Genomic DNA, 144179 nt, shown 5'->3' on the forward strand with positions numbered 1-144179 from the left:
TGAGTCCTTCAACTTTGTTTTTCTTTTTTAAGATTGTTTTGGCTATTCTGGGTCCCATGCATTTCCATATGAATTTTAGGATCAGCTTATCAGTTTCTGCCAAATAAACAGATAGAATTTGGTAAGGATTTTGTTGCATCTATAGATTAATTTGGGGAATAATTTCTTTATAAAAACATTAGGAGTTTTAACCCATGAACACAAGATGTGTTTCATTTTATTTAGATTTTCTTTAGTTTTTTCCAACAATGTTTTGTAGTTTTCAGCGTACAAGTCTTGCACTTCTTTCATTAAATTTATTTCTAAGTATTTTATTTCTTTTTGATGCTATTTTAAATGGGATTTCATTTTCAGATTGTTCATTGCTAGTATAAAGAAACACAGCCTGATTTTTGTATCTTGATCTTGTATCCTGCCACTTAGATGAACTCACCTATTAGTTCTAATAGTTTTTTCTGTGTGTGTGTGTGTGTGTGTGTGTGTGTGTGTGTGTATTCCTTAGGATTTTCTATATACAAGACCAAGTCACCTGTGAATAGATAGACCTTTACTTCTTTCTTCTGATTCTGGATGCATTTGCTTGCTTTTTCTTGCATAAGAGCCGTGCACATCCTTCAGTACAATGTTAAATAGAAGTGGTGAACATCCTTATCTTGTTCCTGATCTACGGGGAAAGCATTCAGTCTTTCACCGTTAAGGATGATGCTAGCTGTGGGAGTTTTATAAATGCCCATTTTGAGGCTGAAGAAGTTCCCTTCTATCCCAAGTTTGTTGAGTGGTTTTTGATTTTATGAAAGAATTCTAGATTTTGTCAAATGCTTTTTCTGCATCTCTTGAAATGATCACGTGGCCCTTGTCCATTATTTCATTAATATGGTGTTTTACCTTGATTGATTTTCATATGTTGAACCCACCTTGCATTTCTGGGATAAATCCCACTTGCTCGTGGGGGATTTATATGTTGCTGGATTCAATTTGCTAGTATTCTGTTGAGGATTTTTACGTCTATATTCATAAAGGACACTGGTCTGTCATTTTCTTGTGATATCTTTGTCTGGTTTTGGTAAAGGGTATTTTTTTTTAACTCAGGATATTTTTGTAGCATTTCTTCTGGACTGGCCTTCATAGCCATACAAAAAACAAATCACTGTCGTCTTTCATAGTCATACCTCGCTTTTACTGTTGTCTTTAGTTACTAAAAGTGATATTACCCAGTTTTATCACCTACCATAACCACCATACTTGGCTTCAAATGTGCCTTAGCTCTTTCTCAATATCACTGCAAAACAATAAAACCACAGTGGTAACAATGAATTGCATGAGCTGCACTGGGCATTGTTCTGAAGACTTTACAAGGACTGTTTTATTTAATCTTCACAAAGCTAAGAACTAAGCACTAGTTTTAGGCTCGTTTCACAAGCAAGGAAACTGAGGCAAAGAGAGGCAAAGTAACTTGCCCTGGGTCCCTCAGGTAGTAAGAGGCTGAGCCAGCTTTCAGACCCCGGCACTGGATTCCCAAGTTCATGTTCTTAACCACTGTGTTTCAACACTGAGAGTTCTCAAAAGAATGCAGTTTAAGGAAGAAAGTTTCAGAAAAGGTGATCCAAAACTTTTTTGAGAAATATCATCATACTTAGAGAAAGCTTGTGCCTTTTTTTGAAACTATTGAACAGATTCAAAGCTCACATATACGAGAAAATCTGATTCCTTTGTTTAAAATATTGGTTACATTGTCTTGTATGGCAGTGAAGAACTTTGATATTGTGCAGTATTTTTATTCTCCTACAAGTTCCGCATGGTTTATAGAAACGACCATCTAAATTCCATTTTGAACTTTTTTATTCTCAAAGAAAAATAATGTCAGCCGTAGTTTTAAAGGCTCCTTCAGCGTTAAAGTTTTAAATGCCTTGCCCTTGAAGAAACATGAGGAAGTTGGCATGCTGATTCTTCCCGGTCTCGGGACTTGCTAGGAAAACCAAAGACCCACGCTGCACACAGCAAACATGAAAATATGTTGTATCAAAGATAAACACATTAAGTGAGACACTCTATCAATTGGCAGTTAGTCAACAACTTCTTTTCTGCACCTACTGTGTGTGAGAAGCCACCCGGGATGCGAGGTAGTGAAGTGTAGACGCCAAGAGCACAGGTTCTGTGCTCAGCCGCATCTGAGTTGAGCTCCACCACGTACTCAGGACGTCCTCTTGGGCAAGCTTCTTAAACTCTTTAAGCCTCAGTTTTCTCATCTGTAAAATGAGGATAATAATAACACAGTTACGTGAAGATGAAATGAGAGTATGCACATAAAGTACTTGCTGTAGTGCCTAGCACATAGTAAGCACTCATTAAACATTATTATGAGGAACTAAAAACTGACCAGGCTCTCTTCTCAAAGTTTACAGTATCATAAATAACAGTAACAGGAAGCAGAATGTTCTATACATCAGAAGAGTAGAACAAACAAAGTGTTTAAAGGGGCCTTAAGAACTGACCGTTACAAAACAGCTGGGGAAGAGGAGGGGTAACAACTGATCTGAGCTTAGAGGAAAGGTCTCAGGGGAGACCTGGAAAAAACAGCAGAAGCAAAGGTCCAGAGTTGGGAGAGAGTGCTGTGTGGTCAGATTAGTCAGGGGGTCGGGGGTCTGGGAAGGAGCAATGACAGATGAAGCTGGAAATGAGCCTGACTTTCAAGTGAGGGGGTTTGGTTGTCATGTGATGTGCATGAAAGTCCACTGAGTGAGAATTTTAAGTGAAAGTTGATGGTTTGTTTTTGTTTTTTAGGTTTAGGATCCAAAATCATTTCAACTTGAAAAACATTTTATATTCCTGGGGAGTTACCGATCTCTTCGACCCACTCAAAGCTAACTTGAAAGGAATTTCAGGTAACACCAGTTCTTCTTCCAAGCTTATTAGCATTGTGTTTGGGGCAGTTTCTAATCAGTAATCATGCACTGATTAAGGGATTCTCATCTACAGAGCCTTCAGAGGTAAACAGCCAGAGGTAACATCATTTAAAAGAATTTAAAACGTGCTTTGCTTTACATAAGAATTTGTTGCTTCGGATAACAGATTTGGGTTGGACTTTGTTGAGGAGGGGGTGTTTCTTGAGACCACCTCTAAGCACCGTTTTCAGATGCCATCTTCAGAGTAAAGTCAGTGACCACAGAACACAATACAACTCCCCTCCTCTGCCTGGCATGACTAGGAGATGCCAGAGACATTGGTGCAACAGAGCCCTTCGTTCTGACCTCCTGCTGTCCTGATGGCCTCACGGCCACTCTGTTTCTACCTCCCCTCCCTCCCTTCCTGTACCTCTCTGTCCTCTTCTAATGAGCTAACCTCGGAACTTACCCTCATCCATCCAACTTCCTTTCTTCAAATTACTCACCATCTACAGCCTTGCCTTAAAATGTCCTCCCTCCCAGAGTCTATATTCAATTTCTTGGCTTGTAGTAGACAAGCTACTCCTAATCAATAGGATCTGTATTCACGTATGGTCTGACAGACTTACATCTAACGTTAAAAGAGAGTGGAATGCCAGAACCTTATCTTCCAGAATCCTCTCAGGAGACCACTGGCTGAACTATTGCCAACTCCAAAGGCTCAGGTTCATTTCTGCTCTGGATGGTACATTATCTATACGAAGATGACACTGGGGCAGGCATAGCCATTGGCCTTGATGTTTTCCTTGCCTGATGAGCTTGTGAAATCTCTGTTTTGAATGCTAGAACCTCATAGCACAGATAAGTTTTCTAAAGGCTTGCTCAGATTTCTTTAAGCAATCACAGAAAAACATGGGAGTTTGGTCCACAAGAGAAGTCTCAGCTTAGGCATTAGATGTGACCAGTTAGACTACATGGCACATCAAATAAAACGCAGGAGGAAGGATCTATTCTAGATTGTTTATAATCCACCAGCTCTGAACTCATTGCTGAAACAAAGAGATAAGCAAGGTGATAGTCCAGTTTGGGTACAGTGCCCCAACAATGCTTGGCACACAGTGGATATCCAGTAAATACTGTTGACTTTGTTGAATGACTCTACCAGAAATTTTGCCTGGTGACACAGACATAATCTAGCACTGCCAGGAAAAGAGGAAGATTAGAGCAAAAGGATGAGAAGCAAGGAAGGAGCAAGGGATGAAGAACTTGAGTGCACTGTCTTTAATAACCTGCAGAATCCAATCACAGTATCTTTTTGTGGCTCTGGAGCTCAGCTATGGCATTCCTGTTTTGATCATCCTAGTTCAAAACTTTGGGGCTGTTCTGACCTTTTCTTCCACACCACTACATTCAAGTAATCACTGTGACTCACTGCTCCTTCCTGGTTCTCAAACCTCTCTGACTTTATGTCTTAGAAGTGCATCCTAAAATGCAGTCAGTTCTGTGTCCTCAAACAGGACTGAGCGCAACCCACATCGTGCAGTTCCCCTATTGGTAAAGACTTCTGAGGCCCATAGCTCCTTTGATAAGATCTAACAAGCAGCTTAGCTTTAAAAAGAACCTTTTAAAATACCTAACCTCTTGTTTTATAATGCAATTAAAGCCTACTTATATTTGCTCCAATCAGCAGAAATATAGGCTCATGGATCTGGCTTGTTAAATAACTATGAAGCAGTTACCATGCACCAAGTGGGAAGCTTGCATGCATGTTTCCTACAGATAAAACACATCCACCTTACAATCTTCTCCCATAAAGTTTTGTTCCTCTAATGCAGGGGTCACCAAATGATGGCCCACCACCTCTTTTTATAAATAAAGTTTTATTGAAACACAGCCACTCCCATTCATTTACAAATCATCCGTGGTTGCTTTCCTGCTATAATGGCAGAATTGAGATGTTGCAACAGATGCCACATGGTCTGCAATGGCTAAAATATTTAATATCTGGCCTTTTACAGATAGAGTTTGCCAACTAAAATATTGCTTTCCAATGCTGTTCTTTAAACATAATCAAAAGACGAGTCACTTCTGTGCCCAAGTAAGCTGTTGACTTAATTCTGGAGACATGGCCACTGAATCTCACTAACAAATCGTCGTATCATGCCTGAATGGGGTATCCACCACCCACCTCACATCTTACTTGCGGAAATGAAATTCCTTATCATATAGCAAAGCATCATTAGAGAGCTTGTCTGAGAGTAAATGATCAGAAAATGCTGGCCTCCCATCTTACAATTAACAAAGGGTTGCAAACAGTTTTGTGCTATTGATGGAAACTAAACAACCACAGGGAACATTTGGCTTTTTCTTTCCATTTGGTTCCAAAGCCCAGTATCATTTTACTCAAGTTCCCCTGCTCCGTTTAAAAGTCACTCATCTCTCCTTTCATGGCATCAGATCCTTTTTTGGCTGCATGGTGAACTTGCTTGATATCATTTCAAGGCCCAACTGAGACCAGGGTATAATTTTCCTCCCCAGACAACCTTGACACTACATGTTATGAAGCTTTTAAGAATAATTCCAGTTTCACTTACATTAAAGACATCAGCTAGAGATACCCTTTTGGAGCAATCCCACTTCCTATAGGATCATCAGGCTTTGATACCAACCCATGCTTCCTAATCCAAGAAATACTCCTTGTGCACCAACTTGAAACTTTGAAGAAACTGTCTTATTCTTGACTTTTGTAAGTGAATAGTTTTCAATCTCTGCTCATGAAGAAGTACAAGTTCCCTTTTACTGTGATGTGAATGAGGAAACCACCCACAGTTGTTTGGTTGTGTACTGAAGTTAACTTATGCCATACCAGATGACTGGGCAGAGCTGCAGTAGGTCATCAAGATAGCAACATAGGTCATTCCCGACTTCAGTCCCTTTCTCAAGAAGACCAACTAGCAACTATCCATAGACAAGTCACCATTGTGGAAATACCCCCACCAGGAGGTGGGGCTGAAGCACCCCTCTGAAACACAGAGACTGAGAAGGACCACATTAGAAAGCTAGGAGGAGTGGCTACACTCTGACCACATCACCCCTCCTCCAGGCTGACACAGCACTAGATCTATGGTTTCTCCAGTGGGAAAAGAGAGCCCAAGGTAGACATTCAATGTTGCAGGACACATCCTGGTAGGCCCTCTCAGGTCTCTGATCTCAGAGGATCAGATAAGAGATGGAGAAGAGGGGCAAAGCTTACAGCAATTGGCACTCAAACCTTATTAGACCATATTGCAGTGGCACCAGAGCAAAGACCCCAGCCAGCAGCAGTGCCCATCTGCAGAGCCAAGACAGTGGCCCCATCTGGCCAGAGGGCTCAGTTGTTAGTTCTGTGATCTGGGTCTCCAGTCAAAGGGCCATACTCCCAACCCACCCAGGCAGGAAAGCAAATTCACAGCCCAACCCAACTGCCAAGCATAGCCTCAAGTCCTGCTCATCCAGGAAGCCTGGCCAAAGAACCCAGATAGCCAGGAAGCCTATCCTACAGCCCTGCCTGGGCAAAGAGCCAAGCCAGATGGCCTGCCCAACTGTTGAGCATAGCCCCTGACACCATACAACCAGGAAGACTGATTGGTGACTCTGGACGGCCTTGGAGCCCAACCCATGGTACCACCAAGCCAGATCCCGGCCTGTCACTGCACCTGGCACAGAGCCCAGCCAACAGCACCACCCAGTTGGAAAATACAGCCTGAGACCCCACCTGACCAGGAATGATTGCAGAGCCCATCCCATAACTGCCCAATCATGGCATCCAATCAGTGCACCATCCTGCCAGGGAACACAGCCTGAAACCTCACCCAACCAGAGGTGATTACAGAGCTAGTGGCCCAACCCAACCATAAAACATAGCCAGAAGCCCCACTTGAATGCACAGTCCAGCCAGCAGACCCACCCAACCAAGTAACCCAGCCAGCAGCAACCCCTGCAACCTCAGAGCATATGCAGTAGCCTTGCTCAAACAGAGACCCTGATAGAGAGCCTTACTTGCCCACGACTGCTACCAGCTGACTGGTGAAGGTCTTTCCCTGCCAAAGCAAACCTGTGAAGTCTGGAAGAGGAGACTGCTTACTTAAATACATAGATATTAATGCAAGGAATGAAGGATCATGAAGAATCAGAAAAACATGATACCACCAAAAGAAACAAATAAAGCTCCAATAACTACCCTAAAAAAATGGTGATCTGTTAACTGTCTAACAAAGAACTCTGAGTAATCCTCTTAAAGAAGTTCAGTAAACTACAAGAATGCACAAACAAAATTAGGAAAACAGTGCACAAACAAGTAACAAGTTCAACAAATAAATAGAAACCATCAAACAAAACAAAACAGAAATCCTAAAGCGTAAGAATATGACTGCACTGAAGATTAAGAGAGCTTCAACAGCAGGCTTAACCAAGCAGAGGAAAAAAATTGGCGAACTAGAAGATATATCATTTGAAATTATCTAGTCAGAGGAGCAAAAAGAAAAAAAGAGTGAAGAAAGTCTATGGGAGCTGGGGACATCCATCAAAAGAAACAATATATACATTATGGGAATCCCAGGAGGAGAAGAGAAAGAGAAAGGGATAGAAAGTCTATTTAAAGCAATATTGGCTGAAAACTTCCCAAACTTGGAACAATAAATGGGCATCCAGATTCATGAGGGCCCAATGACCCCAAATAGGTTGAGGATGAAAAGGGCTACACTAAAACACATTATAATTAAATTGCCAAAAGACAAAGAATTTTGAAAGCAGTGAGAGAGAAGAAACAAGTTACATACAAGGGAACCCCCATAAGACAATCAGTGGGTTTCTCAACAGAAACTTTGCAGGCCAGGAGAGAGTGGGATGACACATTCAAAATATTGAAAGAAAAAACTGTTAACCAAGAATACTATACTGACAAAGCTGTCCTTCACATATGGAGAGACAAAGACGTTCCCAAGCAAACAAAAGCTGAGGGAATTCATCACCAATAGACCTGTCTTACAAGATATGCTAAAGGACATTCTTCCAGCTAAAATAAAAGAATGCCAATTAACATTGTAAAAATGTATGAATGTGTAAAAATCACTGGTAATAGTAAATATATCATCAAAATCAGATTCTCTAATATTGTAATGGTGGTATATAATTAGATAGAACTAATCAATAAATTCAGTAAAGTTGTAACATACAAAGTCAACATACAAATGAGTTGTTTTTTATACACTAACAATGAACTATCTGAAAAAGAGATAAAATAATCCCATTTACAATTGCATCAAAAACAGTAAAGTACGTAGGAATAAATTTAACCAAGGGGATGAAAAATCTCTACACTGAAAACTACAACACATTGATGAAAGAAATTGAAGAAGATACAAATAAATGAAAAGACATCCTGTGTTCATGGATTGGAAGAATTAATGTTGTTAAAATGTCTATACTACCCAGACCAATCCTCAGATTCAATGCAATCCCTATCAAAATTCCAGTGTTTTTCATAGAAACCGAAAAAAAAACAATCCTAAAATTTGTATGGAACCACAAAAGACCCAGAATAGCCAAAGTAATCCTGAGAAAGAACAAAGATGAAGGTGTCACATGTCCTGATTTCAAACTATATTACAAAGCTATAATAATTGAAACAGTACGGTACTGGCATTAAAAACAGACAAACAAGTGGACCAGAATTGAGACCCCAGAAATAAACCCATGCGTATGGAGTCAACTAATATTTGACAGGGAAGCCAAGAATACTCAGTGGGGAAAAGATAGTCTCTTCAGTAAATGGTGTTAGGAAAACAGGATATTCACATGCAAAAGAATGAAACTGGACCCCTATCTTACACCACTCACAAAAATTAACTCAAAATGGATGTCTGAAACCATAAAACTCCTAGAAGAAAACATAGTAGAAAACTCCTTGAAATTGGTCTTGGCAAATATTTTTTGGATATGACACCAAAAGCACAAACACCAAAAGCAAAATTAAACAAGTGAAACTACATCAAACTAAAAGCTTCTTCACAGCAAAAGAAATAACTCACAAAATGAAAAGGCAACATATTGAATGGGAGAAAATACTTGCAAACTACATATCCATTAAGGGGTTAATATCCAAAATGTCTAAGGAACTCATACAACTCAATAGCAAATCATCATCATCATCCAATTTAAAAATGGGTAGAGGATCTGAACATTTTTCCAAAAAGACACACAAATGGCCAACAGGTACATGAAAATGTGCTCAACATCGCTAATCATCAGGGAAATGCACATCAAAACAATGAGGTATCACCTCACATCTGTGAGAACGGCTGTTATCAGAAAGATAAGAAATAGCAAGTGTTGGGAATTCCCTGGTGGTCCAGTGGTTAGGACTCCACGTTTTCACTGCTGAGGGCGCAGGTTCGATCCCTGACTAGGGAACTTAAGATCCCACAAGCTGTGTGGCACAGCCAAAAAAAGAAAAAAAATAGCAAGTGTTGGTAAGGACGTGGAGGAAAAGGGTCCCTTGTGCACTGTTGGTAGGAATGTAAATTGGTGCAGCCACTACGGAAAGTAGTCAAATAGAATTATCATATGATCCAGCAATTTCACGTCTGGGTATATATCCAAAAGAAATTAAATCACTGTGTCACAGAGATATCTGCACCCTCATGTTCATAGTAGCATTATTTATAACAGGCAAGACATGGAAAAAAGCTAAGTGTCTATCACCAGGTGAATGGATAAAGGAGTTGCAGTACATACATATGCAACAGAATATTATTCGGCCATTAAAAAGAATATCCTGCCATTTGCAACATTATAGAAAAACCCTGAGTGCATTATGGTAAGTGAATTAAGTCAGAGAGAGAAAGACAAATACCGTATGATCTCACATATATGTGTAATCTAAAAAACCTAAACTCATAGAATCAGAGTGTACAATTGTGTTTGCCAGGGTGGGGAGAATGGATGAAGGTGGTCAAAGGGTACAGATATAAGATATATTACTTGTGATATATACATACATAAAATATCACACTGTACACCTTAAATGTACACAATATTACATACGTCAATTACATCTCAACAAAGCTGGGTGGGAGGGTGGGGAGAAAGAAAGACGTGAGGAGTGGGCTGGAGGAGAAGGATGGAGAAAGGAACTAAGCACCTACTTTCAGAGGCCATTTCAGATTCTTTCCAGCACTCACTCTGTATATGCTGGGCTGGGTGCTATGTGACACACACTTGCCATCTACAACTAAGTGACAAGAGGATGAGAAAGATAAACTAGAAGCAAATTCGCAAATTCTGGCAATAACTTTTTCAAAGCCATTAATGTTACCAATAGTAAGTGATAATAACTGGGAAGACAAAAGACACAGCAAATGATAATGTTTGTCCTGCTTTGTGAGAAGCTGAGGATGAAATGTAGGATTACTACTTTATATTTTGCAAATCTTACATTTACACAATGTCATATTATCAAAACTCTTAAGCCTTTTGAAAGTATGGCCAATCACATAAAAAAAATGACAGGCTCCACTCACAAAGGGGAAGGGACACTGTTTTAAGTCATTTGGATGAGATTTGCCAAAGACTCGTTCTGTGCTGTGCCCCAGTGATTCCAAGGACAGCAACCAACATTTCCTTACAAGTGAAATCAGATTAAAGAACATTAAGTCAGTTGTTTTTATGGGAAAATGAAACAAATGTACAGTGTGAGGAGTGTCGAGTATTCATTCGTCCAACATTTACTAAACACATACGTGTACCAAGCATTATTATGCTAGTTGAGCGAAGTAAATATTTAAAACAAATAATACAGCTTCTGCTTTCTGGGAACTAACAATCTAATGAGGAAAGTTGAGATGGAAATACTTACATAAGATGTTATGGAAGAAGGGTAGAGTATGCCAGGGAGGGCAGGAAGAATTTTACCTGTTTGCTTTGGATATTGAAATGTAATATAGGAGCAGAAGAGTTTATTGGGCGGGGGGAAGGCAGCTAGTTTCCCAAAGTATGTTCTGTAGAATGCTAACCTGCTAAATTTGGAGACAGGAGACAGTGTGGGTATTTCCATGGTTAAACACTACATATTACAGCCCTCCTGTGGAGATTCACTATGAACATTAGCAAATTAGCAGCTCTAAGAAGTCCACTATTAAAAACAAAAGCACAAACCTATCCAACTTGCAGTTCCCATTGTAATTACTCATGGAACCCTTTTTAATAGAATAGCACCTATAAACAACCTTGGGAACAAATTTTGGGGCAACAGGTTGTACGGCCGTCAATGGCACTAGACAGCTGCCAACAGTGCAGGAGAGGATGAGCCCAAAGCCAGGAGAATCCCTTTGGGCTGATTTCATTAGTTGCTGCATAACATTTCCAGAGCTACTTAACAAAAGTAAGCAAATAGGGATCTGTAATACAAGATCAAGCAAGAAAAACACAAACCCACAGATGACTCCTGAATCCTTATTTTGATCACAAACATTGGTCTTCTGAAATGTTAACTCTTACCAGAGATAAAATGTATGAGAGATGAGGATGCTGGGACATGACAGGCTATGGGTCTTAGCCTATGTCTGTGCAAACATGTAAATGTCAATTATTGGACCACTCCTGTAATATGATGGAGAAAAAAGCTACTTAAATGAAACCTCAGTGGCAGTTTCAAGAAATTCAAAGAGCCAAGCCCATCTAACCAAAAACTCATTCATACCAACCAGTCGACCCCATTTCTCACATTGTGCCAGGGTGCCTGGACTCTAACACAAACGCATTTACTATATTCTAGCTGATAAAGAACCTTTGCTCATTTCATTAACATTTATTTTAAATGTCCAGATGGCATACTAGATAGTAATGAAGTCACAGATTAGTAAAAGCTTCTCATGACCATCAACCATTCCTTATACACACAATTCTGATCTGGGCACTGCATTTCAGTTTGCTCAATGAGTTAGTGAGACAGGCTAGTTAGTATAGAGAAATTTGCTTCTTTTCTAAAAGATTCCACAGAAAAAGACCAACTGCTACAATCAATCAGATTCTGCACTGGTTTTAGGACAAGCGATGGAAGGTGAATGTTTCCGTTGATTTTTCTCCTCCTCTGGCCCTTGTCTGGTCCCCTTCACTGATGCTGCAAAATATCTGTTCCTTACACTGAACACAGCCAACTCACAATTTCCTGTGTATGCCTTTATTTACAAGATGGATGAAATGCTGCATATTCTGTACTCCACTGGTATTATTCTCTCACAACATTCATTTGCCATCCCCTTGTATGTGCATGAGAAATGCAAAGCAATTTAAATATTAGTCTAAGGTCAAACAAAGAAGCCCCCTCAAAATACATGTCTATCACAATGATTATTTTAAGACTCCTGCCACAGCTCCCTTTCTAGTGCGTCCTGCAGTGGACTAGAACACACTTTTCCAAGGTGGTGGCGTCTGTATGGAAAGGTGGGGTGGAAATAGGCACTGGACCTGCTGTCAGAACACCTGCATATGCCCGACTGGACCTCTTGTCAAGTGTGTGGCCTCAGATGACTTCACAGCTCACTCTAAAATGAGAGGGTTGGACTGAATGATTTCTAAAGTTTCCTCTCATTCTAAAGATTCTTACTTTCATTCCTTGTGTCATCAAGTACCATTTCACTGTGGAGAGTTGTTTAAAAATGATTGATGGCTAAATTACAAAAACCTGTCAATTCCTCTAACGCTTGGATCACTCAGATTCCTATTTGCTAAGCTTATAATATCTTTGAAATTGTTGGCATACAACTATTATAGTTCTAACTTCTCATTTTCTTTGCAAATTCTAGCCAATAAGGCAAGATAATTGCATAACTGATATACTCAGTATACAGAATGCTGTCATGAGGCATGAGACATTTTTTATACACTGCCTTTTAAGGCCCATAGTACAAACTTCTGTCATTTAAAAGTGGCTCCTAAAATGCAGCCCAAGAAGGCATTCAAGGGAAATCATCTCAGAAGCTTGCTGAATGTGCAGACTCCTGGGCTCCAGAATTTGCATTTTAACGCGTACTATGGCAATCCTTATACCACCGAAATTTTAGAAATACTGACTAAAGATTTCAACAGTAACTAGAAATTATTTTTGAAAATTAACTATTGAAAAAAATGGGGCACAGACCTGAATGTTAATCTGAGAGGGGTTATTTATTAGATAATTTACCAAATTTGAGGTTTTGAAAGTTGCATAAATTATTGTACCTTAAAATTTCCCAGACAAATCTCTTCCTAACTACACAGTAAGCAGCATACGAACGAGACTGTAAGTAAAGTCCATTCTTTAAAAATGTACTAAAATCTTTCAACTAAATGCATCAAAATGCAAATAAACAATCACATTTTTGTCCTGGGATTAGGCCAAGATGGCGTTTATGTTTCTGAAGCAATCCACAAAGCCAAGATTGAGGTTTCAGAGGAAGGCACCAAGGCATCTGCAGCTACAGGTATGTTCCTAAGAGCACAGTGTCAGCAACACTCAGTCAGCTGCTTCCCCCTTATCTCCCTTTGTTAGATTTATCCAGTTCAACCTCCACACTTCTAAGCCTCCCCACTAAAAACCCAAGTCCAGATGTAGTAGAGCATTCTAAAAAAAGAAATGTTAACAGAACAAAGTTTTTGAAAACTGATGGGAGAAAAGAGAGAGCCATTTTGAAAAGGATTTGTAGCACGACCCCATAAACAAGGAATAGAGTCATTTTGAAAATTACCTTCAGGAAGGAATTTATTCCATGGAATATTTTGAAAATAGGACACAGTGTTGGCTAAGTGGTATCTTTTCCCTTTAATTTTCCCATTTGCACCCCATCATAACACTAAACAATGCTATATCATTAGGATGCTTTTATTTCTCCAAAAATCAAGGCATATAAGTGACTTCGTAGCCAATTTTAATAGTGACTTTCCTCAAATGAAGAGAAAATACAACGGGATTCTATTCTTTATCTTTCCTGCAGCTCTGTTGTTACTGAAAAGGTCTCGGATTCCTATTTTTAAAGCAGATCGGCCATTCATCTTTTTCCTGAGAGAACCCAACACAGGTATTACAGTATTTTTTGATAGGAGTCACATAAATTAAATATTTATCAGCATCTCTCTAGCAACAAAGCCTCGTTTGTCCACCCTAACCTAAAACAAGCATTCCTTCTAGCGGTTTCCATGGTGCTTCAGAAGCTTCTCAGTTGCTATGTCATGTATCCTGAGAAAGGGGAATATTTCATAACTACTGAGCAAACTAATAACCTCGGTGGCTTTTTTGCCTTCTGTTTCTCTCAGCTCATTTATAGTTGATGTAGGTCTTTAAAAATTCAGGTTTCTACTTCTGGTGAGACTTAAAGTCATGAAAGTAAAATAAATGATAAATTTTTTTCCCCCATTGTTGCCAAGCTTTCTTGGCCTTGGAGGATGAAAGAATTCCTTCAGGCCACTAGAGTGTCCAAGCAGTCCTCCGGCTCTCAGCACCCCTAGTATCCTAGGGAACGCACCTGCATTTCTATAGTTTTCCTGCTGATCTTTCTCAAGCTTGCTGAAGTTGCACAAAAATCAAATGTTTGCCCTAGTACTTGTTAGGTCCCACCATACAACCTCATCTTAATCCAAAGAGGGGATGGTACAGGCAGAGCCTTAGCACATCAGAAGGACAAGCAGAAGTCCTTTAAGCATCAACAACAGTGAACAAAGTATTCAAATCATTCCTCTTAATGTTGCCCCACCCTCTCTGGCAATTACTTATCAGCCTAGGAAAGAAAAAGAGATTCTCAGTAAAGAGTTGTTGGCAAGTCTAAACAATGTGTCAAAAAGAAATAGGATGGAACAAGTCTAACAAAATCAAGCAAAAGTGGATCTACTTTAACTAAACATCAGGCATTATTTTTATTTATGGAGAGAAAAAAAAGTCAAGTTAGAATAATGAAAATTACGCATAGGTTTTACACAAATTGTTAAGGAAATACTGTCAACATCATTTTATCTGAGAATCATTTGCATACTGCTGTAACTTATGCTAGAAATCAAAGAGACACTTGCGACAAAAAGGATGAAGATAGTCATTCACTAGGAAATCATCTATTGGGGGATTATTTGGGGAGAAAAAGTCCATCAACAAAATATATCCTCTTAGTATTTCACCATGATCATCCCAACCCCATATTTATTAGATGAAAATGTCACTTATCACTCAGAACAGGCAACAGAGAGCCCTCTCTTAGAAAGGATACAGGTCAAAAAATGAAAGATGAAAAAAAAAAGACAGGTTCTACTCCCTCAAGAAACAAAGAAACAGGACTAAACTTGAACAGAAAGGTCACTGTCAAAAGCTCATAGCCAATAAAGGTTGATGACAGTTAAGAGAACAGTTTCTCTTTTGGAATTCAACTGCATAAAATGATGTAAAATCTTTGAACTACCTAGTAAAGGACACACCACTGTTTCCGTGCTAAGAGTTTCCAGAACGGCCATAGTAAACAGAATGAAAATACAATCCAACACCAGTTCCATAATCCGCCGCACGTCTAAATATAGTCCTTGTGAATTTATTTACCTCTCTTTCTGGGAGGTACTTGCCCATAACACACAAGGCAAAGTGGCTATTCTTCTGGTGACGGGGTATTGAAAGGACAAATGAGTCTCAGCCTTCAGTACACCAAATTGACAAAGCTTACTGATAAGGGTAAATAATGACTCAATCAGTTGACAAATGGGACACATACAAGAACATTACAAAAAATGATCTTAACCTGAAAATTAAACTGTTGGAGAACATCATTTGTCCAGCCTACAGCCATCCATCCATTGATCTAAAAGGGCCTAAAAGACATGATATTCCCCTCAAATGTACTTCCCCTCCCCTTTGCTTACAAAAATTCTGCAGTATTTCACTAATTCAACTAATATGCCCAGTTTCTTAAAATGTAAAAACCTGCAAGAGATGAGATATTAAGCTTGAATTTTGATGGGTTTCAAAGCTTGTGACTAGGTTTTGGGATGAGGGCACAGAGTATGGAGGCAGAGAGATTAAGGACAAAAAGAGGAGACAGAACAAACTGCTTCTTTCCAACTCCCTCTAGGGTTCATACCCCAAAATGTATTAAAGGTCAAGCAAGAGTCTAAAGGATTATTACCTCATGAGCAACCTGTGAAATGCAACTAAGAACTTTCTGATAAGGAAAGTGGCCAAATATTGGACTAGATTGAGTCCCTTTCCTAAATATTCTTAAGTATTAACTTTTATCTGAATGACTTGTAGTCCCCCTCCTGTTAATCTCAGAATCTAAACATATATAGTTTAAAACCAGACAGTATATTCTGGATTTTGTGTATCTCTTGTTGAATTTAGCAATGTGACTGCAGCTAATTACCTTAACAATTCCATTTACTAAATGATATCCTGCTTAAAGGTATTTTGTAGAGGTGAAAAAATGTTTAAAGAATTGCATATGAAAATACTATTTAACACTACATTAAATGTTTTTTTTTCTTGACAGCATTTGTCTTCAGTATTGGGAGAGTTTCAAATCCCCTAAACTGAATTAACAGATCTCAAGCATGTTCTCCACTTTCATCGATGCTTTTCTTCATAAAAAGTTATAATTTCATTTTGCTATACCCTTGATTTTAAAAATGTTCTGCTAAAGTATAAAAAGACAAGGGTATGTGATTTTCAAATATTATGAACCTAAAAATACTTCGATTTTACCATAATTTTATAAATTTATTTCACCCTCTCTTAATCTAAATGTATTTTAGCCTTCTTTTCTACTGGTTATCCCAAAAGCACTACAAGGCACAGCAGTGATCTATGAATGGTAAGTGAGTCAGGTCACAGGGTCACATCCTCAGTAAGGACACGTGAGGCCATGTTGGACTGAGGGCGGACAGTGAATAGTGTTCAGTTTTCCTTATCCTGGATAACTTAGGGAGAATGCAAAATGAGCAAAGTCATTTGAAACATGTTTCCTTTCCATTTAGCTTCTAAATAAAATGGAGAGTTGAAGTGTAATAGCAGAGCAGAACAAAGAGATCCCTGTTGAAACCCCAGTCTGTTGTGAGACTTCTGTAAGTATGGCATCAAGCTGCTAAATGCTAGACGTTTCAGAGTATGTGGTATACCCCAAACTTACAACTCCCTGACCGATGGCTTCACCTTAGTGCCATCCACAATCCTAGTGAGAAAGGAAAAGGGTTTGAAGGAAAGTAAGTAAGGAAACCAATAAAGTCCAAAGGCGTCTGCTTTTTAAACAGCTTTAAAGAGTCTGCCTATCCGCCACAGATACCATCATTTCCATTATCTAGGCAGAAACGGAGCATGTTGGAGTGGCCAACAAAATCTAAGAACATAGAGTAAAAAGACAATGCAGATTATGTAACACGTAATTACAGTTAGGTTTAACAAATGTGAACTTCAAGTGGTGTATTTTTCCAATGCTAAAAAGCAAGGCCTTTAAAATTCCATTATCTTAAGATGGTTTTAAATGATTACTTTAAATGTGATTATTTCCTAAACCACACAAGAGTAAAATAGAGCATTTATTGATGGAATAACAAAAGTGCTTTTCTTAAATATTCTTCAAAATACATTTGTACAACTTACAATAATATATCCAAAATAACTGTATATACAAAACATTGCCTAGTTTTAATGTATGTGCTTTTTTCCCCAAAAATTACAAAGTAACTTCTTTTTTATTTTTTTGGCAAAGTTCAACCTTAACAGAGGTGACAATTTTAAAGGTTGGTTTAAGAAAATAGAACCTGAGGGAAATTGACACGCAAGAGTCAATGACAAGCAAGAGATTTGGAGGAATATTTTTAGTTTGTTAAATAAAAATGTTTTTTAGAGTGATACTTTTCACATTACAAAAATAAACCAAAATGAAGAAAAGGTCACTGTAAAATGATGGAAAAAGGATCTGTAGACTTGCTCTTAGTATTTCAAAAAGCCAACAATGCATGTCAAAAAATGAATGCAAGATCACAACAGTCTTGTATTTACTTTGTATTTGGAGAAGGTAGTGAAATAAGTGGCCACATTCTGTTTTCTTTTAATTGCTATTAATATGGTTGATCTGATTGGCTCTTCGATGAATTTCATCCAAGAAGTTCTCCAGTTGTTCTATTAGCATTCTTTTTTTAAACCTGTATAAAAAAATAAGTAATAGCACTCTCAATTTCTTTTTAACAAATAGTTATATATCAGTATAATTTTTTTTAAAAGAGAGAAACTGCCTTGGAAAGATTTTTCAAAGTGAGATGAAAATGAAAATTCAACAACTTTGTGATATATAAAATCTCTTGGAAGATTAGAAAATTATTTTATCAGTAGAGTATTATAGTTTGTTCCTAAAACAAATAATCCAGGCCTAAATACAATGGGAAAGAGGTTATTTCTTCCACAATCAAAAAGAAAAAGGGGGGAGAAAAAACCCTAATAAATACAAGGGTTATAAATATTCCAGCAATATGGGCTCCCCAAGCAATGACTCCAATAGCTTCTTATGCTCTTTGAACACTGAATGTTGAATGGAATGTGAATAAAATATGAATATAATTCCCCACAAAATGGAAGAAGAAATGAAATTTGGGCAATTGCATTTAAACTGTGGTGTTCTACTATTACAATTTGAAAACTAGCAAATCAAGGACAATTAGACATCTGTAGTATAGGATACAGCAAAGTTCAAGTTGCAAGTTTTAAATTTTTGCGGTAATAAATATAGTAGACTAAAATTGCTATTGTCTGCCTAAGTATTAATACTGCTGATGCTTTTCAGAATATCCCAAAACACTGCCCAATCTATACCTACTTCCTCTCTACTTGTACACTAATATGACTACCGACCATAATATTACACAACTCTCTAAAAGGTGGCAGAAGTAGGGCTTCCCTGGTGGCGCAGTAGTTGAGAGTCTGCCTGCCGACGCAGGGGACGTGGGTTTGGGCCCCGGTCCGGGAGGATCCCACATACCGCGGAGCGGCTAGGCCCGTGAGCCATGGCCGCTGGACCTGCACGTCCGGAGCCTGTGCTCCGCAACGGGAGAGGCCACAGCAGTGAGAGGCCCGCATAATGCAAAAAAAAAAAAAAAGGTGGCAGAAGTAGAATCCAGGCACCTGGAATATAGCTAAATCGATGATGAAGTTTGAGTTGGCAGAATGTTACATAAAAGAGCAGAATTAGCTAAATACTCAATATCAATAATATGAAAAGTTATGGCCTTATCTTGAAACTTCAAAGTAACCTATGCTCTAGCCACTCATAGAAAAAAAAAAAATAGAATTAACAGCTTTATCTAAAAAAACCTTTACATGTAGGATGGAAGAAACTGGGGAACTAATTAAAGGGTGGTTATCTTGGAAGGTCAGATGAGACAAACGCTAAGTTTTCTTACATTACTAAAATTCTAAAAGTCTTGAAGAAGAAATAAAAAAAATGCTTTTTTACTCACTGAACTCATACAACTATGCTTTCCAGTTAATTGCACTTCATAGTTACCATTTATAATCTTGATCCACATTCCTTGTACTAAAGTACATAATCCTGGGCTACTGAGGCAATCAGAATAAGGCCCATTTGTCCAGCTCTGGTCCCCTTAATTACATGTTTTCCCACATACAAGTGAACTGCATTCAAATATTGCCTTTCAAGATTACGTTTTATCACCAATATTAACTGTAGCTCAAATATACAAAGGAGAAAAATTAAAGACTATAACATATAAAGACACCAAAAAGCCACAGGGTAGGATAAATGAGAATTATGCAAGAATCTGTAATGTGTAGAGAGAAAGGGTCCATGATTTCTTAAGAATTTCTGTATAGCTATTTTTTAAGTGAATTTCCTTCAATAAACTGAAAAAAAAGAGAGAAGTACTTATATACAAAGGGGTGTGTCATATACATGCATAACAACACAAGTATAAAACAGATACTGTTAAAATACCAACTACAGAAAACTGGGGACTCACTGCCTCATATCATAATGTACAACAGATTATTTACCTTGATGCTTCTTTAATGACATTTTGTAAAAATATTAGTCTTGTTTGTAAACTGCCTTGCACATGCTTCAGTAAAGTGAAGATCCTTTCATATTCTTAAAATGAGAAGCAAAAAGAAAAATTAAGTGGCTTTAATTTGCATTCTTATTCAATATTTTTCTATTACAGCTTACTATATCAAGATATACTAAGACAAAACCAAAACTAGTCTACATAAAATTTTCACTGCTCATTAGAGATTTTATAATACACATATTTCATCATACATCAAAAAAGATAAAATAGCTTTTCAAACACTGCTTTTTTTTGGTAAAAGTTCTCAATAGGGTATCAAATATAAAGCTTAGAAGGATGAGTAAACAGCTTTTTGGTAGTGCCACAGAAAAATAAGAAGTGGCCTTTACAAAAATCCATCCTTATGACAAATTCTAAATTACAGCTAATCTTGGGAGTGGATAAAATAGAGCGGGGGAGAAAAAAAAAGTTAAGAGTGCTGTCTCACAGGAATAAAGACGCAGATGTAGAGAATGGACTTGAGGACACTAGGAGTGGGAAGGGTAAGCTGGGACGAAGTGAGAGAGTAGCATTGACATATATACACTACCAAATGTAAAATAGATAGCTAGTGGGAAGCAGCTGCATAGCACACGGAGATCAGCTCGGTGCTTTGTGACCACCTAGAGGGGTGCGACAGGGAGGGTGGGAAGGAGACACAAGAGGAAGGGGATATGGGGATATATGTATACGTATAGCTGATTCACTTTGTTATAAAGCAGAAACTAACATACCATTGTAAAGCAATTATTCTCCAATAAAGATGTTTTAAAAAAAAAAAAAGAATATACACGTCGTAATTGGTGGGAAAAAAAAGGATGCTGCCTCAGTTTCAAGTTTTCACATAAAACTTTGCCAAGGACTATAAGCTCCTAAATGGCCAGTACTGAGTCTTACCCACTTCTGGACCACCCATGGGCCACCGCACCATCATAGCAGGTGATCTGCCAACATCTTTGGAATGAATGTCAATATTGAAACTTTAACTCACAAAGTTCTTCTGTACTCATATAATAGATAGCTTTCATAATTTTAGTTTTTTGGCCTAAACACATCCCTGATCACTATCATAGTTTAAATCTTAAAAGTTAAGATGGTAGGTAGGTACTATGCCTAGAACCTTACAGATACGAAGTCATTTAATAGTCACTACATCTGTCTGGGTTTGCTGTTACCTTAAAATTCCAGTTGCTGGTTGACAGAATGCTCAAGACTATGGGTTCCTGTCATGGTAGGAACCATGTGTGTCTGTGAGTTCCTGCTCTGCTCTCAGTCCCTCCTACTTACCACACCTAACACAGTACTTTGGACATAGCAGCTATTCAGTAAGTGTTTGTTGGCTGAGTAAAGAACCAAATCTTATATAGCTCATATGTTGTTTAAGAGTGATCTAAAATCAGATCTAGGCTTTAGTTTATTTGACTTTTTTTTTTTTTGAGCACAAACAGAAATCAAATCTGATGTTTGTGTCTAATTATACATACTTCTTCCTGGCTTTCGGATCTCTTTCATTATTTGTGCTTTTAGTTCAGTGTTGACCTCTTCATGGCTTCTGCAATGCATCAGTTTCTTCCCTTTGTTGAGTGAAGACGCTGGTAGATTCTCTTCAGGACATTGTTCTTTATCTCTTGGCTCCTCGTGATTTTCTAAAAATCCACCAACAGTGAGGTCATTAGTTCCTAAGTGGTCATGGCCGAGAGCCTCTGTATGATTGGTTGGTCGTTCCAGTAAACTGGCTGGAGAAGAAGATGCTGAAAATTCACTTTCCATAGCATTTGGTGTAATATCTGATGAAAGTTGGTCTGCAACATGATTTTCAACCACATCATCTATTGTCGAATCATTAGTGGCTTCTGAAACTAAAAATAAGAAAAAAAAGATGATGAGAGCCAATTTCAAAGCACACAGTAAAGAAAACCTCAAAGAAACAATATTACAGCAAATCACAACTGATCTCCCTGACTGCTGCAAATTAACAATTTGATATGGTTTTTAAGCTTTGCCAAATATATGGTATATTTCAATGTGAAACATTCACAATATTTTAAAAACCTGTACAATTTTTGCCCTTAGGAATAAAAATAAAAGCCAGTTTCAAACAACTTTTAGTTCTCTGCTTTATTCTATGGCAATTTTATTGAATAAGTAGGTTTTTAATGCTTTAGGGAAATATATGTGATCAAGATTATCATGGTTATCCTTTTATTAGAGAGTACTAGTTCACTCCAACTTACCTCTACCTTGTAAGTTATTACCGTTCAGAGGCAAAAGTGAACACAGGGAGTTTAAGCTGATCAATATTCTGCAGCAACACACCACCAAACCTCCACAGCGCCCCCTTTTCTTATAACCATCCATATAGTCTTCATTACTTGAGCAGTGAAGAATAGCTGGTGCCCACTTTAGTTCTCTAGACTACTAGACTTAAAAGCTTGCAAGCTTACTACTTAATATTAGATTACTGTACTTGCTCCTCACAGAAATCAGCTAAATTCTAAGTTCTCTGATTGCTCACCAAACCACCAGGACACCAGCTGAATTCATCTCTTTACTGTTCAAAATGTAAACTCATCCCCACAAAATTTCCCTGAACTTCTGACTCCCTCCCTCCTAAATTCTATTCCATGATGTGCAAACTTTACTGAATATTCTCTAGAGTAACTCCTGCTTTAATCGAAACCCAACTCTCCTGCAAAGAAACTGCTGTCTGTCAAACACTCTCCGTGGACTTAAAATAAGGATGTGGGGCTTCCCTGCTGGCGCAGTGGTTAAGAATCCGCCTGCCAATGCAGGGGACACGGGTTCGAGGCCTGGTCCGGGAAGATCCCACATGCCACACAGCAACTAAGCTTGTGCACCACAACTACTGAGCCTGTGCTCTAGAGCTGACGAGCCACAACTACTGAGCCCCTGTGCCACAACTACTGAAGCCCACGTGCCTAGAGCCCGTGTTCCGAAACAAAGAGAAGCCACCGCAATGAGAAGCCCACGCACCGCAACGAAGAGTAGCCCCCACTCGCCGCAAGTAGAGAAAGCCTGTGCACAGCAACAAAGACCCAACGCAGCCAAAAATAAAATAAAATAAATAAATGTATAAAAATAAATAAATAAATAAGGATGTGGAGTCACTAATCCCTTCACCTTCCAATGCCACTTCAAGAACATTTCTCCATGCACTCTTGAAAAATTCTTGCTCTTCTGAGATTTAATTATCCCACTCAACTCATCCTCTCTCTCCTCATCACTATCTTTACTGACCTCCAGAGCACACCCGTGGTCACGGATGTCTCTGGCACCTGGTTCACAGACTTCCTTCCACCCCATGTCCCTTGGGACATCATTCTAGGTCCTTACTACTCAAAGTGTGGTTTGTGGACAAGCAGCATTAGTACCATCAGAGAGCTTGCTAGAAATGCTCATCTTGAGCCCTATCCCAAACAATGTATTAGAATCTGTTTAACTAACCACTCCCCCGACCCCCGCCTGGCTTCACATACACGTTAAGGTTTGAGAAATGCTGTAGTATGTGACATCCATGTCTAAGGACATCACCTGCTAAGAACCTGGCCTCCCAATTCCTCAATTTCTCATCTCCAAGGAACTTTTCCACCCACCCATTTGCTTCTCGAGTGAAACACAAATTCAGGGATGGAGGCATGTGTCACCCTCATCTTTGCAGTATTCCTACTATTGCTCTTGAACTCTGCCAGACTTTTCACTCCAGCAATTCCTCTACGTTCTCCCTCATATTAATCAGATTCCTTCTAGATATCCACTTTCTTATCTAACTTATATCCCAAAATGTATCACTTTTTAACAGTGTCCTAAATTCTCTCATTCTATTGTCCTCCCATGACCCCTGCCAAGCAAAAATCCCAAATTTGATGATGCAGTCTATCTTCTTGCTGCAGACTCACATGTGGAATGATGAGCAGGCACTACTGGAGAAATATGACACAGCTCTACAGAGTGGTCACAGTCACCACCTGTACCTGGATCTTAGCACTGCCTAGCAGTCTTATTACAACCTTTTCTCCCTCTACCACACAAAAAAATCATTCAAACCTTCTCCATTGTCTTAACATCTCTGACTTTCCCAGTGTCTCTTTCCTCTCAGCAGTACACATCACCTCCAACTTCACAGAGGAAAGCAAAAGCAGAAAGAAGGTGAACTTCCTCAACTTCCCACCATTAAACTTGTGCCCACCACACCCATTCGGCTTTAATGGAAGAAGCATTCTTCATGTGGGCTCTGGACCATTCATTCCCTTTTGCCTTCTCAGTGATTTTGTGATTATACTCTGTCTCATCTTCATTTTCAGCTGTTCCCTCTCTATTGGCTCCATCACACCAGCATTTAAATATATTCAACTCTGTCATCTTAAAGACCTACAGAACTATTCCAATCCTCTCAAATGACTTGTTTAAGAAGTATTTGAGACCACCAACCACTCAGTTCTCCTTCCATTTAGCTTCCATAACACTAAATTATTCCCTATTTTCTCCTCTTTCTTGGATTCTTCCTTTCTTCTCACTCTCCTTTTCTGAACCTTATTTCTCCTCTTAACTTTGGTACTTTCAAAGTTCTGCTCTAGGCTTTTTCTTCTGTTTCCCTTGGTTACTCCAATGGGGCTTAAGGCTGCCTCCCATACCTATCTCTCTAGCCCAGTCCTCTTCTCTTAAGTTCCAAACTCAATGACCCATCTTCTAACTTAGGAAATCCACTTGGCTATCTAACAGACACTTCTAAACTAAACTCATTCAACCTCTCTTCTTCCACTCCACCCCTGACACACTGAAATACCCAGGGTCTCTCAACTCCTCCCTTGCCCTGTCTCCATCATCCAGCCAGTCATCACCAAGTCCTTTGCTGATATATCCAAGTATTTCTCCAATACAGGTTCTTCTCACAACCACACTCCCAGGTAACCATTAGCTCTTCCCTGTGTTTCCTAACTGGTTTCTGTGCAACTGTAACAATTATTTAACAACATCAAATACCCAGTCACTGTGCACAATCTCCAATTACCTTATATAGTTTCTGTTTGTGGGAAGTTTGATTTTCTTTGATTCAGAGTCCAAATCAGACCTGGACATTGCAATTAATTTACATGTCTTTTAACTATCTTTTAATCTATAAAAATCCTTCTGTACCTCTTTTTTTCTATGCATTTTTTTTTTCTGGAAAAATACACACACACACCAGATTCTTTGTCCTATAGAGTTTCCCACAATCTGGATTTTTCTAATTTTATCCCTGTTTTGTTATTTAACATGTTTCTCTGTCCCTTATATTTCCTAAAAATTGGTAGTTAGACAGAGAGGCTTGGTCAGATTGATGTTCAGTATTTTTTTTGGGGGGGGGGAGGGCAGGACTACCTCAAAAGTAGTACTGTGTAATTCCATCAGGAGGTATCATACTTGGTTTCTCTCCAGTTAAGATGTCATTAGCCATGAATGATCACTACCTATAATTAATGAATCCATTAATTAAGGGTTCCCTACATCAATTCTCATTCTTCCCTAATAATATTCCACACAGTAAAGTCAGCCTGGTCTTCATAAAATGCTAATCAGATCAGATCACTACCTCTTTAAAACCTTTCAATGGATTCTCATTGTCCTACGAATAAAGTCTAAAATCTTTATAATGGCTTCCAAGACCCTCTATGATCTAGACTCTGCATGTATATCTTTCAGTTCTCACTTTGCCTCATTCCCAACAACCCTTGCTATAACCAGCCTTCTTTCAGTTCCCTTAATGCCCTGCTCTTTACTGTATGCCTCTGCACATACTCTTCTTAGACTACTACTGAGGCATAGGCAAATGCATAGCTTTAGTTTACTAATTCCCATTCATCCTTCAAGTACTGGCATAAACAGAACTTCCTCAGTAAAGTGCCTTGACCCCACGGACTAAGTTATATCCTCTTGCCAAATATTTCCACAACACACTTGACTTCCCTTTTGTAATATTCATCACACTTCTAATGAAATGTTCAATGACTTTCTTTCCTCACTCATTATAAATAAAGGCAAAGATCACTATTGTCTTGTTCACTGCTATACCTCAATGCCTAGCACTGTCTAAATTAGCATATCATTTAAGAATTAGTTGTTGAATTAAACTGAAATTGAAAACCATCGTTCTGTGGGTGTTGATAATGCCCCTTTAAAAACTGTTATTTTTAAATACTTAAGATTTGCAAATGATATTTCAAATCATGATAGCTATTAAGCATAATGAATATATGAAATGTTCAATAAATGTTCATTAAAAAGACATAAAAATGATTACATGCTAATTTAGAGTAAACAAATACCTTCTCTAGACACTCTTGGACCTTATCAATTTTTTCTGTATTACAAAAATCTTTCCCATGAAGAACCACCAAAGAGCAGCAAATAACATTTAAAGAAAAACTCTTACTTTTATGAAGAGGAAGGGGTTTAAGAAGATCTGGCTGTGCTTGAGTCATAGGTACAGGTGGTCCTTTTCCTCCAATATGATTGTTCACAACTGGATTCTGTTGTCTGCCTCTTAGTAGTGGAGACATACAGCGACGTCTCTTAGGGATGCCTTGCATATTTGGTTCTCCAGGTCGTTTATGTTTATTTTGAGGTCCAGCCACAAATTCATCTGCCTCATCTATCATCATACCCTATAACAAAAAAGAATATAATTTCCCTAGCTTTACATACAGTTTTTAATCGCACAACTAACTCCAATACCCAGTAAAATAACTATATTTTAATTGTTGACATTTATTAGGTATTCTACCAAGAAAATAGCTTCAGCTTTCTTTAGTTAAATTAAGAACTGCTCCTCTCCACAGTGCCTAGCGCAAATAAATTATATAATGGAACATTTCAAATTTACCTTTTTATCCAGCTTAAAGGGGTTGCCAAATGTATGCAACCTTCGAGGCTGATCAGGATCAAGTTCTCTTAGTGGAGAAGGTACTTGCTTGAGGTATTCCTGGTAATTCCCCATTTGTGCTATAGGAACACTGTGCACTTGATCTTTTCAAACAGAACAGAGCAAAAACAAAAGTTAACCTCACTGAAACTACCTTCCAACTAGTTATCAAATAATGTCTTCTTATGTATGAATGCTCTCTGGTTTATTCTAGTCAATCTTTCCTTAACACATATTCTAAATTATTTTGTCACCATTATAAATATTGTGACATAAAATCTTGAGATTTTTTTAAAATAAAATTTTAAATACTTGATTTTATCTTCTAAACAAAGCAAAAAATATTGCAGTCAATTTCAGTGTATAGAATAAGCATATGTGTAACCTTTCTATGAAAAGGAAATGTCTCTTCCACTCTATTCCAAATAAGCAGAATTTAATTAAAGCAGAATTTACAGAAAAGAGATATCACATAGATGACCCTTTTTATATAAAACTATAGTTGAAATGCTTACGTGAGAGTTGGCAAAGGGTTAAGTTCTCATCTGACTTGATTTGTAGTAGGTGCCATGGGTACAGTTGAAGGAAGTACCAGAATATGATATATATTGGCCATCCAGAGTTAAACTAGTTAAACTAACAGATACTAGTAGATGACAAGAAAATGATTTTGTTTGCGCATGTGCCTGTATATGTGAATGTATGAAGAAAGCTAAAAAGGAAACTAAGCTGCTAACAAAGGTCGTTACCTCTGGGGAATAGAATTTGGGGCAACAGTGATGGTAGGAAGAAGTGTAGAGAATCAGGGATGACTCACTTTTTACTTCATTCAATGAGAATGTAATACTACTGTTATAATTCTTTAAAAGTTACAATAACACTCTATTTATTTCCAATATAAAGAAATAAGTTTACTGAAGAAATACCAACATTAAAACCATGATCTAACCTTCATCCTGTCCTTTAAGAAATCTGCGGGTGCTCTTCAAAAGGTTAGATCTCATTCTTGTTAAGTGATCCAAAAGATTCCGTCTTGGTATGTCATACGCATTTCTAAATGTCTGTGGCTTCAAATCCTGTTAAAAAAGATTTAAAGACAAGATTTATTTTCAAACATAGAATTAAGAGACTGAAATCTCTAGCCTGCAGCATAGCTTTGAAAATAAGACACACAAGTTAACTAAATAGCTTAAAAAAATAAAGAGATATGATGCAATCTTACTGTACTGTTTTAATAACCAAAAGATAAAAATTTGGTAGTGAGGCTCAACCAAATAATCTCAAACTCTTATCTGTTCAAGATTTTATTACATATTCTGGCTAAGAGAAGTAAATAAAAGCTTTGACGTATAATTTACATACCATGAAACTACCCATTTTACATAAACAGTTTAATGAGTGTTCATAAATGTATAGTTGTGAAACCACCACTACGATCCAGTTTTAGAATATCTCCATCATCCCAGAAAGTTCCTTGTGTCCATTTGTAGTCAATCTCTATTCCTATCCCCAAGCAACCACTAATCTACTTTCCTTCTCTCTACATTCCATTTTATAAACGGAATCTTGCAATATGCAATCTTTTCTATCTGGCTTCTTTCACTGAGCATGTTTTTGAGATTCAACCATGTTGTTCGTGTATTGGTGTCTATTCCTTTTTACTGTCTTTTCCTTTTTACATGGATATACCATATCTCTATCCATTCACCAGTTGATGAACACTTGGACTATTTTCAGTTTGGGGCTGTTAGTAATGCTGCTATGAACATCTGCATACAAAGCCTTTATATACACATATTTTCATTTATCTCGGTAGATACCTACAAGCAGAACTGTTGGTATATAGCAATATTTACCTTTCCTAAGAAACTGCAAACTATTTTCCATCAATAATGTATAAGAGTTCCAGTTGTTCTACAACCTTACCGACACTTCATATTTTTCAGTCTTAAATTTTAGCCATTCTAGTGGGCATAAAGTGGGATCTCATTATGGTTTTAATTTGCATTTCCACAGTGGCTAATAATGTTGAACATCTTTTTATGTGCCTGTTCAAGTTTGTATATGAGCTGTCTGTTCAAATATTTAGTCTATTTTTTTTATTGGATGTTTGTCTTTTTATTATTGAGTTCTATGAGTTCTTTATATATTTTGAAACAAGTTCTTTATTCAATACATGCTTTTCTCCCAGGCTATAGCTTGCCTGGGAGAAACATCAAAGTTTCTTCTGAAGACAAAAATTTCAATTTTAATGAAGTTCTATTTATCAAGTTTGTGTGTGTGTGTGCTTTGTGTGTTGTATTTTAGAAATCTTCATTGACCCATAATCCAACATCTTAAAGATTTCTTCCTGTTCTGTTGTAGAAGTTTATAGTTTCAGTTCTTACATGTATGACTATGATCACTTCAAGTAATGTGAGGTAAGGGTCAAGTTCATTATTTTGCATACGGATAGCCAATTGTTCCCACGCTATTTGTTGAAAAGACTGTCTCCTAACCCACTGAATTATTTTGGCACCTTTGTTAAAAATTAATTGACTCTACGTGTGAGGGCCTACTTCTGTTCTACTGATCTATATATTTTTCCTTATGCCAACAACACAACATGTTGATCGCTGTAGCTTTACAGTAACTTTTAAAATTAGATAGTGCAAATCTTCCAGCTTTATTCTTTTCCAAAATTGTTTTAGCTACTCTAGGACCTTTACACTTCCATATAAGTTTTAGAATCAGCCTGTTTCTACAAAAAAGACTACTGGGATGAAGATCTTTTTAATGAGTATTCACAAAGCACTTCAGGATCATGCTGTGTACCCAAGGTCAGCAGTATAAAAGTACCAAACTACAGTGAACTCTACCATTAGCTATGTAACTTTAGGCAATCTCTAAGCCTGTTTTCTCGTCTATAAAATGAACGGGATGGTTTGCTCTTTGCAGTCCATCCATTCATCCACTCACCAAGTACAGTGTTTAACTCTAAAATCTAATGATTCAATAATATAATTGATCATTATTCTGCGGAGGTACAGAAGTTCGGACAAACTGAGTATCAGTTAACAGAAAATTTGCCATATTCAACAATGTAACAGACTATAACTATATCAGTACTAAATTCACATAACCATTACCTTATTGAGCAAAGCAACTTGGAACCCAGTGTATTCTTTCATATTAAGGTCTAGCAGTCTGTGAGGAACATCCTCTGAAATTCCCTGAAGCAGTTGTTGAAAATCTTTCCTATAAGCCATTGATAAACCATGTGATCTGCTTCGGACTTTAATTCCAGTTTCCTGTACTACTTTTTTGCCTACAGAACCGATGACTCGATCAGATTCTATTTTCGCCTAAAGCAAAAAAAAAAACACAAAAGTTGTCTTGACATAATCTGAAGTGGTAAATTAAATGCTAATCGTTTTGGTCTTCCATAAATTAAGTATTTTATATTTAAAAAGTACATAAGAAATTTAAAGCTCTACTTAAGTAGAGAAGTTTATGTCAAGTCCTTGGTAAACTGAACATAGTTTAAACAATAATGTCTTATGATTTTAAATCATCACAATTCTTACGTTTTGCAGCAGGGTTCACACACACAACTTCAATTTATTTTATTTATTAAATACCCACTACACCTAAACCATGAAATGTAAATGTACCCTAAATAAAAATATATATTTCCAATTCAGAGGTGAAATAAAATTAGAAAAAAAAATCTCATCAATATTTACTTAAAGACATTATTACTAGCACATAACTAAATGTTCATAGATATGGCAAACACTGATGGAGTTTTTCACTGGAAAGCAAATAGCAATATTTTGACTCTTTCCAACCTACATTTCAATTAGCACTTGAAGTAGAGATGGCAGGAGTACTGGAAAAATTGTGTTTTATACAATTTTAATAACTTGGCAGTCAAAGTGTACACTGCTTGACTACTATAGTATCTATTAATGTGATGTATGCCCAAAATGACAAAATTCAGTATTTTTACAAATATTTCAAAAGAAACTCCCATTTTGAAAGAAAAAGCTATAGGTTTAAAACATAAAGCAAAAGAAACTGACTTTTTTGTCTAAGAAAAACAACTTTCTAACATAAATTTCCCAAAAGAAAACAAAGAATGTTCACATACAGGAAGGCTAGGACCACATTAATAAAGCCATTTTCACAAACTAGGAATTATTGCTTGAAATTATCATTTCAAAACATAGCATACCATTTACTTGAGACAGAATTATGTTAATATATGATATACGTGGTTTTAAAATGTAATACATTAATATGATGGAATTCTATTAGAATCCTCAAGAACTAACACCTGGCCTATTGACCACCTTAGCCAAAACCATTCAAAATACTTAATGGCTCTATTTCTTAACATTACCTGCTGACTCAATTTTTTGAGGTATGAAATGACACTGTAACTAAGTCCATACTCCATACTGTCTGCTATTAGGTTAGGTGCTCCCATCATTCTAACAGCTTTCTTCAAAGGCTATAGGGAAAAAGAAAATACCACTCAATCCTGACCTTGTCAAAAACTTATAGCTATATGTATTGTCAATTTTGAAAATTTCACCTCCCAAAATGTCTCCTTTTCTTCAGTAAGAGTCACATAATCATATTTGTACTTCATTAAAATGTTTGTCAGTGGTATGAAAGGCAGTTTGAAATACTAAACAAGGATTAGAGGCTAGCACCTAGAGCAAGAAAGGGTGAAGTCCTGGACTTCTTAGCACCATTGGAGACACTAGGTTTGGAAGAAGAGGGCAGGAGACACATTGCAGAGGTTGATTTGATAGAACTTGGGTGGTAAGTAGAAAAGAGGAGTCAAGGAAAATAGAAGATTTCTACCTTGGGTAACTGGAAGGGTTGTGGCTCAACCCCTTACTAGCTTTGTGACCCTGTACCAGGTAATATAACCCCTCTGTGCCTTAAGTTTCTCATTTGTAAAATGATAATAGTAGTATCTACCTCATAGGGTTGTCATGGGATTAAATGAATTAATACATGTAAATACATCTGGCACACAGTAAGCATTCAGTAGGTATTAATCATTACTATTATTATCATTAGCTGAGCTGAAAAAACAGAAACAAGCTCTGAAGGAAAAACAAGGAGGCAAAAATCATCTAATATTTACTATGGATGTGATATAGTGATTTTCAATTGTAAGGACTAACTGAGAGCCACTTTGTGCAAGGAAAAATATCACTAGCAGGACAGGACTGTCTAGCCCATGTGAACGGGACAGAGTCAGAAAAAGGATGATAACCACCCAATGACATATTAGAAAGTGTATAAAAGCACTGGTGTCAAACTGGAATCAAATCCCAGATCTGACATTTAATATTCATGTGGCTTTGGCTAAATCCTCCCAGTTGCTATGAAACATAGGAGTCAAACATATGCAAGTTCATATTCAAGTGTTTCTTCCTTTTCCCTCTCTTACATAGCAGGCACTATGTGCTAGACACACACAACTTTTCTCTTACAACTATAACATATGATTTTCAAAGCTCAAGAAATTAGTGTTCTTATTAGGGACCATTTAGAAAGATTAGTTACAGTCAAATACTGTAACATTCCTGCAGTAAAAGCAGAAGTAATGTTTTAAAGTGCTTTTAGTGTAGGTCTTTTTGTTAAGAAGCTACTTTTCACAAAATAAATAAAGTAATATATTTAATAATATATGCATTATTGGTCCTATCTATTATGATACACTAGGTTTTAAGCAATATTTCTGGAGATTTAGGGAATAATGCAACACAAACCTTTTTTTGTACCCTTAAACGGAAATAATTATAAAACTGCAATTTAAAAAGGTAGTATAACAATTGAGGTTAAAAGCTTAAATTCTAAAGCCAAGCCTGCCTGGGATTGAATTCCTGACCCCCAAATATTAGCTATGTAGCCTTGGATGAATTATTTAATCTTTTAGTGCCTCAGTTTCCTCATCTGTGATATAAGAACAGTGATTTCTGCCTCATAGGGTTACCATATAAATTAAATGAGGTTAATACATGTAAAGTGCTTAGGACAGAACCAGGCCTGGGTAAGCATTATATATATATATTCTCATTATCATCATCATCATCATTATTCTGCAAATCACTGAAACATTTATTTCCCATTACATTTATATGGGTCATTTGTACACTCAATTTTCATGACATTTATTCTATAACAGCAATAAATAAAAGTTTTAATACCTACAGTAAACTATAAGCATAATATAAAATTTTATAACAAGTTCTATTTTTAACAATAATATTCTTACCCCAAGATAGTAGGGAGGCATTGTCTTCAAATAACTTTCAAATGACTGTCTCCATTTCAATGTTGGTTTTGCCTTATGTACTTTAAACAAGTCATCTACAAATTTATAATGTGAACAAACTATCATCATTCATTGTTTCCACACATGAAAATCAAGTCAAATAAGTTTCATTTTTAAAGTATGCTTTCTTATTTATATAAGAGAGAGAGGAACATCTGACCTATATTTTTAACAAAATTAAAGGTGGTAAAATTTTTGCTTCTGGCATTTTTGAGTAGTAATACCACTTTAAAAATAAAAAGGTGCCAATTATGGTCTAAAATTAAATGTAATAATAAAGGTAGAATCAGAAAATACACAAGGAAAATCTAGATATGAAACAGATTTGAAGACAGAAACAAAGTATGCATGATGTTTTCTATAAAATATACCTACTAATATTTTGTCTGTAATCTTTAAATCTGATGCAGTTCCATGAAGGGAAAGATGCCTTCTCCAACAGTACCCCTCAAAAAATTATAGCCAAATGGTCCCCAGAAACCAACTTTAGGCTTATCATATTATTTTAGAACAAACTCATCATTTAAAAATATTTGCCAAATGAAAATTAAAAGTATAGATAAATCCTTAAATATGACATGCTTCTACAAAATGTCTAATTATTTACCAAATACAAAGCCTGCATTACTAATTCTAACTATGTAAGAAATCTAATTGCAAAAAACTTAGAGAATACTTAATTTAGAAACTTAAAATATAATATCTTCAATAGTTTGCAGAATCAAAGGTAGTTTGACACTGACTTTCAATTTATCAGAAACATGCACGGGTTGCTATAACACAACCTTATACAGCTTCAGTATTTTAGAGTATTAAAAAAAAAAATCTTCATTAATTTCCAGAAGACAAGAAGACTTAGAAAGGGAGGGATGTTCCCAAAGTTTGTTTTTAGGAAAAATTTGTATGTATGCTAAGCCACAGAGAATGTGATGAGAATAACTTACCTAAAAGGGGAAGGAGGACTGGGTAATTGTAAGGCATCACAAATAAGTTGACACAGTTCAGTGCTGTACTGGCTTTCAAGTAACCAAAGGGATGGCCAAGTTCACTATATTTTGCACTATTGCTTACATATACCTGTTAAAAAGGAGTAGTTAAAACTTCACATTTAATAACCTTTACAGAACGTTATATAAACCACGGATTCAATTTAACTTTTTAAGAAACATCAAATTAAATTTTTAGAGATTCTCATACTGAGTGAAGTAAGTCAGACAGAAAGACAAATATCATATGATATTGCTTATGTGTAGAATCTAAAAAAAGGCTACAAATGAACTTATCTACAAAACAGAAATAGAGCTACAGGTGTAAAAAATAAAACTTATGGTGTGGGGAGTGGGGAGGGATAAATTGGGAGACTGGGATTGACATATACACACTGCTATATATAAAACAGATAACTAATAAGGACCTGCTGTATAGCACAGGGAACTCTACTCAGTACTCTGTAATGGCGTATATGGGAAAAGAATCTAAAAAAGAGTGGATAGGGCTTCCCTGGTGGCGCAGTGGTTGGGAGTCCACCTGCCAATGCAGGGGACACGGGTCGGGGAAGATCCCACATGCTGTGGAGCAACTGAGCCCATGCGCCACAGCTACTGAGCGTGTGCTCTGGAGCCCGCGAGCCACAACTACTGAGCCCGTGTGCCACAACTACTGAAGCCCACACGCCTAGAGCCCGTGCTCCACAACAAGAGAAGCCACCGCAATGAGAAGCCCATGCACAGCAACGAAGAGTAGCCCCTGCTAACTGCAACTAGAGAAAACCTGTGCGCAGCAACGAAGGAAAAAAAAGAGTGGATATATGTATATGTATAACTGATTCACTTTGCTGTACACCTGAAACTAACACAACATTGTAAATCAATTATACTCTCAATAAAAATTAAATAAATAAATAAAATTTTAAATTGCTATAGTCGTTCAGCTCACCTGCCAACAGGTTTGAGGAGATTTTCTTTCCAGGATAAATTGAGTCAGCGGTGAAGGTTCCAGCTCATATTTGTCAAAAGGCAATTTGTCAATAACCATCGGTTCACAGTCTGTACAGGAAAACTTCACTACAGGATGAGATGTACGAGGTGGCTAGAGGGGAAAGTCTTATTATTACTCTTTCACAAAGTACCAGAAACAAACTCCTTTTTAGTATCCCTCACTACCAAAGTTTACTCAGTTTCTCAGTTTTGCTAGTGAGAATTTAATTTACTACCAAAAGCACCACTAAGCTGAAAGAAAATACTTAAAAATGTAATGCTTAAATTATGTAATATTCACAAGAAAAAAAGACACTTCAAAATCTATACAGAATTAAAATTTTTGTTAAGTCTTAAAATCAAATTTATCAGAAAAATTAAATGCAAAATTTTGGAATTAAATAAGTGCTCATTAATTTTTATATATAAGAAACAACTAATTTAATAGAAACCTTCCTAAGTCCTCAGTTGTAGCAATTTAACTACTTGGCTTCCAAATTGATGACACACATTGATCAGTACAAATTTTTGAATATACAATATATTAGGGCATATATATATTTATACTTGTAAATTATTAATTTATAGGTACATAATAAAATACATACCAAAATAATATTAAAAATAGAAAAGTGTAAACATACATAGAAGTTCTAATGCTTCCCTTCCCTATTCCAGCAGACTGTATTGGTCACCCCTGTGTTAAATGCACCCTACTTTGGAGGCCCTGTTGTAGAGCCGCAAAAACCACAATACTTTAAAGAAAAAAAAAAAAGCAAGTTACTCTATTTCCCCCTTAACAGTATCCTTCCTAAAAATCTCACCAAGTGAAGACTGGTGAAGAAAATATGAGCTATGAAGAAATAATGTGGAATTTCATAGCTATAAAGGACTCCTTTTGGCCTCAGTTACTATCTACATATACTGGTGGCTCCCAAATCTACTGTATAGGGACCAGATTTCTCTCATTTCTCTTATGTATCCAATTACCTACTGTACATAACCTGAATTTTCTATAGGTCCCTCAAATTCATTATTATTCATTATTTCACCCCCAAACCACAAAACCTGTTCTAAAAAACCTAGATGTTAGCCTTAATATCACCCTCTTATCCTCCATACTTAACTGTCACAAAGAATTAGATTAAATGATACCACAAATTCTAAGCCACTTAGCAGAACACATAAACATGGCAGATGGTCACTATTTTAGTTACTGCCCTCTGTCAATGCTAAATTCTCATCTCTCTAAAAATTTACCTTCTATTTCTTACCACTCTAATTCATGCCTTCATCATTTCTCAGACTAGATTAGTACAACTGTTCATTTTTAATTAGTCTCCCTAATTAGTCAGCCCCCTCCAATCAATCCCATGGCCATGAAAGATAAATATAATCATGTAATTTTCCTAACTCAAATTATTGGGTAAAAATAGCAGCCAACCACCTAAAAATAGGGCCAGATTCTTTTCTTTTAATATTGTTTTACAAAGAGCCTTGACAATAAGGTCCCCATCTGCCTTTTAACCACCACACCATGTACACCCTGTGCTCCAGCCATACCAAAACGACTTGCAGTTGCCCAAACAGATCGTTATCTTTCATGCCCCGGTGTTTCATATGTTATCACAAGCTGCTTTACTATTTTCCCCCCTGCATAATGCAAACAAACTAAGTTTTGAAGACTGAATTGGCAAGGCAAGTACCAACCTCTAAGAAACTTCTTCCCTGACACAGTCTCATCATGTACCCCAAACACATACCAGGCAGTTAGGCACCACCTCCTCTGGGCTCTGCTCTGCCCCCTATGACAGTTAGCACACTGTACTCTATTATGTTTATATGACTGACCTTCCTATGGAATGGTAAGGTTCCAGAGGGGAAGTACTGTTTTGCTCCTGTGCCTAGCATGTACCTGACATACAGCGTATTGAATGGGTCTGTGAAACTCATCTATTTTTTTGGATGACAATATTGAGATCCAAAAAGAAAAGGGGGGGCATTTATTATTTCATTTAATCCCCAAAATAATCCTATGAGATAGGAGTTACTATCTCTAACAGATGGGAAATTGAGCTTAGAGAATATAATTAACCGAAGATACATGGCTAATAACTGGTAGAGCCATGATTCAAATTCAGAACCAGTCTCTAATAAATCACATTTAATTTCAGTATCAATATTTCTTATATGAAATACTATTATTTATAAAAATTTCATTTCCCCTCAAATATCCTTTAGTTACTAAATTTTGCCAGTTCTTTCTAATATTCTCTATCTTTTTTTTTTATCATTCTCTCTTCCATCATCTTAATTCAAACTCTTATATTAAGTGAACCAAAGCAATAGCCCTCTAGGTAAATAGCTTACCTTCCAGTTCATGTAACAACGACCAGATTAATTTTCCTAAAGGAACAGTCTGTTAAAAATGTCTTCAGTTCTATGAACGCTATTAAGAAAAGCTCAAATTCCTTAACCTTGCATGTAAAGTCATAAGCAATTTGGTTTATTTAATAGTTCTCTCAATGTCCTACATACATATTATGACCCACCTATCCTCACAGTTACTTTCCATTCCTCTAAATTCACCTTGTTCTTTTTTACTTCCATACTTTTTTCTCACAGTTTCCTCCTCCAACTGAAATCCTACCGACACTTCAAAATCCTCTATGGCATGTAACAATTTGTAATAGACCACTAGAGCAATATTAATAGATAATGCTTGTGATACTGGTTTTGGATTTCTTCCTATTAGGACTTAACAAGTACCATATGTACTTGTTATTTAACTACTGTAGGTGTTAAATAAATATAATAGAATGAATAACCAACAATATAATTATTTCATATAAATATGATATCTGGTCCGTAAGAATTTTGAAAGGGCTCTAGAGGAGAAAGTAGTATGACCAAAGAAATTGAGAGCTTCTCTAAAGCCAGACTAAAAAACTATGATGGTTCAATCCAAAAAAGAAAGACGATACCTCACTGAAATGTATAAAAACTTAATTTCATGTACTACATTAAATCCCTAATGAATAAAGGAAATATCACTTTATAGACCTTGTATAGAATAAAAGTAAAAATTATCCTAAAGAGTTGATATCGGTTTAAAACATAAAAGGTTTCAAAAAGAGTTCAATTTAATTCATAAATGATAGCTGCATGAAACATTACTAAAGACTGCTTAATGATCTTTGAAATACAACTCTTATCTTCTAAAGGTAACATCAAAAGAACCACTGTCATATCCCATGGCGTCCTCAATTACTACAAAAAACACTAATCTGAAAAAAGGGTATTAACAAGATTTAATAGATATTTATATAAATTTACCCTATTATTATAAGAACCATACAGTGAACACTGATAATTCACCAGGATCATTCAACAAGCCTCACTGTTTCAAAAAATAATTCCTATAAACAAGACCAGAAAATCTTTGCTACCTTAAACCTCCAGACTGAAAACACTGAATATAACTAAAACTATGCAAGTCAACATGAATTTCTAAGACTAAGTCCTAAAAGATTGCAGGCAAACCATCAGAATTATTTTCTAAGCCTTCATTTAAACTGTATATTATGTCCCAGAGACAAATCCTCATGTTACATTATATTTAGAATCCAAAGAGAAGCTTTTGTTATATCTATGCTTCTGTAACCAGATGCCAATAATAAAAGCATAAGCATAATGTGAGATTCTAAAGGAGACAGATGCCTCTTCTCTATTACTTCCTGATGAACAATACAGTACACTTAAGCAAGTAACAGCTCATCAGTGCACTTTGAGCGCTTGTCTAATTCCTATACAACAGCCACACCCTTAACTGACGGGAGCACTTAAAACTAGTAGGAAAAGCAGTTAACGGTTACATTACAAAGTCACAGTCTCTCTGGTACTTACTAGTGTTGGAGAATTCTGATCTGGCCAAAAAGACTCTGGAACAGGCCAGTGACCTATAGGAACCCCAGTTTTAGGATTTGGTCTGACATATATGAGTTTGTGACAGCTATGCCAAGGCTGAGATCCCAAAGGCCTTGATACATCTGGCTGCCCATCTACGGCAAAGAAATCAAAGCAAAGTATGTATCATTAAAGGAAAAACATAAGCAGTTAAATTATATCTACTATTACTTAGTGAAAATGTCGTAATACTTGTTCAATTCTGGATTTTCCTATTTTTCTTAAATGGTAGAATACTATCATGACTAAGGCTTAACATTTAGATTATATCAGAATTCACTAGAGAGTAACATCAGCAAATTCCAACTATGAGTTCAATAGGTGAAAGGAGGTCCCACAGCATCTTTTGCTTGTCCAATCAGAATATGTAAAACATACTTTATGGTAGATACTTGTTTAACGAATGACATGTTTTCCCCACTAGATGATAAGGGCAAACACTCAATTTCTTCACCATCATGCTTGGCTTAGTAAATACTAGGTAAGTATTGCTAAATGAATATTTCTTTAAAATCAATCTTTTTAACTAAAGCCTAATAACTAAAACAAAAAGTTAATATGCAAATCCAGATTTGAGGTGCCTACCTTTAATCTAAAGCAATTCTAGAAAACAGTAACTCTCTTTAACAGTTCAGTAAACATTTACTTAGTGCCTAACTCTAAGCAAAGTCCTAAAATAATTTAAAAATAAATATATTCCATGTGTAACAATTCAATTTTTTTTTAAGTTTGTTTTTTTAAACCAGACACAGTATGCGATTTATATAATCTTACCATCTTCTGCTCCTTCCCTATAATCCCTTCTGAGGGTACCACTTTCTCATCTCTATGACCTTTCTCTTCTCCCAATTACCCACTCTAGTGGATCACCTCTGCCAGTGCCATTAATGACTTTCTAATTCTTGTCATAAGCTACATCATACAAGGCAGAAGGTCCAGATGTAAACTGTCCATTGGTTCTGGTAAAACTCCTTATACCCTCTGGCTAATATAAATAGTTCATGATCACAAAATATTAGAATAAAGCCAGGTGGGGCTCAGCTAGACTTTAAAGGATCAAGCTGAATGGCAAAGGCTGGTTTCTCATTTTGGGAACCACACCAACCATTTGGTTCTGATCAGTCTGATCTTTAGAAAAAATGTAGCTAAGGAATTAAATAAACACTTAGGGTTGAACACTTTTGTGAATTAAGGGACATGGAAGAAGCATATATACTGGAGAGAGTCAGCATTACAATACTAAAAAGGAAATATGCTAATCTGTAAATGTTTAAAAAGGGTTTTGGCGCTTATAAATTTTCAGGCTATGAACAACCAATATAAAAACGCTATGCTACCAAACCACTGTCATATTACCTTGACTTTCCTATTTAATCTTCCCTCTTTACCAACAGCTGTTTTGTCATCTTAATAATCTGGCCTTAACATTGACAAGGCCAAATCATAGTAATTTTTCAGTTCAAGTTGAATACTTGATAAAGCCAGTTTACAATGTCTATAAGAGAAGTACAATAATACCTTCTACAGGGGAAGGATCTGGTCCTGCTTTCTCAAAGTTTATTACCACTCCACTTTGTACTTTCTGCACCAAGGACTCCAGACACTGATTAAGCATTCTTGGAGAACATACGGAGTATGAACGGCCTGAAATAAAAGAATAAAGTTGCAAAAATTCCTACTTTTAACAAAAAAGAACCATAGTAGGGTTTTTGACAATACTGATTAACGGAAGTTCAATGATGAAGTCTGACCTTTTCATTATCTAATAGAAGGATAACAAAACAAAAATAGCTATTCTCAATCAATCAACAATTCCATTTTGTGAGAGTATGTAAATTTTTCTTTGTAATTAAAGGTATGTGGAAAATAGAAATCTTTGTGTGAACAAACCACAATGAAAAAAATCATTACATATATACACAATGTATTACATGAAATGAGATTTTAAAATATATATAAATTAAAAAAAACTATCTCCAACTGTTTTCCAACACAATTTATCTTTATTACACATACGCAACATCTGGCAACGAACCCCCAAAATCTTACTCCTGCTTAACAAAAGTATTATCACTAAAGATTAATGCTAAGGACATAGATGATACTCAATAATTATTTAATTGATCTGCTGGTAGGTACTGCATATTTTAAGTGTTTGCACTTTAATATATAGATAGTAGCATGTGCTTCTCTGAATTTCATTTGGCTTACATACTTAGAAATTACCTATCTTAAGTGAATTTCCCTCTTGAATATTTTAACCTTTTATAAAATTTTTAGTTCAGAAGCATTAAAATGCTAGTGATTAAGAAAAAATACCAGTGAAAAGAATTCTTAAACAGGGATTTTTCAATAAATATATCTAGACCTGTGCTGTCCCATATTGCAGCCACTGGCCACATATGGCTACTGAAAACTTGAAACACAGCTAGTCCAAATTGAGATATATAGTAACTATAACATACCTGAGTAATTTTTAATTACCAATATCATGTTGAAATATTTTGAATATATTGATTTAAATAAATATTATATAAATTAATTTTACCTGTTTCTTTTTAGTTTTTTGGTGGTTTTTGTTTTTTGGCTGCGCCACTCAGCTTGTGGAATCTTAGTTCCCCAACCAGGGACTGAACCAAGTCCCTCAGCAGTGAAAGTGCAGAGTCCTAACCACTGGATCGCCAGGGAATTCCCTATCAGTTTCTTTTTAATGTGACACTATAAAATTTATATATATAACTTATATTTCTATTATCTGTACTGATCTAGACCAGTGCTGAAAACCATGACAACTAAAAATCTTTAATCAAACATCTTACAATGTTATTTGCAATAAGCTCAATACGAAAAAGTCCTATTCCTTAAGAAATTCAACCAATTATTACCAAACACGTTATATTATTATATTTGACATATCAAATTACTCATATCAATTTACACTCAACATGTGATTTGCTAAAGGCTACTCAGAAAAGAGAACATTAGGCAGTAGAGTGATTCAAATCCTCAGAGTCAGCTTAGAATAACAAGCATCATATAACAAATGGCTTACCCTGAATACAACAATAAGAGCCATACTTATAAAAATACTCACCAATTACTGAGTGTCTATGTACCTGGCACTATTCTAATCACTCTATTAATTTATCCAATCCTAGCAACAATTTTATTGGTTACTTTCGCCATTTTACAAATGAGAAAACTAAAGCATGGAGAGATTAACTAATTTATTCAAGTTAGTATAGTAGTGCAGCCAAGATTCAAACCCTTACAAAGTATTAGACACTTTCATCTGGATATACCTTCTTCCCTGAAAACCATGATGTTAATTTAAAATAGAAAGCCTATATGGAACCACGCTTATTTGAAAGAATTGGCAAATTAAAATTTTTTTAGTCTATTTAAACATATACATAAAACAATACATAAAAAGGCTGACCGTCTTAACACAGGAAGTATTTAGAAGATTATATAAAGGTTCAATATCTTATTTCATGATATTTAAGCATATTCCCAAGATGTTAATAAAAAACAGAAGTTCTTAAGTATAAAATTGTGGCAATCCTCTCTACTCCCCTAACCTGTGTCATCAACTAATTGATTAGGAAAATATAAGAGGTTATGATCTTAGTATGAAATAAAATTACTAACAAAGACATTTTATGAAAATTGGAGAATAAACAAACTTGAGTCACTTAGAAAATAACAAAAATTCATTAATTCTTTTGAAAGTTAAAGGAAATTTTGCCATCTTTACAAAGTGAACCCATAACCTATGTCATGTTTCTCTTATTCTTTATGTCAAAACTCACCTCTTGGAATGTTTAACACCTTGTATTGAAGGATAAATTTTCTGGGATCACTAATAATATTTGTGAGAAAAGTACATACTTTCAAGTCAAGAAGCTGGCTCACTTGTGGTTAGAGGATCCCCCCCCCCAAAAAATCTAAACATAGTGAGTCTGAAGGCAGTAAAGTGAAACAAAGGAAAAAAAAAAAACTTTCTCCCAGAGTATACTAGATTAGCATTTTAGTAAAATGGATAAGAGACAAAAGGAACATTTCTAAGTTGGGCAACAGTCCTTATACAGGCTAAGAAAGTTAAATTTATTTAATCTAGAAAAGTCTTACAATTTTTATAAAAAGCTTTTTATCCTCAATACTTCCACCAACATGTCTATTAGGCATTTTTAAAATTTGATGTCATACCTGCGCCTCTCCCAAACCTGCTTCTCCTCTGAGTAACCATCTCAGTACTTGGCATAGCCATTCACCTCCACTTGTTCAGGCCAACTGAATCAACTAGGAATCAGGCTTGATTCCTTCCCTCATTGCCCTCAGTATCTCCTTTCCATCAGACCACCTCTCACCCACCACCTCCAAACCTAACACTTTAGATCAAAGTACTATCATCTCTTCTAGTCTCCCTGCTTCCATTCTCACCCCTTTACAGTATATTCTCATCCAACAGCTGAAGTGATCTTTCAGAAACAGAAATTAGATGTCACCTCCTATAAAAAGCCCTCCAATGACTTCTCATCACACTTGGAAAATAAAAAATATTCATCATGGCCTAAAAGGCTATTCAATACTTGGCCCTTGCCTACCCCTCTAAACAAACCTGTTACTCTCTACTTCTCCCTACAAAAGCTCCAGCCATATCAGCCTTGCTGTTGCTCCCAAAAACATGGGGCATGTTCCTTCTCTTATTATTTCCTCTACCTAGATCTTTGTATGGCTTACTGCATTATTCAGATTTCTGTTCAAATGCTAACTAGACTTACTGTGGTGACCATTTCACAATGTATACAAATATCAAATCATTATGTTGTACACCTGGAACTAAAATATCTAAAAAAGAGAGAGGGTTGATGAACATGCTGTAACAATAATTTTAGAGGGATTAATATTTTTAAGATACAACCAGGGCTGATTTAATCCCTATTCAAACAACTGACTTTAACATCAAGGTTAGAGATATGCAAATGTAATTTATAAATAACTGTTGTTTTATTTACTTCTTTAGACAAAGAGTATAATAATCTCCAAGGACATGCAATATTTTAAACTGATTCAAACTGGGGTAAGCATATCCTTTAGGTTGATGGTTAAAAAAAAAAAAAGTCACCTCCTCAAAAGACTTCCCAGGAATACTCATTCTCTGCCTCATTACGTTCTGCACCCTCACCCTAATTTTTTCTTGATAGTAAGGAGAACTCTCTGAAATATTATTTATTCATTTTACATGATTCATCTGTCACACAGTCCAAAAATGTAAGCTTTCTGTCTATCGTTCCTGCTGTATTCCCAGGATCAAAAACAGTTATTTGGCATAGAGTATTCATTAATTACTTGATAATAAAAGAAAAATGCTTACAATGACAATTATATAATTTTTAAAGTATACATTAAAAATATAACAAAATATTATTTTGGCAACACAGGCAAATTTCTTTCCAATTTTTCCTTAATGAACATGAATTGTTCTATAATGGAAAAAATAAATGTACACACACTACTCTTATCATCAAGTTTAAAAATGCACAGAATTGTTAGCAGTGATTACATGTTTGGATAGTACACCACCAGTGGATGTTAGCTTTTCTGTTATTTCTACTTTTCTGGTGTTTTATCCTCAAAACTTTTTTTAGCCAACATTCTTTGAAAATAAAGAAGAAAACATACTATTCATATAATATGGAAAGGTGAGTGACATTTGACCAGCTTCCCATTGTTGCTAGCAGGAGCATGAAGAAAGGTAAATAAACCACTACGTCAGGAGAGATTCAGGATATATATTGGGGAAAGCTCCCTAATTCCTTGACCAACTAAGTTTTCTGGGTCACTGAAAGATATTACCAACGGTGATTTCGGAATCTTCTTCTTCTTTTTTTTTCTTTAACATCTTTATTGGAGTATAATTGCTTTACAATGGTGTGTTAGTTTCTGCTTTATAACAAAGTGAATCAGTTATACATATACATATGTTCCCATATCTCTTCCCTCTTGCGTCTCTCTCACTCCCACCCTCCCTATCCCACCCCTCTAGGTGGTCACAAAGCACCAAGCTGATCGCCCTGTGCTATGCAGCTGCTTCCCACTAGCTATCTATTTTACGTTTGGTAGTGTATATATGTCTTTGCCACTCTCTCTAACTTATCTTCTTCACATACCTATCTATATGGGATACGCTTTTTGTCTGTGAAATTTGCAGATCTCCAAAATCCACAGAATTTTAGAAGAAAGGCACCTAAAATATAAATTAGACTTTATATTTTCCTTTAACTTACATAGCTGGCTATGATAGAATCTCAATAGAGCACTGACAGTGTATGGAGACTATGTCACAGCCCCTGACACTGATGAAATAGTGGTATGCCCAACCTGGACATTTTAGTATCAAATTCCCTAAGCAAGAACTAAAAGGCACCATGAAAGCAAGAATACCATGCCTGTCATATTCACTATGGAAGTCCTAAAGCATGGAACAGTGCTTGGTACACAGCAGGCACTCAATCCATATCCATATGAATTTAACCCACCTGTTAACCAATTCCACATTATAAAAGTTCTGAGTCTCTTACATATTCTGTTTCAAGAATTTCATTAATGTTCACTGAGCACAGTGACCACCTGGACTAGCTGGCTAAGAGTTCACTACCTGTTTCCTCTAACCTATCTAGCTTCCTCTTTGCCTCTGGGGAAAACTGTACTTAACCAGGCATTAATCATTACATGGATAATGAGATGACTCTCAAAACATTTTTTCAGAGAAAAAAGTTCTACGGCATTTGTAAATCATTAGCAATCTTTGTAGATAAGAATATAAGTTTAACAACTTCAAATACCAGCATTTTCTATATGGTTAGAAAAAAAATATCATGCATTATCAGACCCAATAGTATTCACATCTTATTCAAATCGAATCAAAGACCTTCATCAATGTAGTTTTAAAACCATCTATGTCTACTAACTTCTAATATTAATTTATTGAACAAAAACAAACATGGAGATTTTGAAATGCACACTTTAAAACATTCAGATAAACTCTGCTTAAGTCACTGAATTACTGCCAGCAAAGAACTTACCGCCTGTCACTTCACACATTGGTGTGATTGCAGAGTCATCTAAAGGCACACCTGTCAACTGCTCTGATTCTACTGACATCGTGCCAGGCAACCGCAACACTAATGCAAAGAGTCTCTGATCCCAACGAAAAGGTTCCTTGGTCAATTCGCTTCCAGGCAAAGGAGAATTAAGAGGTAAATGGAGCTGAAAGTAAGGGGAAATAAAAAAACAATAAGATTTCCAACACTATTTCTCCCAAAAAGGCTACATTAATGACACATATTAAAACTACATCATGAGTCATGAGTCTCCTATCATTTAAAAAAACCAAGCTTTCTGTAATGCTTTTCAGATTTCAACATAACTCACCACCAGGTGCTGGACTGCTTCTAAATAAATCATTTCATTTAATCATTAAATCAACCCTATGATAAATATCTTAGAGTTCCTATTTTCTAGATTAAAAAAAAAAATGGGCCTCAGAGACAATAAATGATTTGGCCTCCCAGGTCCAAGTCACTATTTTTTCTTTTTCTTTTTTTTTTAAATTAATTAATTTATGTATTTATTTATTTATTTTTGGCTGCTTTGGGTCTTCATTGCTGTGCGCGGGCTTTCTCTAGTTGTGTCAAGTGGAGGCTACTCTTTGTTGCGGTGCACCGTCTTCTCATTGCAGTGGCTTCTCCTGTTGTGGAGCACAGGCTCTAGAAGCGCAGGCTTCAGTAGTTGTGGCTCACAGGCTCTAGAGTGCAGGCTTAGTAGTTGTGACGTACGGGCTTAGTTGCTCCGCGGCATGTGGGACCTTCCCAAACCAGGGATCGAACCCGTGTCCCCTGCACTGGCAGGCGGATTCTCAACCACTGTCCCACCAGGGAAGTCCTGCAAGTCAGTATTTTTTTCTACCACACCACAGTAGCCTCAAACACCTCCACAGTTAATGATTTAAATATGCTTCATTTCATACGAAACATATCTTCCCAAAGCATTTGCTTAAAAGTAAATTTTATCACTCTAGTTACATGTTAAATATATTAAAGGTAATGATTCTTACTACTTCTGAGTAAAGGTAGAGGGTTTGGGGGTTTCTTCCATGTGTTTTTTAATCTATGCCTCTCCCCATGCCTCTAGGACCTGCTCAATCAGAATCCAAGATTCTTAAGAATTTTTAAACACTTTAAAGTGATTCTAATGGGTACCTCTGAACCAACAGTCACAAGGTACCAACAGATCCACACATCAGTCTTAGCGTAAGTAAATGGGGACAACCAGACAATATGGGCCTCATGATGTGAAGTACATAACATTGAAAAAAGGAAGGAAAGAAAAAGGGAAGGAAAGGTTGAATCTGAATCTAACCAAGCCTTCAGTTCTAACCACCAGTTTACAGGGACAACTGACGATACAGGATCAAGTTATCCACCACCATAGGGAGCAATCAGTCAAATCCAGAATGTTACAGGACAGATGACCTGGTTTCTCCAATGAATCAATGGCACGAAAAAGCAAAGAGTGGGAGTGGGGAGGGCTGGTGGAACTGTTAGAGAATATGAGACAAAACAATCAAGAGCAAAGATTTTTAAGACAATCAGGAAAATTTGAAATACATGTTACTGGTATTACTAATAATATTTAAGTGTGATGATACAGTGCTTAGGAAAACAAAAGTCTTTATCACTTATAACACTTTTTAAAAAAGAAATGAAACCCAGGATCAGCATACTCAGGGATTGATTTATACAAATACTGGAGTTTTCTTTAAAATACAGAACACATTTCAAAATTATCACTCTGCTGTATACCTGAAACTAACACAACACTGTAAATCAACTATACTCCAATAAAAATTTTTCTTAATAAAATAAAATGATCACTTTCAAATTAATTGCCAGAGTTTATACTACTTTTGTCAAAAACAAGACATAATTGTATTGCTTACAGCCTTTCTATTTCTCACCTTGAAGATTTCTGAACTTGATAAATTAGGGATTGAAGTCATTCTACACTGACTTAAGAACTCAAGTTTCTTCAATGACTTACATCAAACCATTAAAAAAAAAATCAGATTCAATTCTAAGAAGAGAATTCCTAGCAAAGCTCTGCTAAAGTGGCACCTCTCTCCAAAAGACTCATGTCAAGAGAATCTGCTGCAAGATTCTTACATCAGGACCAGCCAAGATTTCGTGCCCATGGCCAAGGGTCATGAGCTTTTCTCCTGGCACTGATCCTACTTTTAAGGCAGAAGTCAGAGGCAATAATAAGGAAGGACTCTTAAATTAAGAAATCTGGGCCAGGGTGTTCCCTGAGGAAGGTTTTCTAACCTCAAAGGTTCTGTGACACTTGCAAAACCGCTTGGGAACTCCAAGACCTTGCTGCTATCACCACACCCTGCCAGAAGATAAATATTGAAGCACCAATGGCACTGGAGGAAGATTTCAACTGTTAATGCAGTAGCTCTGGAAAGTAATGGATACGTGGACCTGTCTCAAGAATCCAGTGGATAACAGCACTGCAGAGGCCTCATGTATAAATAAATAGTGGATAGGACAACAACAGACCCCAAATCACGTACACATACACACACAACTTATCAAGCAATGCTCACACACACACACACACCCCAATCAGATAATGATGAGCATTATCTTTTTATTGGCTGCACAATGCTAGATCTAGAATGTACTTCAAGTAAAACAAAAAGCCAAGGGTCACAAGCATATTTTACACAGAGCAATATCAATTTTATAAACCTGTCAAATTTTTATTCATTTTTCTATTTCTTATTATTTACGCCTTCCATATCACTACCACCCTCCCTCATCACCAAAGAGGCAGGGAAAAACTCCTCTATAGCTGAAATGTGCTAGTAAAATAGGAAGGAGTAAGGGCAAGCAAACAGGGACAGGAAAAAGATAAAAAACCTTAGTGAAAAAATATTCTCAGGAGGGTTGGATTACTCCAAACCTAAAGTCTACAGTTGAAATTCTAGCAATGTCTTATAATCACCAAGGGAGGTCTTTCTGGATATGTGGACTTTGAAAATCAAGGCAAATAGCACATAAATCAAGTAGAAAAACATAAAATTAACCACTAGAAAAATGTGCAATAAATATGAATAGATAATTCCCAAAGTTAAAAATGGGCAAAAAAAAAAATAATGCCCGAGGAAACTCATATAGCCTATAAATATGTAGAAAGATGCTCAAATACACTAATCATCAGATAATACAAATTAAAGGCAAGATGCAAAATGCTACATAGAGCAGAGCATCTATATGCACTATCAAACAATTACTTAGTGTAGTTTTATATGTGTATAACATACACATATAGGAAAAGTAAAAAAACATGAACTGGAAGGATACACACCAAATTCATGATAATTGTTGCTGCTTGGATGGGGAAGAGGGAGGGAAATAACACTGAGTAAGGGAAGAAAAGGCACTTAACTATCTGCAATGTTCTCTTCCATTCACTAAATTTTTAAAAATCCTCAACAAAAAAAAAATCAAAATGAGTAAATATGGCAGAAATTTTTGTATCACTTACTCTCATCCAGAATATTAGAATATATTAATATGCAAAAACACAGTAAACTATCCATTCAAGCAGTTATCTATATCTCTTTTATAACAGTGTTGTCATTTTATAACAAAATTAAACACAAAATTAAAACAAAATTAAACACAAAATTAAAAATTAATTTAATTACAAGGCGTAATTAAAGTAAACTTCATACACGTCTCAACTCAATAAAAGGTAGATTAGATATAATCACTAGCCCCAAAGCTCAGACATTTATAAGGACATTAACACAGAGTTCTGCTTATACTTAACTGGCTATTAAAATATACCGTAAGACAGTAGAATATTTCTTGAAAATTATGTTTGCTTTCTCTCATCGTTTTTTATGCCCCTACAATATTAGGCATTTAGGATTTGGAGGACTTAAAGATGCATGATAAAATATGGTCCCTCTAACTCCCAAGATTTCTGAGGACAGGGATCATGTTCCTAAAGGAACTGGTTTTAGAGATGTGTTTAAGGAGAAGCTGACAAACAGAAAGAAGAAGATAGAAAACCACAGTACTGGCTATCAAAATATTTATTAGGATTTTTATTTCTGAACACTTGACAGGAAAATAGTTTTATAAAAGCCGTTTTCTGAGACTTAATTGCAGGAAACTTTAGTAAGAGAGTACTCAAATTTATATGTCTGATGAGGCAAAAAAAACTGTCATTAGCAACAACAATTATACAGTAGTAACTATTATTTGGCAGACACTGTTCTAAACCATACGTGTGTGTGTGTGTGTGTGTGTGTATACACACACACACACACTCATTTAATCTACAAAATAAACAAACGTGGCAGGCACTACACATTCCTATTTACAAATGATAAAAACTGAGGCACAGAGAGCCTTGCCAGAAGGTACACAGTAAATGATGAGGAGACAGAATATAAACCCAGGTAGACCGGTCCCTGATGCTGTGCTCTTAAACACTGCATTGTACTGCCTGTTATTGAAATCATAATCTGCATTTAAAAAGATCAAGTGTTGAGATATTAATGTAAAAAATAAACTAATTCTATTAAGTGGAAAAAGAAAATTTTAATTATAAAAATAACTACTTTTAGAAAAAAATTTTAATCATCCATTTCTGAATCAATCTGGTGATTTTGAACACTAATTACTAAATGTTATGAACATTTTAGATTGTTTGTTTTTATAAAGCACAATCCTATGCTTTTCCCCCAGTTACTCTTTGATGAAAAGAGGCACTTTCTCCCTCTTGCTATTCACTTCCAGTTCTCAAGTACATGGGTAATAACAACAATAAAAATAAACAATAACTGCTAGCATAATGAGCACTCACTATGTATGTGTCAAGCAACATTCTGGGAGCTTTTCATATTTATAACATGTTTATAACAAACCAATGGGGTAGGTACTATTATTATCCCCATTTTACAGACAAGTTGCAATGTAAGACTGTGTGTCAAGAGAGAATACAGACTCAAATAACCCCTGCTGTATAATCAAGTTTAGAGCATCAAAGAAGGACTGAAAATTTTAAGAACTGGATGAATCATGTGTAATTCAATAATACAGTAACTTTCCCATAACCATGACATTATTGGTCTTTATTAGGGTCTTCATAAGATTACACTTTGCAAAGCTTCGGACTAATGGACTAATAAACACAGAAAACTTTATACTAACCAAGTTTTATTTTTACTTGAGTACAATTGAGGTTTTCTATATTATTATTTTAAATGGTTAATTTTATTGATCTCACCATTCCAGATTTCTTATATAATTACCTTGGTAGCTGACAGAAAAGGAAATATAACTTTAATTTAAATTGAGGAAGACTGTCCTACTTTTCCTTCTTTCCTTTGGATAACTATCTTACTGCCCTTTCTCACCTTTGAGTCTCTCCTCAATTTCTTATAAAAAAAAGAAGACAATTTATTTCTCCATAGGTATGAAAAACAAAGGGCAGATTAGGAAGGTGATTGTCTATCATTAGGCATACTCAAAATTTATTTATTTATAATAGTGTGACTTCCCCTTAATTTGTTTCATATTTGTTTATGGTTCAGACCCTAATTATTTGTGATTTTGCTAAGGCTGGACTAAAGATCAACTTAAATTTTATTCAGTTATTCTGTGAGTGCCTACCACAAGCATGGCATTATTTCAGGATTTAATAAGGACTCTACCAAGCCAAATAAGTAAGATTTGGATAACGTTTTAGCTAGCTCACTTTAAGATAACCAATTATAAAACTTCAGATAATCAGGATTCTCATAAGTTATTACTTGTTTTTTACATTTGCAGAATGTAAAAAATAAATAAATAAAAGTCAGCAAACACTGAAAGAAGATAAAAGAAATTTCTTTTAAAAACATTTTTAATTCAGGACCCGAACGGATTTCTCCTGGCACACAACCTAACTCACTCCTGGATGATGATCACATCATGAGAGTCAGGTGACTGATCTGTACCAACTCTTAGGAGGTTTCCGCTTGCAGCTGGATATTCTGCCAACTGGTTCTATTACTGAAGTAACTCATTATAAGTCCTTTAATAATTGTACTTCCTACCTTAAGTTTTAATGACCTATTTCCCTGACTGCCTATCCCTCTCCAGTTTGAGAGAAGGCAGGGAGAGGGATCTGATTCTTTTCTGTGTCCCCCCCATAGTATTTGTCCCGTTCCCACAGCCTAAGGAAAGGACTAGAGTAGTACAGTACGAGGAGCAGAATGAGGGCTGCAGAACACAAGCACCAGTCAGTGTCCTGCCAACAACATTTGTGCTCCCCCCAGCCCAAACCATACACAGATATGGATGCAAACACACAAACACAGATTCCACTGTCATACTGTGGTGGGTCGCAGAACCAGCTAGTCCTATCTGCAAGAGCTGAAGTATTATCCTTCCCCGATATATGAAACCAGCTGATCTCTATGTCCCTTGTATGTACCCACACATAGAGGATATAAAGACACGAGCTGCAAAAATTTGCCTGACACCTACAGCAGGGGGTAGAGAAACAACCATTCCATATGGTGAAGCCATTAACAACTCCTGAATCGAGCTCAATGTACAATATTCACAATGAGAATTTACATATGGACATACTTCTACTGAGGCCACACAGAATACAACCTCATAAATTCTAGCCTTAGAATTTAGAGATACAAAGAGTGTGGTCATATATTCTTTCTTGCAAAAATGTTTTACCTCACACACCAAACCAAAACTTGTCTTTATAGTTTAATGCACTGGCCTAGTATCAATGAACTTGGCACAGTATCAAAAAAGTAATTAGGTCATTATTAATACAAAATTTTTAATTGTTATCATGTGGGGCATTTTTCTTAAATATTAAGAATGGGGATCACAAATTGAGCTATAACTCAGGAATTATTTAATGAAAGGCAACACAGCAGACACTGTAATCTCCTACCTTCAAGAACATGTAACTAATTATAATATGTTATGATATGTACAATAGTAAAAGTATGCATGAGGTACAGAGGAATAATTGATTATTTGGGGGATGGACCAGCGAAGGCTCTCTGAGGAAGTAGCATTTGAGTTAGTTTGAAGAATGAAAAGTTTACTGAGAATCTACAACCTTTTGCAGATTGCAGGGCATGCAGAGTGAAGATCATGATCAAAAAGATAGAAGGCAAGAAATAACAAATACTGGGATAAAAAATTAAATTAAAATTCAGAACTACTGGAGATCAACATACAAAGGAGAGAAACTGAAGATTTTAAGAAAGCCTTTAAGAATGGGTAAGATTTTCATATATATATATATATAAAAGATAACGTATAAGGACCTACTGTATAGCACAGGGAACTCTTCTCAACACTCTGTAATGACCTATATGGGAAAAGAATCTAAAAGAGTGGATATATGTGTATGTATAACTGATTCACTTTGCTGTACAGCAGAAACTAACACAACACTGTAAATCAACTATACTCCAATAAAAATTAAAAAAAAAAAGAACGGGTAAGATTTTAATATGGTGGAGATAGAGGAATAATATTTAGTGGAAAGGAGCATGTGAGGAAATAAACAGGAAGCATTCAGGAAATTAGTAGCCTATTTTGGGTCAAGTTTATAGAAAATATAGGGGAATGATAAGGAATTTTTCTTCATCTGCTCATCATTTCCTAGTCTTTCCAACTCTACTAAAACAACTCCCACACTAAGTCATCAAAGATCTTTTTTTGGCCACGGTGGTAGATGACAGTGTGGTCAAAGTGTTCCAGGCTTGAGTCTTAACAGAACTCGAAGCTTCACTGCCAGCCCGTTGGGAGCCAGTCGCCAGGTAAAGAAGCTTGAACTAGACCACTGCCCGATAAGAGATCTTACAGAGAGACAGAAGTCACAGGGACAAGAAGCAAGGTGCCCAGGCAACAGTGGGCACCAAAGCCCCAGACATGTAAATAAGGCCATCTTGGGTGTTCCAGCCCCAGCTAAGCCCCCAGATGAATGAAGCCAACTCACAGAATCTTGAGAAATAATAAACTGTTGTTGTTTTAAGCCACTAAGATTTAGGATGATTTGTTACACAGAAATAGATAACCAAAGGAGTCATTAAACCTAGTGAAGATTTTTCAGATTTAGCTTCCCAGCAGCATTCAAAACTATTTACCACTCTTTAGAAAGATACTCTTCCTTTGGCTTTCACCTTAAAATATTCTCATGGCTTCCCTCTGCTTCTTCGGCTGCTCCTCTGTCTTCCACCCCGATCCTCCCCTCAATCTCTAATACCTAGCCATTACATGCTGCTGACGCTCAAGGCTCAGTATTAAGCCTTGGCCAGTTTATACTCTAAACCCTCAATCCACCTACTCACAGTTTCAATTACTACCTATACTCAGATAATATCTTACAATTGGTTATGTCCAGCCTAGATCTTTCTTTTGAGCACCAAAATATTCTTCTGCCTACTTGCCATTCCCTCTTGGATGGCTCAAAGGTACTTCAAACTCAGTTTGCTCAAAACTGAACTCATGATTTTCCTCCACCCCAAATGGTACTCTCTCAAGATTCCCTAGCTCAATGAATGGCACCGCAATCTATCCAGTTTTGCAAGAAGCCATCTCCCTCTTCCTTATACCCCCAAATGAAATATATGTCAGCAAATTTGGTTGACTTAACTTTCTAAATATCTCTTGAAACTGCTGCTTCTTTCTATCCCTTTTACTATCACCAACCTCCATGACCAAGCTATTGTCAGAACTAATGCAACAATGCCTAACTGGTCTTCCAACATCCACTTGTCTTTCACTCCTCCACCCCCTACCTCTAAATAAAACCCTTGGATGACTTCCTATTGCATTCATATTAATAACATTAATTGGCATGGCCTCAAAACCCCTTGTGTGGTCAATCCCAACCTTCTTTTCCATTTTATACAATGATCTCTCTTTTTTTATGCTCCAAGTCACATTAGCCGCCTTCTAGTCCCTCAGTCTCAAAACATACTCCTTTTGGGAGAAGAGCCTTTGTACAGTGCCTCTACCTGGTATGATCATCCTTCCCACTTTTTGGGTAGTAAATCCTCCTCACCTCTTCAAATCTTAGCTTTCAATGACCTTCTTGACTAGATCCAGAGTGCCCTTATTAAAAGCTCTCACAATACATACTCCTCCCTTTTGTAGGATACATGATCATTGCAGTTTTACTTTTAACACATGATACTTTTATTAATGTCTCTCTCCTCAATTAGACCCAAGGGGACTGAGCTCCTGATTGTTTTATCATTTGATCCTCAGAGCACAGCAGTGTCTAGTTCATAGAAGAAACCCAATAAATATGGCTGAATGAATAAAACAGATGGATGGATAAATAAGGTAACTGGCTTAACTGTGAAAGGTCCAGAGGAATCTAGTGGACAATGGAAAACAATGAAACATTTTGAACAATAGAATAATACACTCAAGTGGTGTGCTTTAGCATAATTATTGCCATGGAAAGACAGATTTGAAGGAAACCAAGACAAGTTAAGGAGCTAATTAATAGTTTAAGAAAAACATCAAGGTGAATGATGGCAAAAGGAATAGGAATGAAAGCAAGAAACAAATTAATGAAAACAAAAAGCAAGGGACTAATATCAAAGACAATTATACAGGAAAAAATATAGATTATGATATGCCCCCTAAGGCTCTGATGCCTTCTCTACCTCTACTATTGCAGTTATGATTTAACATGTTCAAATGATAACAAGTTACTGTAATACATGAAGCATGACTTTTAAAAAAATGCAAAACTAAGTTCCAAAAGGACACACACACACACTCTCAAAAAGAGCACTTTTCTCAAACGATGCACAATAATGTTACCAACTCTAACGTATAACTACACATAATTGTTAAATAATATCCCAAATTATTCAGAATCTAACATAAAACATTTAAACTGAAATAAATTATAAAGTATTAGTCAGAAGGTTAACTTAAAGCACATTGGTAAAGAAACAAAAAATAGAGTAAAAACCTTGTGAATCATTTTGAGACTCATTATTTCCCAGGTAACCGAGAGCAATTAATGTTTCAAGCATAAAAACTTATCAACAAACTTTCTTCAGTATGTTATATATGTCCCTATCGTCTGGAAATACATTGTACCCCCTAAAAAATAACAATAATAAACTTTTCTTGATAATTCAAAGAAGCAGGGAGAAAAAAAAGCTTAAAGACCTCTTGTTCATACCAAATATTGCCCCAAATCACATGGCAAGTTAGCAGGCTGACAAGTCTTCATTAACTGAACTCTGTGCCGGGGTTTTAATTAGATACTCTGCTTGAATCATCGTAGTTAATCCTCCACCACACCTGGTTACCTATAACTTAGATTCTAAGATATATCAGCAATTTAATGTATATTTCCTTGCTTCCCCAAAATTTAACATTAAGTGTACATGAAACTTTTTCCAACAATAGCGCATAATTATCCATAAAGTTGCATATCCCCTCCTTCTTCCATCTCATGAGTTTCATGGTGTTTGAGTATCAGACAGAGTTTAGTCTAAGTCTTCTCCACACTGGGTCTAGAGGTTCTTCTGAATCCCTTTTGGCCATGATAAGTTAAACAGAACATCAGAGTCATACGTTATAGCCTGTGCTTATGATCTTGACCTCTTTATAGCACCTTTAGTTTGAAGAGTGTCACTTCAAGGTATATCAAAGGCTACTAGAATTTCATTTGCAGTTCCTATTTGATTAACCTTAGAATATTTTTGTATTCTCTTTATTTCAATGATAAATTACTAGATGATATAATGCTTCTCTTTAAAAGGTTGGCTTTGAACAGATATTGGATTCTTCAGTAATAGTTCTTCACAACTGGTAAAAGAGTCATAATACCATCTCATAGCTTTGAAAGTTTTACCTCTCTTCTCAGAAACTGGGCAATTTCAACTCTCTTTATATTGCACTGCCTGTTGTACCTTAGGTGATCTAATGTATGTATCATATTTTTTGTTTGTTTCAATGTTTATTCACTGTAAAGTAATAATTTCCTTAGGGATACAAATTTATGTTAAACTTCTGAGACTTCTGGATAAAAATACGTAACAATCAGATGTAATATGTGAACCATGTTTGCATTCTGATTCAAACAAAACAATCGTCAACATTTGTGAGACAAGTAGAGAAACTGGGATATAGAATGGATGTTAGATTATTTATTAAACACCTTAAATTTTTTGTTAAGCTATAAAAAGAAATTAATTTAATTTAGAGTAATTATATTTTAAACTTAAATTTAATAAGATTTTTTAAAATAAATTATTGTTAAGCCATATTGAACACTGCAGGGGTGTGTGTGTGCATGCGATGTCTGGAATTTGCTTTAAAATATTCCCCCTAAAATGTATATTGTATATATAAATGTTTATATAAATGTATAAATGTGTATGGGGTAGGGGCAGAACAGATGAAATGAGACCAGCAAAATGTGGCTAATTACTGAAGCTAGGTAAGGGTTCTTGAGGTTAATTATTTTATTTTCCCTACTTTTGTATATGTTTAAAAGTTCCACGATAAAAATTTCTTTGATTGGACATATGTGAATAACCAACACAACAATTAAAAATGCAAGCAATTAAAAGCCTCTGAGGAAAGGAAATGAGAATGGGAGGTCTTGCTTTTACTACTAGCCCTCGTCGTGCTTTTACTACATTAGCCAAATGTTCATGTTATTTAAACCGAAACATTTTAACTCTTTTAAACAGAATATAAAAAATTTCCCCTGACACGAGGTGTTAATAAAGCAAATAGTTCAGCCCAAGTGAGAGCGAAATGACCCACACCTGTGCATCAATATACACGGACACAGGCAGTACCAGATGTAAGTCCATACAGTCTAGGTGAAAGCTAACTAACTTCTCCTGATTTCAGAAACTCTGAGAGGGTAAGGGTGGATAATATTTCTTAGAACAAAATAAATACAGAATTATCCTTTGGGGGTGGGAGGAAGGTAAGGAAACCCTGACACAAAGAGACTGATAAATTTGTCTAAGTAACTGCAAATTCTGGAAAAAGCAAGATTTAAATCCACATTCTCCCAGTTTGCTACAGCCTTGTTACATATCTGGATTCTAATCTAATGTTTACACTGTGTTTAGTAGTGTGTCACACTACTAAAATCTGTTTTTATCCTTGACTTATAGTAATTAATTTCAGACTGCTGCTTCCTGAGCTCCTATGTCTACTTACTCACATCACCACTTTTGTGTATGTTTCCTCATCTATCAAAATATATAACAAGAATATATATGTATATAAACAAGGCTGGTTTAACATTAAAAATTAATCAATGTAATTCACTATATTAGCAAAATAAAAAATCATATGATAATCTCAACATATGCATAAAAAACTGACAAAATTCCATACTCATATTCATGATATTTTAAAAAACAAAAATCAGCAAACTGGGAACAAAGGAGAACTTCCACAACCTGATAAAAGGAATACAGAAAAAAACCCTACAGTTAAAATCACACTTACATAGTGAAAGGTTTCACTCTCACCTCATTTGCCAAGACTGGGAACAAGGCAAAGATGTCTACTCTCACCACTTCTACCAGTACATTAAGACAAGAAAAACAAACCAAAAAGCAGACAGATACTGGAAAGAAGTAAAACTGTCAATATTCACAGACAACATGATTTTTTTTTTTTTTTTTGCGGTACGCGTGCCTCTCGCTGTTGTGGCCTCTCCCGTTGCGGAGCACAGGCTCCGGACGCGCAGGCTCAGCGGCCATGGCTCACGGGCCCAGCCACTCCGCGGCATGTGGGATCTTCCCGGACCGGGGAATGAACCCGTGTCCCGTGCATCGGCAGGCGGACTCTCAACCACTGCACCACCAGGGAAGCCCGACAACATGATTTTATATGAAAAAAACAATTCCAAGAAATCTGGAAAAAACTGCTAGATAAAAAGTCATTTTAGGAAAGTCACAGAATTCAAGGTCAAAATATAAAAATAAAATATATTTCTATGTACTAGCAACAAATAATAAAAAATTAAACATAAAACAACTGATTTACAAAACCGTCAAAATGTATGTGTAGGGGCTTCCCTGGTGGCGCAGTGGTTGAGAGTCTGCCTGCCGATGCAGGGGGACACGGGTTCATGCCCCAGTCCGGGAGGATCCCACATGCCGCGGAGCGGCTGGGCCCGTGAGCCATGGCCACTGGGCCTGTGTGTCCGAAGCCTGTGCTCCGCAACGGGAGAGGCCACAACAGTGAGAGGCCCGCATACCGCAAAAAAAAAAAAGTATATATGTGTAAAACTTATACAAGGAAAACCACAAACATTGGTGAGAAAAATTAGACTTAAAAAATTTGAGAGATATACCATGCTCATGGATCAGAATAACCAATAATGTAAAATGTGGATTTCCCCCAAATTAACTTAGAGATTCAATGTAATTACAATCAAAAGTGCAGTAGGCTTTCTTGTAAAATTTAATAAGCTGACTTTAAATTTGGATGTTTAAATAAATTTAAATATGGAAAAATTTAAATGACTTAAATATGGAAATTCAAAGGCCTAGAACAGACAAAACAAGTTTGAAAAAGAAAATGTTGGAGACAAATTGCCTTCAAGACTTACAAAGCTACAGTAGTAGAGACAGTGTTATACTGGCAAAAGGCAGAAATAGAAATCAATGAAACAGAATAGAAAGTCCAGAAACAGACAATCAAATATGTGGCCAATTGACTTTTAACAAAGATGCCACAGCAGTTCAATGGGTAAAGGATTACCTTTTCAACAAATGGTACTGATAAAATTAGTTAACAGTGTGTCCAAAAAATGAACCTCAACACTTTCTTCCCATCATACATAAAATTCCTAAATGAATCATGACCCTAAAAGTAAAAGCTCACACTACAAAACTCCTTAAAGAAAACACAGGAGAAAGTAACATTAAGTTAGGCAAAGATTTCTGAAATAGGACACAGAAAGCACAAACCATAAAAGAAAGAAAGAATCCAAAAAAGAGGGGATACATGTATATGTATAACTGATTCATTTTGCTGTACAGTAGAAACTAACACAACATTGTAAACCAAATATACTCCAACAAAAATTAATTTTAAAAAAAGAAAAAAATTAAAAATATTTGCTCTTTAAAAGACACTGTAAAAATTGAAAAGGCAAGCCACAGACTGGGAGAAAATACTTGGAAAACATGTATCCAATAAAAGACTTGTATCCAGAATATGTAAAAGCTTCTTATAACTCAATGATAACAAGTAAAAAATGGGCAAGAGAATCTGAACACTCACTTCACCAAAGATATACAGGTGACATATAAGCACATGAAAGATGTTCAACATCTTTAGTCATTAAGGAATCCAAACTAAAACCAAAATGAGATACCACTACACACCCACTATACTGTCTAAAATTAAGACTGAAAAAATTCAAGTGTTGGAAGGATGTAGAGCAACTAGAACTCTCATACACTTCCTGGTAGGAATGCAAAAGAGTACAGCCACTTTAGTAAACAGTTTGGCAGTTTCACTGAGCCCGCGAGCCACAACTACTGAAGCCTGTGCGCCTAGAGCCGGTGCTCCACAACATAAGAAGCCACTGCAATGAGAAGCCCACGCCTGCAACGAAGAGTAGCCACTGCTCGCTGCAACTAGAGAAAGCCCATGCACAGCAACGAAGACCCAACACAGCCAAAAATAAATAAATGAGTAAATTTATTTTAAAAAAAGCTTGTCAGTGACCCACCAATTACAATCCTAGGTATATACCCAAGAGAAATGAAAACATATGCCCACAAAAGGATTTTCATGCCAATGTACACAATGACTATTATAACGGTCCCCAAAAAAAAAAAAAAAAAAAAAGGGAAAAACCCAACTGTTCTACTTTGGTGAATGGATAAGCAAATTATAGTTATAGTATAGCCACACAGTGGAATACTACTCAACAATAAAAAGGACCAAACTACTGATAGATGCAAAAATGTAGATAAGCCTCAAAAGCATTATGCTAAGTGAAAGAAGACAGACACAAACTACACACTGAATGATTCCATTTATATGAAATTCTAGAAAAGGCAAAACTATACACACGCACTGACGTGCATGCGCACACACACATTGTGACAGAAAGCATGTCAGTGGTTTCCAGGGGACAGTGATAGAAATTAACTGCAAAGGGCATAAGAAAACTTTTTTGGAATGACAGATACATTTTGTATCATTATTGTGCTGTTAATAACACCATGTTTACATTTGTCAAAACTCATCAAGTTTTATACTTGAAATTGCTACATTTTATTATATATAGATTGCAGCTAAACAAAGAGGAAATAACAACAAAAGAAATATAAGCAAACACAAATCTGAGAACCATATATTTAGTGGCAAAAAAAAAAAAAAGGGAAGAAAGAAAAGGAGAAAAGGCTCTAGAATACATGTGCCATTTAATTTGGAGTCTGGTGCCTTATACTATAACCATGCTGCCTTCTTTCTGAGAACGCTTCTCTAAATATCCAGGTGAGAATATTCATCCTCAATCTTTTCCATGGGACACAAAAGATGTGCATGCGAGCACACATGCACACACACTCCCATGGGAGTATTAGACTTAATTCTTGGGAAGATAATCTAACTATATATATACATCCTGCTCTCGCCCACTTAAGGCAACATAACAAAATGAAAGCATCGAGTGGCTTCACTGTAAGGGATATAGTTGAAGTACTTTAAACTCTTAACAATAGATTACTTGGCACACATTTCACAACAGGCTGAGACCCAAACAAATGGAATCACCAGCAGATTCATTTATTAATTCACTCTGAACAAAAATTTACAAAGAACTAATGCTGTCAGATAATGGATAAATGATAAAAATCTGTAGAGTATTAAAGTATTATAAGTTATCAATCTTAAAGAAATTAGGTCAATTAGTAGTTCATGAGCTATAGCTGAGCTAGGGACAAGGTAACACTAATGAAATAACTACAGAATGATAATATAGGTACATAATCAAATGCTAAATTTTGTCGTTTTTATAAATGCTGTAAAAGTTCATTCAGGGTACGAATATCAACTGAGTGACTACTCTGTGCAGTGACTACTCTGGGGTTACAAAGGTAAGCAAAAGGAAGACAGGATAGTCCTTGCCCTTGTGGGGCAGGAAGGCAGGCTGACATTAATCAAATAAGCACACAGATTACCATGTAATTACACACTAAGCTAAACGCTATAAGGGAAAAAGGTTTTCTTTTTCTCTTTCCTTCTTTCTTCCTTCCTCCCTCCCTCCCTCTCTTTCTCTTTCTTTCTTTCTTTCCTTCCTTCTTTTTCTCTTTCTTTTTCCTTCTTTCTCTTTCTTTCCTCCCTTCCTTCTTTCTTTCTTCCCTTCCTCCCTGCCTTCCTCCCTCCCTCCCTTCCTGTCTTTCTCCTTTCTCCCTCCCTCCCTCCTTTTCTTTTTTTTTTAAAGAGCAAAACAGAATCCTATGCTCCTGTCTTAACTAATGCAGATCACTCCTCCCTGGTGAGTCTCTTGCCCTGATATTTTTATAACTAAATCTCTACATCCCATTAACACCCAATCTTTCCTGATAGCACCAGTGTTACTTTAATGGGCAAGTCTTCTCTAACTCCTACAAAAATTAGAAGTCTCTCCTTTTTGCAGTGTGATAGAGAATAATAAAACAGTAAAATTTCTTCAGCACTTATTTTCTCATTTAATCATTACAACAAGCATGAGATACAGTTATTATTATCCCCATTTTAAAGATGAGGAAACTGAACCTTAGAACAAGAGAGAATTAGGTTACATCTCTAATTAGCTGCAAAGCCAGGAATCAAGCCTGGGTCTTTATAACACAAACACATTCTTTAATTACATTCTTTAAATATCTACCTTAAATTTGAATTGGAAACACTAGTATGAATTCATGACATATTTACTTTCAGAAAAAAAAAAAAGTATGTATTCCTAACTCTGTCTACTGCAAAGGCATGAAAACAATGACCAACTCAACAGCAAAGATCACCTCTTAACACTCAGGTTATGGTTTTCCACATACCATTTCCAAATACACAGAACCTGACATGATTCCAGGTCTGGGGCAAAAATGTACAAGATAAACTTAGAATAAGCTGTCAAACTAAAAGGTAAGGAAGTTTCCAAAGCTTTTAAAGCATAATTAATTTCTTTACCATCCCTTTCATTTCAGAAACTAAAAACTGCCCTCAGAATCCAATCTCTCTTTCTTCCTTCTCATCAAAACCCCTAAATTTTGGCTAGACACACGGCCGCCCAAGTAGAGATTATACTCTGCCTTGCAGTAAGTGCAGCCAGGTTCTGGGTGATGGACTCTGACTGGAACTGCCACATAGACGTTTTAGGTCATGTTCACATTAGGAAGCTGCCTGCCCTCCACATTCTTCCCACAGGCTGAAATTCAGTTGTAGTACTGAACTAGGATGTGTTATAAAACCAGTGTCAAGCATTCAGGTAAAGCAGACAGATCAACAAAGGAGAAGGAACATGGGGGCCTAGACAATAGCTTGGAGCAGAGCCACCCTACCTCCCAGACCACCAACCAGTTCTGTCTTTGATGGGAGAGAAAAAGAAATTTTCTTTTTAAGCCACTATTACTCTTGTCCCAATTACAGAAACTGAACCAGTATCCTAAATCATATACCTTTCCAGAAGCTTTTCACAATCCTTGAAAGTTGAACTAGATGCTTGTCAATTTGTTTTGCTTTGTTGCAGAAAATATGCATTCGAAGAGGCAATTTTTGTGCATTAAAGGTAGGGAAGCACACATTCTAACCAAACCAATGCTAAATGCCTTTGTGATTTAATAAATAGAACACTGGCACCTCCAGGATCAAGTCCCATTACTCAGATTTGCTTGGATAATGTAGATGGGAAAAAAGCTTCAAATAAAGTTTTAACATTTTCAGTGGAACTGAGTATTTCTTAAACCTACTTCCTCAAATATAATACAGCGTTAGCTCTTACTCATAATGGACAAAAAAAAAATCCATATAACTAGTATCAAGCCCTTACAGATTCATTTCAGTTTCCTCCTTCCCAATACATGCAGGAATAATTCTAAAACTCAAGATTTAGTCCTTCAACGTCCTTTCTCTCCCTAAGATTCTACCCTTCAACAATCATAATCGTCAGTTATTTTTCTGTTTATTTCCAAGAACAGTTTAAAATCCAAGGATACCCAAACTGAAATTATCTGGTGGAGAAAAGATATGTGAAAGAAATCTGCCTATCCTAGAATTTGCTGCTTGGGATTAGAGAACAACAACACACTCTATTATATCACCTTTATATTTCTGCCTAGTATGAGAGTTCTATTAAAAAGGATGTACTAAATGTCACTGAATTGTTCACTTTAAAATGATTAATTTTATGTTATGTGTATTTCACCTCAACAAAAAAATATAAAAACATTAGCAAAAGCCAAGCCCTTTACCAACCTAGCCAGAGAGAACAAAGAAAGAATAAAGACAAAGATGGAAGTAGGAGAGAAAAGTTAAATAATGATGATGATGATGATGATGACTGTAACAAATCAATTCATAAGTCTGACATTCAAAAAGAAAGAATAGAGACATAAGAAGGAAAAGATTGTCAAAGAAATAAGAACATTTCTGAAACTTAAAGGATATGAGTTCCCAAACTGAAAGGGCCTGCCAGGAGCCCAACACAAAGTCTAGTGGCAGTAAGGTAAGTTAACAAGTAAAATAATGAACAAAAACTGGGATTACAGTGACAAGAAGAAAGCCCTAAAAGTGCAGAGAAGAAAGTACAACTAAATGCCCAAAAGCTTCACAAGAGGTAGCATTTGACCAGTGTCTCAACAAATACTGAGTAGGTTTTGGGGAGTGAAAGGTGGAAAGAGACAGGAACATTCCAAAATTATGGAACAGGCCCTGACAAATAAAAGAGTGTCATGTATTCAAGGAACAATGGGGTCAATTCATTGACGGTGAAGCACTTAAAAGTAGTAAAAACCAAATAAATCACGGAAAGTTGGAATAAAATCATAAAGTGATTTTTATGCCCAGTTAGGGAGTACAGATATCCCAAGGGAGGAAATGAGGGGAAAACGGAGAACACCTAAGTAGCATCAAAACTCAATTAGAGGGCTTCCCTGGTGGCGCAGTGGTTGAGAGTCCGCCTGCTGATGCAGGGGACACGGGTTCATGCCCCGGTCAGGGAAAATCCCACATGCCACGGAGCGGCTAGGCCCATGAGCCATGGCCGCTGAGCCTGCGCATCCGGAGTCTGTGCTCTGCAACGGGAGAGGCCACAACAGTGAGAGGCCCGCGTACCGCAAAAAAATTAGAAAGATAAAGGCAGGTGGGGGTGGGCAAATGGGTGAAGGTGGTCAAAATGTACAAACTTCCAGTTATAAAACAGGTACATCATGGGGATGTCATGTAAAGCATAGTGACTACAGTTAACAATACTGTATTGGTATATTTGAAAGTTGCTAAGAGAACAGATCTTAAAAGTTCTCATCACAAGAAAAAAAATTTTTTCTATGTATAGTGATCAACGTTCACTAGAGTTACTATAGTGATATATATATGTATATATCTCAATATATAAACATAGAATCATTGTGTTGCATACCCGAAACTAATACAATGTTATATTTCGATATCTCAATTTTTCAAAAAATACGTATGTGTGTGTATATCTGTGTGTGTGTATATATACATATATATGTACACATACATACATACATACACCCAAGAGCAGCAGTGCTCAACACTTTTTACTTTGACACCATTTGAAGGCTTAAAAACTGAGGATCCTAAAGAGCTTTTATGTGGGTTATATCTACCTACTGATGTTTTCCATATTAAAAATTAAAAATAATAAAGTTTTTTTAAAAAAGATACAGGTTAGCAAAACAAATCTTAGGAATCTGTTTATAGATGGAAATTTTTACAATACTGATGGATGAAGCCTGAGAATGAATGAAACTGCCCAAGAGGAGCATGTCAAATAAAAAGGAAAAAAATAAATAAATAAATCTAAGATTAAACCAGTCACAAGTGTTAAAGCAACAAACAAATAAATTAAGACAAAGGATTAAAACAGAACAGAAAGCCAGAGGAAAGCCAGGAGAGTATAAATCCAGAAGCCAAGAGAAAACTATATGAAAGAGCGTTCAATAGTACTGGCAAAACGTCATGAAAGAGAAAAATTTTAAACCAACAGTTGGATTTGGAAGATGAGGAAGACATTGCTGACCTCATTATGGGTAGAATCAGAAACAAGATTGTAATAGGTTAAGGAGTAAAAAAGAGGTAGGGAAGTAAAGGAGACAGCAGAAACAACTTCTAAATTTGCTGTGAAAGGAAATTAAGAAAGGCACTAGAGAGGGAAATAGATGTATGCAGGTAAAGATACGAGTTTTTCCATTTATTTCATTTCTTTAGAATGGCTGAACCAGGGAGGTACTATCTAATTTCAGAACATTTTCATCACCCAAAAAAGAAACCCCATACCCATTAGCATCTCATCTTATCCCCAACCCCTAGCAACCACTATTTCTGTTTCTATGGAGTTGCTTGTTCTAGACATTTCAAATAAATGGAATCATGCAGTAAGTGGCCTTTTGTGTCTGACTTCTTTCACTTAGCATATTTTCAAGGTTCATCCACACTGCAGTGTATGTCAGAATTTCATTCCTTCTTAAGGGGATCAACACTCCATTTGTATGGATATACCACACTTGTTTATGCATTCATCAGCTGATGAACATTATATTGTTTCTACTTTTTGGCTATTATAAATAATGCTGATATGACATTTTACGTGGTAATGTTTTCATTTCTCTTAGGTGCATATCAGTAGAATTCTGGGGTCACAGAATAACTGTGTAGAACTTCTCGAGGAACTGTCAAACTATTTTCCACAGCAGCTACATTACTTTACACTCCTACCAGCAATGAGAGTTCCAGTTTCTCTACCTTTTCATCAACATTTGCTTTATCCATCTTTTTTATTTTAGCCATTATAGTAGGTATGAAGTGGTATCTCATTGGTTTTGGTTTGCATTTCCATAATGGCTAATGATGGTGAACATCTTTTCACGTGCTTATTGGCCATTTGTATGTCTTCTGTGGAAAAATATCTTTTCAAATCTGTTGCCCTTTTTTTAAATTGGGTTGTCTTTTTATTTTTGTGTCATAAGAGTTCCTTGTATATTCTGGATACTAGGCCCTTATCAGATATGTGATTTGCAAATATTTCCTCCTGTTACTATCTTTTCCTCACAGTATCCTTTGAAGCACAAATGCTTTTAATTTTGATGAAGTCAGATTTATCTAATTTTCCTTTGGTTGCGTTTCTGGTGCCATGTCTAAGAAACCATTGCCTAACTAATCCAAAGTCATCAAAATTTATGCCTATGTTTTTTCTTTCAAGGGTTTTGGCTCTCACATTTAGGCTGCCCACCCATTTTTATTTCATTTTTGTACATGGTGTCAGGTAAGAGTCTAACCTCACTCTCTTGCATGTGGATATTCAGTTGTTCAGTACCTCTGCTTGAAAAGATTATTCTTTCCCCATTAAACTATCTTGTCGCCCTTTTCGAAAATCAATTGACCATAAATGTATGGTTTGTTTCTTGACTCTTGATTTTATCTATTGATCTATATGCCTATCCTTATGCAGTACTGTACTGTTGGTGGTGGTGGTGGGGGTTTGTTTGTTTGTTTTTTTAAATCACACACTAGCATGTAAAGAGCAATGGACTTGAAGTAAAAATAAACACCAATCGTCAAGTCCCAGCTCTGGCTCTTACTTGGGAATTGGCTATACTACAAAACTCATTTTCCTTACTCTCGCAGAATTAGGAATTAAGTGAGATGTGAAATTACCTTGTAAACAATAAAAGGTAACACAATTAAGTTTTGTACATATTTTAATGATTACGACTGAACCTCATAAATTTTGGCAGCCAGGAATAAAAGTAACATAGTAAGAACCTTTTAAAATCTGTTTCTAAAAAACAGTGCCTTGCACATAGTAGGCCCTCAATAAATATTTACTGAGTAAAATTAACTATTTTCCAATTGCTCTGTACTCTATTTTCTATAACTGTTAAGACTGAGGAAACAACTTATAAATTTTAAATCATCAAACTTCAGGTTTTTCCTTTAGCAATTATTTCCTTGGAGGAAAAAAAGTGGGGGGGGGTAGTAAATTTCCCTTAGGCTACTTCTAGCTTTTTAATATTATCCAATATTCTACTTAAGAAGGTTCTCCTCATATGATATTTAATAAGGAAAGGAAATTTTAAAATATTAAAGTCAAAGTGAATTCTATAAAATTTAGTAACAACATGGTTTATTTAGTTGGTAGTTCCTACAGTTAACTCTATAGTTACAATGTATACCCTTTAAGTTTAGGAGGAAAAAAAAAAAACACCTTTTTTTGGTTCCAGCAGCTTAAGATCAATATTTGTTCAGAGTAAAGAGCAATTATTTGGGAATCAGCAATATGTTTTATCCAAAAAATTTCAAAAGTGAGGTCTTTAACAACTTTATTGAAATATAATTACCTACCATAAAATGCACCCATCTTAAAAAGTGTCCAATCCAAACTATATCCAATCTCCTGGGATCAACCATTATGGAAAAGAATATTTAAAAACGATAATGTCTCTATGTGTATAAGTGAGACACTTTGCTGTACAGCAGATATTGGCACAGCATTGTAAATCAACTCTACTTCAATTTAAAAAAAAGTGTCCAATCCAATTATTTTTAGTAAATTTACAGAGTTGTACAACTACCACCACCATCCAGTTTTAGACCATTTCCAACACCCTGAAAAGATCACTTGTGCCCATTTGCAGTGAGTCCCCAGTCCATTCCCAGGCAACCACTAATCTATTTTATGGACATTCCATAAAATGTTGTAAAAACTGAATCACACAACATGTGGTCTTTTGCACCTAGCATAATGTTTTGGAGGTTCATCCACACTGTAGCATGTCAATAGTTCATGCATTTTCGTTGCTAAATAATATCCCAAGTTTCTTTATTTTATGTCTGGTATAAAACAACCCACAAAAACAATTTGTGTCCTCTTTTACAAAGAGGTTAAAAAAAAAAGTTACCAAAAATATTTATTCCTTGTATACTCCACACTACTGCCACTATCTTTCTAAAATTCAAATCTGATGGCTTTTTCCTCTGCTAAAATCTCTTCAACAATTACCATCAACCTATAAGGCAAAGTTCAAGCTCCTTGGCAGAGCACACACTGTGAGCCATGTTGATCTGTCCAGTCTCATTCCCTATTGCTTCTTTCTTGAACACTCTGCCAGCAATCAGTTATTGACGTATATATATATGGTTCTCCCATGCTCTCTTCTATCACCTATATGCCTTTGAACTCATCTACTTCACAAATTTGCATTAAGTTTTCAAGTCCAACTTAATACATCATTTCCCAGAGCCAGCCCACTTTCTCAGCAGCTTGTGCTGTAATCAAATTACTTCTTACACCATGCCACAACTGTTTACCTATCTCTCTTACCAAACTCATCCCAGCACCTAACCTTATGTTTGAACATCACTGGTATTCAATAAGTATCTGTTCAATTAAACAATACATTCTGACTACTAATATTCTTCTGCTCACTTCAATAAGGAAGATCAACTGTACTCTAAAAACTGATGGTGAAAGGATCTAACAGAAGTAGTAGAACACAATTGCAAAGTCTAGGGCAGTGGTCTGCAAAACAGGGTATACTCCAGGGGTCAACAAACAATGGCCCTCCAGCCAAATCCAGCCCACAGCTTGTTTCAGTAAATAAAATTTTATTGAAAACAGCCATGCTCATTTGTTTAATATATTGTCTGTGGCTGTTTTTACCCTACAACAGCAGAGTTGAGTAGTTCCAACAGAAACCATATGGGCTGAAAAGCCTAAAATATTTACTATCTGGCCTTTAAAAAGAGTTTGTCAACCCGAAATACATCATGATGCGTGGCGGGGGGAAAGAAAATATCAGAACTCCCTTTTATAACTTTTTTCATCTCATCTTTTAAAATTCTTACTTTTGTATATGTTTTCTAATATTAATACATTAGTGAATATATAATTTCTAAATGTAAAAATGTACACAAATACATTGCGGATTGTGCATGCCCATATTATTTTTTTACTAATAGAAGTGACTCAATTAAAAAATTTTTAAACAAAAACCTAGTAAGTCTTATTATGATAGACAAGTTTTAGAGTTTATTGAAAATTTAGCAATCAAGATTATTATATGAACAATTAGGTTCTGTAAGTACTTCAAAGGACAAGAGAAAGAGGCCTAGAATTAAATATTTTCCAAACCAAAATGCTCAAAACATCTCTAAAGAATCTTTTATGGGGTTAAAAATGTTACTCAAATGATGCAGGTAGTACTAATTCTTCAAGTTGAATGCAACCAAATATGTGTTACATAAATCCAAACTGCTTCAAAAGTGGCTGTTTTTTAAAAAAATCAGTGTAACAGACAAATCAAACGCCAATTTGCCCTTCCAAGCCCTGAAGCCCAATTGCCTGATATATAATCAATATATGATAACCATATAAACTAAGAGAATACTTCACTACATTTTTTTTAATCCATGGGTATTTAACATAATGCAATTTTGTAACTAAAGTGTTCCTTAGTTGTGATAGTAGGCTGTTTCCATTTACGACAACAGATACTAACCTAAGGTTCTGAAGGGCCCAGGAAATACCAAATTCCTCCCTTTACAGATCTTAAGGTTAGGAAGGTGGTTTCTAATAAGTCAAAAGTTGAGGTCTGATCACCATCCTCAACAAATTTATAAACTAAATTTACCAACTGAACCTGGATTTATCAGGTTAGGGTTGTCATTCTGTGTTGAATCATATTCTCCAATGAATAGTAACAGCCCCCAGAGAGAACTACACTCTACTCTGCTCACCTTTAAGGCTCTTTCTGAGGCCTTCCGAGATGACTAGCATCAGACTTTTGAGGAAGGCTAGCCATTAGACAAGGCTTTTCCCCACGATCTGACTGCTTGAAGTGACATCCAGGATCAGGTCGATCCTGTATCCAGGAATCATGACCCTCCCTGAGGCACCAGTCATCATGAGACAGTCAGTGCACTTTGGCACTTCTTGAAAACCACTGGACTGCTCCTTTAGCTGAAAGGAAAAAAAACATCAAAACCACAACAAACAAAACAAAGGGGGAAAAATCAGTAATTCAACCTGAAAAGACAGAGCGTGGGGAAAAATATACCAAAACAGCCTTGTCTAGATCAAAATGTAGCCTTGCCTTGATGTAAAGATCATAGTTTCAGTATCGTTCCAGTCAATGCACGTTTATTCCTAATACGCAAACATAAAGAACTGTAAATCTATTGTATTACATCTGAAAAGAACAATTCAAGGTGGAAGTTATATAAAATAGCTATTTATGGAACACAGCTAAATAATATAATGAAGGTATTTATAAAAGACTAACAGCCTCAGGCTTAGGTGAGTGTGCTCCATCAGGAGACCAAGTACTCAGCTTTTTCATGCTCTCAAATTGTAATCTGACTTAGAGAGGCATGAAATACACCTAACATACTGACTTGATCTGAGTTTAATTGGCAGAAACTGCCAATGCAGTCAAAGCCCATCTTAAATTACATACTATTGAACAGAAAAGGAATTAAGCTTCCATCCTCTATAAATGACTTGACACTACTACCCCCTGAAACACAATGCTCTTGTCCTAGCATTCTGACTATCAATGTTCATGCTTGTTTAAAATAAGCACTTGAAGATGTTTACATTATGGCCTTAAACAAAACAACTTAAAGATCTGATAAATAAATGATAAGATGACAACGATTATTTATTTAATCTGCTTCAAAATAAAAATTCTGTCAGAACCCAGAGATAAAATTCTGCTTACTTCTCTGTTTTTAAACACAAAATACTTTTCCTAAGACATAATGTTAAAGGGCAAGAAAAAGTCTTTAAGTTTACTGTTTAAAAAGTTGGCTCATAACTCCTTTAATACATTTGTACCCTAAAGTTAATGATACTTGATCAAACAATTATTTTATATTCTTTTCTACTACTTATCCAATATCCCCATCTCAGTCACCACTACCAATAATATCCACACATAGATTCCCAAGTTGAAAACCTCAAAATACTACTAAAACCGTGGGTTTTGTTTTGTTTTTACTTGTCTGAGAATATGATTAAAGCTAGAGACCTCTGTCCCCCAGAAAACCGTGCATATATATCTAGACAATGTCTGGATAACATTTCAGGGAATTTACAGAACCCTCTAAAGCCCAAGCAGGGACCCTGGGTTCAGAACCCTGTCAGACACTTTGCTTTTTTCTTCTCCCTTACTGTCCTTGAGGACCTGCCTAACCTATGAAAACCTATGAATCTCTCAGACTTCTGCCTCCCTGTCCGGCGCTCGCTTAGTTTTAGCACACCCCATATTTTTCCTGGGTTGTTGCATGTAGTCTGCTAATTCTTCCCAGTTTACCATCCTTCAAATCTATCTTCTTTCACGTTCTAGCAAAGTACACTCACTAAAATGCAAATCTGATCGTGTGACTCATCTGCTTAATATCTTCAATATCTCCTCTGCAAATGTTAACAGAACAATGTCCAGTCTCCTTAGGATGGTTTCATCTGGCCTCTACCTACACTTCAAGCATCCACTTCTCTCCACTTCTCCTACCTACACTGACCATATTCCACTCATAGAATTTATAGCCTCCCAATATACTGTTCTCATGCCTTCCTACTTATATATATACACTGTTCCCTCTTCCTGAAATGTCACGGCTCAATTCCTTACTCATTCCTCAAAACTTAGCTTCTCTCATTATTTCTGCCATGAGATTTACCTTAGAGTGTTAAAAATGCTTATTTACTTTCCTATCTTGAAAGACAATATGTTTTCTAGGGGGCAAAAGCCTTGCTTAATTCCATCTTTGTGTCCCCAGTACCTAGAATATAGCAGTACTAAATATAAATGTATGGTGTGCCACGATTCTTGTACACAACCAAAGTCACTATGCAGCACAAGAAAAATCATTGCTGAATTAATCTAAAATGTACTTTAAGCATTCAAAATTGGAACAATTCATTATGGAAGGGTATTTTAGCAGCAACTCTCTAGAAAGCAAAAATTAAGTGTAACTATCACCAATTCTATGCATATATAAACTTAAAAAAAAATAATGCTAGTTATGAACATCCAAATCAGGAATTAAAGCGTAGTAAGGGTAAGAGAAAAACTACGTAGTCCTTTCGATAAAAACTCCTAAGACAGATATAGCAAGCACATGACAGATAATATGAATTAATTACTCCCCCTTTTTTACCCTCTTCTCCTCTACCCTATTCTCATTCTCAGGGTCTAAGAGTCCTCTTCAACACAGCATACCATATGCAGTAACTAAAGACTGGCTGCAGTTGATATAGAAGTTAATATCTGAGGGCTATCCAATAAGTGATTCTAAGTCATATCAAACACAATAAAAAAAAAATTCACAGAAGACCTATTCCATATCCCTTGGACACCCAATTCCCAAGTTTAACAATTCTAAAGGTCAAGAATTAATTTTTATCTTAAACAAAACATACTGCTGTTACTCCAATAAAGATGTAAAAAAAAAAATAACATATTGCTGGCCATGTACATCAAAAACAGTTTTATCTTGTTTTGTTAAAGCTGTTTATTTTCACAAGTATTTTTTGTAGTTTTAAAAAATATATATTTGTAGTTATGTTCTAAAACTATGGTTTCTAGCCATAGTTGATTCTGATGCATAGTTTCTGTGTATCAAAATCAACTTGGACACATCCAAAAATACAGATTCCCAGGTCCCTGTCCAGATCAATGGAAGCAAAATTTCCAGAATTAGAGCTGAGGCATGTATATTTTATAAAACACTTAGGTGATTCTGATGCAGTCATTTGAAAACTACTTTTCTAAATATCAGTAGTTTATATATGTAAGAGCTAGAATCAGAAGAATAATAGAAACATCTCTAAATGAAATTTTTCTTACATGTATAGCATCTCTTATTGCTTATTGGTTCTGACAGGCTAATAAATGCAGGGTGAAGTTGCTTCACCCTCTGAAATAAAAACTATTTTGATATATCTTAACACGGAATTCTAGATAATAGTTGAGTAACTGTAGCCATACAGCTTCACTAAAGAATGATCAGCCAGCATTTCCTTTTAATTATTCTATTACAGTGTCTGTCTAGAGGCAATCCTTAAGAGTTTTTCTTTCCACATGACCTTGAAAAAAGGTTCTTTCAAAAAGAGTACTGCAAATGTGGACTGCTGAAAATTCACTACAGGTATTAAATATATCATCAACTTCTTTTAATTATGCATTTTTATTATAATTACCTATTTTCAAATAATAATAATTGTAGATATTATACATTTCTATAGCACACCAGAAGTAAGGGGTTGAGAGAACACAGCCAAAAATATGGGTAAAAAAGAAAATGCAGGGCTTCCCTGGTGGTGCAGTGGTTGAGAATCTGCCTGCTAATGCAGGGGACACGGGTTTGAGCCCTGGTCTGGGAAGATCCCACATGCTGCGGAGCAACTGGGCCCGTGAGCCACAATTACTGAGCCTGTGCGTCTGGAGCCTGTGCTCCGCAACAAGAGAGGCCGCGATAGTGAGAGGCCCGCGCATCGCGATGAAGAGCGGCCTCCGCTTGCCACAACTAGAAAAAGCCCTCGCACAGAAACGAAGACCCAACACAGCCATAAATAAATAAATAAATAAATAAATTTAAATCATATGGGCTTCTAAGAAGACCTCGGCTTAAAAAGAAAAAAAAAGAAAATGCAAATGATCTATATCCAACAAATTCTTAGTAAATGTTCTTGGAAAGTTGAATTGATAGAGACTAACATATTTATATAGTAATGTTACACATATGTTTAGAACATTTGAATCACAAATCAGTAAGACAGGAGCTAATCTTGATAATGAAAACTCAGAAACGAATTTACACACAGATCTGTTTAATACAGTCTATCATACTACAATGACATCCCTCAAGATTCCTTAGAAGTCTTTCTGAAAAAGAAAAAAATAAAGACAAAATTCCCCAAAATTCTAAGTGTACTGGGAAACAACAATTTTAAATGTGTTTAAAAATCTTTGTAGACACAATTAAAATAGTTTTGACAGCTTACGGCACATATTTTTGGTGACTTTAGTGAAATACAAATATTTTATGGTGGTGGGGAGATGGGATTTCTGAATTATTTCAGATAGTAGAAACAGATTTAAAAATTCTGGATTGTCTTTTAATCAGTATATATATCATGAAGAGTTAAATACAAACTGTAATTATAGATCCTAATTACAGATTATCCTTACAAAAGATAAAACCATTAAACATTGACCAAAATGATCCAGAAAAATCACTAATACCAGTCCACATCTCAAAGACTGATGGGACTTCTGCATCAACTTTTGAGAACCGACAAGTTAAAAGATAAGACCCCAAACTATAGCCACTTGAACACACAGTTGAGGTTACTCAGACATTTCTCTTTCTACAAACATGTGCACTTTCTGAACATCTTCCAAGCAGTTATGAAGGTAGCTGTCCTAGTTTGTCTTAAAAAGCTGGGAAAGCTCATAAGGCAAAAATTTTAATGCCAAAAGCCAACAGGATTTTTATGACTGCAAATATCTTCTCTAAAATGTTAGCCTCCAGGGCAATCATAACTGATCAAGAGATGCAGAAAGAGTCTTCAGCAAATCTCAATATTTGAAAGATAACACTACTATTAGCACTTTCAAGGAAGAGAAAACTAACTGCTACATGATCCTGGAATGTCATTCATCACCAAGAAGGTACTGGCAGGATTTCTTCTGACTACTTTATTGAGCAATATAGTTAGCCATGTGTTCCTGGAATCATAGCACAGAATAGTTTTCCACTGCAAAAGAGTACCAGAGAAGATCTTTGCAAGCAATAAAAACCAGAAAAAAATTTTTTTCTATAACTCCAATTAAAATTTAGTGATTCTACCAAAACATTTGATACATTAGTAACATAACATGATAAATGGTATTATGAGTATATGACCACAAGTATGTTTATCAACACCAAAGATAAAAAAAAAAAAAACACCAAAGATAACTATTATGGCAATAAGAAATATAAATTTCTTGTGTATCAGAATTCAAAGTCCCATCTAACTCAGAGCTCATAAGTGAAAATACGACAAACAACCAGTTTTACCAAATAGCTACATTTAAAAAGAAAAAAAGTCAAAAAATACACACATACTCTTCCATCACAAGCAGTCATCAAAAGTCCTACAGAGTTATCCAAAAAACACTACACTAGAAACACACTCATGAACAATTCCGACAATGGCCTGGACTTTTATTAAAAGGCCAAAAAAGATCATTAAAATTATAAATTAAGGTAAAATGATTTTATACAGCTCAGGATTTTTGTCCATAATACACACTGTTTCTCTTGTAATTGCTAACATACTGCTAAATGATGAACCGTCACAGAGGAAATGGTATCCCTACATTACTTTGACAAACAAGTTATAAGTAATTAGATCATTCTGGCCTGTACAAATTTAGCCAGGTCAGGAGGCGGTATGGCACTAAGTTTTTCCATTAACTATTTTCTACACTCAAAACAACTTTGTACCAGGTTTCTCTATAACTTTCACAGATATAATCTATGAGCCACATCCTATACCAAATCATCCACAAGATCCTTGCATTTAATCAACATTAAAATGACTATAAAAATTCACATTACACAGGATTTGACATATGTACAAGATAGGTAATATTAACCCTCCCCTCCCTCTTTAGCACTCCCATACACCTAGTAGGCATCTCTAGTTTATCATTCATAAAACCACTTAATAGGCTATCCTCCCCCATAAGACTGTGAACTTAAGAACCAGAAATCCACCCTATTCATCTCTGTTATCTTCACTGACTAGAAATGCCCAGGTCATAATAGTCATTCAAGGGACACTGAGTGAATAAGAACATAATACCTACGTCACAAATGTATAGGAAACGGAAGCAGACAAACAGGAAATCAGGTAAATAGAAGGTAAATTTCCAGAACATACAATAATAGAATCAAACACAAAGACTGCAGATAGCATCAGGGAAAAGGCACTGGGTCTTGAGGGGCTGGGATGTCTTTAGAATTTAGATCAATTCTAATCCAGAATTTGGCAATAATAAATGTTATAACCTTCAGCAAATCACTTTGCCTCCCTGGATCTCAATTTCCTCATTTGTAAAATAAAAAGTAATACTAGATGAGCTCCATGTTTCCTTATATGCCATAAGGATGATTTCAAAGCAGCAGGAAAACTTATTCCTGAAAAATAGCACTGGCAGAACAGATAAAATACACTATGTGAGATAATATAACTCGTAAGCAAAGGGTATTGTATGGGTGGGATGCACAACTCCATAAACAGTAACAGGTCACATTAATAGCAGTCACAGGTAATCAAGAATTATACACATACCTAATGTGGAAATCATCAACACAATCACTCATTCAATAAATCTTTAAAAAGAATCAAGTTTTGCCAAAGGCAAACGTTACGAGAACTGAAGAGAAAGAGCCAAAGGGAACATTCTGCTTGTTATCTCCTAGTAGAAATTACAACAATACAGATCACATGTACCACACACATGCATACACACATACACACACAAACACAAAAGCAAACAAAAAAGCACCTTTATGCTTTTTATAAATTGATAATTCTCCTCAAAACGAATAACATAATTTAATTACTTGGACTAGAAGAGACCAGCATTCCAGCAATCCCACTACTGTGCATATACCCAGAGAAAACCATAATTCAAAAACACACATGCACCCCAATGTTCAATGCAGCAACCTAAATGCCCATCGACAGACGAATGGATAAAGAAGATGTGGTACATATATACAACGGAGTATTACTCAGCCATAAAAAGGAATGAAATTGAGTTATTTTTAGAGACGTGGATGGACCTAGAGACTGTCATACAGAGTGAAGTAAGTCAGAAAGAGAAAAACAAATACCATATATTAACACATATATATGTGGAATCTAGAAAAATGTTACAGATGAACCGATTTGCAAGGCAGAAATTGAGACACAGACGTAGAGAACAAACATATGGGCACCAAGGGAGGGAAAGTGTGGGGGGGGATGGTGGTGGATGAATTGGGAGATTGGGATTGACATATATATATACTAATATGTATAAAATAGGTAACTAATAAGAACCTGCTGTATAAAAAAATAAATAAATAAAATAAAATTTTTTAAAAATTAAGTTTCCACAATATACACATATAGGGTACATCCTCTGGCCCACAAAATGAGTCTTGTTGGAACATTAAGAACTAAACATGCCGATGATCGAAGAAACTCCTAAACTTGAAACCCAACACAACTCAGAGACCTATGTTCCAACCGCATATCCAAAATAAACCTCTGCCTTACAACAAATGACTTCCACCTCAGATAAGAAGTAGCAGTGATAAATTTTGATCTTGATGACTACCAGACTCAATACAACAATATTTATAATCAATATTTTTAAAATATAAGCTCTGTTCTCAGAACTATGCTAAATATTGTAGAAGATATAAGAGAACTAAAAGGTAAGCTCCTGGCCCACAGGAAAGTCTTCCCAACTTTACTAGCAAGGAGTTTTAGGTTATTATAAACACATAGGTCTATTTCTCCAATATCTTTCCCAAGGACCTAGGAAGAAAGGTGAGCAATTCCAACATCCATGTATATTTCAAGATATGTTTTTAAAGCTAGAGGAGGTCCTACAAAACAAATATTACAAACAAACCAGATCCAGATATATGGGAACAAAATATACTGTACCCCAAAGGGCATTTCTACAAAGGTGGTAAGACCAGAGCACCTTGAATGGATAATCTCACATGTAGGAATATAAATATAAATATAAATGTAAATATAAATGAGAAATACCTTTGAAGTCATCATAACTACAAAACTAAATCATTAATATTTCTGACCTGATTATTGATATCTCAATCTTTCTCTCAGTCAAATGTTTCAAAAGGAAGGTAAAGTGGGAAAAATCAGTTTGAGAGCTTCAAATTTAAAGCTAAGCAACATATTGATTGTTCATGTATATAATCAATGTCCATCTGTTCCTGATAGTGGCAGGATATAATTGGCTATACACATAAACTACGTTTAAGAAAGCCCCAAAATCCGTTAAGTTCAGCTATGGAGTGTTCCAAGGCTACTAATTATGTATAGACTATAAATTATTTAATTATGAATTTTAATCTACCTAAATTTTTCAACTGTTTCTCTATGAATTATATCCTAAACTCCCTTCAACGTCAACTGCTCAAACAAAATAATTCTGGCTCTTTTCCCCTCAAGTCAAGATCAGGCAATAACAATTCTTTACTAGTTCCAATGCTTCATGATAGAACAATACAGTTGTTCTTTTCATTACAGCCTACCAAGCACTTTCATATACATTATTTCATTTCAGTCTTCCAACAGCCCTATGAGGTAAGGCAAGAATTATCACCTTTATTTCACGAACAAGGATAGAAATTTAGGGAAGCTAGGTAACTGATACAAACTTCACTGCTAGAAAGTAGTTGAACAATGACTAGAACCCACGTGTCCTGACTCCATATCCAGTTTGCATTCCACAATGTCACACAAATGAAAGTATTTCTAAAAATTACTGAACTTAAAGACTACACTCTTCCTACTTAATCAAACCGTGTGTAAATACAGTGAGAATTAAAATTAAGATTCTAAATCAAATGCAAGCAGTAAAGAGAGTAGCCTAACCCATCTCCTTTCTACAACAACCTATTTTAATAAACGAAATGTTCAAAAGCAATGTTCAGGGACTTCCCTGGTGGTCCAGTGGTAAAGAATCTGCCTTGCAATGCAGGGGACACAGGTTCAATCCCTGATCAGGGAACTAAGATCCCACATGCTGAGGGGCAACTAAGCCCATGTGCCACAACTACTGAGCTCATGCACTTCAACTAGAGCCTGCGTGCCGCAAACTACAGAGCCCACGCGCCCTGGAGCCTGTGCACCACAACTAGAGAAGAGAAAACCCACACGCCACAACTCGAGAGAAGCCTGCACACCACAACAAAGAGCCCACGCGCCGCAACGAAAGATCCCGCATGCCTCAACAACAAAAAAAAGAGCAGTTCAAATTCTAAACTAAAAACAGCTTAAAGTTAAAATAAACCTCTTGCACTCACCCTATCACATCACACACAACCAACTCTGCACAATGCATGCTAGTAGAGAATACGTGAAGTTAGCTGTAAATTATTTATATGGTATTTGACTTAGAATTAAAATCCTCAAACACCTTCACTTTTCCTAGTTTTAACCTCCTCTTGGCTTGGCTGTACTCTAGTCTAGGAGTCTCCATAGTGCAGTACATATGACAAACCACTGAAATATGGAAAGAAATTATTAGAATGCTGTCTCCATTTTTTTAGCCTGAAAATAAGAATTCATTTTACTAAATTTAATATATGAACTGACACTGTGACCCTCACATAAACTCAAAAATACATATATAATTGAGATGGGTGGTAGGCTCCAAAATTTTTCACAGAAGGGATTCCTATTCAAGAAAATTTAGAGGCCATTGCTACAAACAACAGAGAAAGTAAATGAGTTCTAGGAGCCAGATGACTCTAGATTGCACCAAATAAAGAGCAAACTTACTTAAGGTTTCAATATCCTACAATGTACACATAAATAAAGATTTTTCAACTGCATTTGCATAATCCATGCTGATATAAACATAACTTACCTCATCCTGGACTCCACTGGTAGTAGTCAACTTGCTCCCATCAGTAATTGTAATAATTATTGCTGGCTCCAAAAAAAAAGGGTTTCTTCCCTAAAGTCAAAAAACACATTGATCGTATTAAGGTCTAGAGATCAGCTTAATTTTTCTGAGTAAAAAGTCAATTTTCAGAACAGTATATAAATCCCCCTTTCTTGTTTTTAAATTTTATTTATAGCACATACCTTTTGTACATTTTTTTAAAAGGTTTAGAAGGAAATGTAAACTAAACAGAGGTTAACCTTGAAGGGTTAGAATTAGAAAGAGGAAAAAATGGATTTTTCACTTCTTTCTACATTTTTGTATTGTATTAATTTTTACAGTGAGCATCTATATTTATTTAACTAAAAGTATTTAATTCCTTAAAAGGGACCCTACATTTCAATTCTAGTGATTCGACATATCTAGATATTACAAATTAAAATAATAGGTAATTTTCTTTAGAAACTTCTTAAAGAGGAAGGCAAAATACTAGGTGATCCTTTACCAAGTAATCTATGTCTTTAATCAAAGTATCTAACCAAGTGACTAAGTATGGAAGGGCTCTAAGAGCTGGTTCCAAAGAAACACTAGGCCTACCCTGAGCTTAGCAAAATTTAAGAACAGTCCAATGTGAAAAGTTAAAAGTAAGAAGGATGGCTACTTAAAGAAATTGCTTGGCGAGAGGAGGAGAAAAATAACAGCAGCAGAGGCAATGGAACACAGTGGCACAGAGCTCTTAAACGCTCTATAGTTAAGGTGAAATAACTTCAATAACTTCCATTCAAATCTCTGGCCAAGTCACTCTATGAGTACTATGATCAATTCTAGGTAACACATTTTGTTAGGGACTCAGATAAACATAAGCTTATCTTTTACATATAAATGACTCTCATTTGAGATACTGAAGCAGATTCTGTATAACTCTTTAAGACAAAACCATGACCAGAGGGTAGAAGTTTCAAGAGGGTAAACCCTAAGCTGGAAATCAAAGGTATCAAATTCTCTGCTACTAACAGTGTTCAAGAAAGGACAGAACAAAGTTGTGTTGCATATGATGTAAAACAGCATACGACAAATGCACACTTTAATGGGCATATGAATCACTTGGTGATCTTAATAAAATGCAGGCTCTGGTTCAATAAGTCTGGGACAAAGACTAAGGTTTCGCATTTCTAACAAGACTGCAGGCTAGGAGACGCTAATGTTCACTGACCATACATAGAATAGCAAGAATGTAGAAGGGTTATATGCATGTAATATCTTGTGGTTCTGTAACATTTTCCTTACATGTATATAACTCTCAATCATTAGCAGATTACAGTACATACTCCGTATTTGTTGAATGAGTTTACCAACACTTTTCACATACGGTAATTGTGATTATAATCTAATCATAAAGTGGGAGCAGGGGGATATCTGGTATATTAAATTTCTTGATCAAGTCAAGAAAGTGTATGTAGGTGGCATATACAGTTTTCAAACTGGTGTCCAAGAAACAATGGTTCCAGGTAGAGAAAACTTCCTCTGCTCATATAAAATTAAAATATGCTGGATACAACCTTTTAAGCTCTCAAATGCACAGTCGCATTCAAATGTTCCTAGAACCTTGTAGGAGAAAGACAAGAATTTCCCTTCCCTTCCTCCTCCACAACATTCATGGCAGATGGAACACATTTTGGGAGACATTACATTACACACCATTCACCCCCAACATAAACAATAAATTCTCATAATGCAGATCTTCTCTTTAATCGAGAAATAGGCAATGTTCATATCCCCAACCTCTGAGCTTTGATTGGCTCCATCAAGAAGAATGCTTTTCCTTTTCCCTGCCCACAACCCATCCAATTCCTAATCATTTTTTAAGGCCCAGTTTAAATCTTCCTCTTCTGCCTTGAAACTTTCCCTGATTACTCTGGCCTTGAATAATTCAGCCCTTTCCCTCTCCAAATTTTAATAGTGGTCGTTTTCAAACTTAAGTAAATAAAAGTATAAATATAACATTTCCTCAAATAAAATTGGATTTGGAGTGCTTTCATGGAGTACATTTTGAATCCCGCTTCCCCACAGCATTTATCCTCTCATTCTCATATTTTCAATTTAAATATACAACACCTCACACAACAACGTATATGTAATTAACACTACTGAACTCGACACTTAAAAATGGTTAAGGTGGTAAATTTTGTTATGCGTTTTTACTGCACTTCTTTAAAAATACACCATTTTGTACTGTTTGCTATTGTTTCCTGTTTGAATACACTGAAGGCAAGGATCATGTCATAATTCTTCCTCAGCACCGAGCACAAAATATCTAAGCACTGGACAGTTAAATATTGATTCACTGATTATAGCCTAACATAGACCTGCCCAAGTTCACAGAGCCACTCGGAATTACTCAAACTTCAACAAGCTTCAAAATATATAGATGTTACTTACCTTTACCTCAATATAAATGAGTGCTTCCCAAACTTAACATATAACAATTTGCTAGGCTACAAGGGTATACCACCTCCTTCCTACATATGTCCAACCGTCCATTGTCCATTCATTCATGTTTGTCATTCAATCATTTACTGAGTGGCTATCATATATAGGAATTGTGTTAAGTGCATGATACATAATCACTACTCTCACACATCATAAACGATGTACCTATGTACCTATAATAACTCTCCTCTCCTGGTCTCTACAAATACCATTTTAGCTCAAAAATTAGCAAAGGGAGATAAAGAAAATCAAGAAGTCCTAGTATCTTCGAAACTATTGTACCTCGCTTTCACTCTTAAGCTAAAACTACTTTGGCTGACATGCAAATCTGTTAATGCCACTAGAGCATGGACTAAATACTTGCAAAAGTATCTCTGTATCACCTTTACTTTTTAACCTAAATCAAAGTCATACTTTCTGATCAAAAGTTGGACACCCATCTATTCTTATTTCTGTGTAAGCATGATCAGAATTATCCGCCGAAGGATTGGTCATATTTATAATTAAACGACAATGGTCTACAGTCATTAAGAACTTTACGGATGATGATGTCCACCCAAAAGCTAATATGTACTTTCTAAAGAACCACAATGTCTAAAAGTCAAGTTCAAATGTATTCAAATTTAGCAAAAAGTCTGAGTTATTAAAATTTAAGCTAGGGGCTTCCCTGGTGGCGCAGTGGTTGAGAGTCTGCCTGCCGATGCAGGGGACACGGGTTCGTGCCCCGGTCCGGGAAGATCCCACATGCCGCGGAGTGGCTGGGCCCGTGAGCCATGGCCGCTGAGCCTGCGCGTCCGGAGCCTATGCTCAGCAAAGGGAGAGGCCACAGCAGTGAGAGGCCCACGTACCGCAAAAAAAAAAAAAAAAAAAAATTTAAGCTACATTCAAACACTAAAATCAAAGTTACTTTTTCCTTGACAACAAAGCTTTCAATTGATACTTTACTAGAGTCTTATACACATGATACTCCTCGGAGTCTATGCCTGGAAATACTGTAATAACCAGGTACTTAATAATAACAATAAAGCACTTATATTTATCTCATCTGACCCTAAAAACTTGGTGAGGTAAAATGTTCAGGGAGATTAAACAATATAACCCTCAGTCACACAGTTGTAACTGGCAATGCCAGAACATGATTCCAACTCTAAAATCGCATGGTCTTTCTACAGCATCTGAAGGTCCTACTGGTAGCAGCTAAATTCTCTTGAATACAATTCTACACCAACCTGGGTTGTGCCACAGTCACACAACAATGAATGTTATTACAAGTAGTTTGGTTTACTATATTCTATCTGCAGTAAAATTAACTACGTACAGTAGGACTATTCCATTACTTGGTTTCCTGTTGCTCTGTGATGTCTTACCTACCATTTTTTCTATATATAAATCAATATACCACCTCCCAGCAAAAACACAGTAAAACAAAATGCTATATAGATAGATATCATTTACTTTTGAAAACTATATAACTTCAATCAACTTTCACTTTACATACAAACAAAAAAATAAATATTAAGTTTTTAATGACTTTAAATTTTGGAAAATACAGGTAAAGATCAAAGGCAAAGAAAAGTAAAGAAGAATATGGCTATCCTCATTTCATCTGTTTAGTCACTTAACCCTACTGTGCCTAAGATCCCTTCCTTTCTAAGGTGAAAGAGTTTAGTCAAGAATCACAATAAGAAAAGCAATAGTGTTAGTTATGATAAAAATTACAATAATGAGGGACTTCCCTGGTGGTCCAATGGTAAAGAATCCTCCTTACAATGCGGGGGGACTTGGGTTCCATCCCTGGTCGGGGAACTAAGATTCCACATGCCATGGGGCAACTAAGCCCACGCACCAGAACTACTGAGCTCGTGAGCCTCAACTAGAAAGCCCGCGTCCTGCAAAACTACAGAGCCCACGCACTCTGGAACCTGTGCGCCACAACTATAGAGCCCACGCACCCTGTAGCCTACACGCCACAACTAGAGAAGAGAAAACCCGCACACCACAAGTAGAGAGAAGCCTGCCCACCACAACAAAGAGTCTGCGTGCCGCAAGGAAAGATCCCAGGTGCCTCATCGAAGATCCCACATGCTGCAACGAAGACCCGACACAGCCAAAACTAAACAAAAATTTTTTTTAATTAGAATAATGATTTAACAAACGTAATTTATACACAAAAGGAGGGGTTTTTTTCTTCAGGGAAAAGTTATCCCAACCTCTATATAAAGCTGATTGTCTTAACATTTATCTAAGCATAAATTTTTAAATCACTTGCAGCAAGTGAGCAGACCATGTTGCGCCATGAAGCTTCTCATGTATAGTTTTAGGCTGCTCTTCCTCTGCCTTTGGTAGTACACTTACTCTTGGCAGAAGTGCATAAGTAACTGGCATCTTTCTCTGACATTCTCTTTTATCCAGCAAACTAAAATACATTTTGGTTGTCTGCCAGTATCACAAGATTATTTTTTTTCACGTTTTACAAAAAATAATTTTTTTTTTTTTCAAAAAATAATTTTAACATTTCAAAAGTCTAAAGTTATGATTTAATCAGTGTAATATAATGTTTTTAGCTATTCAGGGCCAAGCCTCTGAAGTTTAATAATTCTCAAATCTTTATATTTAAAAGTCACTACTTTACATTTTTATTCTTAATAAGTTTGTTTACAAAGTCACTCAATTTGGGGACAGTTCATATTAGAATTTGCCTCAAAATTCACCTTGGTCATAAAGCTAGACTTTATCTTAGTTAAGAGTTGAAAAGAAAAAAAAAAAAAATTTAAGCTCTGCTACAACAAAGGCAGCCAGTAGAGGGACTAAAAGTTTACTTTTGCCATTAGCAAAACTAAACTCATATGTTTTACTCGCACTGGTTTTTGGCATAAAGAAATCTAGACATGTAACAAAAACTACAGTGCAAAGTATAATACTCTACCTCTAGAGATATTTACTAATGGAAATCTTGTCATTTAGAAAATTTGGTTTTAATATTGGTCAAAAGTCTCAGGTAAAAGAGTTTTGTTAAAGACAAATACAAAAACTTTTACTTCACATAAGTTCTCTCAATAATTTAACAGTATTCTGATGTTAAATGAATTAAGGCATAAAATCTCAATAAGACAATTTAAAGAATATAATTAAAGTAAGTAGGTCTTATCCACTAAAACCTATTTCATTTTTGCAAAGAAAATGCTTTTGAAAATGTTAAAACAAGTGATTTAGCAAAAATAGTTTTGAAAACATAAAATCAAGGCTAATTTACCTTCAAATATAAACTAACCTGGTTCTCAGAATCAGCAGTTTTAGTTTTACCCAAGAAATTTAAAATGTTGGGGGATGAGGCACAGGAATTTTACTGTACCCTTAAACATGTCTTTATTATCTTCTGAAGCAAAAGGAAGGCAGCCCTGAGCATTCAGCAGACCTTTTAGTGGCTACCTCTGCTGCAGGACCAAAGGCCTCAAGTTTTCTTTCCGTGCCACCATGCTCCACCATGATTATCACTGCTTTAAACAAATCCCAGAAAGACAGCCAAGTGCCTGTCTATGCTACACTTTTCCCAGGGCAGGGAAAATGTACACCAAAGATCCACTCTCTGGCTCGCTCCTGTGACAGCATCTTCGGCTAACCCACATCTATTACCGGCTAGCTATTTTGCTATGTGCCAGGAAAGCTATGGCCAACAGAAATCAACCAAAAAGATGTTAAGATGTATAACATGATACGTCCAGGCTAAAAGTATATTACCTAGCAGAAAATCAAAAACTTCCAGAAATAGCACGTGCTTTTTTTCAATCTAAAACTTCCTTTTCGGGCTTTCCTGGTGGCACAGTGGTTGAGAGTCCGCCTGCCAATGCAGGGGACACGGGTTCGTGCCCCGGTCCGGGGAGATCCCACATGCTGCGGAGTGGCTGGGCCCGTGAGCCATGCCCGCTGAGCCTGTGCGTCCGGAGCCTGTGCTCCACAATGGGAGATGCCACAACAGTGAGAGGCCCGCGTATCACAAAAAAAAAAACAAAAAAAACTTCCTTTTCAAGTAAATTACAGTGACAACAAGCAAAAATGTAAGGAAATGGAAAGGGCAGCCCTGAGAAATAAGTACTACATCACTAAAGGTTCTCATGCATATACGGGACAAGTACCTAGCAGGCTTGCTGCTAAAAATTTTGTAAGTTAAGTTCAAGACTAGAGCTTTAGCTTCCCTTTATTTACATCACTGTAAAATCTATATAAATACTGAAAATATGAAAAGAGTCCTGCATTATCTACCTTATTTTTCTCTATTACCATAGATAATAAAGAGGTAACAATATATGTTCTAAAGTATGATAAACCAGCTCATATTCATTTAGAAACTTTTTCTGACACTTCCCTTTATACTTTGTCAAAAATCAGATTCTATTAAAAAATACAATACAGAAACATCAATATTAAACATATTCTTCTACTTTAAGCTTATTTCTAAAAGTATTAGATTGCAATTCACATCCAAAGCCTTATTAGTCATAATACTAATAAACACTTCTACAACTATACAGAATTGAGAAAATAGGCTTTTAATACATACTTTGCAACACAAGTCAACCAGAATAACATTCTTTAGTTCAGTACTGCTCAAACTTCAGACATTTGAATACCACAACCAGAATTTTTTCAATATCTACTTATTACCTGCACTAATATTTACATTCTTAATATTTTTCTTTACATCAGTTCCTTTTTTTTATTTTAGCCTCAAACTCTAGCAATAAGACCTATGAAATCATAGTTTTGATGTGCAAGTTATATTTTCTATTCAATAACTCACTGTCATTAATATTGTTTAGCTTTTTTTTTAAAAAGGGTGGGGGGGTTCATTATATTACAGGGATGAATGCACAACTCGTTAATTACACATTCCAAACAAAATATAATTATTATTTAAGTCAGTAAAGGCCCAACAGGCTTACATTAAAATCAATATTCCAAGGCCAGATTTACAAGTTTTATGTTTGTTTTCAAATTCAGCAAGATTACTTTTAGAGTCAAGATCCCAAGTGGTGTGGCATAAATAAGTCTTTTGATGTAAAAACTCAGATATTCATCTTAAGAAATTAGTGCTTTGGGTGGTGGTGTGATGAACTGGGAGATTGGGATTGACATATATACACTAATATGTATAAAATGGATAACTAATAAGAACCTGCTGTATAAATAAATAAATAAAATTCAAAAAAAAGTTTTTGCTAAAAAAGCAAAAAAAAAAATCACTGCTTTTAAAATAACTTCAACTACATACAAAAGATTTCTGAAGGATACACACTATAAACTGATTAATCATGGTTGCCTCTGAAGAACTGAAGTAAGCAACTGTATAACTTTCTCTAATGCTTTAACTTTTTAACCACGTGCATTTATTACATATTCAAAACAAGTACTCTTCAAAATTAAAATGTGCATAGTATCCAAAAATAAAACTTAAAAAAAAATCTCCTAGTGTATAGAAACCTAGTACTTAGAATACATTAAAGTATAAACTAAAGAAAAACATGTTAAAATTCCCCATTAAAAGAAATGTATTTTTAGTTTCAAGTAATGCCATTATACAATTGTGTACCAATACAGTTCCTTTATCTATTTAATTCCTTATTTTTTAAAAAATAGCATTAGGGTTTCCCTGGTGGCGCAGTGGTTGAGAGTCCGCCTGCCGATGCAGGGGACACGGGTTTGTGCCCCGGTCCGGGAGGATCCCACGTGCCGCGGAGCGGCTGGGCCCGTGAGCCATGGCCGCTGAGCCTGCGCGTCCGGAGCCTGTGCTCCGCAAAGGGAGAGGGCACAACAGTGACAGGCCCGCGTACCGCAAAAAAAAAAAAAAATAGCATTAGAAACAGATGGAATAATAAGACTTGAGCAAAAGTAGGAGGGAATCTCATATATTTATTTTAACATAATGAGTAAGGAGCAATATCCTAGGATTTGATTTAAATAATAAACTAAACATAGCTGATCCTTGAACGCAAGGGGTTGAGGGGCGCTGACCCTTGCACAGTCAAAAATACACATATAACTTTATAGTCGGACCTTCATATCTGTGATTCCGCAACCTCAGATTCAACCAGCCCCCGACTGTGTAGTACTGTAGTATGCAAGAAAAAATTCCACATGTAAGTGTCATTCAAGGGTCAGCTGTAGTAGTAATGCAAAAAATATTCACTGTTAAGAACTGAAGAATTACTAGCTTGACTTTGTGAAAAAGATGAATGTTAAACTCAATGACTGATAAGACTAACAATGAGTACATCAAAGGAAAGTAATATAAATTAAATATATTTAAATATTTAAATAATTTCACAGAACTTTGAGTTTTACATCTGAACTGGAGTCTAAAATTTGGATAAGATTACTCTAACAAATAAATACTTGGTTTTGGCATTATTTAATACATAGTAGCAGGTAAACTGTTTATACTGGCATAAAAAGAGTAATGAGGGTGTAAGAAATATAATTTTACTTAAGAAATACTAACATTCTGGATAAAGAACCTAATACATCCATTATACTAAATGGATTATGTGGTATTAACTTAATTCCAGCAAAGCATATAATAATAAAAATGTTAGGGAATTCCCTGGCAGTCCAATGGTTAGGGCTCTGTGCTCTCACCAACGAGGGCCCAGGTTTGATCCCTTGTCAGGCAACTAAGATCCCACAAGCTGCGCAACACAGCCAAAAAAATAAAATAATTAAAAAAAAAACATGTTAGAACCATAACAGAAAAAGTAAAAAAATAAAAGCCAAGATGAAAACACACTTTCAAAGATAGGTAAAGTTATACAGCAATAATGCTGCAAATTAATTTAACCTCAAAAAAAAAAAACTCATACAGATCTGCCTATTCTATCAAAAATAATCATCTCCTTGGGTTGTTGACTACACCAAACCTACACATATTACTTTTGCAAAAGTCTGATTAAATCACATCTTTAACCATTATCATTACTTCCTTCTAAACATCCACACTATGAATATGCTCTCAAAAGAATCATTCACACATACCACAGCTATCCTACAAAAAAGATGGAATTCAACCACAGCATTCTACCTAAGTATCTTTAAGACTACTACTGAAAATGAAGAACTGCCTAATAAATACTGCATATCAGTAAAGTTAGCGATAAAGTATTAAACTTCATAAAGGAAAATAATTCATGATAAGCACTTGGAAAAACTAATAGTCTATTATTTCCCATATGCTATGGCTTAAGGTCAACCTCAAAATAAGTTAATTGGATAAATCAAAATGCGAGATTAGGTTTTAAGGGGCCCTGCTTTGTAAAAAAATATATATATATAATATATGGAATTTTCGTTTTCTAGGAAAGAATTTGTGGTAACCCAATTTCAGTAAGTTTTTTTAGGAGGAAATATTTAAATTTCTCCAAATCCATTATACAGGTATAGGAACTTGAGTAAAGAGTTTCTAGAAATTCATTCTTGCTAAATTCTGATTCAAACATTTACTGATGCTCATGCTAAGCACCTTCCCAAGTGTTTATAGATTTAAATTTTTCAAAATAGATGACACATTTGGGAAACAAAAAACTAACCACATAATATTTGGGTTCTACTGTTAAAAACAATTTTTTACAAGCCTTCCTATCTATACATACAAATCCACCAAGGTTTTAAGTTAGAAATGAACCTCATGAAAAAGCAGATGTCACATATGGATGGGTGGGTGCCTGCACAGATCGCTACATGTTTTTGATTGATACTATAGCTCACTGAAATGGAAGCTCTAAGAACATGACAAGATAATTTTTAGATTAGGATTTACATTAAATATAATCTTGTTTGGGATTAGATATTATCCCTTCTTGATTAACAATAAAATTTAGATGTAAAGATCTCTTACTCTTTCTACTATTTGATTTAGGCCCAATTTTCTGAATGCGATTACTTGGGTATTCCTTCTAACTTACTGGTTTGAGAAATGGGATTGACAATTTAAAATGTACAACAAAAATTCAAAATTCTACATTAGTTATTACCTTCCAAAGTACATAAATGATCAGGAACCATCACAACTCAAGCACTACATCAGAGGCTACAAAAACATCACTTTGCTTATTCCTAATAATCCAAAAGTACTATTATTTGTCATTATCTTAGGGACCCAGGCTTTGTAACATCATCCACTGTGGTTTGCAGTCTAACCTTTCACAGAGAACTGCATACGCAATCATCTTCAATTTCTGTGATTAAAAATAATCAATTGTTTTTAATCCTTTCAGAATAGTTGTTTGGATGCTTCCAGTGTCTGCACTCCAGAATAAGCAGACTTTGTTGATGTTTCCTAATATCTAACTAGGTTCACCAGCTTGAAGACAAAGTGAGAGTTTTCCTTCAACATGCCAGCATCAATCCTGTCAATGACTAGTTACAAATTACATTACCTAATAAGCTAATGCTACAATTACTTTTTCTCACATACTCAGAACTGTTTTCCTTTCTATAATAAAGTTTTTTAGATGATATAATCCTCCCAAGGACCTTCACATGTTCCCCAGCTTCTCTGAGCAAAACTAATAGATCGAAAATGTTAAAACGTCATTTCCTTTTAAGGCAAAGATAAAAAAGGCAAGCGTATGTAGGACCTAGAATAAGTTTTGCTAAGTCATCACTAGGCTGATAAATTGGTCCTCTGATTAAAACTAATCCTCTTAATTATAAGATTTTTAAGTTAAAATACTTTTGAGGTACAACTATCTCTCAATATACCAATAATCAAATTTCAAATCACATAGGCCCTAAAAGAGAAATATCATCACATAAAATAATCCTTCCTAGGGTCATCCTATTATGTTCTTTTCCCACATAAATCTACATTACAAACAATAAAATGGATCACACCTTTTACATTTGACCTTTCTTCTGCACAATGACATCCTCCACCCCATCCTAATCATCAGCAACCTGAATTCTAAAATATACTGTTACAAGGCCCTAAAAATGGGCCAAGATCTAAATTTCCTCAAAGAAGCTTGAAACCTTTCTTGCTTTGAAAATCAAAAACATGTTTGTTTGTTTGAAGTACTAACTGTTATTAAACCATTTCTGAATAAGAATTAGAGATGTGGGGGAAAAGACTTTTGTAACTCCAAGGGGAAAGTATTTTTGGAGTAATCTACAGAGCTTCATTTCAAAGCCAAAAACCATTATGTTCCCTATGGCAAGAAAATTTACTTTAGCTGAAACTGCTGGACAGCTAATTCTAGCTTCTTGTGATGTATACATATTGGGTTATGAAAAAACTTTTGTTTTTTCTCAAAGGTTTCAGATTATAAACCTTTTCCAAGCAGGCACTTTGCTAGATGATTAACAAAATTATTTCCAGGGCTTCCCTGGTGGCGCAGTGATTGAGAGTCCGCCTGCCGATGCAGGGGACACGGGTTCGTGCTGCGGAGCGGCTGGGCCCGTGAGCCATGGCCGCTGAGCCTGCACGTCCGGAGCCTGTGCTCCCCAGCGGGAGAGGCCACAACAGTGAGAGGCCCGCGTACCGCAAAAAAAAAAAAAAAAAAAAATTATTTCCAATCCTTAAAAACTTTTTCAAGATTGGTATTACCACCATTTTGTGGATGAGAAATTTGAGGCTCAGTGAGGTTAAGGGACTTGTCAGTCAATACAACATAAGCTAGTAGCCCCAGAGCCAGGCAAGCCAGTTCTAATGAAGCAGTTCTTTCCCTATCACCACAATTCTTGTTCTTTAAAAAGCTGGATAAAATACTCTACCCACAATTCCAATTTTTAAAATTTAAATAAAAGGAAATTCACAAAAATGGTAATACGTGTATTACAATAACAAATTATACCATATATCACTCAATTTTTACCACAATCCTGCAAGATAGATTATTTCATTCTATTTTCCTAATGGGGAAACTGAGGCTGAGAGAGATTACATGACTTGCCAGGAACCCATGGGTGGACTAGGAATTCATAGAGCCAAACAGATTTTTCTGAATCTTAACAACAATGCTTAGAGATTTTCAAAAGTATCTTACGTCAAAGGAAACTAATTGATAGTTAACTAGTTACAAAGCTCTCCAGGTAAAAACTTATAATTATAGCAGTAATACTGGCACACTACATGGGAAAAGTCAACTAATTAACGGACTAGGTTAATAGTCCTGTATTAACTACATCAGAAACGTTAAATAAACTATGAATATGAAATCAAACAGTATGTGTGTGTGTGTGTGTGTGTGTGTGTATACACACACACACACATACATATTAGCATCCAGGCCTTAAATTAAGAATGGTATAGAATCCTGGCAACTATCCCCCATGTTCACACTTTTTTTTTTTTTTCAAGGAGTTGGGAGGGAGGAGGGAGTGGGAAGAAAATCCAACTGAATGTAAAAAACTGTATTTTAACAGGTGTTACAAGAAAAGCTAAGTGTAACACAATGACAAAATGAAACGCCTGCTTTTCACAGAGGAACTGAAAGGACACACATTTCATTGGAGAGTTACTGATACACCCCCACCCAGAGGGACTCAGATCTACTGGCTATACCTTCCAGTAAAATTTGCTCTTAAATAAAATACAAATTACTAATAAAATCTGCATGACTGTTTCATAACCAATTGCTCTCTTTTGAAATTTTTCATAATGTGAAGAAATTCAGCATTTTAACTTTTCTGGGCCTTACTTTCTACATTAATACAATGAGGAAGATGGAATCTAACATCACTTTCAATTATAAAGCTCTTGGAAACAATAACCATAATAATATTTACAAAAAATCTACTGAAAAGTTCTGTCAGTAGATGCAAAAAGTTCAATTTTTTTTCCAAGAGTGTATTTAAAATTTTACTAAGCTTCATAATTAGAATATGTGTATTTAAGGTATATCTCAACAGAAAAGGTTGGGGGGAAAGAAGAGGGATCAGGCAATAAAGACAAACAAAAACAAAACCCAAAAGACTCAGTACTTTATGGTTTCGGACCATGCTTAAATTAAACAGATTAATAATAGGGCTAAATGAAAATTAAGTTTGTATAAAGAAACTACTTATTTAAAATGAAAGGAAACAGGGAATCCCCTGGCAGTTCAGTGGTTAGGACTCTGCGCTTTCACTGCCAAGGGCCTGGGTTCAGTATCTGGTCGGGGAACTAAGATCCCGCAAGCCAAGTGCCCCAGTCAAAAAAACAAAAACAAAATAAGAATTAAAAAATAAAATAAAATAAAATGAAAGAAAACAGGGCTGGTATACGTGAGCACTGACCAACCAAAGAAAAGAAACCCACCAAGACGATTTTACTTATAAGAGTATAAATTTGAGTGAAGGATTATGATGACTAAAAATAATTTTAAATATTTAGGAAAATTTCAAGTTATAAAATATTATATGATCTCCTTGGAGAAATCCATAACACAAACATGGCTGAACAATACTTTTAGCTAATTCTGACCATAAATGACCTTAAATCAATTGAAAATAAATGAATAAGTGAAATTCTTTCATTCAAATATTTGTTCCTGGCTTTTTAATTTTCAGCTGTACAGTTTAATACATAATTATTGACATTCTTCTGCATAAAGGGAAAATAAAAATTTCTTTGAAGAAATGGAACGTGTTATTTACCTTTTATACTTCTGATTTATTTTCAATAATTTCTAATTAAGAATGCAATTGATGTCTTTAGGATATTCTTTTTCATTCTTTTTAAAAAAACACACAGGGTGGTTTTTTGATCCTTTAGAAAACAGATTTAGAGTATAAAATTATGAAGATAAATTATAGCAAGTATTTTCAAAGAAAATAAAACCTGGGTCTTGAAATTTGTCATTTAAATTACCATCTTTAAAACTAATGCTCACAGATGACACAATACTATACATACAGAATCCTAAAGATGCTACCAGAAAACTACTAGAGCTAATCAATGAATTTGGTAGAGTAGCAGGATACAAAATTAATGCACAGAAATCTCCTGCATTCCTATACACTAATGATGAAAAACCTGAAAGAGAAATTAAGGAAACACTCCCATTTACCACTGCAACAAAAAGAATAAAATACCTGGGAATAAACCTACCTAAGGAGACAAAAGACCTCTATGCAGAAAACTATAAGACACTGATGAAAGAAATTAAAGATGATACAAACAGATGGAGAGATATACCATGTTACTGGATTGGAAGAATCAACACTGCAAAAATGACTATACTACCCAAACCAATCTACAGATTCAATGCAATCCCTATCAACTACCAATGGCATTTTTCACAGAACTAGAACAAAAAATTGTACAATGTATATGGAAACACAAAAGGCCCCGAATAGCCAAAGCAATCTTGAGAAAGAAAAATGGAGCTGGAGGAATCAGACTCCCTGACTTCAGACAGAGCTACAGTAATCAAGACAGTATGGTACTGGCACAAAAACAGAAGTATAGATCAATGGAACAGGATAGAAAGCCCAGAGGTAAATCCACGCACATATGATCACCTTATTTTTGATAAAGGAGGCAAGAATAATACAATGGAGAAAAGACAGCATCTTCAAAGTGATGCTGGGAAAACTGGACAGCTACATGTAAAAGAATGAAGTTAGAACACTCCCTAACACCATACACAAAAATAAGCTCAAAATGGATTAAAGATCTAAATATAAGGCCAAACACTATAAAGCTATAAAACATAGGCAGAACACTCTATGACACAAATCACGGCAAGATCCTTTTTGACCCACCTCCTAGAGAAAGGGAAATAAAAACAAAAATAAACAAATGGGACCTAATGAAACTTAAAAGCTTTTGCACAGCAAAGGAAAACATAAACAAGACGAAAAGACAACCCTCAGAATGCGAGAAAATATTTGCAGATGAAGCAACTGACAAAGGATTAATCTCCAAAATTTACAAGCAGCTCAATATCAAAAAAACAAACCCAATCCAAAAATGGGCAGAAGACCTAAATAGACATTTCTCCAAAGAAGATATACAGATTGCCAACAAACACAGGAAAGAAGGCTCAACATCACTAATCATTAGAAAAATGCAAATCAAAACTACTATGAGGTATCAGCTCACACCAGTCAGAATGGTCATCATCAAAAAATCTACGAACAATAATAAATGCTGGAGAGGGTGTGAAGAAAAGGGAACCCCCTTGCACTGCTGGTAGGAATGTAAACTGATACAGCCACTATGGAGAACAGTGTGGAAGGTTCCTTAAAAAATTAAAAGTAGAACTACCACACAACCCAGCAATCCCACTACTGGGAATATACCCTGAGAAAACCATAATTCAAAAAGAGTCATGTACCACAATGTTCACTGCAGCTCTATTTACAATAGCCAGGACATGGAAGCAACCTAAGTGTCCATCAACAGATGAATGGATAAAGAAGATGTGGCACATATATACAATGGAATATTACTCAGCCATAAAAAGAAATGAAACTGAGTTATCTGTAGTGAGGTGGATGGACCTAGAATCTGTCATACAGAGTGAAGTAAGTCAGAAAGAGATGGTCACATATATGGAATCAAAAAAAAAAAAAAGGTCCTGAAGAACCTAAGGGCAGGACACGAATAATAAAGACACAGACGTAGAGAATGGACTTGAGGACAAGGGGAGGGGGAAGGGTAAGCTGGGACGAAGTGAGAGAGTGGTATGGACATATATACACTACCAAATGTAAAACAGATAGCTAGTGGGAAGCAGCCGCATAGCACCAGGGAGATGAGCTCAGTGCTATGTGACCACCTAAGAGGGATGGGATAGGGAGGGTGGAAGGGAGATGCAGGAGGGAGGAGATATGGGGATATATGTATACATATAGCTGATTCACTTTGTTATAAAGCAGAAACTAACACACCATTGTAAAGCAATTACACTCCAATAAAGATGTAAAAATAAATAAATAAATAATAAATTAAATTAATGCTCAATAGGAAATAAATCATAGCCATGTTATACTACTTTGAGCTCAGTCAAACCTTCTTATTAAAACATCCCTTGATCTACCTAATAGATGTGCTCCTCAAAAGTTCCTTGCATATTAAACTTGTGTAAATCTCATCTTAAATGCATTAGGGGGAGCTCCCTGTTTGAAAGAATCCTAAAACATGTGCTTTTGTCTTCTAAGGGTTCCTTTTCTAACTTGTATTCCTATGAAAGAATGACTTTGACTTATCTGCTAATTGATATTCATCCAGTTTTCATTTAACATTGTTTTTTTAAAAATACCAGCCTTGTACTTTATCCCATGCTTATCAACTGCCACTAAGACAACTTTGATCAAGTTATATTTACCTTTCACACTGCTTCCCCAGGAAGCAATATAAAGCCCACCCCTGCGAAAAATATATATATACTTAATATGCTACTAACAGATTTCAAAGCATGTAATAAAAATCAGCTTTAAATATCACTAGATTTTTATAACTAATTTCAAATTCAAAGGTGAAAAATAAGAGAAAACCAGAAGTGAATAATCTATGGAGGGGAGAAAAAGTATGCTTTGTGTCTACTGAGCACTTCATAATTTTTAAATTACATTTTAATATACCATCCCATTTCAGACTCTCATCGATTCTCTAAGGGTATTAATGGCTTCATTACTGGCAATTTGGGAAACAAAGAAGCAGAGGCACAGGGCAGTAAAGTGACTGCCCAATGTGTCATAGTAATTCAATGTCAAGGTCAGAACTGGAATGCAATTTTCACATTCCTAGCCATTGCTCTTCTTTTACACAATTAAAGATGGAGATAAAACATTTAAGCAAGTTTGACTATAGAGTCCCCTATCCATCAATAATTACCGAAAATAATTTCAGAAGCCTTAAGTTCAGGCACTCGCCAAGACCTTTCAAAGGGAAAAGGACAGTCTCTTCAACAAATGGTGTTGGAAATATTGGATGTCCACATGCAAAAGAATGAAGCTTACTTCATTCTACACCATATACCAAAATTAACTCAAAATGGATTAAAGACGTAAATGTAAGACATAAAGCTAAAACTCCTGAAAGAAAATATAGGGGGAAAGCGTCAATACATAGGATTTGGCAATGATTTCTTGGATATAACACTAAAAGCAAAGGCAGCAAAATAAAAAATAGATATATTGGAATACATCAAAAATTTAAACTTCTGTAAAAAGGACAATCAACAGAGTGAAAAGGCAGACCATGGAATGGGAGAAAAATCTGCAAATTGCACATCTGATAAGGGGTTAATATCCAAAATATTTAAAGAACTCCTACCAACAACGGAAAAAAATAACAAAAAATAAGCAAAGGTCTTGGATGTTTCTCCAAAGCCAGTATACAAAAGTCCACTCAGCATATGAAGAGATGTACAATATAAATAATAACTAGGTAAATGCAAATAAACCAATGAGATATCACTTCAAATCCATTAGGATGGGTAATATTAGAAAAAAGGAAAATAGTGTTATCAAGGATGTGCAGAAATTGAAATTCTTGTGTATTATTGGTGGGAATATAAAATAGTGCAAACTTTATGGAGAACAATATGGCATTTCCTTAAATTTTTTTAAATAGAATTACCATACAATCTAGCAATTCCACTTCAGGGTATATATCCAAAAGAGCTGAAAGCAGGATCTCAAGAGACATTTACCCCATGTTCATAGCAGCATTATTCACAACAGCCAGGAGGTGGAAGCAACCAAAGTGTCCAACAACAGATTAATGGGTAGGCAAAATGTGGTATATGCAAAAAAATTTTTTAAATGTGGTATACACGTACAATGGAATATTATTTTAGCCATAAAAAGAAATGAAATCCCAACACATGCTACATGTATGAACCTTGAGGACATTATGCTAAGTAAAATAAGCCAGTCACAAAAAGACAAATACTGTATGATTCCATTTATAGGTGGCATCTCTAGAGTAGTCAAATTCATAGGAACAGAAAGTAGAATGGTGCCGTTCTTTGATTGCCAGGGGCTGGGGTTAGGGGGAAATGAGGAGTTATTGTTTTGAAAGGACTTTCAGTTTTGAAAGATGAAAATGTTCTGGAAATTGGTTGCACAATAATGTGAATATACTTAACACTACTGAACTGTACATTTAAAAATGGTTAGGATGGTAAATTTGATGTTATGTGTTTTTTACCACAATTTAAAAATTAGAAAAAAAAGTTCAGAGACTTAAAAAATGTCTCCAGTTCATATTCAGCACAGAATGTTCAAGTATAATAATCTACTTTCTTTTGAAAAGATATCTATAGGTCAATAAATACCAAACTATTGTTTACATATTTCTTGATAGCCTAAAGGAAACCAAAAACCCAAATGGGAATCAAGTTTTCATTACTTCACCTACCAACATTAAAAGAGAAGCCTTTATTATGTACTACCTGAGAACTAAATGGGTACTGCTGCTTTGGTAAAGGGAAAAAAGCAGTATTATTAGAAATCCACCTGAATTATCTGCTAAGTTCACAAATAGCTCTTTATGCTGAAGAATAAAACTGGCTAACATTATTCTCCCTAAGATTCATTCAATTTGATGGTGTCTAAAAGCCACCATTTTTCAATGAGGTAAACACTTGGAATAGAAAACCCTCAAAAAATTAAACACATATTATACTTCCTTTTATGGTATTACTCAAGGATTGTCTTCACCAAAGGCATACAGTAGTAGGTCAGGTACCATTCTAAGTCCTAGAACAACTGAATCAGTACTAGTACATTCAGTAGTAGGAGTGTGGAATCAGTCCAGTGACAAAAATGATGAACTGCAGGCCAGAGTAATATTTAGCAGCTAAACCTAACTGGAACCTAACTTAAAAAATAATAATAAACAATGTTGAAAACATTGACAGAAAATAGAACAACTTGGAAAAGTATGAAAAATAAACCGATCTACATAGGAAACTTTAATCAGACCTCTAAAACTTTATACATGTCCAAACTTTAGATATTAAGGCAGGTTCAAATTTTCAGTGGCTCTCAAAAGATCAGCATTATTTGAAACTCTGGTGAATACATGTGGAAAAAAAAATCTATCAAATTTAGCGGCAAGGATAAGCAATTTAATAAGTTGTTACTATAATTTATAAAGAAAAGACTGACTACATTGTTCCATGATTGTACAAGTATCAGCAAATGGTACTGATTATCCAAATTAAATATTTGTAAGGACTTCTATATGCAAGGAACTTGGTGAGATATCCAAAGTGCTTGAGAAAACATTCACCAAGAATCATTTTTTTCTCAGCTACTTTAACCTAACTGATGCCCTGCAAGTTCTTAGTATCCTAGCTAATATCTCAAAGATGTTTTATTTGTAGGTATGCCAACTAAACTTATGCAATATAGATATAGATATTAAAAATACTCTTGGAATTGATTATGGAAACCACATATGTGCATGTATGTGGGTAGTGGGAACACGTGTGGAAATATCTATATAAATATACAGATACATATATATATATATAAATCCCATTTAAGTGTTTAAGAAAAATTATTCCAAAACATATAAAGGTTTTTAGATGTTCTATAAAATCAATATGCCCTTTCATCTAGCTCACCTTTTCTCATTTCCTTCAACTACTGAGATTATATACAAGCATTTAGTACTGTGGGCTCTGAAGATCCTAATATAGAGCATGAAACGGGAAGTATTTACAAGAAACACTGAGGTTACAGAATACTGGTACTCCACAAAAAATAGGAGATAACCTTACGAAGAAAATACATGAACTATATTCAATATTAAATATTTGAGACATCCAAATTCTTGATAATTTATCCTTTTTTGAATACAAAATGTATATTTAAATCAGCAAGAAAAAAATCTTATGATGAAAAATGTCTTCTGGGAAGATGTTTTCTTCTAATTAATCATGAGAATCACAATCATTAGACTCAATCATTGTCAATTTTCATTTGGAAAATTGTGGCTTCCTTAGTTATTTTAATGCTAGTATCATTTTCATGTGCCAATTCAGGATATTACTCCTTGCATCCTTGCTTATTCATCAAAATAACTGAAAGGCGTAATCTCTCCCCTCTGTTGAATTAATAAATCTTAACATACAAAAACATCCTATCTCCAGGCTCTTCTCTTGGTCAAAGTGGTAAGAGCACAGCAGAACCACCTTCAACCTCAAACTTTTTGTGAGCTTTATAGACAAGAACTTAAGCATCCTCTGGTGGAAGATGGCAACTGGGAAAAGGAAAATACGGGTTTAAATTACAAATGTCCTCAGCCTCTCCATGACCATCAGTTTTTTCTAAGGAAACACCTAAGCCATATTTTTAATAGGAGGTAAAAGGTAAACGTGTCTAAACGCCTTTCCCACTTATGAAATGTGATGCAGAAGATCAGGAAATTAGTAGTTCTGCTATACACTGACAACCTGACAACCAAATAATAACAGTTAGTATATCCAATAATAAGGAAATAAGGATAACTGAATAATGGCAAGTTTCATCTGTCTTTGAACTCAAAGTTTAGCTCAAAACCTTAAGCAATAAGACTGCACAGCGCTACAGATAACAAAGGAAAATGAAAGGGAAATAAATCCATTATTTTAAAGAAACAAACTAAAAAGTTCATGGCAAATCTGCCCAACTTACTAAAAGCTGAAAAATAAAGCAGCATGAAAGGGGAAATAGAAAAAGATTAATGTGTGAGAAAATACATGAAATGCAATTCCGTAATTCCATAAAGATAGAAACAAAGTGACTCCAAGTTGCAACATATACTTTAAATGCAACAGAACTACATTCAATCATTTTCCAAAGCCAAAGATGTTCAGGCACTGAAAAGTTACCCTTAAAAAGTAAAGCATAAACATTTCTAAAACAAGGGAACAATTCTGATTCTTTCTATATAAAGAAACCAAACGCTGTAGTTGTGGGAAGAATTTCCCTGAAATTTGTGAAACTCCTGAAAACTGTGGCTCATGGAACTTGGGAACAAGAACAAAATGTGTGCCTAAAAGTATCACTGTGGTAATAGTGCTTCGCACAACATAGGAACTGAACTCCTTGGATTTAATATTCCTTTGTTATGTGTAACATTACACATTCTTCAGTATTTTTTACTTCCCAGGCCAGTTATCTCAAGAAGTGTTATAATGGACCACCTTGCATTATCCCATAGTGAACCATCATGTGATTTAATGGTCTCGTCTCATCTTCAAAGAGATAACAGCAAGTGCAACAGAGGAACTGGGAGAGTTAAGGGAGAAAGGAAGGGTTCTTTCATATTTTCAAACAGCCTCTTTTCCAAGGGTTTGGAGTTTAAAAACAAAACTCTGGACCTGTCATTTAATTCAAGAATGGCTTCAGAATTCTTCCTGCATAGGGCCTTACTGGACACACCCCAAAAGCTGAGAAATCTTAATGTACTCAGCCAGTTAGTACACTACAATGAAAACCTTCTTACCTTTCAGAGCTATATAATATGGTTAAATTAAACCCTGATAAAACAAATAGAATAATTTCCTCTAACATTTTAAGACCACTAATCAACTAGTGTCTGTCAGTCATTGCAAGAGTTGCACAATTGCCTGTGGACAGACTACCAGAGAAACTGAGTGTGGTGAGGCAGGATGTTTTCCCGTTTATTTCCTGAGTGAACTTTAAGGTTAAAACTAAATTTATGTCAACTTCATAGCAAAGAATTCAGATTCGAATTCTGAACACAAATACATTTTAAAAAAAGAAAAAAAAAATGAGGGCTATAAAACCATATACAGTGTGGTCATTGTTTCACTTTTGGATTATGTGCATACTGGATTTTAATCTGAAATGTTTTACACTTGTATTTCACGTTATACAGTTTCGGGACTGGACTGTTTTTCCACAAAAAGAAAAATCAACTGTTTTTCCACCTTAATAGTCAACCTACCTGCCCATAGTTGTCTATGCCAGTTACTAATCTATTTAAATTTAATAAATCAAAAGCTGTCCTTAGGGATTGGCCAAGAGTCGTAAGTCCTTCAGCCTGAAGGTTTTTCAGTTCATTCATAAACGTTGCATGGTTTTCTTTCCATCCGGCCTGAAAAGAAAAACGTAAGAATTTTTTTTCATCTTTCAAAGCCATGTGCACACGGACGGCCGTTACAATCTGCCGTTCACCAAGGAGCTGCTTCACTTTGCTGCACGGTTTTGAGTAACGTGTCAATAACGCATCACTGCTGAGGAAACTCTCTTCCAAAGGAGGCCAAGAATAAACCTGCTGGCTCTACAGCTTTCGTCAGCTACCAGCCTTCGTACTTTATAACTTCCCCGGGAAGCGTACTCCCCAGCCTCATACCCAGAATTCGGGGATGCAAAGATACTGGTGGAAAGCAGAAGTGAGCGGGACTTGCGAAGTTCACCTAGCGCGCTGTCCCACCGGCCCGCGGCCCTCTCGGGGAGACTCCGCAGCCCCAGCCCCGCGGCCCCCGCCCCCCTCCCCGGCCTCGGGCCGGTTCCCCTTTAATGCAGACCCAGGCTCGGCGCTGCCGGGCCCGGCTGTCACTCGGGCTAACTTGAATAAATATCCCCCACAGTTCATTGCTGCCGCTCACGCCGCGGAGGGGAAATGTCGGCCATGTTGATCGCAGCGCCGCCGCCGCCGCCGCCGCCGCCGCCGCCGGGCCGGGCTGGGGAGGGGACGGCGGTGGCCCGGCGACTCCGCGCCGCGCCAGGACGCTCCGTAGCGGGGGAGGGGGTGGGAGCCCGCAGGGGAAAAGACCTCAGCGCCTGGAGCACAGCGGGTGGGGGAGGGGAGCATAATGAAGGGTGAATGGGGGGGCGGGGAGGGTGAGAGAGGAAGGAACAGGGAAGGGAAGGGAAGGGGGAGGGCGAGGGCTGTTACCTTGATAGCATAGGGCGGCTCTTCGAAAGTGACCAGCATATACCTGTCTCCTCTGCTGGCAGGGTCCCGGGCACGGAGCTGCGGGAGAGCGGGTGGGGAACGGGAGGAGGAACAGGGCGGGCGAGAGGGAAGCACAGAGGCGAGGTTACCAGGCGGAGAAGGGGCGCCCAGCGGCCCCGCCGCCCCCCACAGTACCGCACACGCCGCAGCCGCTCCCCACACACAGATCGGCCCCCGCACACCGCCCGGGGCCGCAGCCCCGGCCCGGGCCGAGCCCGGCTTGCAGCGCCCGCCCGCCCGCCCGCGCGGTGGGGGAGGGGGTCCCCGAGCCCGGCAGCTCCCGCAGTCAGGTCCCCGACACCTCCGCCTCGCCGCCCCCGGCCGCCCTCCCCCCACCCCTGCCGCCCGCTGGCCGCCGGACCGGGGTCGCCGCCCGGGCTCGGTCAGTCGGTACCTTCATGAAGGTCTCTACCGCGCCTTTGGCCGTGTCCAGGTAGGTGGTGCCCAGATGGCTGCGCTGGTTCATAGAGGCAGACGTGTCTATCAGGAACAGTAAGATGGGCATAGTGCTGGCCGGGGACACCGGGGCCCGAGGTGGTGGAGAAAGAGGAGATGGTAGAGGTGGAGGCGCCGGTGGCGGCGGCGGCGACCGCCGCTACGCGGGGCGGGGGAGCGCGGCCCCCGGGAGGAAAACACGGTCTGGGTCTTTCCTCCGGCTGCGGGGAGTTTCTCCCCCGATAGTTGAGAGGAAACTCCCCAGACCCAGTCCTCCCAGTCGTACCCCCGCCTCCGCCTCCTCCTGCCTGCCTGCCCGCTGGGGCGGGCGCCCGGCCGTCTGTCTGTCGGTCCGTCCCCCCCGCCTCGGGGGTCCCGTCCCCGCTCCCGGCCCCTGTGTGTGTCCCAGCGGGAGACGGGCCTGGCTCCCAACCCCACCCCCGGTGCAGGGAGTGGGGACCTGGGAGCTGGCGAAGAGGGGAGTGGGCTGAGGGGAGATTGGCCCTGGGGCTGTTGGGAGAAGTTTCAGGGACTCCCTCCGCACCCCGGCGGTGTCACCACTTTCTCAGCCCCTCTCGCTACTGAAGCGCTTTTCTCTCTCACACTCCGGTTTTAACTCGGGCAGGGGCTGCAGAGGCTCCGCCCCCTGACACGTCCTCTAGCCACGTGATGCACCGCCCCGCTAATCTATTGGCTGATCCCTGGCCTCTTATTAGCATATTCAAACAGCTCAGGGGCGGGGGAAGCTTGGAGGCTGGCTCCGGGAACAGTTTTGGAGCACGCGCGGAGGCGGAGCGTCGGGTGCGCGCGAGAGCGAGCGCGAGGGGCGAGCAGGCGGGCCGGCAGACGCGGAGGCGGGCTCCGGGAAGGGGCGGGGACAGCCCGCGGAAGGACGGCGGTATGGGGGCGGGGGCCGCGGCCGTGAGTCTGCGCGTGAGGCCCGTCGGCCTCTCCTTGGCTGTTGGAGGTGATAGGGGTCGGAGGAAGGGAAATGGAGGCTGGCCTCAGCTCCTGTTTCGAGGTCGCTGTAGCGAACCCCTTCCCCAATGGGCGAGTGAGGAGGGGATGAGTAGAGTGATCCAACGCCCGGTTAGGAGTCGGGGCAGGCCGGCGGTCATCCTCCGGATGAGGGCTCGGGGCCCGCGGTCGTCGGAGGAGGTTCCTTGGGCCTCGGAGGGCCGGCCCCAGCGCGGGCGGGCCCGGGGCGGGGGAAGGGAAGTGAGAGGTTGTTTATGACCAGGGACTAATCTTCTCCGCGAGTCACTCCGCTCCCGTAGGGGAGTGGGGGACGAGGGGCGATCCTCGTCCGCAGCCTCGCTCGGCCTTGGGCAGCGACCGAGGGTGAGGGCTGGACCTAGCCAGGAGCCCTCTCGTTGGAGGACCCACCAGAAAGGGAACAAACCCTTTTTTTCCGAACTCAGCCCTAAAAGGGCAGCGGGGGAAGACTCAAATATCGATAAACAGTTTATTGCCCCTTTTATACTCGGGGAAAAATAACCCGTCCTACCCAAAGAAATAACCTCTCACAAGCCATGTTTACTTAGGGCCACAGAATATCAATCTCAGAGCTAAAAGGGGCCTTAGAAAAGCAGCGTCCATTACTCTTGTTTTTAGATGAACAGACTGACTTGGCTTGCCCAGGTGACACATAGCATGGGTTCTCCATAGCCCTGCCAGTGCCCTTTCCTTGCACTCTATGCTGTCTCAGACTCGATCCAAATACTGCCTGAAGGCAGACGTTCTCGGATAAAACCAGCCCGTCATCAGGCTTGATGGCATAATGATTCCTCTCCTAAATTATGTCCGAGGAAAAGTTGCCTCAAATATACTAGTTGAAAACTTAAAGACGTTGCCTAAAATACAAGTTGAATGAGGGACATATGACCTGTATAAGACTGTGTAGAGATTTATAGGGCCTCTCCTATTGGCCTAGCATTTCGATTGTTTATCCTGAAATTCTTAATTATTTCCCTACTGGTCACTCAAAGAAGTTGTTCCTATTACCATTAACACAGAACAGGCATGTTTTGTGGCACTTTTTTTAAATTTTGAATTTTATAACTCGGACTTTTCCTAATATTTAAGACAACCTCTGAATTTTTGTTAATTTGTAGTAGGGCTATTCAGTAATATGGCGTTCTGTATGCGCCATAGAAGAGTAAAATATTTTTAAGAGATTTGGACTTCTAAAAGTGGAGTAGCGAGCTTACATCCAATATTTGCTTAGGACCAGTGGAGTTAAAAAATGGTTAAAATAGTGTCCCTGCCTTCAAAGAGTTTGTGGTTTTTCTAGAAGAATATTGCCTACATATTATTAGCTACTACAGAGTAGAAAATGATTAGATACTAAATAATTCAGAAAAGAGAAAAATTTATTTCCCTAGGGTAATGAAAGAACAAATTTTCCAGGGTCAGTAGGTTTAAGCGGTGCCTTAAAGCAATGTTTCTCAAACTGGGATCCTAGACCCTGGAGATAAGAATTAGAGTTCTTTGATACTTTTAAGTTTTTTGTTTTCATTTTAATGACAATATACAAATTGTTTTATTAGTTATAAAGACAAATTTTTTCTTTCAAAGTGATAATTTGCAACTGAAAGATTTTCATAGAGTTGGTCTTCAGATTTCTCTATCAGTGCTTTCAAACTGTGTTCTGTGGACTCCTGCCTTTCAGAAAATGTATTTTCTAGGATCATAATTTCTTTTACGTTTCTCAGGTTTGAGAAACACTGCTTTAAAAGATCGGTAGGATTTGGGTATGTGGGTAAAGGAAAAGAAGCTGCTGGTGAAAACTCCTTCTAGATGTTGAAGATGTAGTAAAGAAAGGAAGTTAGCACAGCATTGCCAATGGCTTCCTGGGGAACAATCAAGTTCAGCTAGGCTGGAGCACCAGGTACATGAAGAACAGTATAAGATCCAGAAAGGTAGGTCAGGTCTGGATGGTAGAGGGCCTTTATTCCAGGCTAAGAATTTTTTTTCATATAAATTGGAGTTTTTAATTAGGGTGCTGAGTACAAAGCAGTGTTTGAAGGGAATCGAACTAGACGAGTGAGGTAGATGAACATGCATTAATAATGACCTTACCTATTGCCGTTACTTGAAATCATTTCCAGCGGAGCCACCATGGTCTTTCTTCCCTGACTCCATGGAGTTGGCAGATTGTTGTACTAGGGTCGTAAGTGGAGGTGTATGGTAGAGCCAGGATTAGATGCAAAGATCAGGAGAGCCAAGTCCAAGGAGCCAACCTGGAGCATATAACCAGAACCTATGCTTGTGGTGGCACCTGAGATCAAAGGCCAGGTTTCCAGTTCAGAGGCCCAGAAGTGCTGGAAGGCAAGGCCCCAAGGCAGAACAGGAAAAAAATCAGGACACACATAGGCAGCAAATCAAGAGGCAGTCCAAAACCAGGAAGCATTGACGAGTGGTCCCTAGACAAAATTGTGAAATAGGCCAAGTTTATTCTTAGTGACTCTGGTTGGCAATTAAGCTATTAGTTGGTGATGGCTTAAATTAGTGGTTCTGGGCCAGGAGATGTACATCAGCATTATCAATAGAGCTTAAAAATAATAATGAATGTACCAAATCCCCAAACCCAGAGGAAAGTGATACAGTAGAATTGGGATGGGCCCTCCACCTCTCATTTTTTAAAAAGCTATTCAGGTGAATCTTAAATAATGCTGATTAAGAGCTATATGCTTAAAGTATAAGAATATGTGTCTAGCATCTAGTAGTACTCAGTAAATAACTTTAAAAATTCACATACCCTTAGAGTTATTACATTTCTTAAAACTCCTAAAATAAATCTGCAAACTAAAAGGGACAAAAACTATAAATGTGACACCAATATAGATAACAGTGGAGTTCCATCACATGCATATTTAAATTGCTTGAATTCAACTATATTTGACAAAAAGGAAAAAGAGAAAACAAAATAATGCCAGAGACTCCCACTGTTCCCCTCAGTGAGCTTTGGCCTTGCAGGAAGCCCAAGATGGGAAACATGAATCTCTTCTTCACTCAATCTCTGTGATTCTAGAATGTGATTCCAGAAAGATTCTGGTTATATGCAGGCTTATTTTTCTAAAATGCAAGCCAACTATTTCATCAGACTCAACTGAAGAAACTGAACTCTTGCAATGCTAGAGGGAAAACTAGTTGGAGTAGGGTGTGCTAAGCCCTGTGCTGTTGCAGTCTAAGGGATTAGAGAAGACTTTTCTGGGAGGACATTGGTGGGAAGAAGTATGTGGGAGAAAACATGCTCTTTGCTGCTGTTTTTAAAGGAATGCTGCCCAAATGCTATGGCTCCGATTTAAAAGGGAATGAATTAATTATACAAAACCCTCTGAAAGAATGGTGACTCTGGCTTAAACAATAGCCTAAATTGTTGAAATGGAGCTATTCTAACAATTAAGAACTGATGAATTATATTCATTTGTAGGAGCCAACCAGAGCCCTTTTAAATTATTTTAAACTAAGCAGGGTAACACGGTTTAAAAATAATTACGTGCCAATGACTTGGCTTATGGTATCTGGTTGTACCATCTGAAAAGAATAATCAGATGAACTTAATGTTCCTCACATGTAACCTAACAAAGTTTCTTTTGGCTGTCTTACCATTCATTTCCTCAGCTCTCTGTTTTACTCTTTGAGATCACAATAGTGATGTTGAGAGGTCAAGAACATCAAAAAAAATGAAGTAATAAGCATAAAAAATTAGATGTGAAATTATGCAGCAGAAAATATTCAAACGATATATATGGAAATTTAATTTTGGTCCTCCTAATTTATAATATTATATAATACCAATTATATAATGTCAATCCTCAGAAAAAAATACTACTAGGGACTACTATTAACAAGAAATTAGACCTTTCCAACGAGCAGCATTTCACAGTAATAGTTGAAGTCTTAGGCGATTCAAGATGAGTACTGAACATGAACATATCCAAATTGAGAATTAGAACCAAAGTGGAACAGTTTCTCTATCAAAGGAGCATGAACATAGCAGTAATTATTTAAACAACTATTAATAGCCCACCTACTATGTGACAGGCACTATTGAAACCCTATCACTATGGTAAGCCATAGAGAGTTTATAGTTTAATGGAAAGAAGACAGAAAAATAGTGAGAATACACTCTTATGATGTCAGCAGACCCCAGGCATGATACAACCAGACCTGTCTTAGAAGATTGTTTTGAAAATGCAAGATAAGATACCATATTTTATCAATTCTGAGACACCACAGGTTCTAAGAAATGCCATTACTTTGGGACACTGAAAGAAAAAAAAAATGCTGCTAATTAAACTACAACATGGGAATTCCCTGGCGGTCCAGTGGTTAGGACTGGGCGCTTTCACTTCAGGGCCCCAGGTTCGATCCCTTGTTGGGGAACTAAGATCCCACAAGCCGAACGGTGCAACAAGAAAATTAAAAGTAAATAAACTAAGACATATTGCTTTCTTATCAATTAGAATTTTTCCATACTGTACTGAATTCTACCAACCAGGAGCATTAGTGATACAACATGTTTTAAAAGAATACTCCACTATTGTCCTTAGTATTTTCTTCTAAACCATTGGCTTCCATTCCACAAGTTTTGATTCTGGTGCTTTCTTGATCCAACTAGAAGGTGTCAGTGAAAGGTTTTCAGGCCACAAATAGGATTTATGTCCTTTCTTTAAACGTTTAGTTGACTAAAATGTGTAAGGTTTGCAATTGCCTCATTGTGCCACCAAGAATAATCATGAAGTTTGTGCATGTACAGGCTATGACAGCTACATCACAACTGCCTTCTGGTGACAGCATTATAAGATGCAACTATTGAAGGCTGAATTCCAGTTTTCAAGATGTTAAAAGAGAAAGCAATGTACATTTTAAAATCAGTGAAATGCTGGGACTTCTCTGGTGGTCCAGTGGTTAAGACTCCGCGCTCCCAGTGCAGGGGGTCTGGGTTCGATCCCTGGTCAAGGAACTAGATCCCTCATGCCCCAGCTAAGACCGGTGCGGCCAAATAAACATTAAAAAAAAAAAAAAATCGGTGAAATACTTTTTAGTGTTTGTAGCTTTTAAGATAAGCATCACTAGAATATACAAAGAGCTCTGTGAGTACTGAAGCTAGAGCAGCTAATCTCACAAAGTGACATTTGAGCAGACAGAAATCCATGGGGCTGGAACATGTGTGTGGAAGAGTGGCAGGAGTTGAGGCTGGACCACATCAAGGGTTTCATGTGTCCAAGCAAGAAATTTTGAATTTTATCTTCGGGTGATAGGAAGACAGAGTTTTGTGGTAAGGGAGTAATATGATCAAAACCTCATTTTAGAAAGATAACTTCAGTAACAATTGGGAAGATGGATTAGAATGGGAATACAGTAAGCAAAGAGACCAATTAGGCAAGTTCTGCCTTAATTCAGGGAACAAATAGGAATCACTGTGGATGTGACAACAGGGACAGTAAGGTAAGGCAGGTGTTATAAAAGACATGGGGACATCCCCGGTGGCACAGTGGTTAAGAATCCACCTGCCAATGCAGGGGACACAGGTTCAAGCCCTGTTCTGGGAAGATCCCACATGCCCAGAGCAACTAAGCCCATGCACCACAACTACTGAGCCCACGTGCCACAACTACTGAAGCCCACTTGCCTAGAGCCTGTGCTTCGCAACAAGAGAAGCCACTGCAATGAGAAGCCTGCGCACCGCAACAAAGAGCAGCCCCCACTAGCCGCAACTAGAGAAAGCCCGCGCGCAGCAACGAAGACCCAACACAGCCAAAAATAAATAAATTTTTAAAAATAAAATTTAAAAATAATCTATAGAAAAATAAATGAAAGGCGTGGAGGTGATATATTATTTATAGAAAAATAAATAAATAAAAGACATGGAGGTGATAGACTCCATGAATGGATAGGACTTGGTGAACTGAGTAGATGCAGGCAGAATCATGATATTGTGAGATTAAATCCATCTTGCGTCATGTGTAGAGACCTGAAAGAAGTGAGAGGCAGAGCTGTGCAGATATCTAGGGGACGACAGATTTTATCCATTTACTGAAAACGTTTGTAGTTTGAAATGCTGATACATTTTAAAGTCTTACCTGTTGGTAAGTATTCTTTGCTGATATTTAAGTATTTTTATAACAAGTAGTATTAATAACTATTTTTGGCTGATAATACATGTTCTTACTAATACCAGTATTGTTCTAATTAATAATAATAAGTATTCTTTGCTAATATATGTTCTCCCTGACAGGCAGAATACCAATTATTCATTAAATATTATTGAGAGGGCTTCCCTGGTGGCGCAGTGGTTGGGAGTCCGCCTGCCGATGCAGGGGACACGGGTTCGTGCCCCGGTCCGGGAGGATCCCACATGCCGCGGAGCGGCTGGGCCCGTGAGCCACGGCCGCTGAGCCTGCGCGTCCGGAGCCTGTGCTCCGCAACAGGAGAGGCCACAGCAGTGAGAGGCCCGCGTACAGAAAAAAAAAAAAAAATTGAGAGATTTATTTATCTTAAAGTCAACAGGTACAGTTTTAGATTCTGGGGATTCAACGGGGAGGGATAAATTGGGAGACTGGGATTGACAAATACACACTACTATATAAAATAGATAACTAATAAGGACCTACTGTATAGCACAGGTAACTCTTCTCAGTACTCTGTAATGGCCTATATGGGAAAATAATCTACAAAAGAGTGGATAGGGCTTCCCTGGTGGCGCAGTGCTTAAGAATCCGCCTGCCAATGCAGGGGACACAGGTTCAAGCCCTGGTCCGGGAAGATCCCACATGCCGCGGAACAACTGAGCCCGTGCCCCACAACTACTGAGCCTATGCTGTGGAGCCCGCGAGCCACAACTACTGAGCCTGCCTGCCACAACTACTGAAGCCCACGCGCCTAGAGCCCGTGCTCCACAACAAAAGAAGCCACCGCAATGAGAAGCCCCCGCTCGCCGCAACTAGAGAAAGCCCGCACGCAACAACAAAGACCCAGTGCAGCCAAAAAAAAAAACAAAACAGAGTGGATATATGTATATGCATAACTGATTCACTTTGCTGTACAGCAGAAACTAACACAACATTGTAAATCAACTATAATAAAAAAAATTTTTTTAAAGATTCTGGGGATTCAGTGTTAAATGAGATAGACCTACTCGCTACCCTCAGAGAGTTGCCAGATAAAATACAGGATCCACAATTAAATTGGAATTTCAGATAATACATATTTTTTAGTATAATTAATGTACCTAATATTATGTGAAACATACTTATATTAAAAAAATTATGTGTGGGCTTCCCTGGTGGAGCAGTAGTTAAGAATCCGCCTGCCAATACAGGGGACATGGGTTCAAGCCCTGGTCTGGGAAGATACCACATGCCACGGAGCAACTAAGCCCGTGCGCCACAACTACTGAAGCCCACACGCCTAGAGCCCATGCTCCTCTACAAGAGAAGCCACCGCAACGAACAGCAGCCACTGCTTGCTGCAACTAGAGAAAGCCCACACGCAGCAACGAAGACCCAGTGGAGCCAAAATTAAATAAATTCATAAGAAAAAAAATTATGTGTTGTTCATCTGAAATTCAAGTTTAACTGGGCATCCTGTATTTTTATTTGCTGAATCCGGCAATTCTATGCCCTCACTGAACCTACAACCTAACCTACAGGTGGCAGAGATTAGTAAATACAATTAGCATACAGTGCACATGCTGTATAACCTGGGAAGCCATAAAATGGAAGACACGGGGACCCTAAATGGGTGGAAGAAACCTGCCTGCCAACAAAGAACATCCATCCTTAAGAGCAAGAAACAAACTTGTCGTATTTGCGCCATGTGTTTTGGATCCATTTGTCCCATGGTCTCTTTGTAACACCAGCCTAGCCTAACTACCTTAATGTGTCAGTCCTGAAATCTACTATCATGTCCAGGTTTACTCCAGAATCAGAAGTTTTCACGTAATGTACCAGCAACTAGAAAAATACGTAAATAATTTTTACCAACAGAGAGGTTAAAATACTTGTACTGTAGTCATCATTCTCTCAGGTGCTGATATTAAAAACTGGGGTGCCCAATGTTGGGTATGAACCCTTCACTCCTCAGGAAGAAGCTCTGGGTTTTGGGTTGCCTCCTGATTATAGGTCGCCATGCCAGGGGTGGGAATTACAGTGAGATTGTGTCTCAGCCTTTCTACCTGCTTCAATGTGGTTTCCCTCTGGTTTGCCTCACGTGAAGGGGTTGCTCCACCAGTTTTTAGGTTTTTGTTCAGAGGAAATTGTTCTATATACAGCTGTAGATACATTGTGTCCATGGCAGGAAGTGAGTTCAAGGTCTTCCTAGGTAGCTGTCTTGAGCCAGAACTATAGTCATCGTTCCGACATGGCTTTAAACCTGAGTATTTTCAAGGCAGTCATGAGGGACATCAGATCAATAAAAGAAAATTATATGACTTGATGGTTTCCCTAAGCAAATAACACTATACATTATTTCTGGCTATTAAAACATTTTAAAATATTTTTTCTTTCAAACAGTTATTGAATGTAGAGACAGGTATTGTAGGCTCTGAAAATTATAAATAAGACATGATTTCTGATTTCAGAAAGCGTAGGGCCTAGTAGAGCAAATAAAGATACATAATACTAAGCACAGTCTAATCAGTGCCAAAAGATAAGTGCAAATAATATCCCTAATTGAAGTGAGACATTCATTCAGACTAAAGAATAGAATAAAGCACCTGAATAAGGAAGTATTTTTCTTCAAAGCTTTACAATTTTCTAACTTTAAATTTTGTTTAAAAGAATTTGTCAAAAATTTACAAAATGCAAAAATAACAGAGAAAACAAAATTCACTTTTTTTTTTAAACCCAAGCAAAGGATCTTTTTTTTTTTCAATTTATTTATTTAGTTTTGGCTGTGTTGGGTCTTCGTTTCTGTGCGAGGGCTTTCTCTAGTTGTGGCAAGTGGGGGCCACTCTTCATCGCGGTGCGCGGGCTTCTCACTATCGCGGCCTCTCTTGTTGCAGAGCACAGGCTCCAGACGCGCAGGCTCAGTAGCTGTGGCTCACGGGCCTAGTTGCTCCGCGGCATGTGGGATCCTCCCAGACCAGGGCTCGAACCCGTGTCCCCTGCATTAGCAGGCAGATTCTCAACCACTGCGCCACCAGTGAAGCTCCAAAATTCACTTTTAATCTCACTACACAGATATAGCCACTGAGAACATTTTAGTATATATCCCCTCCTTTATATTTTAAATAAAATTAGGGTCTTTTATATATATTTTTTCTATCCTTCTTTTTTCCCACCTAATATAATGTAAGCATTTTTCATTAAATAATGTTTTCAATAGGACTTTTAATAAGTGCATAATATTCCATCCCATGGATGTATCATGATTTATTTTCTTATTACTAGATATTTTATTTCTAGATGTTTTACTTTTATAAATAAGGATGCACTGAACAGCCCTATACATTAATCTTTGTAATAATTCAACAATTATTATTTGAACACTAGTTACTGCTCTGGATGTTGGGGATACATTAGTGAAAAAAACAGTCCCAAATCCCTGCCCACATGGGGAAGAGGAGGAGAGAGACAATAAATATGTAAACTCTATATTTGTAAGACAGCAATAAGTGCTCTAGAAAAAAATAAAGCAGGGAAAAGGAATAAGTGGTGGAGCTAGGTGCTTCCCTTTTAAACCTGTGTGATAGAAATAACTAAAACATGGAGTGGAATTTGGTAAATGCCAAAAAGAAGTTCAAAATGCAATGAGGGACATTACCTAATTCGACAGGACAAGAAAGAGAAACCCACCAAATTAGCAGAGAACAGGTGGACAACCAAAGCCAAAGCAAAGAGAAGAGAGAATTTCCAAAAGGAAAATATATTTTTTCAAAAGTTAATGATATAGGACTTCCCTGCTAGCGCAGTGGTTAAGAATCCGCCTGCCAATGCAGGGGACACGGGTTTGAGCCCTGGTCCGGGAAGATCCCACATGCCGCGGAGCAACTAAGCCCGTGAGCCACAACTACGGAGCCTGCTCGCTAGAGCCTGTGAGCCACAGCTACTGAAGCCCGCGCGCCTAGAGCCTGTGCTCCGCAACAAGAGAAGCCACCGCAATGAGAAGCCCGCGCACCTCAACGAAGAGTAGTCCCCGCTCACCGCAACTAGAGAAAGCCCATGTGCAGCAACGAAGACCCAACGCAACCAAAAATAAATAAATAAATTTATTAAAAAAAAGTTAATGACATAACAAAGTGAAGGCTGAACAAAAGCTATTAGATTTGAGAAAGCCGTTGTTGACTTTTATAAGGAATATAAAGACAGAAGAAATAAGGTGAATTAGATCACCAGGGATTTTTCTTTTTTTTTACTTTTCTTTTTTTGGCTCTGCCACACAGCTTGTGGGATCTTAGTTCCCTGACCAGGGATGGAATCCAAGCCCCCTTTAGTGAAAGTGTGGAGTCCTAACCACTGGACTGCCAGGGAATTCCCACCAGGGATTTTAGTGAATGACTGAAGGCAGAGAATATAAACTTCTCTTTTTGAACTAAAAAAAAGAAGATGGGATGGTAGCTCAAAGGACCAAAGAGAACCTTTATTTTAAAGTGAAGGAAAAACCTGAACATGTTTTTAGGTAGAGAAAAAATGGGGAGAAACTGAAGATGTGAGAGAGGTATGGGGGGGCAGTCTCGGGAGAGGAAACGACAGGGTCAAGAGCACAGGTGGGAACATGAGGATGTGAAAGAAGGGGGACTGACTTCTCTGAGACCAGAAATAATGACAATAATGTGAACAATGCCCAGCACTGTGCCCAGTGTGATGTTAATTGACCACAAGGCTGCCCAGAATTTGGTCAAACATTATTCTGGGTGTGTGTGAGGGTGTTTTTGGATGAGATTAATATTTGAATGGGTAGACTGAGTTAAGCAGATTGCCCTCCCCCAAGTGAGTGGGCCTCATCCAATCAAAGACCTGAATGGAACAAAGAGACACCCTTCCTTGAGTAAGAGGGACGTCTCTCCTGACGACCTTGAGCAGGGACTTCAGTCTATTCCTGCCTTCAGACTCAAAACTGTAACACTGGCTCTTCTTGGGTCTCAAGCCTGCCAGCTTTTGGACTGGGACTACAGTATTGGCTCTCCTAGGTCGTCTCCACTTTGCCAAATGCAGATGTTGGGAGTTCTCAGGCTCCATGCTCGTGTGAGCCAATTCTTTTTTTTTTATTATTATTATTTATTTATTTATTTTTGCGGTACGCCGGCCTCTCACTGTTGTGGCCTCTAGCGTTGCGGAGTACAGGCTCCGGACGCACAGGCTCAGCGGCCATGACTCACGGGCCCAGCCGCTCCGCGGCATGTGGGATCTTCCCGGACCGGGCACGAACCTGCGTCCCCTGCATCGGCAGGCGGACTCTCAACCACTGCGCCACCAGGGAAGCCCGAGCCAATTCTTTATAAACAACCTCTCTCCCTCTCTCTCTCCCTGTCTCCCTCTCTCTCTCTCTATTATATATACACATACATACACACATATATGTATGTGTATATATATATGTACATATGTATATATATGTATGTTCTATGTTCTGTTCCTCTGTTTCTATTTGTTCTGTTTCTCTGGAGAACCCTGACTAATATGCCAGTATAGGGCAGATGTATAATCTATGGTGAATGACAAAATCAATTATAGAGAGATTCAGAGGTGGAGAGAATGGGTCCGAGGGAGCAAGGGGAAATGGATGGCTGCCCAAGCCAACCAAGCTAAATGCTCCAGGGAAACCTCTTTAGTGGCTGCTAGGGGATGGTATGGACAAGCAAGCAGACCTTCTGAGCTCTTCATGGGCAAAACTCCCAGCTGGCAGGTGGTCAACCTCTAGGACATTCAACAAGCATACCTGTAGGTGGTCAGAACTCTGAGTCAGAAATATGAAATCAAGGGAATGGTCAGAAAACATGCATTTCATCATCTACTTGTGCCAGGCACTCTGCTAGAGCTTCCCATGATCATTTAATCTTCTGACAAACCTGCAAGCTAAGTGTTCTTTCTTTTACAGAAAAGGAAATGGAGAACAAGTAATATTGATTAACATAGTCCAAGGCCACAAAGCAGAATAGACTTAGAACCTGGATCTGAATCCAGAGGCATAATCCAGGGCAAGCCTGACAGGAGTTGTCGTTGACCCATCCATGGGAATTGGGACTTAGGGCTAGGGCTCCAATCCCTGTGCAGACGTAGGAACTGGGATACTTGGAACAAAAACAAGGCAGAGCCTCAGACACAGAGGAAAACATAAGGGAGCCAATCAACAAAATATAGTATAAGGGAGGAATTTGCTCATAAGAACATAGTGGGAAGGATAATGGGGTGAGAGCTTCTAAGATGTTAGTAAGAATATCATTTTAATATTCAGTTCGCTAGTCTCCAAACACTAGTGTTCTAAAGCAGTGAGTAAAATACCTTTACATCTTATTAGGCAATATCTATCACAGATGACGGGCACATAGGAGCACTCATGACATCCACTTAATTTGCCAGATTAAGTGATGCTCCTCATTCCCTCTTTAAAACATGCCCACGTTGTGGTATACGCCCCAAACTAGTAAAATTTCCTTTGCTATCATTGTGAACTTCACCCACTACAAGTTCCATGCTTGTGTAATCAGTTGCATTTTTCCCCCAAGCCCCTTCATACCAGCTGAATTTGTACTATGTTTATTATTACATAAACCAATGGAACATGAAACAAAGTCACTAAATAAATCGCTGTCAAATTAGGTGTAAGCAAAACAACTACAAAAGCCTAGAAAAAAAAGTAAAAATCTATAAATATTTTGCATTTCAAAAGATTGACAAATGAAATACAGTTGACCCTTGAACAAAGCCGGGGTTGGAGTGCCAACCTACCACACAGTGGAAAATCTGAGTATAATTTATAATTGGTCCTCCATTTTTTGTAGTTCCTGGGTATCCACCATCCACATCAAATCCATGAATTCGGAACTTCCCTGGCGGGTCCAGTGGTTAAGACTCCACGCTTCCAACGCAGTGGACACAGGTTCGATCCCTGGTCGGGGAACTAAGATCCCACATGCCGCACGGTGCAGCCAAAAAAAAAATAAAATCCATGAATTCAGTCAACTGAGGATCATATAGTACAGTAGTACTTACTATTTATAAAACGCGCATATAAGTGTAACTGCGGAGTTCAAATCCCTGTTCAAGAGTCGACTGTACATTTGCAGTTCAAGTTATTTTAGCTTTAGGTATGTAGTATCATTTTTTTAATTTCTCTGCTTTAGTTGACTTTTTCAGTCCACCAATCACCTACCAATGTTGGATAAGAGGGCTTTTACTATGCTCTGCATTGTACTTGTATAGCACTTTTGTTTTTTTCTGAAAAAAAGCACAGTCTGTCTAGAAAAGCAAAATTCAAGGCCAAGTCCACGTTCTTTTAGTGATTCCATTCAGCACTTTGCTGTTAAACCTCAATACAGAGTATAATATACTACATGTCTGTTTAGACTGTTCCTCTAAGTCTATAATGTGACTCCTGTGTATTAAATTCTGTATTGCAAACATTTATGGCTCACTAGTATTCATAAGATTGCCAGGAATGCATTTGGGGGCCAAGTTGTTGTTTCATTATAGGCCAATATGTACAGCATTCTAATAGTTCTCAATGGAAGGAATCCAAGAGACAAATCTAGTGTGATTCTCTTGTATTAAAGATAAGTAAACTGAGGTCCAGGGTTAAAGACACTTGTCCAAGGTAAAAATATATTGAAATAAAATTAAGGGAAATATTTCAATAGCCCCTAACAATTGTACCTTCCCCATAATATATAACACTTAAAATCTAAGATTCTCAAAGCACTTTTAAATCAGACCATTAATGATTCTGATACCTATATATCAAATTATGTCCTATTTTCTACCAGCTGGGTTGCCCCCCCCACCCCCCAAATACTGACTGGTCAACATTTTCTTTGCAGGTGAATCAGTTGAGAGTTGCATTCATCCATGAATAAGAAACCTGAAAAATAAGGGTTATTTTTATCACCTGTGTCAGTGTTAGGCTGTCCAGGCAGGCCTCATTTGTCCACTCTTAAGTTTTATAATGTCATTAAGAACACGAGGCTTTCTCAGGTTTTTGTTCGGCCCATCTTAATGTGTGCTTGTCAACTGATAATAAGCTATTTCACCTCAAGTACTGTAGGTTTGCTTTGGTAAAAGAGATGAGAAGAAAAAAGCAAGTCAGCTGAGCTGGCTTTCCTTAGAAAAGAGATTTTCTGGAGCCATCCTAATAATTTCCTCTCAGATTTGACTGACCAACTATGTTACAGGGCCACTGTCACCTGAATGGCGGCTGCACTATGTGATAGGAAGGCAACCTGCAATCTCTGTCACTGCAGGACTGTTGCCAAGATTAGGAAGAACATGTGTGTGGCATCAATAGCATGGTTCATAGTAGATGCTGAAAAACTGGCAGCTGTTATCGTTAGAAAAAAATGAAACTAGTGGTGATGTCTCCAAATTTCTTCCATAGTAATTATGAAGAAATGTAGTAATGTTTTCATGCATGTAAAGAATCCAATATGGTAATAACATAATTTTTAGTATCAAAGCACATTTTTACTGAACTTCCATTTGGCACTAAAATATTGGTATGGCAACTTTTAAAAACTCATTTGACTTGCCAGATTATCATTCTGGACACTGGTCAATAGTTTATGAATATGCACTGTAGTCTCAGAAGTTTTAAATATAAATGACCTTTTTCTCTCTTATGTTTCATGAGTTGGAAAATATTTGTTTACTGTACTTAATTATCATTAAAAATATATTTTATCATAAGTAAAGCATGTTCACATTGGTGACATGTTGAGAAAATAACATCTGTTGGACCATTAAAATTTTACAACAAGTATTTATTTGTATTATTCATACAGACATACATATTCATACATATTATTGTTAAATAGAGATCTTGACTTTAAAAAGATGTATCTGTGGAGATCATTGGGTTTCTGGTTTCAGTTCCAACAATTTCTAGTTTGCTATAGGCATTGCCACTGGAATGGCAATCCCAGAAGGTTTATATAAGGTAACTGATTTTGTGAAGCAACAAGAAGAAAAAAGGCAAATATGTATTTTATAAGAAAATTAACCATTTTCACATAGAAAAATAAAAAATATTTGCAGAATTTCATAGATGTAAAAATACCTAGAGCTAACATCTGCCTCATACGTGTAGTTTACCATGTACCAGTCAATCCCATGATAAAACAAAAAGCTGAAGCACAATCCAATATTGTGTTATACTGGACTTTTATGATATAAATCGCTTTGAAATGAGTAGGCAAAACAAACAAACAAAAAACTGCACATAAAACCTCTGTCTAAATATTTTCTCTAAAATTAATTAAATATGAAAGGGGTATGCGTATGTGTAATAAAAGAAAGGGAATGTAGCCATTTTAAAAGTCTACCTAGGAGTCATTATGCTTAGTGTTTTACAAATACTTCTCATCTCTCAATCTTCGCAACAACTCTTGAGTACTTAGTTATTTCTCCAGTAAGGGGAATCACATGGAAAGGAGGCATCAGAGAGCCTAAGTGTCCTGAACAGGGACTGCAGAGCTGTAAGTCAAATGCTGATCAAACTCTACAGCCTATGTTGGATCCTCTACTCCATGCCCTAAACATGTGATTGTCTCATGAATATGACTTAGCCTCTAAGTTTTTCATGTAGCAATTTTGTGACCTTTGATGTTAATTCATGTATTGTGGTTTTAATGTTCAGATCTGTGAAATGTAATTTTGGTTCTGGTTCGCTTTTCAAAATACAACCCAAGACAATACAAGCAATGTAATATGAAGAAATGAACAATTAGATGATGAATTTAACCAGTTTATGAAGTTTGAACTCAAACTTCCCCTGGATTGCAAGATTCGTCTTTTTTTCTCTATAATTACCAAAATACTTGATTCAGTTATCCAATTAATTTTATATATAAACTTTAAATTGCAGCTTTTAATTGCCTTATTCCACCAGGAAGCATGTACATACTTTTTTCTTTTGAACTTTTTCTTGCTTATTTTTCCCTTTGCTTAGATTTATCCCATCATCTACAGTTAAGCCTGTTTTATAGGAAGTCTTTGCTTTCTTTAAATTATTTCTTTCAGTCTAATTCCAGCTCTTCCCAACTTTAATTCAGCATATATCCTGCACTTACCTATAGTACTTGTGTCAGCATTATTATTTCATTGGCAACACTGTCACCACTGGAAGTCAGTCTCAGTTGTGAAAGAGAATTTGCTTAGGCATAACAATAGCAATATTGAAAAGATATTTTCAATGTCTTTTGTAAAGAACTGAAATAAAATGCAAGCCTCCCTTTAATCCATTAGATCTTTTGCAGATAAAAAAATTTTTTAAGTAAAAGTGCACTTCATTTTTCTCACTAATGCATCCAAGAAGATCCTTTTATACTTTAAGGAGTACCATTTTCACTTTCATAAAGAATTCTGAAACCTATTAGTTACTCAGATCCAGCAGTTTGTTCCTTTCCACAGATCGGGACGAGCAAACTGCCCTGGCAGGAAGCCACCAGAAATTCCAGTTGCAGACTGCCATCTTCCTTCACAAAAAGGGCCTGGAAAGTGCTAGCAATGCCACATTCCTCTTAACCATCTCTAACCCTCACTCAAGAAAAGGGCAAAGGTTAAGTAAAAATGTTTGGCACAGTCGATTTTTAAATGAAATAAAAACACATACTCATACGATGGATAAACTCCTTTTTAAAGTATGTTCTGCCTTATTTTCTGGGGTATAAAAATATTTTTAAGGCAATTTCAATGAATCAGATTTCAAGAAACTACTAGAACACTTTTTGTGAGTTGCTTTCATTGTGTCTGAATTATGATACATATTTCAACACTTTGCTATACCAGGATATGTAGGTTTGTCAGTCACTTCACAGCTGTCAAAAGGAAATTCTTATTTTAAATCTCTACATCATCATTAAATAGTTCTAATAATAAAAGGCCTAAATTTTAGGTCCTCAGGGACATCAAGGTAGCTCATCTACTGTGTTGTTCAAGCTCTGGCAGCATGTCGTAAAACAGATATGTAACAGGCAATAGAGGGTAGGAACAAAACCTAACATTGTTACCTGGTGTTGACACCACCTAAGATGCTGAATAAGATGATACAATATTTTGTTTAAGACTCGTAGGCTATTTTAATAAGTGAACCAAACAGGGGTGGGGGTGAGGAATTCTAGGCATATCTATTTCAGGATACGACCTATCATTGACCCTTTTTCCTCCTTAAGTAAATGTATTCCTCTTCCTACGTAGCTCAGAGCATTGTCACAACATCCTTGTGAAAGCAGTCATTTAAAAATGGAGTTCAAAGTCCACACTGCAGCCTTGCAAGGTGACCCCGTTACGGGATGACCTTGGGGATTTAGCTCCAATGGGCAAAGTCCAGCGACGTGGACCTAGCACAGCTTCGAAAATGCAAAACCCCCAAATTCCTTTTTATTCTACTAAATATTTGTACTTGTTATGGTTTCCCTGAGAAAGGGTTGGTGCTGGTAAAAGGGCAACAAGCCCGATGGTCTGAATTTGACAGCCAAAAATAAACATGGAAAAACTCCTGACTTTCAGATGTGTGACTCTGAGATTCGGCCTAGGCTGAGGTCAAGTTTACCTTTGCACTGTAAAAAAAAAAAAAAAAGTTTGCTAGGCAGACAGGTAAACAGTAGAGTTTATCTTACTTAATAAATACTTTCAAACTATCCAAGACATTTTAGGCTCAAAATTGTTTATTCACAAGTAATAAAGAGGAGCATTACAAACACACCTACAGAATTATCTCATTTTCATCACCTGATTCTTTTCTTTCCCTATCAGTTGTGTTGCTGTGTGTTTTTAAAGTAACAAAAGTTTTTTTAAGTTATAAATTTATAAAAACATTTGAAACTTTTAGAAAAGCTGTGAGATAGATAGACAGATGATATATGGAGAGAGAGAGTATATATGTATGTATTTTATACAGACTTTTCCCCTGGTGATTCTCAAGCGGAGAAACTGAACTGGGAAGCACTTGGAGATGGATGAGGGCGCTTTTGATTTCTCAGTGATGGAGGATGTGCCAGGCAGTGAGCTACTGACATTCAGGGCCAGAAGCTAGGGATATGAAACATCCTGCAAGAATGGAGTGTTCCCTGTGAAGAAGTACAGAGACAGAGTAGTGTAGACACTCTATGTGGACTGTGGAGCCATACAGCTTGAGTTCAAATCCCATTTCTGGCTGTATGACCTTGGCCATGTTAACTAAGTGGTCTAAGACTCAGTTGCCCCATCTGTAAAATGGACATGCTGGTAATGTCTGCCCCACAGAATTTTGTTGCATGGATTAAACAAGTTAAAATATATAAAGTTCTTGACATATGGTAAGCTCTCAATGTTGGCTATGGCTATTACAAGTTCACTCAAGTCCTTAATTTTATGTTAATCAGACTGTTAAGAGAATGTATCAATATAAATACAGTTTTTGAAATCTTCATCTCCTAAATTTAAAAATTCTCAGTATGGAATCCATTATGTATTAGAAGATATTTCTGGATGATGACAGTCATAATGGAAGCACACTTTCAGTCACTAAATATGTTCAGACAAAGCAGTAGGAGAAGATTAACAGTAAGAGTGGGAAGCATTCTCAGGTGGAAGAAAATTTGTGTGGGTTGTAAAATAGGAAGAGTGTAAGCGGATACTTTACAGGGTGAAGGCATGCAGAGGAGGTCTGATCAAATTATCACCGTGAGTTTGTACAGTGGTGACGATGGCTGATGAGATGCAACCACGGAGAGATTATTACTGACCTAGGACCACGAGGAAAAATCAAATCCAGATCACAGTCAACTTGGAGGATATTTGTGGAACACACTACACTTCCATGTGGCCTGCAAGCCTTGAGCCTATCAATGCAGACTCCCAACATTCTGAATAGTTAAATGCTTCTTTATATAAAAGAGAAGACTTCTCACTCAGCAGCTAAATCTTGGATTTGCTGTTTGCATAAAAGGGTCTTTCTTATGTAACACTCATTTTAAACTATAATTCAGAGTCTTTTGAACACGTAAAGGAAAAGCCATTGAAAGCCAGTTTTATTTCTATTAAGGATTTATAAGCCCAAAAGTGAGCATTAAACTAATCCTAGTGTTTTATACATACAAAAACAAAAAACAAATACTGAATCCAAACAAGAAAGAGGTTAGTGCCTGTGGGAAGAACAGAATAGCTCATCACAGGTGGATGTAACACATTTTTCATAAGTACAAATTAAGCAGCCTGAAACAAAAAGGACTAAAAAGATAAAAGTATACCAATCGCCCTTCCAATTTTTCAAATCGAAGTTCTGTCAACTGTCAGATGTTTTATTCAATGGTTAAAACAATCAAGTGCTTTAATCAAAAATAGAATTGAGTATTAGCACCATTAGTAGGAAACTTCCAAAAATAGCAATAATAGTACTATGTTGATTCATTCTCTTTCAAAGACTGAGTCACAAAGTACAAAATCTAGTGATCTGGAATTGATGACAACTATCCCATTTCCCCTGTATCTTTCTTGGTTCCTCTTCCTGCCCTTTAAACCTTCACATCGCTAAAGGTCTAACAGCCTCCATTACGTTCTCTGGCTACACACTCACATCACACACACACACACACACACACACACACACACACACACACTTTTTGGAGACTCCTTAAAGTCATCTTACTGGCACTACTGTGAATGTTTCTCAAACCTCTGTCTCCAGCATCGTCCCCTCCCTTGCCCTCCAGTCTTAGTTTCTGAGAGCTATATTGCCACTTAAATACAAAAATTCTACCGTCAAATTCACATTTTCCCCCTTACATATCACACTCAAACCATCAACAAATCGGGTCTATTTTCCAAATAACATCCAAACGCTCACCCCACTCTCTCTGCTTCCGTCCTGGTCCGAGCCACCACCAACTCTTCCTGCACTGTGGTAGTGGCCTCCTCACTGCTGTCCATGCTTCCACCCTTCCCCCACCTCACTCTCCTGGACACAGCAGAGTGGCGTTTTTAAAATGGATGTCACATCCCGACACAACTCTGCTCAAAACCCTCCAGTGGCATAATTTCTCTATAAGAAAGTATGCTATCCCACTTCTGTCACTGAGTTTGCTAGGGAAAGCTACTTAACATCTCTGAGCCTCTATTACCTCATGGTTAAATAAGGACAGTAATTTTCTTACTGATGTATAGGGAATATACATGCTCATTGCAAAACACATAGCTGAGTGTAAAAATTGTACTTAATTCTGCTGATCTCCAGGGAAGGCTTGTGTGGCAATGAAATGAGCCATATGATGTCCTATCAAGCTCAAGAATGAAGACAGATCTGCAGGGTTAGGTGGTAACTGAATCTCAGAGCATAACCAATCTGTGATTCTAAGAAAGAGCCCATGAGGATATAAATGTAAGGCAGACCCACAACCAAAAGATCCGTCCAAGACAGAGATTGCTGATTGGGCTCAATACTCAAGATCCAGGGCATCTACCCGGATGGTAGAGTGCAAGCAGTCACCAATATGTTAAGTAGATGGAATGATCAGGTCTGGGAGGTCCAACTTTTTTACTTCAGTAAGTGAACCCTGTGATTTTAGTTGGACACACAGACACTCAGAATTGATTCTATCACCCAGCTTCCTTGGCATCTGAGTGTTCTGTTTTCTTGGGATGGCAGCAGAGGGATGTATGTAACTTTGGGGCTGTAACTTTAAACAAAAAAAGCATGTCTTCCAACCCCTCTTCTCCATTTTGCTGCTAAATAGACATCTTGGATCTTGATAAGGACCACACCCTAAGATAGTAGAGAAAATAAGACAGCAAAAGGTTGGGTCTGGGGACTTCCCTGGTGGCGCAGTGGTAAAGAATCCGCCTGCCAATGCAGGGGACACAGGTTCGATCCCTGGTACGGGAAGATCCCACATGCCACGGAGCAACTAAGCCCGTGCACCGCAACTACTGAGCCTGGGCTCTAGAGCCCTCGAGCCACAACTACTGAAGCCTGTGTGGTCTAGGGCCCGTGCTCCACAACAAGAGAAGCCACTGCAATGAGAAGCCCACACACCACAACAATGAGTAGCCCCCGCTCGCCACAACTAGAGAAAGCCCGTGCACAGCAACGAAGACCCAACACAGACAAATAAAAAAAAAAAGAAAAAGAAAAGAATTTGGGTCTGGCTATTTTAAAGCTGCCGTATTGGCCTTGAACTGTCTAAATTTATGCTTTTATATTGTTTGTTAGGACAGCCAAACTAATATATAGCAGATGACAAGAAAGCCTGTTAATTATCTAGCGGTAAGATTTTTTAGAAGTAGCTTAGGTACAAAGGACAGGTTGTAACCTATGGACCCAGTCTATGCTGTCCCTGGGAGGTGCCAGCCCTGGCTCCAAGTTGTGACCTCAACATTACTCCCTTACATTGTGGCCAACAGTAGCTGAACACTGCCCCAGTCAGAGCTCCTGGGACTGTTTCCCTCTGTGGTTTGACACAGGGCTACCAGAGCCAACTCTGGACTCCCAGATTCTTTCCTATGCCAGCTTGATTGTGTGCTGGTGTGTGGTCATAGACCCCAGTTTTGTCCTTGAGGTTCTCTCCTGGCTTCTGATAGAAACTAAGAACTGGAGACTTAGGCTTCAGAGACCACTGTCATAAATAGGGAACAACCTATCTGATCCTAAAAGTCATTGGGATGGACCACTGATTTAATGCTGTGCAGGTCTTTCTCCAGTGAGTATGGACTTTAGCCTGAGATCAGCATTCAGGAAATTCCATATACTAAAATGAAGAACTCCTTTGTTATTAGATGTCTTGAAGTTCATTTTGGGTACCATATGCAATATGTAGATTTTCTCTATACTTCAGTAATTCCAAAACTGATAAATACATTCTATTTCTGTCTCTCATCCTAGGGGGTATTTTTTTTTTTTACTTTGCTAAAATATACATAATATAAAATTTACTGTTTTAACCATTTTAAGTGTATAATTCAGTGGCAATAAGTACAATCTCATTGCTGTGCAACTATCACCACTCTCCATCTCCAGAACTTTTTACCATCCAAAACTAAAACACTGTATGCATTAAACACTAATTCCCCATTACTCCCTCCTCCCAGCCCTTGGTAACTACTATTCTACTTTCTGTCTCTATGAATTTGACTACATTATGTACCTCAAATAAATATGAAGCATGGAATCATACAATATTTGTGTCTGGCTTATTTCAAGGTTCATCCATGTTGTAACGTGTTTCAGAATTTCATTCCTTTTTAAAGCTGAATAATATTCAATTGTATGTATAGACCGCATTTTGTTTATCCACTCATCTGTCGATGGATACTCGGGTCGCTTCCATCTTTTGGCTATATAGAACATTTTGCTGCTATGAACATGGGTATACAAATATCTGTCCAAGGCCCTACTTTCAATTCTTTTGGGTATGTACTTAGAATTGCTGGATTATGTAGTAATTCTATGTTTAATTTTTTGAGGAACCACCATACTGTTTTCCATAGCAGCTGTACCATTTCATATTCCCATGAGCAATGCACAAGATTCCAATTTCTCCACACCCATGTCAACATTTGTAATTTTCTGGGTTTTGTTTTTTGTTTTTTTTTTAAGATAGCCATCCTAATGGGTGTGAAGTTGTTTCTGCTTCTCATTTTTAATGTTCTCAATCAATTCGAATTTTAGAAACCCCTACCAGTCAGTACTGGCTTGAATCTTCTAGCCCTGACTATTCCTTGATTAAAGTGGTTAATGAAGGAGTTCAATGTGGGATGGACTTTCAATTCACCTTGTCTATTGGTTTTCACACCTCAGTCCCCAAAGCTGCTTCCCCAATTTTCAGCCAAACTACTTCTGACTCTGATTTCATCAGTTTTACATAGTGCACGTCTGAGTAAGATTTCATTTGATAAAAGAGTTCCTCAACTTAAAAGGAAAGTTTGAAAACTTAGTCCATACTCTCTAAGGTTCAGAGAAATTAAATGACTTTCCCAAGGTCTCTCAGCTCAGTAGTAGCAGAGGTAGAATTTGAACAGAAATACATCCAGTGAGACAGAAGGTATGCCTAGTAGCAGTCATGTTATGCATGCATTCCATCAATCATTTGTTTATTTCTTCAAGGTATACTGCACACACAATCTAACTGCAAAAAAGAATTCACTTACAAAATAGACTAGACCAGTTGGTCTTTATCTCTCACCAATTTAACAAGGAGAATGGTAAGGAATCAGAGGAATGAGACATGCTCTTGTAAATACCATCATCTTAGCAGGCACGAAATCAACGATAACAAATGAAACTTCACCCCTTCCTGCCAAGAGAACTACACATGAGAGATATACAGTTATATTGAAAAAGTATGGGGATAGTCAGTTCTAGAGAAAAAAAGTATCATAAGTCAAAATTTAATAATAGTTATGAAATTAAGAATATTTCTGTGAAATTCACTACATTAATACTATAGGAAATATAAAGTTGAAGAAGGTGGCATAGGCCATGCGTGTAAGAAGCTTATAGTATAATAAGGGGCTAAGACAAGTATACAAATAGCCATGAGCAGGGTAACAAATACTTGAGAGACCAGGGTAAAGTAAGAGTGCGGAAAGTTTTTTTAGAGACTTAAAGGAGAGAAAGATCCTATTCGGTCGGGGAAATCCAGAAAGGCTTTGGAAGGGACTTTGTAAAAGAGAGTCTAAAGGAAGAGTACGATGGCATATTCTCTGAAAGGTGGACAGGTGTTGAACAAGTAGATCTTGGGGAATCAAAGGAGGGAAGGCCAATTCCAGTTAAGAGAAAATATGTGCAAAGACACGAATGGGGATGATTACAAGTTGTATCCCAGAATAGGCCGTGTATGGGCTAGTTGCAGAATAAAGGCCTAAACAGATGAGTTACGAACATGTGGTGGAAATACCCTAGAATGGCAAGCTGTAATGCATATGCTCTCCTAACCAGAAAAGTAAAGGAGAGTCATCAAAGGCTTCTTAGATCACTGGGTCTTCGAGGCAGGTTATATAGACAAGCAGTTTTTCTGGGCCTCATGTTGTCATATGTGCTTCATGCCCTACTACAAGCACTGCTTTAGGAAGATTTATCTTACAGATTGTTCCCTCCCCTCAAATGTCACGGAGGACAGAGGCAAAGATTATGTCCGTATAAGTGAAGCAACTTGGTGCAACAAACTTAACTATTTGTGCATTGGATTAGGTACAGAGCTGATTGGAGCTAGGGTAACATTTAAGAATATTACAATAGTCCAGGTAAAAAGTAAAGGCCCATAACTAGGACCTAGTCATGAGATTGGACACACACTAGAAAAGCACACTGGAAGAAGAAGGTAGAGGACTTTGCAAACAACCAGTGGAGGAGGGGAAAGGGAAGGCACAGATAAGCAGGGCTGAGCTTGCAAGATTGAGTCATTGGGAGAATGATGGTACTACCCACCCAAGTAGTATGAGCTAGGAGGAAGAGGAACCAGTTTGGAGCTGAGGTTGTGGAAGATTATGGGTTTGGTTGGGGATCTGTTGATTTTATAGCACCAGTGGCCATCTGGGTCAAGTTATCCAGAAGGAAGTTGGATTAGGTTGAAGGTAGGGCTACATTCCTAGGGACTGTGCAGAGTGGTGAGAGTTATTTAACCTACGGAGGAAGAGGTCTGCAGGAAGCCCTTTGAGGATGAAACCTTGAGAGATGGCCAGGTTTAAGAATAACCTGGAGAAGAAGAGACATGGATAGGTTGATTAGAGGGGTAAGAAGGAGGTCCTATTGTGCTTTGGAAAACCAGGGGTGTCAGATAACTTATACTGGTTCCTCCAGATTCCCTCTCCACCCTCCTACATTCTGCTCCCAGTCCCAAGGCTGCCCCATACGGCCCCATGCCTTTGGCTTTAGGATGTGTTTAGTCAAAGGGGAGTCTGGCAGGAGGTCCAAAGGTGGGAGAAGAGGGAGAGGTTGCCTTGGACTGTCCGCGACCTACCCTCTTCATTGCTCCTCTCACAGCACCTGCTGTGCATGACTCTCCTTCCAGGCTCCATAACTTTCCCTCACCTTTTCCCTTTGGGCCCAGGAGTGATAATTGCTCAGCTGCTGTCATTTCTGAATTCATCCTATCCCTTTTGGTTCCCTTAATTCTGCCTGCAGTTTTGTAATTAGCCTCTTATAAACCTTTCTAAGTTATCCTAATTTGAGTGTTCTACTTGTTTCCTGTTGGGACCCCAACTGATAAACTCACTAAACCCTAATATTAACAGTAAGTGGTAACTGGGAGTATGGGAACACTGACGTTGTCCTATCCCCAATCAATAGCTCCTTTTATTTATTGGTATCGACAGCAAAATTTAATTTCAGCCATAACTCTACCTAGTTCTTGGACTCCTACCCAGAAACTGCTGTGCAACTGACTAAAAGGGACCTTTGCTAATCAAACTAAGCTGTACCTAGGCCTAAAACCAAGAGCATACTTTTTGATAAAGTTGCTGATTGATGCATGAAGAAAGTGAGCACACACATAGATAAAAGGGAAGCATCCCTGATTCTTGATCCTCTCAAGACGGACACAAGTAGCACTCTTGGTCAAACGCTCTAGGGTACGAAAGAATCCCTGCTCCTTGACTGTCTGGAACACTTAGTGCTCTCCAGGAGGTCAGTGGCCAGCCATTGTTGGTAGCCCAGCTTCTCATAAGCTTCTCGATGTTCAGAGCTATATCTTAAACACTGATTTTTCTAGCTTAAAGAAGACTTCCAGGACAAGAATATCCAATTCCAGATATCTACCTGAATCAACGCTGGGGGCCCATAGAAACAGATGAACTCAGGATTTAGTGGTCTTTTTAAATGGAAAAATTTTAGTGATGAGAATTATAGAGGGAAACTTCAGTAATTCTGGGGTAAGCAGGGGTATAGGGAGACTGGTTACGTTTCTGAAATTTTATCTGTCCTTGCAGTGTAGAAGAATATCTAAGGACGGGGTTTTGTGGCCTTGTCAGGGATAAGCTTTAGATTTCCAGAGAGAAAGAAGGAGTCTGATAGTTAGGAAACATGTCCAAGTGGTGAATAAGCACAGGCACTGAGGTTTCTGAGAGCAGCTGGATTTGGGGATGTGAGGCTGTTCCTTCTCTCCTTATCATAGTGAGGCAGGCTTCTGTGGTCTCTGAGTATTTCTTTGGTCACTGGTCAGACCTGTAGTAGAGCTTCTCTGATCCTGAGAATACGTTGAGAATGAGCTGTCCCAAGAAGCTTCCAAACCCTTCAGCATTGCAAAGCCAGGGCTGGCAGATTTCTGATAAGTGATGGGCCCTGCTTTTAGGATTCTGCAGCAAGAGTCATAGGGCTGGCAGATGCTGCTAAAAAAGCAAGCACATTCAATTCAAGGCAGTGCTTCTAGCATTTGGAAGCTGAAGTAGGGATATACTCTGGGGTGGAGCCAAGGCTTAGTGTTGGAGGTGAGAGTGATTTGATAGGTAAAGCTTGACCTCTCCCTTTAAAGAGGAAACTACCAGGAAAGGATTCTAAACCATGAAATAGGTTGCTGAGGTTACTTTTACTATCCCCAAACTCCTGGCTCATATAATTATTGGTATTCCCAGTCTCACCTTGTGGCTCTAGGAATGGACATGCTATCCTATGATGGGTATGTTTTAAGTTATTTCTTCTATGCATTTAGTATCTTCAACAGAAATGCACCAAGATTTGCTATCAATAATCCTGATCAGGATAGTCAAAAGCTGTGGCCACGTGACTTCCTATTTTTCTTCTACTTTGATTTGTATCTGCTATGCTCTCTGAGATAACAGCGACGCTATTTATTACTGCTAATTCCTTGACACAGACTCCTCCTGAAGGATATGTATCATTTCCCTTTTCTCCCAAACGTACATGCATGCTAAAAATCTTTCTTGTAAGTGGGGAAATTTATAGCAAACAAAAAAATGCTGCATCAGTTCAAGTTTGCAGAGAAATCCTGAAGGGACTGAAGCAAGAACATTTAGCTGAGCTGAACGACAACAACACGAGGCTAATTCTGGGGAAGAAGAAGGGAAGGCGTGATTAGGAAAATGTAGACTGCAGTAAATGGACAGTCTCAAAACGACATAAATGCGAGGTCAAATTCATTTTTAATAATCAAATGTCTCATTCGCATTGTATTATTAAGTCCCGGACAGTGTTCTGAGTACCCGGCATGCACCATCTGATTTCATCCTCACATCAACACTCTGAGGTATAGGTACTGTCTTTATTCACATTTGCTACATGGTGAAACGGCCCCAATCACGCTGTTTGTAAATAGTAGATCAAGTGTTCAATTTAGGTCTGTCTGACTCCAAAGCTCATTTATTTCATTTCTCCAACAAATATTAATCGGGCACCCACTCTGAGCTAGGCATTGGTAAACAGGCAGACAGTGGTGTCTGTCCACATGATGTTTATAATCTAGTAAGGGTGACAGACATTAGTCATGTATTTAAGTTATAATTGTGATACACATCACAAACAAATGGTAGAAAGTATTCTCTAATATATTCCAAACTCCTAGACAGTGCCTGTGTCAGATGCCCAATAAATACTGGTAGAACGGTGGACTAAGCCCAGTCTCGGTAGAGGACCGGGAAGGCTGTTCTGTGACAGTAGTCTTGCACTTTGAGACGTGAAGGATGATTTGGGCTGATTGGGAAGGTAGGAGAAGCTTGCCAGAAAGGAGTGTTTTAAGCTGCCTGCCTAAAATACTTGATTCAGGGAAGAACCTTGGTAGTTAGAAGGGATACAGTGTAGACCAATGAAGTTGAAACACGGAGGGTGGGTGAGTGTGAGTGAGGGTGGCCGAAGACAAAGTATAAAGGTAAGAAGGGTAAGAGATCCAGGGTCATGTGGGCCATATAAAGATTTTTATCTTGATTCTAAGAGCAACAGGTTGCCAGGGAAGTGTTTTAATAAGGAGAATTTCCATTAATCATTCTTGCTGGAGTGTGGTCAGTGGGGAGGTCAGTTAGGAATCTATCACCAGGGTCCAGATTTGGACTAGGATGACGGCAGTGGAGAAGAGGAGTGAGCAGATACTCAGGAGGCAACTGCCTGGATATGAAGGGTAAGAGCGGGGGGAGTGTGTCCGTCAAGGTGCCTGTATTGTTATCTATTGCTGCAAGACAAATTACCCCAAGCAACAAGTATTTATTATCTCACACAGTGTCTTGAAAGGTCAAAGACCTGGGAACAGGTTACCTGGGTGGTGCTGGCTCAGTCTCTCATGAGGTGGAAGTGAAGCTGTTGGCAGGTGTTACAACCCTCTAAGTTTTCACTGGGGCTAGAGGATCTGCTTTCAACCTCACTCATATGGTTGATTGCAGGCTTCAGTTCCTTACCATGTGGGGAATGCCTGATGTGAAGGCTGGCTCACCCCAAAGTGAATGATCAGAGTGAGAGAGAGAGCACGAAGTGACCAAGAAGGAAGCTTCGGTGTTTTTCATGACCAGTCTCAGAAGTGACACACCATCACTTCTGCCATCTTCTACGGTGAACACAGACCAAGTCTGATACACATGGGAGGGGACTACACAAGGATGTGAACACCAGGAGGCAGAGCCTGTTAGGGGCCACCTTGGAGGCTGGTTACCACTGTGCCCATTGTGAAAAAGACGGCACTTTCAAATCACGATAATTTGAGAAGTGTGTGTGTATGAATAGTTGGTTTGTTTTCTCACAAAAGGACAATTTACAAAGAAGTGTGAAGGGAAGAGGAAGACCACAAAGGAATAATGCAAGTGTCCAGAGCTGGAAGCAGTAGAAGCTGTTATCAACCCTACGCCCAAAGGACAAGAGGACAGAGAGGTTGCCGGAACTCTGAAGGTGAGAGAATCATAGACAGCACAGCCACCTTGAGAGGAGCTGTGTTATTCTGTCGGGCGACACAGCCAGCCCTGTGCTAGGACATGCGGGTGCTGACTGCTACCATCATTTCCCAGCTCTGCATTCCATGATGTCACATGGGTAGCCACATAGTTTGTGGTTGGTAATATACCAGAGAAATCAAGGAATACTATGAACCAGAACTTTTTTTTTCTCAGAGTGCCAGTTAAACATTTACAAGCACACTGCTGGACACAGCCAGCCTGAGGCAACCTCTTAAACTGGGAGCTAAGAAAACTCACACCCAGACTTCACTCTCAAGATAGGAGGAGGACCAAGCTAAACCAGGAAGTCAGAGAACACAGGAGCCTCTTGACTCAATTAATTACTCTTGACTTGTTCTATTCAAACCATCCCCTAGGGGAGACAGCAAGTGGAGGAGGCTGGAGAGTGGATCCAGCACAGCATGACTGCCTATCAAGCATAATTCTCCATTTTCTTCTGTGAGCAATTGTGTGGACAGGGATTCATTACCGGAAATAGAAAAAAGACAAAGTATCATTTGTCACAATCTCTCTTAATTATATTGATACTTTCCTACCCATCCGCATCACTCCTGACACCCCACATCAGTGGATGTAACTTTGGCAGACAATTGAAAACTGGATTTTCTAATAGGGTCAGAGAATTAGTTCATTTTTGTTTGTTTGTTTAATGGTTTTAAACAATAGAAACTGACTCTAAGTTGAGAGAATTTATTAGAAAGATGTGAGAGAGTTCAGATAATCGAAAAAGGACCTGAAGAAGGAGGCTCACAAAGGGCAGAAACGGGGCAGCCCTGGCTCATCCAAGTGGTAGGAAGTAATCAATGATCTCAGAGCAACTCTGATGAAAAAAATCGTACTCCAATATTTTTTTCTTTCATAACAGTCCTTGAGTTGCTCTGCTCAGGATGCACTGTCCTAAAGTAAAATTTGATTGGCTAGCTTCAGTCAATGACTACTCTTGGCAAGGAGAAGGTAAGGGCTCCTTGACTGACAGTCTCACTGGCACTGTCACAATAAAGAGCCAGTAATTCCCAACAAGGAATTCATAATTAAGAACAGGAGGGTGGCGCCTTCCCTGGTGGCGCAGTGGTTGAGAGTCCGCCTGCCGATGCAGGGGACACGGGTTCGTGCCCCGGTCCGGGAAGATCCCACATGCCGCGGGGCAGCTGGGCCCGTGAGCCATGGCCGCTGGGCCTGCGCGTCCGGAGCCTGTGCTCCGCAACGGGAGAGGCCACAACAGTGAGAGGCCCGCGTACCGCAAAAAAAAAAAAAAAGAACAGGAGGGTGAATGGGTGCTGGGAAGTCAAGGAGTAGCAAATGTCCACTACAGTCTGGGATATGACTTTGCTCCAGGGTCCCTCCTCAGCTGGGGGGTAGGGAGAGGAGCAACTTTCAGATCATTAATGTGGAAGTAACTGGAAATTAACTGTTCTTTAAAAATCTCTAGGCATAATGTCAATAGTTCAGAAATGTCACACGATTTGACATTAAGAGATATAACAGTGAAAAATCACAGGTAGGTAAATAAATGTTGGAACTAAAAAGGAAATTGAAAGTAAAACTGAAATGTGATGTTTTAAAAGGAAGATCAGCTGTCAAATATCAAAAGCGATGAACAGATAAGTGTACTCCTGTTGCATTCTGAGGAAGCGGGAAATCTAGAGTTAAAATGGAGACAGGCTGTTAAGTATTCTGAGTTTATAGGAGGCTTTCGGTATACCTCAGTTGTAAATATGAGTTAAGAGAAAATGCTTGACCTCTAAGACCATGGGTCCCCTGACCTGCCTTGCTCTGCTCTCTTCACTCATCTCAGCTCTGCTGTCCTTCAAGATCCAGCACACGTCTTCTCCTCTCAGAGCTTCCTGGACCAGCTCAATCCAGCCCAATCCACAATTACATAGCACTTCTTGTCCCATGCACTCGACACTTCCTAAATGTCCCCACAGGTTGTTCCACGTCTTCTCATGTGTGCATACTGATCCTCGTCGAGTCCAAGAATGTTAGAGGCAGGATCTCTGTCTTATGATGATAAGTTGGCTGTTGGAGGTTTAATGTAACTTTTTAAAACCTTGGTCTTTCTTCCCTTTTCTAGTTCCTCTTCTGCCTTCACCCTGAAAGTGTGGACCTTAGCAAGGATTTGCCCCTTTTCCCTCTTTTTTTCCTACCTCACAATGTTCTTGAGAGAATTAATGAAAGTATACATGTAAAAGCCCAGCCTTACACTCACGTTTTAATTTTTTTTAATTATTTTATTTATTCTTGGCTGCGTTGGGTCTTCGTTGCTGCGTGCGGGCTTTCTCTAATTGCGGTGAGCAGGGGCTACTCTTCGATGCAGTGCGCGGGCTTCTCACTGCGGTGGCTTCTCTTGTTGTGGAGCACGGGCTCTAGGCCTGCGGGCTTCAGTAGTTGTGGCACACGGGCTCTAGAGTGCAGGCTCAGTAGTTGTGGCACACGGCTTAATTGCTCCGCTGCATGTGGGATCTTCCCCAGACCAGGGCTCGAACCCGTGTCCCCTGCATTGGCAGGTGGATTCTTAACCACTGCACCACCAGGGAAGCCCATGTTTTAATTTTGTTTGCTGCTCTTTCCCCTATCAGTCGAAATCTCCTAAGCACATAGAAGATCCTTGTAATGGTTACTAATATTGATAGTATTTGTCTCATGCTACATGTCCTTCCTCAATGATTTCATCAGCTTGGGCAGTTTCAGCTGTGATCTTTAAGGGGCTGACTCGCTATCGGCCTTCAGCTGATTCATCTTCCAAGCCCCAGGCCCATATTTCCAACTGGATGTTCAGTAAACATCTCAGACTCAACACGTCCCTAATTGAACTCATCCTTCCATACAAACCCAATCTTTCTTTTTACTGAAGTACTTGATCACAAGTCATAACTGGGCTAGACATGACTGACTTCTGCTTGAAATATCAGAAACGTTCTAGCTCCAGTGTCTCCCTTTTACTCTCTCCCACCCGATATCCTGGTGGAGAGTACCTTGTGTTCCTAATGTTCCGTTTTCTCTGCAGCCCCATGTCTGACCTTCGTTAAATCTCAATCCAAACCTTACAAGAATGTCCTGGCTCGTCCCTCTATCTCTGCCCCTCCACCTCAGCCCATACTCTACACTGTCATTAGAGTTCTTTGCCTAAAACACTGATAAGATCTTATCAAACCTCAGCACATACACCAAAGCGTTCCGTCTCCCTCCTGTTGCATGTAAGTAATCGAAGCTGTCCACAGTTTGCTGCCCCTGCCAAACTTCCTGGCCTCATCTCCACTACAGTCCTCGAACCCAATGCCACCCCCTATTTCACATTCCCAGAATATGCCTTCCACTGTCACACAGTTAACTCTGTTGAAGTTGTTTCCATTGTCTTGAATAGTCTTGCCAACCAGGATCTTCCTAATCTTACCTCTTCCAAACCACTTTACTAATTTTAACAGTTAAAATCAATTGTTCTTTTAAGTAATAACTACCCATTATAGAGAACTGAATGTGTGCCAGGGGATTTAATACACTATCACAGGAATCCTCACCACAACTGAGCAAGTTGGGTATCACAGGCCCATGATCCCTTATCCACAGCCATGAGGCCAACCGTGCTTCCAAATTCAGAATGCCTAGTGTTTTAGAAAGGCAATAGAGTGGACTGCATGTCAGTTTCCCCATCTGTAAAGTGTGGAGGATAAGGATTAGCACTCTACCTACCTCATGGGGTTGTTGTGAAACAGGCAATGTGTTCCATCAGAGAAGCGCCTAGGGAAATGCCCTTATTTATTGCATTTTGGGAATCTATTCATTTGTTATAAATAACTCATAATACCTATGACAATACCTTACTAGGAAATAAATGGATCTAACTTTTACAGTTACCTAATTTGTATCAGTAATTTGAATGGTGATAAGAGCCTCATTTTGTTGGATGTCGCATTTCTTCTTCTTTACTTTCACTTCCTTCTGCTGCATACCACACCCTTTACTCAGCATTTCCTACCAAAATTACAGGCCTCCTGCCACTGCAGTAAATACGCTTTCTTCAGTTTTCTGGCCTATTTTACTATTAATTCATAATTTTCTCTGGCAAAAAAAAATTATGCTAGATAATTATTCCCTTCCTCTCTGACAAAAATACTTCATGACAATTATGCTAATTTTTAGGAAGTCAATGAAAACACCACTAACAAACTCATCTCCTTTACTCTTCCATGGGCCTGGATGCAGACGAGATTAAGAATGTAGTGCTGGCAGGGACCTTGAAGATCAGCTGGTACACATGACCTGGGTTTATTGAATTATCTACAGGCAGACCTCGTTTTATGCTTCACTTTACAGCACTTTTCAGATTTTGCGCTTTTTACAAATTGAGGGTTTGTGGCAACCCTGCACCAAGCAAGTCTCTCAGCACCATTTTTCGAACAGCATTTGCTCACTTCATGTATCTGTGTCATATTTTGGTAATTTTCACAGTATTTCAAATTTTTTCATTATTATTATATTCGTGTGGTTATCTGTGATCCTTTGATGTTACTACTGTAATTGTTTGGGGGCACCATGAACTGCACCCATGTAAGATGACAAACAATTGATAAATGTGTGTGTTCTGATTGCTCCTGTGATGGGTCAGTCCCCCGCCCCTTTTCTCAAGGCCTCTCTATTCCTTGAGACACAACATTTTTGAAATTAGACCAATTAATGACCTACAGTGGCCTCTAAGTGTTCAAGTGAAAGGAAGAGTTACATGTCTCTCACTTTAAATCAGAAGCTAGAAATGATTAATCTTAGCAAGGAAGGCATGTCAAAAGCTGAGATAGGGCAAAAGTTGTGCCTCTTGCCCCAACAGTTAGCCAGGTCGTGAATGCAAAGGGAAAGTTCTTTTTCTTTAAAAAAAAATTTATTTATTTATTATTTGGTTGTGTGGGGTCTTAGTTGTGGCAGGCGGGCTCCTTAGCCGGGGCTCGCCAGCTCTTTAGTTGCAGCACACAAGCTCCTTAGTTGTGGCATGCAAACTCTTAGTCGCGGCATGAATGTGGGATCTAGTTCCCGGACCAGGGATCGAACCCGGGCCCCCTGCATTGGAAGCACAGAGCTTTATCCACTGCGCCACTAGGGAAGTCCCGGGAAATTGTTGTTTTTTTAAATAAGTTTATTTATTTATCTTTGGCTGCATTGGGTCTTCGTTGCTTCGCGAGGGCTTTCTCTAGTTGTGGTGAGCGGGGGCTACTCTTTGTTGCGGTGCGCAGGCCTGTCATGGTGGTGGCTTCTCTTCTTGTGGAGCACGGGCTCTAGGCGCGCGGGATTCAGTAGCTGTGGCACTGAATTAATATTTGCCTTAAGAATAAGTAAATGGGGACTTCCCTGATGGCGCAGTGGTTAAGACTCTGCCCTCCCAATACAGGGGGCCCAAGTTCGAACCCTGGCCAGAGGAGCAGCAAATGAAGCTTCACTCGCTCACCCACTGCTCACCTTCTGCTGTGTGGCACGGTTCCTAACAGGCCACGGACCGGTACCAGTCCTCGGCCTGGGGGTTGGGGACCCCTGCTTCAAAGGACAGGCTGACTTTCTCATTAGAGGCTAATGCAGCTGGTGACTTTAAGTTGAAGCCGTCACTCATTTACTATTTTGAAAATCTTAGAACCCTTAAGAATTATGCTAAATTGACTCTGCCTGTGCTCTATAAATGGAACAATAAAGCCTGGATGACAGCCTAAGTATATATTATAATTTTTATGTGATAAAACAGAATTTTAATTTACTTTTCTAATTGTTCATTTCATTGTATAGAAATACAATTGACATTAGTATATTAACCATATCTCTTAAGTACTCATGAGTTCGAGTAGCTTTTTCTTGGTTCTCCAAGGGTTTTCTATGAATACAATCATTTCATTTGTGCATAAAGCCAAATTTATTCCTTCATTTTCAATATGAATGCCTTGTTTCTTTCTTTCCTTCTATCCCCACTGTCCTGCCAGGATCTCCAATACAATGTTCAATAGAAATGGTGAGAATGGACAAGCATGTTGTACTCTCAATGTTAGGGAGAAAACATTCAGTCTTTCAACATTAAGGATGATCTTAGCCTAAGATTGCTTTGTTTTGTTTTGTTCTGGTTTTTTGTTTGTTTGTTTTCGGTAAGCGGGCCTCTCACTGTTGTGGCCTCTCCCGTTGCGGAGCACAGGCTCCGGACGCGCAGGCTCAGCGGCCATGGCTCACGGGCCCAGCTGCCCCGCGGCATGTGGGATCTTCCCGGACCGGGGCACGAACCCGTGTCCCCCGCATCGGCAGGTGGACTCAACCACTGCGCCACCAGGGAAGCCCTGTTTTGTTCTGTTTTGAAGATGTCCTTTATTAAGTCGAGAGAGTTATCTTTTACTCCAAGTTTATGGAGAGATTTTATCATGAAAAACTTTACTCTTGATATGTTGAGTTACATTGATTGATGTTAACCAAACTTGCATTCCTAGGCACCTCACCCCCCCCCCACCCAGCCCCTTGCTCATGATGTATTATCCTTTTTTTCTTGAATTTGATTTGCCAAAATTTTGTTAAGGATTTTTGCATCAATGTGCATGAGGAATATAGGTCTGTAGTTTTCCTTTGTCTATGCTTGGTTTTGGTGTCCAGTTAGTACTGACCTCATAAAATGAGTAGGAAATCATTCCTTCCTTCTGTCTTTCCTGAAAGTTTTTGAAAATTTGTATCATTTCTTCCTTAGGTACCTGATAAAATTCATCAGTGAAGCCATCTGAGCCTGGAGTCTTCTTTGAGGCAAGATTTTAAATTACTAATTCAATTTCATTAGTAGGTATAAGATTATTTGGGTTTTCTATTTCTTGGTATGTCAGTTTGACAAATTGTGTCTTTCAAGGAAGTTGTCTATTTCATCTAAGTTGTCAGAGTTATAGACATAACTTGTTTATGGTATCTCCTTATTATCCTTTAATGTCTGTAGGCTCTATAGTTGTGCTCCCTCTTTTATTCCTAATGTTGTTAATTTGTACTTTCTCTTTTTTTCATTGATCTTTTCAAAGAACCAACTTTTGGTTTCTTTAATATTCTGTTTTTGTCTTTTTGTTTCATTGATTTCTTTTGTTTTTATTTACTTATTTGGTTGTGTTGGGTCTTAGTTGTGGCATGCAAGATCTTTTTTTAGTTGTGGCATGTGGGATCTAGTTCCCTGACCAGGGACTGAACCCGGGCCCGCTGCATTGGGAGTGCGGAGTCTTAGCCACTGGACCATCAGGGAGGTCCCTGTTTCACTGATTTCTGCTCTTATCTTTCTTCTTTCTTACTGCTCGCTGTGAGTTTAATTTGCTCTTATTTTTCTAATTTCTTTTTCCCCAGCTTTATTGAGATAATTGACATATTGTGTAAATTTAAGGTGTACACTATTTTAAAATTTTTGTAAGGTCAAAACTTTAATCATTGATTTTAGACCTTTTTTTTCACACTAAGTACCGCTTAGCAAACAAATTTTGATATGTTGAGTTTTCATTATCATTCAGTTCAAAATATTTTCTTTCCCTTGTGATTTCTTCAATTCATGGGTTATTCAGACATGTGCTGTTTAATTTCAGAATATTTGGTGCTTTTCTATTTATCTTATTGTTATTATTTCTCATTAAAGTCCATTGTGATCAGAGAATACACTCTGTAAGATTTCAGTCTTTTGATATTTATTGAGACTTCTTTCATGGCCCAGGATATGATCTGTCTTGGTGAACATTCCTTATGTACTTGAAAAGAATGTATAGTTTGAAGCTGTTGGGTGCATTATTCTATAAATGTCAGCTAAGTTATAGTGCTGATAATGTTTTTCAAATCTTCTATAGACTTACTGATTTTTTTGGTTGTTTGTTCTATTCATAACTAGAAAAGTACTTAAAAATCTATAACTATGTTTATGTATTTGTCTATTTCTCTCTTCAGTTCTATCAGTTTTTGCTCCATGTATTTTGAAGTTCTACATATATAATTATTATGTACCACAGCAATGCATAATATCATTATGAAATGTCCCTCTCTGCCTCTTATAAAACTTTTCTTGAATCCTGTTATTTTATTAATATAGCCACACTAGCTGTCTTATGTTTATGGTTTGCCAGATATACATTTTTTGATACTTTTATTCTAGTTATGTTTCTGTATTTAAAGTGTCTCTCTTACAGACAGCAAATAATTGGGTCTTGCTTTTCAAATTCAGTCTGACAGTCTAACAATCTCTGCTTTTTCCCCCCTTTATAAATTCATTTATTTATTTATTTTTGGCTGTGTTGGGTCTTTGTTGCTGTCAGCAGGCTTTCTCTAGTTGTGGCGAGCGGGGGCTACTCTTTGTTGCGGTGCGTGGGCTTCTCATTGCGGTGGCTTCTCTTGTTGTGGAGCATGGGCTCTAGGCGCGCAGGCTTCAGTAGATGTGGCACGCGAGCTCAGTAGTTGTAGCTTGCAGGCTCTAGAGCTCAGGCTCATTAGCTGTCATGCATGGGCTTAGTTGCTCCGCGGCATGTGGGATCTTCCTGGACCAGGGCTCAAACCCGTATCCCCTACATTGGCAGGCAGATTCTTAACCACTGTGCCACCAGGGAAGACCTCAATCTCTGCTTTTTTATCAGAGTGCTTAATCAATTTAAATTTAACATAATTGTTGATCTCATTGGATTTTGGTCTACCATTCTGCTATTTGCTTTCTATTTGTCTCAACCAGTTTTTCCCCCGTTCTTTCTTTCCTACCTTCTTTTATGTTAGACAACTATTTATAGCATTTCAATTCCTGTATTGACGTTTTAGCTATATCTCTTGGTATTATTTCTTTAGTGACTGCCCCAGGGATTACAATCCTTAATTTATCAATCTACTTAGAGTAAATGTTAATTTAACTCTAATGTTAAAATATAGGAGCCCTGTATATAAATACATATAAATGTATGTATAAATCTGTATATATTATAAAATAAAAAATACTAGATCCCAAGTTTCTGCTCTACCATTCCTGACATGTGGTGAGATATTCAGTTTTAAACCACATCTTAAAAGTTATAATCTAATGCAACTGAATCAAAACCAATTTCTCATTGGGCTAAGAAATTTTCTAAAACATTTTGGGTCTTTATGCCATTATAAAAGC

At 37.6% G+C, this 144179-nt stretch overlaps 1 protein-coding gene and 1 long non-coding RNA gene across 5 annotated transcripts; one reads left to right on the forward strand and one right to left on the reverse strand.

The window, feature by feature from the left end:
* Positions 1-14777: 14777 nt before the first annotated feature.
* Positions 14778-105620, reverse strand: INTS6 (integrator complex subunit 6). 4 transcript variants are annotated; one of them, XM_027116380.1, is made up of 18 exons: positions 105016-105620; positions 104562-104639; positions 103608-103757; positions 81215-81304; positions 46272-46455; positions 40702-40827; positions 39124-39278; positions 35177-35329; positions 34186-34318; positions 33182-33276; positions 31286-31396; positions 30030-30245; positions 27851-27977; positions 26863-27005; positions 26413-26644; positions 21467-21841; positions 19930-20023; positions 14778-18068 (listed from the first exon to the last, which is right to left on the reverse strand). In XM_027116380.1, the coding sequence occupies exons 1-18, from the start codon at positions 105124-105126 to the stop codon at positions 17975-17977; spliced, it is 2667 nt and encodes an 888-aa protein (XP_026972181.1). In that variant the 5' UTR covers positions 105127-105620; the 3' UTR covers positions 14778-17974. The 4 variants fall into 4 exon arrangements, with proteins under 4 accessions (XP_026972181.1, XP_026972182.1, XP_026972184.1 ...); XM_027116381.1 differs by lacking the exons at positions 104562-104639; positions 105016-105620 and adding an exon at positions 104272-104288; XM_027116383.1 differs by lacking the exons at positions 103608-103757; positions 104562-104639; positions 105016-105620 and adding an exon at positions 83599-83603.
* Positions 105621-130824: 25204 nt separating this feature from the next.
* Positions 130825-141911, forward strand: LOC113625838 (uncharacterized). Its single transcript, XR_003434897.1, has 3 exons — positions 130825-130920; positions 134872-135011; positions 141774-141911. It is a non-coding gene; the product is annotated as an uncharacterized LOC113625838 (long non-coding RNA).
* Positions 141912-144179: the final 2268 nt, after the last annotated feature.

This window comes from Aethalodelphis obliquidens, unplaced genomic scaffold, assembly GCF_003676395.1.
Source record: "Aethalodelphis obliquidens isolate GAN/ISIS:26980383/991018 unplaced genomic scaffold, ASM367639v1 scaffold16, whole genome shotgun sequence".
NCBI lineage: Eukaryota > Metazoa > Chordata > Mammalia > Artiodactyla > Delphinidae > Aethalodelphis > Aethalodelphis obliquidens.

Excerpts from the sequence above, each read along its gene's own strand:
- INTS6 (XM_027116380.1), bottom strand. The coding sequence starts at position 105,126 with ATGCCCATCTTACTGTTCCTGATAGACACGTCTGCCTCTATGAACCAG. Across the intron at positions 33,277-34,185 it reads AGTCCTCCTTCCCCTTTTAG|ATGACTTGTTTAAAGTACAT; the intron begins GTAAGTTATTCT and ends ATAAATTTGTAG. Across the intron at positions 21,842-26,412 it reads ACCCCTTCCTCTTCATAAAA|TTTCAGAAGCCACTAATGAT; the intron begins GTAAGAGTTTTT and ends TCTTATTTTTAG.